Source organism: Callorhinchus milii, unplaced genomic scaffold (genome assembly GCF_018977255.1).
Source record: "Callorhinchus milii isolate IMCB2004 unplaced genomic scaffold, IMCB_Cmil_1.0 Scaffold1, whole genome shotgun sequence".
Lineage (NCBI taxonomy): Eukaryota > Metazoa > Chordata > Chondrichthyes > Chimaeriformes > Callorhinchidae > Callorhinchus > Callorhinchus milii.
Genome location: NW_024704742.1, coordinates 134,601,214 through 134,709,321, shown reverse-complemented (window position 1 = coordinate 134,709,321; position 108,108 = coordinate 134,601,214). Strand labels below are relative to the sequence as shown.

The following is a 108,108-nucleotide window of genomic DNA, read 5'->3' as shown; positions in this document are numbered from 1 at the left end:
AACTGGAATGTGGAAGTCAGCGAGCTAAAAATGTGGAAGTGAACCAGCCAACTATTGGTTTATAAGAGGGTGAAATAACTCTTCCTGGTAACCATAGGAATTTTCGCTGTGTAAATGTGAAAAGTGCCATGCAGAAGTGAAATGGATGACACCCAAATCTACATCTCCTCCAGTTGCAGCTCCAGGTCAACCGATGTTCTCTCTGCTTGTCTGGCAGACATCAGGGCTGGAACTTCCTACAACTAAATGTTGACAAGATGGAAGCCATACTCATTGGCTCCTGTCAAAGTCTTCTATCCTACGGCTCTGACCTCCTCAAGCTCCCTAGCCTATCCCTTAGGCTTACCAAACCAGAGTACAACCCAGGTGTCAGGTTTGACCCACAGCTCTTTTTAGTGTTATTGGTTGATTCAACAACTTGCATTTATACAGCACAAGCCCTGTTACACAGCGTAGCGCCTCAGAGCTCTTAACAATGGCGGAGGTTGACTGAGCCTGGGAAAGAGGGGAGATGACCGTAGGTATGGTTGAAAAGGAAACTCTTCATGTGAGATCTGAAGAGTGGCAAGGAGGGAGGACGGCAGAGGGATTGAGGATAGGAGTTCGAGTTTTGAGGCGCAGTGGCTGAAAGGCTTGCCTTGTTCTGTTAGCAACGCCCTATTTCTAAATTTTCGTTTTCCTATAAATGCTTCAATTCCTAACTTAGTTTCACTTTGACTAACTCTTGGCTCTGTCTCTCGTAATAAAAAAAGTGATTCTAAGTTCTCTTTGTTTTTCAGGTCACGTGCTCTCTGTATCTGACAGAATCTTGTGCCCCTTCCTGCCCGTGTTCTGAATAGCTTCTGAGGCGAAGTATAAATTTTTTTATTTTGAGCTACTGTGCATTCTGGCTATCACTTAGGAGTGGAGTGTAGTGTTCTGATTAGAGCACTTACCTCACAAATGAGAGACCTGGGTTCAACTCCCAGGCAGGGCGAAACCTTAGGCAAGTTTCCTTACTCCACACGCCTTTGTTTAACCTAACAGTAAGTAGGAACCCGGTTGTTAGTCAATTGATGACTGGTCCTCCCTTCCACGTCCTGCCAATAATAATAATAATAATAATAATCCTTGCATTTGATATAGCGCTTTTCACGTCGGGAGGACGTCCCAAAGCGCTTCACAGAACACACTGTAAAGTGAATTGACTGTATATTTGTGGGCGAACGCGGCAGCCAATTGCGCACAGCAATGTCCCACAAACAGTCGTATCTTACTCAAGTGTTGATAGCACAATTATATAATGGATCCATGGGTCACCAAAACAGAGGCATAAAAAAACATAAGTAAAACACAACTAAGAAGGAAATACAGGTTTGAGAACTTGATGATGAAGTTGAATTTGCATATCAAATATATAGTATATTGCTTTTTCTAGTGTATAAATTATCGATATTTAAATTTATTCCACCCAGTCCATATTCAAATAAACCTTCACTCTTAAATATAAATAAGTTAAGCAATTCTTTCTGTCAGATTCTAGGTGTTACCTCAAGGCTCAATCAGCTCAGTTAAATCACACACTTAAAAAAATTAATAAAATCAGTTACACTGTGATAGAGAAACGCAACATGGGTCAGATATTTTTATGAAAATATTATTTCAAACTATTATTTCAAATGCTGTGCTGTCAGCAGCAGTGCCCTGGAATACTGGTGGTTATCTGCCTCAGAAAGTGGACTAGACCACCATAGAGGGCTGGCTCGATTCAGACATTCCATGGTCACCTTGGAGCCACTTCAGCTCCCGGAAGACCCTTACCTCTCTACACCAAGGAGGAGTCACTAATTGGTCATTTGACATCCAACAATTATACTTGTATAGCGCCCTTCACGTCAGAAAGATGTCCCAGTGACAAGCACAGGCTTGAACTCTCACTAAGTGAATGGTAGGTACCAGCAACTCCCTTCAAGTGTATTGGTGGCAATAGAGCTCAGCATGAAAAGGGTGAGAGCATTGCAACCATCTTTCTGTCTACAACTCAGACACATGTCCCTTCCCATTGAGCAACAGTTCCACTAGTTGGGAGACTTGGAGCTTAACTAAGCAATACCTGCTTACCTCTGCAACCAGTTTGGGCATTCAATGGTTAACAACAACATGCACTTATGTGGCACCCTACACACAGGGTGGTGTCTCAAGAGTGCTGAACAGTGATGGAGCCTGACTCCGAGGTGGGGGGGTGGCCATCAGCATGGCCAAGGAAGGTTTTCAGGCGGGATTTGAAAAAGGGGACAAGGTGGAGGGATTGAGGATTAGTGTTCTACAGATTCAGGGCGTAGTGGCTGAAAATACAGCCTCCAATGGTGGTGGTGGGGGAAGAGGGTGCAAGGGATGAGCAGGAGGCCAGTGCCAATCGAGCAAAGATGCCAGGTGGTGGATTGGAGAGTGAGGAGGTCAGAGAGGTAGGGAGAATGAAGGGATTTGAACACAAGTGTGAGGATCTTGAAGTCGATCCATTCGGTGATGGTGGAGCCAGTGGAGCCTGGCCAGAACTGGTAAGATGTGGGTAAGGAGTTTGGTCTGGGTAAGTATGCAGTCGGTAGAGTTAACCATTCTCTTTTTGTATACATTTAATGAACCAAAAAGACACTGAAGAAAAAGAAAACTCTTTGCAGACGATCCTCTTTGGGGTCATTTAATACAGCAGTGGATTAGGAGTTGGTATACAATAATTGCTTGTAGGTTACATGTTAAGGAAACAGGTAAGCAAACATTTTTTAAATGACATGCAATGTTTAATCAGCTGTGGTTTGTTTCTAAGTGGTGCTCAGATTTCCTTCAATCTTGCAGAACATTGAGAATTAGTTGAGGCATTACGGTTTGCAACGCTGAACGAAACGTGGGTACAAGACGACATCTCTGATATGGTGCCTGTTGACAAGCCAAGTTAAGAAACGTTCCAGCCCCAATCCATATCCGCCATGTGGACACGTGCCATATTTACGCTGGAGAGGAAAGAATAAGTTACTGCATACAGAAATCTAACCGGCCAACCGTATACTAAATCTGATGAGCCACATGTGACTACGTACGTTAACAAAAATTTACAAAAAATGTACAGCATGAAATCAGGGCCCTTGCCAGGGTTTACTCAACACTAGTCTGAACTCACTGTTTACAGCAACAAATTATTCACACAGGGAGGACGTCCCAAGGTGCTTACTTCCTCCTGTATAATTATTTATTATTATATTTACAATTAATTACTACAATTACAAGCAATACAATTGCTGTGCGTAACTGGCTGCCGCATTTCGCCCACAAAATATACAGTAAATTCACTTTATAGTATATTCTGTAAACTGCTTGGAGACCAGACATATCTCGAAGCCGTAAGGCGCTTCATCAAATGCAAGGAATATTATTATTATTACCCTTCTCCCTTATGTGAAAGTCGAGCTTCCTCTCAAACATATCAGCATTTTACTGCTAGTAGTTTAAAAACATTGCAAGTCCACTGAAATTACATCAGATGATAAAGCTGTTTGGGCCCTCAAGGCTATGTTGGTTTTGCTTCTGGTTGTAGAGTGTGAAGGGATTGAAAGCTTGAAATCTGTTCGGGAACAGGGAGCCAGCTGGAGCCTGGTGAGGATTGGCGTGATGGATGCAAAGTTTTGTGCTGGTGAGGACATCCTGCAAATAACACTGCCTCTTTCAAGAGAAACCCAGACAAATTTCTAACTTACCTGGTCAGTGTACCAGTAATATGGAGTGCAATCAATGCCTTCACGTTTGTAACCCTCCAACAGCTCATCACTGTCCCAGATACGCATCGATCCTCCCACAATCTCACCAACATTCGGCATCAGAACATCAACCTGGAAAACAGCTCAGATTATAACATCAGAAACCAAATTATTCCTTTAGTCCTGTCTACGAGGTTACAAACAAAAACTTCAGGTTTCACAACACGCGCACGTTTGGTCTGAACACAAAGATTGTTTCAATAACATTTTCTCTTAAACAAATCAAGTTACACAACGACAATTTACCGGAAATTTGCTCATTGTACCCTTGTAGCTGTCAGTCCCAAGTCATTTCAAGAACTGTGGAAAACCTTCGTCCACACTAAAATTGAGTTCTAACTGATCTTAAACCTTAGCATTATTAGCATAAAAGTAATGACCGTGAGGAATGCAGACGTCTGGAGTCTTTTCTGAGCTCTATTTTATGCAAGCGGCGTATTGGGGGTAATGAGATACCATCCACGTGCACAGCACAGTCTCCAAGACATGGACAAATCCAATGTAAAGATTATTAAATTACAGGCTACAGTACAACAGCATCAATTACATGCAGCTGTGCAACAGTCAGTCAGTTCACCTCAGTTTTTGTTTAGTTACAAAGCTCCCTTCTTCTTTTGTTTATTTTCAACAGGACAGAAGACTTGAGAGAGAGAGAGAGAGAGAGAGAGAGAGGCAGAGATAGAGACTGAGACAGAGTGGGGGACAGCAAGGATCTGAAGGAAATACTAAGCTTGCTTTCCCCAGTCCAAATCAAAACCTATTGTCAAACAGCACCCAGGACACAGAATGTAACCTGCACAGATCATTTGGCTATAAATCTAAAAGCTCTTTGGAGGACCTGCTCCATTTGGGCCAATGCACAGATGTGTTTGACTTCAACGAGCCGTCCACAATGGCTACACGTGCTACCTAGGAACTGACCGATTCAGTCAGCCTGCGATCCTCCGGGCAGCGCTCCATGTAGAAAGACTTGATCTCAGCAGGGAAGCGACACAGCAGAATTGGCTCGTTGATCGTGTCGGTCATCATTCTCTCTGGAGCCTCGGGAATATCCTGTAGGAGAAAAGCATAAAAGGTTAATTTTGTTCATGGCACATGACTGTAACTAACTGGCCTCGAACAGTGTCCGCCCACAAACGCAGTCACTCCACTTCACAGTAAATCCTGTGAAGGACTTTGGGATGTCCTACTGACATGAAAGGCGCTACAACAACAACAACAAGATTCCATTTATAGAGCGCCTTTCACGTCGGGAGGACGTCCCAAGGTGCAGTACAGTTGAGTCAGGAACCGAGCAGGGGGGAAATGGTGAGGGGAGGGAAGGGAGGGAGCGAGGAGGGGGTAGAGAGTCGAGAGGGGAGCTGAAGGCACGGTCAAAGAGAAGGGTCTTGAGACCGGCCTTGAAGGAGGAAAGGGAGGAAGCAAGGCGAAGGCACTGGGGGATAGAGTTCCAGAGCCGAGGGGCTGAGAGGCTGAAGGCCCGGCCACCGATGGTAGGGCAGTTGGGGCGGGGGATGTGAAGCAGACCGGAGCCAGAGGAACGGAGGGTACGGGCAGGTAAGTAGGGGGATAGTAGGTCAGAGAGGTAGGAGGGAGAAAGGTCGTGAATGGCCTTGTAGGTGAGGATAAGGATCTTGAATTCGATCCTCTGGGGGATGGGGAGCCAGTGGAGGTGAGCGAGGGAGGGAGTGATGTGGTCGCCGTGTCTGGTGCGGGACAGTACACGAGCTGCAGAGTTCTGAATGACCTGCAGTGTGGAGGGAGGTGGCGGGAAGGCCGGCGAGGAGAGAGTTCCCATAGTCCAGCCTTGAGGTGATAAAGGCGTGGACCAGAGTTTCAGCAGCGTGAGGGGTGAGGTAGTGCCGTAGTCTGGCGATGTTCTGGAGGTGATTGAAGGCGGTGCCAGTTGTGGTGCGGATATGAGGAAGAAAGGACAGCTCAGGGTCGAACAGAACACCGAGGTTCCTGACCGGCTTTGAGAGGTGGAGAGTGCAGCCTTGGATGCTGATGCTGTAAGCGCCAGAGCTATGCCAAATACAAACATTATCATCTTTGCAAACTCTCAGCAACGCTCTCTGCCACCTCATAAAGCTTACCCTTATTAAACACTGAGTCATCTTACAAATAGGATACACAGCACAGATCATCACTGGTATTTCACATAGATTTAACAAGTGATAGGAATAAGTTTAGCAACATTTTAACAGCAACCCTACCTACAGCACCAAGCCAGCTCTTCAACTTGTTCAGTGCCCTGGCCTCAACCACTCTCCCGACAACCTGTCTGTCGGTCATCCCTTAGCCAAAGAAATTCTCCCCAGTTTCTGTGATAACATGTCCTTTAGAACTCTGGGAGTCTTGTCCTTTTGCCTTGACATTATTTAAAGCATTGTTCTGGATTTACTTTCTCCATGATACAGGCTATATACTTGCTAGTGATCATCCCATTGTTTGTTATTCTTGATACGGTAAGTTACAATGCTTGGCTGCTTCCTCCAAATCAAAAGTAAGTATAGTTGCTATTAAGATTTTGCTGAACTTATTCTCATCACTTGTTGAATCTATATGAAACACCAGTGATGATCTGTGCTGAGTATCCTATTCACCACATCCTACGTCTCTCCCCCCTCCCCCCACCTTTGTAACTACACTGAGTAACCGAGCCATTAACAGGCAACACTAACAGATCACAGTATGTAACTCAGAGGTGCCCACTGAATACCTCCCAGATTTAAACCTAACCTCCCATTACCACCACCCTAAGCTTCCACCCCCAGGGACAGTTACCAATTCAAACCCACATCTTACCCTCAAAGTCCACTGACAAGTATATTTCTATATCACTTTCCCTCTAAATCTCTCTCCTGTCTCACACTGCTCCTGCACCAGAATACTCTTCCTCTATCCCTTGCTCCATCCTTCCCCATCTTCATATCGTGCCTGAAGACCTTCCTCTTCGACCGTGCCTACAGTCACCTTCCCCCCCACTCGGCATCATGCTCCGCCACTATCAAGGGCTCTGGGATGTTATAAAAATGCAACACTCACTTCTCCAAACTCGTAGAAAGTTCCATCTTCCTTTTTATAGTTGTGCTCCTTGAGCCAGGTGATGGCATCAGTGTAGTTCATCCTCCTGAACGGGCGCTTGGGCGGCTGAAATTCCTGAATTAAAAAAAAACGCAAAAGAAGACATTAACACAGAGAGATTCAAGCCAAGTAGCTTCTCCTGATTTTATTTAGCGGTTACTACGGGTGGTGTAAAAGTTGAACAAATGGCCAGGCTGATATCTTTACACTAAACAGAGAGAGGTTTTCCTGTCACTTACTGGATGCAATTCACGCACAAGATCTCCAAACGGTGACTTGAGAATACGGTCAACCACGTCACACACCAGATCTTCCAGACGGTTCAGAAGGTCATCGTAGGTGATGAAGGCACATTCTCCCTCAATATGAGTGTACCTGTAAGTTAGAGACAATTGAAGGTGCTCTCACTGCAATTCTACTGCACTCGACTATGTGAATGGCTCCATCCATCATGTCATAAGTGAGACTCAAAATTCAAATTTATAATAAAATCGTCATAATAATCTTTGCATTTGATATACTCCTGATCACATCTTCAAGATGTCTCAAAGCGCTTCACAGAATATACTGTAAAGTGAATTGACTGTATATATTGTTGAATAAATGTAGCAGCCAATTGCACACAGCAGTCGTGGATTCAGTGATCAAATTCTTAAATATTATTTATGTAATTTTTTTAAAAAATCATAGAAACTCATATCCCCTCATTGGCCAATTATGTTTATAATCAACCAGAGAGGATGTGACCTGAAGAAAAAAGAACTTATAAATAGAGTTTTCTTCAAGTGTCAGGGCCTAGAGCTAGTGAAAATTAAAGTTAGCAAAGTTAGCAAATAAAGCATTTACAACAACACAAAATTACATTTGTAAAGCGTCTTTCACGTTAGGAAAGTCCCAAGGTGCTGGACAGAGTTATGGACCTGAGCGAACAGGATGCTAAGGGGTCGCAGAGGTAGGGGGGAGCAAGACCGTGGAGGGCTTTGAAGGGAGGACCAGGATCTTGAACTGTATCTTCTGTGTGATGGGAAGCCAGTGGAGTTGGGCAAGGATTGGGGTGATAGGTTCGCGGAGCCTGGTGAGGGAGAGGACACAGGTTGCAGAGTTCTGGATAATCTGTAGCCTGTGGAGGGAGGAGTTGGGGAGGCCAACAAGCAATGAGTTTGCATAGTCGAGCCTTGATGAAATGAAAGCATGTATGAGGGTATCGGCGGCCTGCAGTGCGAGACAGTGTCGGAGCCGGGCAATGTTGTGGAGGTGGGGGAAGGCAGAGCGGGTTATGGCACAGATGTGGGGTAGAAGGGATAGTTGAGGGTCAAACAAGACCCCAAGGTTCTGGACTGGCTCAGTGAGGTGGAGTGTGCAGGAAAACGAGAATTTTAGATATCTTACACACACCCACACAAAAAAACAGGCTTTCGCGATAATATAGAAGGTGTTTGTGATTAACCACAGGTATGAAACTGATCAGAACAACTAGTCCCTTAAGATTGCGTGTTACTTTGCAGAGGCTCCGTGCCCGATCTGGTGCCTTGCAATAGATGAGAGGCCTCTGCAACGCATCTGAGCATACAAGTCCAACCTTCGCTGATCACACACACCAGTCACATCGCACCATTGTGATCCTGGAGGACCTATGCTCATCTAGCCACTCCAGATAACTAGTCACTGAGCTCTTATAATAATAATTTTTTTGAAGGGATTATTACCCCCAGAAAGCAATCTATCAATCGACTAACAACCATCTATGACTGCGGTCTATCCAACCCTGTAAATCCCATGATAAACCAGTAATGAAAGGATGGCTATTTTTAGTATTGTTGCTCGATTCAACAACTTGCATTTTTGCAGCACAAGCGCCGGTCACACAGCGTAGAGTCTTAGAGCTCTTTAACAATGGTGGAGCTTGACACTGAGCCGGGGGAAGAGGGGAGATGAGCGTAGGTACGGTCAAAAAGGAAGGTCTTCGTGTGAGATCTGAAGATGGATAAGGAGGGAGCAAAGTGGAGGGATTGAGGCTGGGAGTTTTGGGGCTTAGTGGCTGAAAACACGGCTGCTGATGTAGTGGAAGGGCTCGAGGGATATAAAGATGACCCAATTAATTGTGTTTGTGTGTGTGGCGGTGGGTGGGGGGGAGGGGCTGAGGGTGTGAGAGATTAGCAACACCTATATAATACTCGTTTTCCTATAAATGCCTTATTTCTTATCTTAGTTTCATTTTCACTTAGCCGTTTGGTTTTGGGGCTTAGTGGCTGAAAACACAGCTTCTGCTGATGTAGTGGAAGGGGACAGGGGATGTAAAGATGGCCTAGTTCAATCAGTGAGGGGAGTGGTGGTGGGAGGAGTTTGTGTGCGAGAGAGAGAGAGATTGCCCACGCATATTTTCTAAACTCTCGTCTTCCTGTAAATGGTTTATTTCCTATCTTAAATTCATTTTCACTTGGCCTTGTGTCTCTGGGAATATCTCCGTTTATAAGTTCTTTTTGTCCTTCAGGTCATGTACTCTCTATGTCTCACTGGAATCTTGTGCCCCTTATTGTTCTGGGGCTCTGAATAACAATCTTCTGTGCAAAATAATAATAATATTTCTTACATTTGATATATAATATAACATATATACTGCTTTATCACAACATTGAGGCATCTCAAAAGCACTTTGCAGAATATATTGTAAAGTGGATTGACTGCAGGTATTTTGTGGGCAAGATGGTCTAATTCAATGTGTTTCTGTGTATGGTGGGGGGGGGGGGGTGAGGGTGAGAGAGATTAGCAACACTCTGCTCCTAAATACTCCTTTTTCCTGTAAATGCTTCATTTCTTATCTTAGGTTTCATTTTCACTTGGCTGTTTGGTCTCTTGGGAAAACTTCTGTTTGTAAATTCTTTTTGTTCTTCAGGTCATGTACTCTCTATGTCTCACTGGAATCTTGTGCTCTGAATAACAAACCACCTTCTGTGGCAAAGTAATAATACTAGTCCTTATATTTGAAATAGCATCTTGTCACATATTGAGACATCTCAAAGCACTTTGTAGAATAGATTGTAAAGTGGATTGACTGGGGCTATTTTGTGGTCGAAACCCTGCAGCCAATTGTGCACAAGTGTCCCACAAACAGTCGTGGATTGAGTGACCAAATTCTTTTTTTGTGGGAATATTACCCCCGGAAAGCGATTTGCCAAATGACTAACTGGTTTCCAACTTACTGTTAGGTAAACAAGTGCTAGGCGTGTGGAGAAACTTGCCTATGGTTTTGTCCCGCCCGGGAATTGAACACGGGTCCTAACCACTACACTATGGGACTCTTTTACCTTGGAGTGATGTTATCAGGAGTTTACTGTATATAGACTACAAAACAAGATGTGCAATTCGAAAATGATTCGAAACGATCAAAAAACCTGTGTGGACTTAATTGAATAAAGTGTGAATTAAGTGTGAACTTAATTGAATAAAGTCAATAGCTGTTTTTTAAACCAATTGAACAGCCTTAAATTTTGAGCTGCCGAGTTAACTTAAAATTGTTCCTGCATAATTCACTGCTGTTTTTAGTGTTCATGAACCAATAGTTTAATAGCAAGACGATAGAGCATGACAGTTAAGGAATGTAAATGCTCACAAAAAGAAAGGTTACTGACTCTGCAAGGTGTCTGCGTGTCCGAGACTGTTCAGCACGATAGGACTGGGCGATGCAGAAAACATCCCCAAGGGAAGGCAGGCAGGTCTCCAAGTACAGTTGAGAAGACTGGGTCAGAAAGGCTTCCTCACCAAAATAGTTCATTTTGAAGAGAGTGGAACCTCCCTCCACCTGTGTCTGCACCAATGTCGGGGGAGTGATCTGGAGGATTAAAAATACATCAACCAAAATGCTCAGTTGCTTCAACATGTAGAAATTAAACACTTCTCCTCTCACGTACTGTCATAGTTGGGTGTTCACTTGTGGCCAGGCAATGTGAACCCAAAGAGCAACAACAACAAAATGGATGGGTTAGAAAGATTAATTTCTAACCCTTGTGGAACCCTTCTAATCTTCTTGTAAGTAAGGACTTTTAACTCTCAGTCCAGTCTGACACCACCAATACAGTGCTGGGGGTGTGCTGCATTGTTGGAGGTGCCGTCCTTCAGACAAGACAAACATCTGCCCACCCCCCCACACACACAGTTGCACAGTTGAAAGATTATTCAGAAGTTGCTGCACCAGATTTACTGTCAACCTCTTGCTCACGAGGCACAAAGAAGACGGCAAGTAACGTACCTCAAAGTAGCCGCGGTCAAAGTAGTGGTCCCTAAAGCATTGTATCAGTGCGGAGCGCACTTTGAAAATCTTGGACATGTTCTCCCCTCTCAGCATCATGTGACGATTGTTGAGCTGCACGTCTACGTCAGATTCCTCGTTCAGCAAATTGTCTGCACCTCCAGGTGGGGCCAGGCCGATCAGCTCCCAGTAATCACAGATCAATTCGTGCCCACCAGGAGCCTGAGGAAAGAGTCAAGGCACCACATTAAAGCAGAAGTGGATGCATAGAAAGGAACATCTTTCCTCATCAGAAGCCCTCACTGGTTTTCATTTGCCCTTAAGTTAACTACATTAATAATACTCAGTCTCCCTTTCATTCACACAGAAAGTGCATAGTTGAAAAAAACTGCACGTTGTCAATATTTGAAAAGACATCAATGCTTAAAAAGTTGCTGCCAATTTATTTTTTGAAGATACTAGAAACAACGGTGCACTTATATAGTGCCCTCCATGCAGGGTAGTGTCTCTGAGCGCTTAACAGTGGCGGAGCTCGACTCCAAACCTGGGGGACGGGGGAGGTGGCATAAGCACGGTCGAACAGGAAAAGTTTTCAAATGGGACTTGAAAGAGAGGAGATTCTTCATTCAAGAGAAGATTGATTCTGGGCTTGGGATAAAACACAGCTCAGTCAGAGGTTGGAATAGGAGCAAGATGTGCATGAGACAAATTATCCGGGTTGTTCTTTTTCCTACACTTTTCTTATGTGTTCATCATATCCTTACCATCTTCCCTTCTGGTACAATCTTCAAGGTACCATAAAGTGCAACGGAGCTCTCTGTGGACAGGACCAGTGCATTGTAACATTGACACTGCAAGAGGAAAAGCAGAATTGTTTTACGTTCTGATGAATAACATTTAAAAACAAACACTTACCATGGTTTGCGGCTAAATTGTTTGGAATACAAACACAACATAAAACACAGCCAAGTAAGGAGGTACATTTCAAATTAATTAGTGATCCCAAAATATTTATATTATTGCAAGCAATGATTGTGTTGCTAAAGTGAACAGTCTGTGAACACGGTTAAGAACATAAGAAATGCTAGATGAAAAAAGACCAAGATCCATCTAGTTCGCATTCCGGATATGTCCCAAGCTACTTATGTATTTTATCCCATTATGTTATTTCCTAAAGGTTAAGGCAGGAGTTATGAAGACCTGCATTGGTAATAACCACCACACTTTAAGCAATATTATTTAATGAATCTTAATAAGGAGGAAAACATAGGCTTCTGTACCAATTTATCACTGAACACACACTGCAGGAATCCTGTGCCATCTCGCAGAACCACAAACATCAAGTTCTTTCCTGCAAAGACAATTACAGAAACTGAGTAATGTTTCCACCCTAGAAAGGTTCTAGGCAATAATCTCAAAGGCAGAAATCGCACCTTGTCTGCGTAATCTATGAATCCAGCCAAAGATCTTCACTCGCTGCCCTCGATGAGCTTCAGTGTCTCGTATTTTCACCTGCAGAAAAGAAATTCAAGGTTTATCCGCATCCAACACATTCCAGATACAGGCACAGTTCTGTCGCAAACACAAATCCTCAAAGCAGTATAAACAGTGTTACTTTGAGGGAAAAGCCACAAAAGCTTAATAGAAGTGTAAACGCAGATTTCCAGGGCAGCACACAATTTATTGGCAAGCTCAGAAGAGGGAAAGGGAATAGACAAGTTGAGATCCCATTACTTTTTATGAGAGCAGTGAATACATGGAATGGATTCTAAGGGAGGCAGTGGAGGCTGACTGCATCAGCAAATTCAATAGATAATTATGTGACACAGAGATTGATTTAAGAGACAAGAGATAAGAGCAGTGCACATTTCTTTTAAAGAACTCTTGAGATCACCAGATGAACCTCAGTTTCTATTCCACTCCTGTGCAATCCTATTGCTGTGAGCAATTATTGTCTTTATACTTACTAACTGAACATGCATTTTTGTGCCAATGAGCGATTGGTGATGTGTCAGGTCTTTCCCACAAATATCAAGTCCTGCTAAGGGCTCAGACACCTTCAATGTGCACAGAACCACATCAGTTCATTCACTGATGGATAAGAAAGTAGAAACGTTTACCGAACCCATGTCTAAGTCGCAGTCCTGAAAGGATTATCTCAATATTTGAGTTAAAAGTTAATTTTTTTCCCCACAAGGCCCACCAAACTTCAAAGTCAAGAGACTTCAACCAGACTGTACAGGGCTCTTGTCTGGAATGGATTGCTTACCAGTTGAAGAGGACTGATGCTCTGTTACTTTTCAAATATTACTTACCAACTTTGGCTCTGGAAGACTGGGGTCCAGTTTAATGACTACCTTTCTGGCCTCTTCCAGATTCTTCTCTCGGCGTAACGCATCTTCAATCTGTTGAGAGTGATATTCGTTTTAAAATAATAAAGGTTGAATTTGGCATCCTATAAACCATGTGTTGATAGGAGCACCCACTCGCCTGTACCACAAGATCTTTGGTTCCTGAGGGCACGGCAGCTCTGATGATGCAGTGGTTAGAGCTGCAACTTACAACCAGGAACTTTGTGCTTCAAACCACAGTTCTTGTTGAGTTTGCTGTTCTCAGATCTTGTTGCATGGGGTAATAATAATAATAATAGTTCTTGCATTTGATGTAGCACCTGATCACGTCATTGAAATATTTCATAGCGTTTCACAGAATATATTGTAAAGTGGAGTGACTGTGTATTTTGTGGGTTAAATGTGGCAGTCAATTGACTAAATTATTTCAATTAAACTAAATTGGCTAAATTATGCTTTAACTCCCTAACTCCCAGGGATAAGAAGGTTAAAATAGGCCAGGTTACCCGTACTGGTCTCTCTTTGGAACCCACCACTGTAGTGTATGTGTGGCAGCCGTGTGGGGAGAGTCAAGCTTAGATGCGACATCCTATACAATCGAGGCAGGACTGACAGTTTCACCCCAACCTCAATCTCTGTGTGTTCAGAGAATGCAATTAGTATCGAATTACATACAGCAATGTGCCTGGACTGCACCCTCCAGGAACTAGTCTGCCTGAAATAATTTTGCTGACATACATAAAGCAGGGGTCGTTTAAATATTTATTGTCCCCGCACCTTAATCAAAGGTTGATTGTCAGCCTGTGCATATTAACTGGAGTAGGAATTTTGAGTGCTAAACTCCTCTTAACTACTTAAACTACTTCTTTCTGCCTCTTTGTCACTCCCACTCCCCATCAGTCTTTAAATCCAGCCTCCTCTCCACAAGGCCCACTAACACACAGAAGCCTTAGCTAACACACATTAGGAACTGACACTTAAATGCTCTTGGAACTGTACCGTAGCAAGGCAATACTTCAGGAGAGACAGGTGGGAACAGGAGAAAACCTTTATATTCTGAACATCAGTAATGGAAAGAACAGACGAGCTAGTATGTCAAACATTAGGGGTATGAATGGCGACTCGCAGTTTTCTGTTAACACTCACCTCCTTTTGGGCTGCTGCTTCATTCTTCACCTGTCCTCGTTGCCAGAGCTTCTTGACATTTTTCAGCTGTGTGTTAGATATAACATCCCAGCGCTGAAAGATAGATTATTGAATTATTGAATGTGGCCTTGCAATATGTGAACTTCCTGTGAACGTGATCATTTCACTGGAAGTAAAAGAGTTAACTTCAATTTATTACTGCAATGACAAGGTGATTATCTTAATCCCCTATTTCTTCCTTGTTCCCTTTTAATTCCTTGTCTCGCACCACCCAAACTGTCAATAAGCCAGTTCTGTTCAGACGAAGCATTCACAGCAATAATAATAATAATCGTTGTATTTGATATAGCGCTTTTCACGTCGGGAGGGCGTCCCAAAGCGCTTCACAGAACACCCTGAATTGACTGTATATTTGTGGGCGAACGCGGCAGCCAATTGCGCACAGCAATGTCCCACAAACAGTCGTAGATTGAAAATGACCAATTTATTATTGTTTTTGGTTTTGGAGGGATTATTATTAGGCTCTGTGTGGAGTAAGGAAACTTGCCAGGTTTCGCCCTCTGCCTGGAATTGAACTCAGGTCTCTCGCTTGCAAAGCGAGTGCTCTAACCACTGAGCTACAGGACTCCACATGAATATAGGCAGCGACACAAACTTCATTGCAAAAGATAATGTATTGGTAACTGTCGGCAGGTTTGCCTAAAATGCAACCTTGCTACGTCAATCCTCTTTCATAACGCCAGTCTAACAATATTTCTAATTGTTCTGCATTTGCACAGTTTGATCTATTGCAGTGTTGTCCAATACGTTAGCCATAGTCACACCTAACGAATTGGGAATCCAGAGATGGGGAAATTGTACTTGTGACCAGTAAATAAAAAATGAGTCATTGAACATGTGATCGCAAAACTCGTATACATAGGGCATATCATAGAATCGTAGAATTATACGGCACAGAAAGACGCCATTCAGCCCATCGTGTCCGTGCTGGCTCTGTGAAAGTGCTCTCCACCACTCTCTCCATTTAGCCCTGAAAATGTGTCATCCCCAAATATCTATCTATATGTATTCTTTGATGTTTTTGTACGTTTGTTGGTAAAATGGTAAGACGAAAAGTAAAGTGGGTGAATGGTTCATGATTGCGTGTGCTTTACTTCCTTGGTTACTGCTTGTTGGTTATCGGTTAAAACAGTGTGTAACACGTTTGAAAACACTGGATCTGCCATGTCTCACGAAAGAAAAATAAATGTGGGTTAAGTAAACATAAATATAAACATACATGAAGTACATTTAGCTGTATTATGTAAGTGTATGTAGGGCATTTTCTACTAACATTAGTGCATGTGGCTAAAACGGTGTTGCCCTAGGCACACCCGTGGCTGTTCAGCAATTTCTATAGGACAATACCGATCTCGCGTTAGTTCTTTGCATGTTCATACGGATGGTTTGGGAAAGCTGAAGCAAAAGGAAACACACTGTACCTCGCCTTCCTTTTGGGAATCTACATAAATAGTAGGGAATGGCTCCTTCCCATATGCAGTCAGTGCCTAAAAGACAAAAACTAAATGAATGCAAGGCTCACGAGAACGTTTAAAATGAAACAGAAGAGCTTCAACTTTGAGAACACAAAGAGAATGAATTTTTTTTTACCCGAAGAGCTGTCTTGAATGGTTTCTCTTTCGTTCCTGTGCCTGCTGAATCATCCCCTTCACGATCAGACACGTACAGTTCATCTACAAAATATTAATTCTCACTCTTTTAGTTGTCAAGAGGAAAAGCAGCAGCAGTTATTATGTCCATCAAAAGCCCTTTTTGAGGAACAATTATAACCAGTGCTTCTTTACTCTGCTCCCTAGCTCCATAAATTACCTACAAAGAAATCAACCCTCAGTGGACTATCTCTTCCCCCATAAATAACAACAAGCATCCTCCACGCAGGTAGCGTCTCAGAGCGCTTAACAGTAGCAGAGCCTGATTTTGAGCCGGAGGGAGGAGCGGGGGGAAGGTGACCGTAAGCACGGTCGTAAAGGTGACACTTGAAAAAGGAGGTAGAGAGGGGGACAAGGCGGAGGGATTAAGGGAGTATTCCATAGTTTCGGGGCATAGTGGCCGAAAGCGCAATCTTCAATGGGGGAGCGGAGGGTGAGAGGGACAATTACGAGGCTGATGCCAGTCGAGCAGACTAGGGAGTGAGAAGGTTGGAGAGGTAGAGAGGTGCCAGAGAATGAATGGATTTGAACGCGAGGGTGAGGATCTTGAAGTCAATCCGTCCGGTGATGGGGAGCCCAGTGAGTCTGGCCACAACTGGTGTTTGGTCCGGGTAAGTATGTGGGCAGGAGAGTTCTGAATGAGCTGGATTTTTTTGGAATAGTGGAGCTGGGGAGACTGGCGAGGAGCGCTTTTGAATAATCCAGGCAGGAGGCGACAAACCCATGCACGAGGGTTTTGGCTGCATTTGGGGTAAGGTATGGTCGGAGATGGGCAATGTGGCAGAGGTGGAGGAAGGCCATGCTGGTCAGGGACCAGATGTGGGAGAGGAAGGACAGCTGGAGGTCGAACCAGATGCCTAGGTTGCACACTGGTTTGGTGAGTCTGAGGGAGAGCCCAGGGAGGTTGAGGAGTTTAGATACGCAGGTGTGAAGACATTGACGGGAGACAAAGTGTATGGCTCTACTTTGTCCACATTCAGTGACAGGAAGTTTACGCTCATCCGGGCCTGAAGTCGATGCTGGAGGAGACCAAGTAGATTTGTGAGTCATCCGCAAACATGCGGAAGTTTACCCCGTGTCTGCGGATGACATCGCCCAGAGGGAGCATGCAGATGAGGAAATAACACTCCCATAAAATGCCAAATGAATCTCTTCCTATGTCCCTGGTGTCTACCTCCAACTCCTGATACCCAAGAAACCAGTCCGCTCCTCCCAATCACTGGGGATGGGAAAGAGGGAACGCCACACCCCTAATAACAAGGGGGGAAAGTAATACCACAACACCAATAACCAAAGGGCTGAAATGGGGGAGGGAATGTAAAACCCTAGACCTAATAACCCAGGGGGTAAAGGGTAACAGCCCAGCCCCTATAACCAGGGGGAGCAAACAGGGGAAGGGGAAGATAAGGAGAGGGCAATGCTCCTGCACTTCCTGTGCCTACGGGATGATGATGATGATGATGAATAGAGGATCCTCCCTCTGCCTGAGAGAGAGAGGGAGGGAATGTGAAGCATGTCCAGAGATAGAAAGAGGGAGGGAATGTGAGAGAACGGTAGGGAGGGAATGTGCTAGAGAGGGAGGGAAAGAGAGAATAATAATCCTCGCATTTGATATTATTTTTATATTTTTTGTTGAGCTGGAGGGCGAGACAGAAAGAGATATAGAGCCAGAGGGTGGGAGAGAGGGGAGGCAAGTTGAAAGATAGAGAAAAAGAAATAATAATAATCTTTGCATTTGATTTAACACCTTTTCACGTTGTTGAGCAGTTTCAAAGCGCTTCACAGAATATACCGTAAAGTGATTTTCTGTGTATTTTGTGGGCAAAACGCTGCAGCCAATTGTGTCCCACAAACAGTCGTGGATTGAGTGACCAAATAATTTTTTTAAAATAGAAAGAGGGGAGGCGGGGGGGGGGGGGGGAGACAGAGAGATAAAAGCAGATAGATGGGGGACAAGAGATAAGGGGAAGAGAGATACGAGTGGGGAGAGGGAGGGACATACAGGAAGAGAGGGAAGGAGATAGGGAGATACAGGGGGAGGAAGATACTGGGAGGCAGGGAGATATGAGGGGGAAGGGGGGGAAGGAGATACAGAGGGAGGGGGAGATATGGGGAGGGAGGGAAATATGGGGGGAAGGGAGGGAGATATGGGGGAGGGGGGGAAATATGGGGGGAAGGGAGGGAGATACAGAGGGAGGGAGATATGGGGGGGAAGGGAGATAGAGGGATGGAAATATGGGGAGGAAGGGAGGGAGATACAGAGGGAGGGAGATATGGGGTGGAGATACAGTGGGGGGAGGGAGATATGGGGTGGGAGATATGGGGGGGAAGGGAGGGAGATACAGTGGGGGGAGGGAGATATGGGGGTAAGGGAGATACAGTGGGGGGAGGGAGATACAGTGGGGGGAGGGAGATGTGGGGGGGAGGGAGATATGGGGGGAAGGGAGATGTGGGGGGGGGGAGATACAGTGGGTGGAAGGGAGATGTGGGGGGAGGGAGATACAGTGGGGGGGGGGGGGGAGATACAGAGTAGGGAGGGAGATACAGAGGGGGGGAGGGAGATGAGGGGGGAGGGAGATACAGAGGGGGGGAGGGAGATGTGGGGGGGGGAGGGAGATGTGGGGGGGGAGGGAGATTCAGAGGGAGGGAGATGTGGAGGCCTCTTACCCAGTGACAGCTGCGCCGTCTGCTCGCTCGCGTCCCCGGCCGACATGACTCCTCTGGGCTGTTTGAGCTGCGATAGAGTGAGAGGGGAGAGGGAGGAGGGGGTGAAAGGTAAAGCACTGGAGAGAGAGGGAGAGGGAGAGACGGCCCCGCCCACAATCTCAGCCTCGCCGGCTCTGCCCGCAACCTAACCTGCTGGCCCGGAGGGGGGCGGGGCGGCGGTGGAAACCGCCACGTCCTCGCCGCCTATTGGACGAGGGGTGGGGTGGAGTGACGGGCACCTGGCCCCGCCCCTCTCGCGCCCCCCGAGCGCCTGCGCAGTCCCGGCGCACCCGATGATCAAGTTGCGTTGGCTCAGCAAGAGCCGCCCCGCTGATTGCATCAGCCACGAGGAGGGCGGCCCGGACACGTGGCCCCGCGGGGTGGGGGGCGCGGAGGGGAGGGGAGGGGGAGACTGCAGTCATGATTGTCCCTCATGTTTGGTTATATTTCGTAAAGGGCCTTTCACGCCGGACAGTCAGCGCCGTGGACCCGAGCTGGGGCCGGGGGGCTGGGGGGGCTGGGGGGGCTGGGGCCGGGGGGGCTGGGGGCTGGGACGCTCGGGCTGGGGCGGGGGGCAGGGGGTCTCAGGCTGGGGGTCTCAGGCTGGGGTCTCGGGCTGGGGGTCTCAGGCTGGGGTCTCGGGCTGGGGGCTGGGGACTCGGGCTGGGGGTCTGGGGCGCTCGGGCGCTCAGGCTGGGGGGCTCTGGGCTGGGGGGGCTCGGGCTGGGGCGCTCAGGCTGGGGGCTCTGGCTGGGGGCTGGGGGGGCTCGGGGCTCAGGCTGGGGGTCTGGGCGGTTGGGGCTGGGGGGCTCGGGTGCTCTGACTGGGAGTGGGCGGTTGGGGCTGGGGGGTTCGGGCTGGGGTTCGGGGGCTCAGGCTTGGGGGCAGGGGTGGGGAGGAGGAGGAGGGGAGATCGAAAGCACGGTCGAAGAAGAGGGTCGTCAAGACGGGTCTTGAAGGAGGCCGGGGCGAGGGCGGAGGGACTGCGGGATGGAGTTCCAGAGGGTTTGGGCGGAGTGGCAGAAGTCCCGCCCGCCAATGTTGAGGCGCTGAGCAGAGGGAGCGACCAGGATAGTAGGGGCTTAGGAGGTCTCAGAGATAAGGGGGTGCGAGGCAATGGAGGGCTTGGAAGGTGAGGACCAGGATCTTGGAACTGTATCCTCTGTGTGATGGGAAGCCAGTGGAGTCGAGTGAGGACGGGGGCGATAGGGTCGCGGAGCCTGGCGCGGGAGAGGACACGGGCTGCAGAGTTCTGGGTGATCTGCAGCCTGTGGAGGGAGAAGTTGGGGTGGCCGACAAGCAAGGAGTTTGCATAAGCCTGGATGTTATGAATGCTCGAATGAGAGTCTCAGCGGCCTGAGGGTGTGAGACAGTGGCAGAGCCGGGAGATGTTGCGGAGGTGGGGGAAGGCAGAAGAAGAAGAAGAAGAAGAAGAAGAACCCGTATTTTATAATGTTGCATTAAAGCATCTCAAAAGCGTTTCACAAAAATTACTGTGAAGCAAAGGAATTGTTAATAGACAAATGCAGCAGCCATTTACCCTTAGCAAGGTCAGACAACAGCTATGAGGTGAAAGACTGCTTACTAATGCGATAGATTGTTGGCCAGGATACAGGGAGAAACTCCCTTCTCTTTCCAAAAAGTGACATCCTGAAGAAGATGTAGACAGGTCCTTGGTTGGATCTGACAGAGAGAGGTGTTTAGGATGAGCTTGAAGCAGCAATAAACAACAGAATTCTAGCTATATTGCTAAATCAGTAGAGTTGGGATCACCAGACGTCTTACTCAAGCTATATACATTAGGCCTCAACTGAAGGACTGCATATAATTTTGGTCACTGCCTTATAAGGGGGCTACCCAGGCCCTAGAGACAGCAGATAGGATGTAAGATGACCCCCAATAATAGAAGAATGAGCAACGATTAGACAAGCCACGGTACGAAGATAGGTGGGAGAGTAAGCGATGAGGATGACACACGAAGAATGCAAAGGGAAGTAGACAGACTAGGAGAGTGGGCAAGAAGGTGGCATATGGAGTATATTGTAGGAAGTGTGAAGTTTTCACCTAGGTTGTAAACATAGAAAACAGATTATTTTCTAGAGGGGGAAAGACTAGGTAGTGTTGGTGTTCAGAGGGATTTGGATGTTCTTGTACATCAGTCACACAAAGTTAGTATGTAGGTATATCTCTATAAATGTTGCTCAAACCTAAAATTTAAACCCAATGAGAGAGACACGGCCCCTCCCACAACCACAACCCGAGCCTCCCCTCGCCAGCTCCGCGCCCACAAACACCAACCGCCCCCCCCCCCCCCCTCCTCCGCACGAGGAGCGGGATGAGCTCTTCGACCACGCCTTTGGCCACCGTCCTGCTCTCCGCGCTCCCTAATCCAACCCCCACCCACCCACCCCCCGTTCGGGTCCAAATCCCTGACCTGCGCCTTGGGATGCCCTCCAAACGTGTAAGACGCTATACAAACGTAATTTTATATTGTGTATGTTTACAAGCAATGGAAGGAAGTATTTTAGAACGGTATTGTTGCATATTTTGCCCGTGCAGTTCAAAGAGTACGCAATTGTGATCTGTTTTAGACCCCCCCCCTCCACATCCCTTAATCTGGCCCTGATAATCACAGCATTAGATTTCCACGTATTGTTTTCTTCCTTCCCTTTTCCTTCCTCAATCTGCAAGCTGTGCTGTAAACGGAAAGTCCCTTTTCCATTCGCGGGTCTCCAGAATGCTCTCTGATTTTTTGGGGGAGGCTGATGCAACAAGTGAAAGTGGGAGCAGTGGGCGGCGAATTGTTCCGACAAATTGTCATTGACCCGAAATGTCAACTCGCTTTGCTCTCTCCATAGATGCTGCCTGACCTGCTGTGGGGTGGGGGGAGATGAGGGGGTGTTTGGCGGGTGGAGCCGGTGTGGGAGGGGTTGTGATTGTAGGAGGGCCCGTGTCTCTCTCATTGGGTTTATATATTGGGTTTGAACCACATTTATGCACAGATTATATTTCCTCTCGAGCCTCAGTGTGTTCTGTGTTCCTCTCCTCCTCCACCACCGTCCGCCTGTCAGCAGCACAAACAGCCCAGAGTCATGCCTGGCAGGGACGTGAGCAAACAGACGGCTCAGCTGTCACTGGGTAAGTGATCAGGTCTATTCTTATTATTATTATTGCTAGTAATACTGTTAATATTGTCGTTAAGATAATTATTAATAGTAATAACTATTCGCAGTACTACTGTTAAAAGTGTTATTAAGGTTATCGTTACTAGTAATTATTCATAGTAACACTTTTATATTGTTAAGATAATTATTCATAGAAGTAATTATTAATATTAGTGATAATATTATTAGGTTCTCACACTGCCTCTCTATCTGTGAGTCTTGTAGCTCAGTGGTTAGAGAACTCGCCTCGCAAGTCAGAGGGTTCGATTCCCGGCAGATTGAAATGTTAGGCAAGTTTCCTTACTCCACACGCCTCTGTTTACCCAGCAGTAAACAGGAACCCGGTTGTCAGTCGATTGATAGATTGTTTTTCTGTGGTCTAATGATTCCTTCAAAAAAATAAAAATAAATTGGTCACTTCTATCCACGACTGTTTGTGGGACTCTGCTGTGCCCAATTGGCTGCCGCGTTTCGCCCACAAATAATAATAATAAAAATATACAGTCGATTCACTTTACAGTATATCCTGTGAAGCGCTTTGAGATGTCTCAATGACGTGATAAGGTGCTTATCACGTCTTTGACACATCGCAAAGCGCTTCACAGAATATACTGTGAAGTGCATTGACTGCATTTTTGGGGCGAAACATGGCAACCAATTGTGCACAGCAGTGTCCCACAAACAGTTGTGGATTAAGTGACCAAATTATTTTTTTCCTTTTTGGAGGGAGAAAGAGAGAGATCAGAGGGGGAGAGAGAGATAGGTGGGGCAGAAAGAGATAAGAGACTTGCGATCGACTAGCAATTGGGTTCCTACTTACTGCGAGGTAAACTGGCTTGTGGAGTAACAAAGCGTACCCAACGCGTAACCCTCAATCCCTCCGCCTTGCTCTCTTCTTTCGCTCTTTTAGATCACAACTGATGACCTTTTTTCGATTGTGCTTCCGGCCACCTCCTCCTTTAGCTTGGCTTGATGTGAGGCTCTGCCACTGTTAAGCTTTTCAGGATGCTAATTCACGTGAAGGGCACTATATAAATGCAAGTTGTTGTTTACAGTCTCCATTTTCCCATCATCGTTTTTGTTGCCAGGGATTTTAACCCCACCCTCCACCCCTCTTGATTGCAAACCCTTTCCGATATGAAAGGTGTTGGTATACATATAATTTTTTGTTGTTTTACATCTTCCCCTGCCCCAGTTTAGCCCCTTAGCTATTGGGTGTTACCCTTTACCCGCTTGCTTATCGGGGCCAGGGCAATACTTATACCCCTGGGTGAATAGGTTTGGGGATTTACATTTCGTCTCGCATTTCAGCCCCCTGGTTATTGGTGGTATCACTCTCCCCTTTTGTTATTAGGGATTTGGCATTCCCTCTTTCACTTTCCCAGTGATTGAAAGGAGCAGACTGTTCTCTTGAATATCAGGGATGGGAGTTAGACATCAGTGATACAGAGAAAGAAATTCAGTAGCTGTTTTATGGGAGGGAGAGGGCAGTTGAAGTGTTATTTATAGGGGAAGATATCGTCCACTGAGGTTGGTTGCTTTGTAGGTAATTTACAGAGCTGGGGGGCAGAGTAAAGAAGCACTGGTAAGCACCCCTCACGCTGCTAAAACCCTGGTCCACGCGTTTGTCACCTCAAGGCTGGACTATGGGAACTCTCTCCTCGCCGGCCTTCCCGCCACTCCCTCTACAAGCTGCAGGTCACTCAGAACTCTGCAGCTCGTGTACTGTCCCACACCAGGCACCGCAACCACATCACTCCCACCCTCACTCGCCTCCACTGGCTCCCCATCCCCCAGAGGATTGATTTCAAGATCCTCATCCTCACCTATAAGGCCATCACGGCCTTGCTCCCTCCTACCTCTCTGACCTACTATCCCCCTACTTACCTGCCCGTACCCTCCGTTCCTCCGGCTCCGGTCTGCTCCACGTCCCCCGCCCCAATCGCCCTACCATCGGTGGTCGGACCTTCAGCCTCTCAGCCCCCAGGCTCTGGAACTCCATTCCCCCAGTGCCTTCGCCGCTTCCTCCCTTTCCTCCTTCAAGGCCGGTCTCAAAACCTTTCTCTTTGACCGAGCCTTCAGCTCCCCTCTCGACTCTCTTCCCCCTCCTCGCTCCCTCCCTTCCCTCCCCTCACCCTGACCATTTCCCCCCCTCCTTGCTCCCTCCCTTCCCTCCCCTCACCCTGACCATTTCCCCCTCCTCGCTCCCTCCCTTCCCTCCCCTCACCCTGAGCATTTCCCCCCTGCTCGGGTCCTGACCCAACTGTGCAGCGCCTTGGGACGTCCTCCTGACGTGAAAGGCGCTTTATAAATGGAATCTTGTTGTTGTTGTTGTTGTTAATATTGTTCCCCCAAAAAGGTCTTTTGATGGACACAATAACTGCTGCTGCTTTTCCTCTCGACAACTAAAAGATTGAGAATTAATATTTTGTAGATGAACTGTACGTGTCTGATCGTGAAGGGGATGATTCAGCAGGCACAGGAACGAAAGAGAAACCGTTCAAGACAGCTCTTCAGGTAAAAAAACAAAAATTAATTCTGCTTTGTGTTTTCAAAGAGGAAGAGCTTCTGTTTCATTTTAAATGTTCTCGTGACCCTTGCATTCATTTCGTTTCTGTCTTTTAGGCACTGACTGCATTTGGGAAGGAGCCATTCCCTACTATTTACGTGGATTCCCAAAAGGAAGGCGAGGTACAGTGTGTTTCCTTTTGCTTTAGCTTTTCCAAACCATGCGTATGAACATGCAAAGAACTAATGCCACGGGTGTGCCAAGGACAACTCTGTTTTAGCCACATGCACTAATGTTAGTAGAAAATGCCTTACTTACACAATGAAACATAAAGGAAAAAATGCACTGCATGTATGTTTACATGTATTTTTACTTAAACATCTATTTTCTTTTGTGAGCCGCACTAGATCCGGCGTTTTCAATCGTGTTACATACTGTTTTAGCCGATAACCAACAAGCAATAACCGAGGAAGTAAAGCATACACAACAATCATAAAACATTCACATGTTGCTTACCATTTTACCAACAAGCATACCAAAACATCAAAGTACACATACATATGTCGTGTGAATACGAGTTTTGCGATCACATGTCCAATGACGATGGCTGTTACTCATTTTTTATTTACTGATCAAAATACAATTTCACCACCTCTGGATTCCCAATCGCTACGTGTGACTAACGCATTGGACAACGCTGCGATAGATCAAACTGTACAAACACACATTAGTTGGGAATCTGGAGTTATGGAAGGGGATTGATGTCAGTCGATGTAGCAAGGTTGCATTTTAGGTAAACCTGCCAATAGTTAACAAATACATTGACTTTTGCAATGAAGCACGTGTCGCTGCTTCTATCAATGTCCTGGTGAGAATGCTTCATCAGTACAGACGTACAAACTTGGCTCATTGCAAGTATGGGAGGGAATTGAGAGAGCAAGGAAGAAATAGGGGGTTAAGATAATCACCTTGTTACTGCCATAATAGAGTGAAGTTAACCCTTCTACTTCCAGTGAGACGATCACATTCACAGTAAGTTCACATATTGCAAGGCCACATTTAATAGTGCAATAATCTATCTTTCAGCGCTGGGATGTTATATCTAACACACAGCTGAAAAATCTCAAGAAGCTCTGTCAACGAGGACAGGTGAAGAATGAAACAGCAGCCCAAAAAGAGGTGAGTGTTAACAGAAAAGTGTGCGAGTAGTCATTCATACACTTTTGACATATTAGTAGTCCGCTCTGACATACTCTGTTTCCTTTACTAATGATCAGAATATGAAGGTTTTTTTCTCTATTCCTGCTGTCTAGTTCCAAGAGCATTTCAGTGTCAGTTCCTAACGTGTGTTAGAAGGCTTCTGTGTGATCGTGGGCCTTGTGGAGAAGGAGTAGGTTTTAAGGCTGGACTTAAAAACTGATGGGAAGTGGGAGTGACAAAGGGGTAGAGAGAGGGAAGTAGTTTAAGGATAGAGGCGTGTAGCACTCAAAATTCCTGCCTCAGTCAGCACAGGCTGACAATCAACCTTTGAATAAGGTGTGGGGACAATAAATATTGAAACCGACCCCTGATTTATGTATTGTAAGCAAAATTATTTTGGGCAGACTAATTCCTAGAGGGCACAGTCCAGGCACATTGCTGTATGTAATTCAATACTAATTGCATTCTCTGAACCCACAGAGGTTGCGATTGGGGTGAAACTGTCAATCCTGCCTCGATTGTAGAGGGTGTCACATCTAAGCCTGACTCTCCCCACACGGCTGCCATACGTACACTACAGTGGTGGGTTCCAAAGAGAGACTAGGATGGGTAACCTGGCCTATTTTAACCTTCTTATCCCTGTGAGTTAGGGAGGTAGAGCCTAATTTAGCCACCCCAATTTAATTTAACTAATTTAGTCAATTGGCTGCCACGTTTTGCCCACAAAATGCACAGTCACTCCACTTTACAATATATTCTGTGAAACGCTATGAAATATTTCAATGACGTGATCAGGTGCTATATCAAATGCAAGAACTATTATTATTACCCCATGCAACAAGATCTGAGAACACCAAACTCAACAAGAACTGTGGTTTGAAGCAGAAAGTTCCTGTTTGTAAGTTGCAGCTCTAACCACTGCATCATCAGAGCTGCCGTGCCCTCAGGAACCAAAGATCTTGTGGTACAGGCGAGTGGGTGCTCCTATCAACACATGGTTTATAGGATGCCAAATTCAACCTTTATTATTTTAAAACGAATATCACTCTCAACAGATTGAAGATGCGTTACGCCGAGAGAAGAATCTGGAAGAGGCCAGAAAGGTAGTCATTAAACTGGACCCCAGTCTTCCAGAGCCAAAGTTGGTAAGTAATATTTGAAAAGTAACAGTGCATCAGTCCTCTTCAACTGGTGAGCAATCCTTTCCAGACAAGAGCCCTGTACAGTCTGGTTGAAGCCTGATGACTTTGAAGTTTGGTGGGCCTTGTGGGGAAAAAAATTAACTTTTAACTCAAATATTGAGATAATCCTTTCAGGACTGTGACTTAGACATGGGTTCGGTACATGTTTCTACTTTCTTATCCATCAGTGAATGAACTGATGTGGTTCTGTGCACATTGAAGGTGTCTGAGCCCTTAGCAGGACTTGATATTTGTGGGAAAGACCTGACACATCACCAATCGCTCATTGGCACAAAAATACACGTTCAGTTAGTAAGTATAAAGACAATAATTGCTCACAGCAATAGGATTACAAAGGAGTGGAATAGAAACTGAGGTTCATCTGGTGATCTCAAGAGTTCTTTAAAAGAAATGTGCACTGCTCTTATCTCTTGTCTCTTAAATCAATCTCTGTGTCACATAATTATCTATTAAATTTGCTGATGCAGTCAGCCTCCACTGCCTCCCTTAGAATCCATTCCATGTATTCACTGCTCTCATTAAAAGTAATGGGATCTCAACTTGTCTATTCCCTTTCCCTCTTCTGAGCTTGCTAATAAATTGTGTGCTGCCCTGGAAATCTGCGTTTACACTTCTATTAAGCTTTTGTGGCTTTTCCCTCAAAGTAACACTGTTTATACTGCTTTGTGGATTTGTGTTTGGGACAGAAATGTGCCTGTATCTGGAATGTGTTGGATGCGGATAAACTTTGAATTTCTTTCCTGCAGGTGAAAATACGAGACACTGAAGCTCATCGAGGGGAGCGAGTGAAGATCTTTGGCTGGATTCATAGATTACGCAGACAAGGTGCGATTTCTGCCTTTGAGATTATTTCTAGGGTGGAAACATTACTCAGTTCTTGTAATTGTTTTCTGTTTCTTTCTACACATGTAGGTAATGGGTGTGGGATGTGGGTGTGTGGTGGGGGGGTGGGTGAGTCTAGGTGATAGGAACCTAGGAGGAGTAAAGCAGCAAAGAGATCTGGAGATTCAGATCCCAAAATCTCTAAATGTAGCTCCACAGGTAGATAAGGCTAGTACAAGGGCCAATGGGGTCTGGCTTCATATCCAGAGGGCTAGAATATAAAAGTAAGGAGGTGATGTTGAATTTATATAAAACCTTGGTTTGACCACATTATGTTTAATGTATTATGTTTATGAGGATCTTACAAGGGCTGGCAGGTTACTGCTATCAGGATAGCCTGGATAGGTTAGGCCTTTATTCGCTAGAGGAGATATTTAAGAGAGGACCTGATAGAGGTGTTTACAATTATAAAATGGTTTAATGAGTTGAACATAAATAGGCTATGTCTCCTGGTTGGGGATCTGTAACTAGGGGACACAAGTATAAGAGAGATTAGGGGATCTAAAAAAGAACGCAGAGGATAGTGGGATTTTGGAACTTGCCATCTGAAGCGGTGGTTGAATCAACTATTGTAGAAGCCTTCAGAGGACGCTAGACCGTGACATGAGGGAGGGGGGAATCGAAAGGTGTGAGAGAGAATAAGGAATGGGGGAAGATTGGTTGGGAGTATGAATACCGGAATGGGTTGTTTGAGCCAAGTGGTTTGTTTCCGTGCTGTACATACTTTATAAATTCTTTTCTCTTTTAAAATATCGAAAATACTGTTGAGTCAGTTATTTAAAATGTTGGTAATAGTGTTACAAGTTATGATTTGCTATCATCTCTTTGGAAAAAGAAAGTAATTTTCTCCCAGGCCAGCTATCCCACCCCATGGTATCCACCTTGTGTGGTTTGGATGCCCTGAAGCATGGAGATGAGTGTTCTGCATTAATCCAAGGATTGTTGTTGTATTACACTTTAAACAGTAAGACAAATGTTTGCTATTAGGAAAGGTGATGACTGTAACGTTTGTCTTTACAGGAAAGAACTTGATGTTTGTGATTCTGCGAGATGGCACAGGATTCCTGCAGTGTGTACTCAGTGATGAGCTGGTAAAGAGCCTTATGTTTTCTTTATTACAATTCATTAAATGCAAAATTCATTAAATTGTATAAAGTATGGTGCACATTACCAATACAAGTGTTCAACACTCAAGGTGTTCAACAACTGCCTTAATCGTGTGATTTTTTTTGTTCACTTTAGCAATACAATCATTGCTTGCAATAATATAAAAACATTTTGGGATCGCTAATTAATTTGATATGTACAACCAGAGTTGGGTGCGTTTTCTGTTGTGTTTGTATTTACCCACAAACTACGGTAAAGAGTACGTGTGTTTTAAATGCAATTCATCAGAACGTAAAACAATTCTGCTTTTCCTCTTGCAGTGTCAATGTTACAATGCACTGGTCCTGTCCACAGAGAGCTCCGTTGCACTTTATGGTACCTTGAAGATTGTACCAGAAGGGAAGATGGTAAGGATATGATGAACACATAAGAAAAGTGTAGGAAAAAGAACAACCCGGATAATTTGTCTCATGCACATCTTGCTCCTATTCCAACCTCTGACTGAGCTGTGTTTTATCCCAAGCCCAGAATCAATCTTCTCTTGAATGAAGAATCTCCTCTCTTTCAAGTCCTATTTGAAAACTTTTCCTGTTCGACCGTGCTTATGCCACCTCCCCCGTCCCCCAGGTTTGGAGTCGGGCTCCGCCACTGTTAAGCGCTCTGAGACACTACCCTGCATGGAGGGCGCTATATAAGTGCACCGTGGTTTCTAGTATCTTCAAAAAATAAATTGGCAGCAACTTTTTAAGCATTGATGTCTTTTCAAATATTGACAACGTGCAGTTTTTTTCAACTATGCACTTTCTGTGTGAATGAAAGGGAGACTGAGTGTATTATTAATGTAGTTAACTTAAGGGCAAATGAAAACCAGTGAGGGCTTTGATGAGGAAAGATGTTCCTTTCTATGCATCCACTTCTGCTTTAAAGTGGTGCCTTGACTCTTTCCTCAGGCTCCTGGTGGGCACGAATTGATCTGTGATTACTGGGAGCTGATCGGCCTGGCCCCACCTGGAGGTGCAGACAATTTGCTGAACGAGGAATCTGACGTAGACGTGCAGCTCAACAATCGTCACATGATGCTGAGAGGGGAGAACATGTCCAAGATTTTCAAAGTACGATCCGCACTGATACAGTGCTTTAGGGACCACTACTTTGACCGCGGCTACTTTGAGGTACGTTACTTGCCGTCTTCTTTGTGCTAAGTGTGCAAGGGGGGGGGGGGGCAGATGTTTGTTTCGTCTGAAGGACGGCACCTCCAACAATGCAGCACACCCTCAGCACTGTATTGGGGGTGTCAGACTGGACTGAGAGTTAAAAGTCCTTACTTACAAGAAGATTAGAAGGGTTCCACAAGGGTTAGAAATTCATCTTTCTAACCCATCCATTTTGTTGTTGTTGCTCTTTGGGTTCACATTGCCTGGCCACAAGTGAACACCCAACTATGACAGTACGTGAGAGGAGAAGCGTTTAATTTCTACATGTTGAAGCAACTGAGCATTTTGGTTGATGTATTTTTAATCCTCCAGATCACTCCACCGACATTGGTGCAGACACAGGTGGAGGGAGGTTCCACTCTCTTCAAAATGAACTATTTTGGAGAGGAAGCCTTTCTGACCCAGTCTTCTCAACTGTACTTGGAGACCTGCCTGCCTTCCCTTGGGGATGTTTTCTGCATCGCCCAGTCCTATCGTGCTGAACAGTCTCGGACACGTAGACACCTTGCAGAGTCAGTAACCTTTCTTTTTTGTGAGCATTTACATTCCTTAACTGTCATGCTCTATTGTGTTGCTATTAAACTATTGGTTCATGAACACGAAAACAGCAGTGAATTATGGTTAGCCCGGTTAGGACCCGTGTTCAATTTCCAGGCGGGACAAAACCATAGGCAAGTTTCTCCACACGCCTAGAACTTGTTTACCTAACAGTAAGTTGGAAAACGGTTGGTAGTCATTTGGCAAATCGCTTTCCGGGGTTAATAATCCCACAAAAAAAGAATTTGGTTACTCAATCCACGATGGTGCACAAATTAGCTGACGGGTTTCGCCCACAGAATACAACCAGTCAATCCACTTTACAATCAATTCTACAAAGTGCTTTGAGATGTCTCAATAATGTGACGAGATGCTATTTCGAATACAAAGACTATTATTATTACTTTGTCAAAGAAGGTGGTTTGTTATTCAGAGCACAAGATTCCAGTGAGACATAGAGAGTACTTGACCTGAAGGATAAAAAGAACTTATTAACAGAAGTTTTGCCAAGAGACCAAACGGCTAAGTGAAAATGAAACTAAGATAAGAAATAGGGCATTTATAGGAAAACGAGTATTATATAGAAAGTGTTGCTAATCTCTCACACCCTCAGCCCCTCCCCCCATCCACCACCACACACACAAACACAATGAATTGGGCCATCTTTACATCCCTCGAGCCCTTCCACTACATCAGCAGCCGTGTTTTCAGCCACTAAACCTCAAAACTCCCAGCCTCAATCCCCACTTTGCTCCCTCCTTACCCATCTTCAGATCTCACACGAAGACCTTCCTTTTTGATCGTACCTACGCTCATCTCCCCTCTTTCCCCGGCTCAGTGTCCGCCATTGTTAAAGTGTTTATCATGGAGTCCTGTAGCTCAGTGGTTAGAGCACTCGCTTTGCAAGTGAGAGACCTGAGTTCAATTCCCGGCAGAGGGCGAAACCTCGTGGGCAAGTTACCTTACTCCACACAGAGCCTAATAATAATCCCTCCAAAACCAACAAACAATAATAAATTGGTCATTTTCAATCTACGACTGTTTGTGGGACATTGCTGTGCGTTTTCCTTTCCGGGGTTAATAATCCCACCAAAAAGGAATTTGGTCACTCAATCCACGATGGTGCACAAATTGGCTGACGGGTTTCACCTACAGAATACACCCAGTCAATCCACTTTACAATCAATTCTACAAAGTGCTTTGAGATGTCTCAATAATGTGACAAGATGCTATTTCAAATACAAAGACTATTATTATTACTTTGCCAAAGAAGGTGGTTTGTTATTCAGAGCACAATATTCTTGTTTTCCTGTAAATGCGTTATTTACAAACTTAGTTTTGTTTTCACTAGCTCTGGGCCATGTCTCTCAAAAACTCTGTTTATAAGTTTATGCAGTCCTGTACCTCAGTGGATAGAGCACTCGCCTTGCAAGCAAGAGACCTGGTTTTGATTCCTGGCAGAGCGAATCATTGACAAGTTTCCTTACTCCACACAATTCTGTTTATCTAGGAGTAAGTAGGAACCTGGTTGTTAGTCGATTGGCGGATCGCTTTTCCAGGGATAGTAATTCCTTCAAAAAATAAAACAATAATAAAGTGGTCACTTCAATCCATGACTGTTTGTGGACACTGCTGTACGCAATTGGCTGCTGCGAATCGCACACAAAATATACAGTCAATTCACTTTACAGTATATTATGTGAAGAGCTTTGAGACGTCTCAAAGACGTGATCAGGTGCTATATCAAATGCAAGGATTGTCATATTATTATGAAGACTGTTTCAATTTTGAGCCCCACTTATGACATGATGGATGGAGCCATTCACATAGTCTAATGCAGTAGAATTGCAGTGAGAGCACCTTCAATTATGTGTGCTCTAACTTGTAGGTACACTCACATTGAGGGAGAATGTGCCTTTATTACCTACGATGACCTTCTGAACCGTCTGGAAGATCTGGTGTGTGACGTGGTTGACCGTATTCTCAAGTCACCGTTTGGAGATCTTGTGCGTGAATTGCATCCAGTAAGTGACAGGAAAACCTCTCTCTGTTTAGTGTAAAGATATCAGCCTGGCCATTTGTTCAGCTTTTATACCACTAAATAACTAAATAACCACTAAATAAAATCAATAGAATCAGGAGAAGCTACTTGGCTTGAATGTCTCTGTGTTAATGTCTTCTTTTGCGTTTTTTTTAATTTAGGAATTTCAGCCGCCCAAGCGCCCGTTCAGGAGGATGAACTACACTGATGCCATCACCTGGCTCAAAGAGCACGACTATAAAAAGGAAGATGGAACTTTCTACGAGTTTGGAGAAGTGAGTGTTGCATTTTTATAACATCCCGGAGCCCTTGATAGTGGCGGAGCATGATGCCGAGTGGGGGGGAAGGTGACTGCAGGCACGGTCGAAGAGGAAGGTCTTCAGGCGCGATCTGAAGATCGGGAAGGATGGAGCAAGGGATAGAGGAAGAGTGTTCTGGTTGAGGAGCAGTGTGAGACAGGAGAGAGATTTAGAGGTAAAGTGATATAGAAATATACTTGTCAGTGGTCTTTGAGGGTAAGATGTGAATGTGAATTGGTAACTGTTCCTGGGGGTGGAAGCTTAGGGTGGTGGTAATGGGAGGTTAGGTTCAAATCTGGGAGGTATTCAGTGGGCACCTCTGAGTTATATGCTGTGATCTGTTAGTGTTGCCTATTAATGGCTCGGTTACTCAGTGTAGTTACAAAGGTGGGGGGAGGGGGGAGAGACGTAGGATGTGGTAAATAGGATACTCAGCACAGATCATCACTGGTGTTTCATATAGATTCAACAAGTGATGAGAATAAGTTCAGCAAAATCTTAATAGCAACTATACTTACTATTGATTTGGAGGAAGCAGCCAAGCATTGTAACTTACCGTATCAAGAATAACAAACAATGGGATGATCACTAGCAAGTATATAGCCTGTATCATGGAGAAAGTAAATCCAGAACAATGCTTTAAATAATGTCAAGGCAAAAGGACAAGACTCCCAGAGTTCTAAAGGACATGTTATCACAGAAACTGGGGAGAATTTCTTTGGCTAAGGGATGACCGACAGACAGGTTGTCGGGAGAGTGGTTGAGGCCAGGGCACTGAACAAGTTGAAGAGCTGGCTTGGTGCTGTAGGTAGGGTTGCTGTTAAAATGTTGCTAAACTTATTCCTATCACTTGTTAAATCTATGTGAAATACCAGTGATGATCTGTGCTGTGTATCCTATTTGCCACATTTGTATGGTGACACCTGGTTTATTAAAGGGCTAAATTATTGAGGTGGCAGAGAGCTTTGTTGCTTTGATCCAGAGTTTGGAAAGGTAATCTGTGTATTTGGTACAGTGCCTTTCACGTCATGAAAGTCCCAAAGTGCTTCACAGGATTTACTGTAAAGTTGAGTGACTGTGTTTGAGGGTAAATATTGAACTTGAGAAAGTGATCGAGGCCAGTTATTAACAGTCATGTGTCTGGACAAAATCAACCTGTTATGTTTTCCTCCCACAGGATATTCCCGAGGCTCCGGAGAGAATGATGACCGACGCGATCAACGAGCCAATTCTGCTGTGTCGCTTCCCTGCTGAGATCAAGTCTTTCTACATGGAGCGCTGCCCTGAGGATCGCAGGCTGACTGAATCGGTCAGTGCCTAGGTTGCACGTGTAGCCATTGTGGGCGGCTCGTTGAAGTCAAACACATCTGTGAATTGGCCCAAATGAAGCAGTCCTCCAAAGAGCTTTTAGATTTATAGCCATCATCAGACTTTATTTATCACCAAATGATCTGTGCAGGCTACATTCTGTGTCCTGGTGCCGTTTGCCAATGGGCTTTGATTTAGACTAGGGAAAGCAAGCTTAGTATTGTCTTCAGATCCTTGCTCTCCCTGACTTGTATATAAATGAGGTGAACTGACAGCTTTGACTGTTGCACAGCTGCATGTAATTGATGCTGTTGTACTGTAACCTGTAATTTAATAATCTTTATATTGGATTTGTCCATGTCTTGGAGACTGTGCTGTGCACGTGGATGGTATCTCATTACCCCCAATACGCCGCTTGCATAAAATAGAGCTCAGAAAAGACTCCAGACGTCTGCATTCCTCACGGTCATTACTTTTATGCTATTAAGGTTTAAGATCAGTTGGAACTCAATTTTAGTGTGGACGAAGGTTTTCCACAGTTCTTGAAATGACTGAGACTGACAAGAGTAGGATGAGCAAATTTTCGGTAAATTGTCGTTGTGTAACTTGATTTGTTTAAGAGAAAATGTTATTGAAACTATCTTTGTGTTACAGACCAAACGTGCGTGTGTTGTGAAACCTGAAGTTTTTGTTTGTAACCTCGTAGACAGGACTAAAGGAATAATTTGGTTTCTGATGTTATAATCTGAGCTGTTTTCCAGGTTGATGTTCTGATGCCGAATGTTGGTGAGATTGTGGGAGGATCGATGCGTATCTGGGACAGTGATGAGCTGTTGGAGGGTTACAAACGTGAAGGGATTGATTGCACTCCATATTACTGGTACACTGACCAGGTAAGTTAGAGCCCAATTTTCTTTTCCTTTAAGAAATGTGTCTGGGTTTCTCATCAAAGAGCCACTTAGATTTAGGTCAGCCAGTTAGATTTCTGTAAATCCTCACGCAGTAACTTACTTATTCTTTCCTCCCCAGCGTAAATATGGCACGTGTCCACATGGCGGATATGGATTGGGGCTGGAACGTTTCTTAACTTGGCTTCTCAACAGGCACCATATCAGAGATGTCGTCTTGTACCCACGTTTCGTTCAGCGTTGCAAACCGTAATGCCTCAACTAATTCTCAATGTTCTGCAAGATTGAAAGAAATCTGAGCAAAAGGAAACCACTTAGAAACAAACCACAGCTGATTAAACATTGCATATGTCATTAAAAAATGCTTTTCTTGCCTGTTTCCTTAACATGTAACCTTCAAGCAATTATTGTTTCACCAACTCCTAATCTATATTAAATGACCCCAAAAAGCATTAAGTGCACTGATTTTCTTTTTGTTGAGTGTCTTTTTGTATATGCTGTGTCCATTAAATTTATACAAAAAGGGAATTGTTAACATCTGAATGCCAAAAGTGGGTGTTGAAGAGGTTTGGCCTGATTGTAGGAGGTTTGCAGGTTTGGCCTGATTGTCCTACAATGCACTGTTTTGGATGTTTCTTGTCTCGGTTCTGAAATGACTACCTTTACCTATTATCAGGAGAGGCTAGAGAAGCTAGGATTATTATTCCTGAAGCAGAGAAGTTTAAGAGAGACTTAATGGAAGTTTTCAAAATGATGAGGGGATTCGATAGGGTGAACAAGGAAAAAATAATTTCACTGCTCGGTGGGTCTGTAACCTGAGGACACCGATTTAAAATAGTTCTTAAAAGAAACGAGGTGAGGAGAAATTTATTCACACATCGAGTTGTTTGGATCTGGAATGCATTGCCTGAAAGGGTGGTGGAAGCTGATTCTATAGCAACTTTTAAGAGAGTAGATATTTTTGGGCGGAAGGACAAGTTTGCAGGGCTATAGGGAGAGTGGTGGAGTAGGATTAATTTGATAGCTCTTTTCCAAAAGCCAGCACAGACACAATGGGCTGAATGCCCCCCTTCTGTGCTGTACAATTCTGATTGGAGTCCTTAGTGGTTAGACCGCTCACCTCTCAAGCAAGAGGACCTGAATTCGATTCCTGGGCAAGGTGAAACCTTATGCAAGTGTCCTTACTCCACACCCTTTTTGCCTACAACACTTCACTTAACAGTATATTCTGAAACACTGAGTCGTCTCAATGATATGTAAGACACTATAGCAAATGTAAGGATTATTTTTATATTATATCTGAGCTTGTTTTTATAGCTGTCAAAAGTCAAACCCCAGTAGCGGCAAGAGTATTTAATGGGATAACCTGCATTTTTGGTGAAAAATTTGAAAAAAATACATCTCCAAGATGCAAAGGGAGATCAGCAAAATGGGCTCAATTGTGAACTCTGATAGGAATAGAACCAGTGCCTCCCGTGAAGTATTAGGGGCCATTGATGATCATGTTTGCAGTAATAAGTTATAGCATATAGACTTGTATGGCCAGTACGAGAGAGAAAATGGAGGCTGATTTGAAGGGTTGATGGACACTGGGAACCATTGGGACAATTTGCCTCAAAACCACCCATAACTTCTTTTGTAAATTGCTGTCCCTATGTAAAACTTGCATTCAGATAGTTACAACAGAGGAATACCATGTCCTCCATTTAATAATCCTTATATTTGATAACACATTGTCAGAACATCCCACTACTTAATCCACCTCTTCCCCTTTAAAAAGAAAAAACATGCAGTTAAAATATTAACAACAGAAGCAGATGACAAATGCATATAGATTTTTAAAATCATTCAGTACATTTCCTTTGTTTAAAAAAGTTTATTGTCAACAGAGGAAAACCTGAATCAACTGAAACAATTTTATTTACTCTTGAAATTTTACAAAATATTCTCTTTTTTAAGAACTTCAGATGAAACACAAAATGTTTTTTGTGCAGATAAAAAATATATTTAGATACTGCGTATTAGAAGATCAACAAGAAACCTTTGTTTTTTTAATAAAGGTATGGAGTCACCAAATTAGGTAAAGCAGGAGGAAAAATATAATTCTGTATTTACAAGCAGTGATGAGGACTTTATGAACAAGAGTGAATCTGTACATTATACATATGTAAACATTGGACAGTTTTAAAATAGCACACATCGTCTTCTGCCTTATGCTCTGAACTTAAACTGTAATACACATCCTCTCTAAGTTGCTCTGTGGAGATTATGTACTGTTGACTTGTCTCATAGTAGCAACGGAAACCCTGGGATTCTGTGTTGAGTTTCATTTGTACCATTGGCTCCTGGAGATCAAGACAGCGATTCCCTCAGAAGTCAGTTCTGGCTCCAGCATTGGCCCCTGGAGGGTGGGGGGATTGAGAGAGTAGGTAGAGTAGGGTTGGAGGGGGGGGTGGGTGTTGGGGGTGGCATCAAAATCATTCTCACGTCTCGTACAAAACCGTACTGATCATCATCCGAAGAGCGACAGCAAATAGCTTGGAAATGAAACTTACAATCTTCCTATCAATCCCCGAGAAATGTGGGTTTAAAATTAATTCCCCCCTTTCATCCTACTCCACCTCCCGAGGCTTCCCAAGTGTCCTTTTCTTTAAAAAAAATGTTGTATTGTATTTTAAAAAGAAAGTCGTTGGTTTCAGCTGGCGTCTCCGCCCGCATTATTCTGTGTGCTCCTGCTGGCTCCGGCATGGGAGTTCGGGTCTTTTCTCCGGATACTCCTGCCCGAGGAGATAAGGTCCGCGAATCCTCGTTGGTGTGAAAATGCGTAGGCTGATCGCCGAGTGGAGACGTTCCTCTGGAATCCGCTCGGCTGCCTGGTCGGAGGCAGTGGCTCGCTCTCATATTTCTTCCGGTTCATCTGAATCTAAGGATTTAAGAATAAAATAATAATCCAATAATAATCCTTCTGTTTGATATCGCGTCTCATCGCATCATAGAGGCGTCTCGAGTGCTTGTACAATCTCTCCACCGAAGGTCAACCTGCAGCAAACTCCACCTACCCAGTCACTCCAGTCCTCGCCAGGCTTCGCCCCACCACAACGTCTCCTCCCGATGTGAAAGGCGCTACACAAATGTCATTTATTGTCATTGTTGCAAAGCTCGGCCGGTGTGATAAGGTGCTATCAAAATGCAACGGTTCCTTTACTCACCTGTTCAGTTATTGACGGTCGGGTAATCCTCAAGAAGAAACGAATGGCAAGAACAGGGAACAGACAGATTCCGACAGTTAAGATGATGGTCAGCCACAGATAAGGCTGTCGAAGTGCATTCGGAGCAGCACCTAAGTGAAGAACATCCAAAATAATTACAGACTTTCAGAACCAGCAAGTTTAATGGCAATTTTTTTTTGTTAGCCGGGTGTCTGACACGCTGAAACCCATCACCATGTTTAAAAGTATTCCAAACCCAACAGAGTTCCATGATTCCCACATACACATTTCCTTGCGTTGGACTGGAATGTGAATACTCTCTCTCTCTCTTGTTTACCTAATTCCACAAATTATTGGGTCAGGTTGGCAAGTGCTAAGGCTTGGGGACCTCAGAGGAACTCCATCCCCCAGTGCCTTGCTTCCTCCCTTTCCTCCTCTCAAGACCTTTCTCTTCAGCCGTGCCTTCAGCTCTCCTCTCGGCTCTCTACCCCCTCCTCGCTCCCTCCCTTCCCTCCCCCTGACCATTTCCCCCCTACTCGGGTCCTGACCCAACTGTCCAGCGCCTTGGGACGTCCTCCCGACGTGAAAGGCGCTCTATAAATGCAATCTTGTTGTTGTTGTTGTTGAGGGCACGCTGGGTTACTGCTGGATTCCAATCAGCTAAAACCACACAACTTGTCTTTGGAAGCACTCTCTGGAAAGCTTTCTTGCTACTTGTCCAGCTCAAGTGAAAAATCTTAATTCTAACGATAGTCCAAATACCCTCACTTCAGCACATCTCGTTCCCTCCATTTAAACATGCTTTTTGGTCGCACTCGGTTTCCAACATGTAATATGACTTCTACACCATTATCAAACATCAAAATATTGTAACTAGAGGTCAGTCAATCTCTCTCGCTCCCTCCCAAACTTCTCTTCTTCCAGAGAATAGAGGATTATAAGATGGGAAGAGGCTTGTGCCTCCCTTCTCGCCCTCACCCTACCTCCGTGACCTCCTCAAATCCTCCCGATCCTGGCCATTCCCTTTGTTCAGCAAGCACCGCTGGCTTCATGTCCCCAATTCTACCCGCCCCACCATCAGCAGGCGGGCCTTCACTCTCCGGAACTCCATCCCAGAGTCCCACCAACTCGTCTCCTCAAGATCTACCTGGGATGCTTCCATGCACCTCGTTCAAGATCACTCTGGGACTCTACCCTGCATGATGGGCACTATGTAAATGCAAGTTGTTTTACCTCAGACAATGTAGTCACCTTCTCCCTCCCACCCTCCTGGCTACCCACCCAGCTCGGGTGCCAAGCCAGTATCGTCAAACACCTTGGGTTGTGTGAAAGACGCTATACAGGGTGAACTATAAGTCTTTACTGATTAATTATGTTCTTTTATTTATCTCTCAGTGTGTAGCTGTTACAGAGACATCTTTCATTGTGTTCATGAATGTTTTTGTCACCGAGATGATGTGTAAACGTCTAACATTGAATGCAGTTTGAGTATCTCATATAGGTGAAGGAGTAAGAACTTTTGATTGACGCTGTATTACAAAATTTGTATTGCATTGTATTGCCAGCATGGACCAGTTGGTCGAACGGCCTGTTTCCAAGCTGTAACACTACATGATTCTTCACACTCTTACACCTTGCAGAGCATGCACAAGAGAGTGTGAGCACACGTGCGGCAGAGAAGGAAAATAAGTGTGCGTGAGTGCAGACTTAAGAGAGTGAGTGTAACAACACGAGAGAGGGAGAGGGCATGAGAGAAGCACTGACCGGTAAAGGTAAACGATGATGGGAAGAGGATGTGGATTCCTGCGCTGTGAAGGTCAAACATGATGGCAAAATAAATCACAATACTTCCGAAGACTGAAAAGGCATTGACAAATGTCCAGTACGAGGTGTCCAGAGCAATCTATGGAAGGAGGAATCAGAAGGATTTATAATAATAACCCTAACAACAACAACAAAATTATACTTGTAAAGCACCTTTCACACTGGGAGGACGTCCCAAACCTGGTTCCAATCAACTCCTACCAAAACAGAGGCATGTGGAGTAAGGAAGCTTGCCTAACGTTCTTGTGAAGGCTCTGAACATATTTGAACATGATAAAGCTCTACAAAAATGCAATCTCTCTTGCTCGCTTGTGAACATTGACTTTGCCCTGGAATTATCCTCCTCATGAAAATTAAGATGAATTAGTTTCTCAGCTCAACATTGCTGACAGAAAATCCATGACCATATTTGCCAACATAACATTCACTTTCATTTCTTGCCAGTTTTATCTCTGAAAGTGCTTGCGCCAGCACCTCAGGACGTCCTCCCGATGTGAAAGGCGCTTTACAAATGTAATTTTATACAAACAAATCAAATTCAAGATCCTTGTCCTCACATTTCAGATCCCTCCATGGTTTTGGTCGACCCTGCCTCCTGCAACCCTATGGGATCTCAACCCCATGCCACCCCCTTCCCTCGCTCATTTAGCAAACTCTGGCTGCTTCTCTCCCCACTGCTTCCCCGCCCGGCCAATCTACCCAATCAATCAGCAGGGGAGCTTTCAGCCATTCTGCCCCCTCTCTCTGAAACTCCATGTCGGTCACAATCCTGCCGCCTCAATTTTCTCTCCCCACCTTTTACACCCTGTCTTAAGACCCATCTCTTCAACCATGCTGTGTAGCTAGTAGGTTCTCATGATAATGACAAGACAAGAGGATCACATCACGATTACAGCGAGAGCTTGGTAACATGCTTGGACTTGCCTGGAGATTGACAGCAATGATGAGGGCGGAGGCTGTGGTGACTGCAAAGGACTGGTAATCAGTCGGAGCCTCACCATCCTGGCCCATGGTCTGGAGGAAAGCCCCGTAAGGTACAAAGAAAATAACAAGGGAGATCAAGATGCCGTGTAACAGGCTGATGAAAAACTTGGTGTAATTGAAGAGAGAATCCATCTGCCCAGTGTTGTAAAGTTTCGGGAAGCGAAGAGACAACTTGTCACTCACATCCTAACGGAAAAAAAAGGGGAGGGGGAGAGACGGATAGAATATAGTGAATCTGGTTTCAAAATGTAACCTTGAGCAATCATTCCCTTCTCCCTGATGTCTGAGTTGAAGCATTGCCTAGAGTGAAAGTGACCAATGCAAGCTAAAACGATCCCTGGTCACAATTCCTACTCATGTCTCTTTGACCGCACCATGCTTTCAGTCATCTCTCCCCCTCCCTCCCCTCCCACAATACACACGCACGCACTTTGGCTCCCAAACCCCACTCCCCACAAGCTCAGGTGCCCAGCCAACAATGTGAGGAGCTGTGAGATGCCCTTCTGACATGAAAAGCGCAGTATGAATGTCAATAGTATTGTGCTGACCTCAGATTGACTTGCACATGAGCGTGCTAGAATTGGTCTCACACATGAATAATAGCGATTTAGTGGTTTATAATAGTGAGGTATCAGAAAAACCTTAGTACAAGGGAAAAGCCTCTGTGGAAAAGTCAGGAGTATCAGAAAAAGTTATTGATATTAAACAGGATACCAAACCGACAAAACATTAATCAGCAGGAACTGGGAGTGTGCGGAATAAGTGTTAGCCAGAATACACTGTAGCTCCGAATAAAGAAGCTAAGTCAATACAGAAGCTATTCAGAACACAGGAACAGGAAGGGGCACAAGATCCTGTGAGATACAGAGAGCGTGCAGAGTTTTTTCCCCAAAGACAGGGCCAGAAGTTTGTCAAAATGAAACTATGTTAGCAAATTAAGCACTTGTAGGAAAACGAGAATTTAGAAATAGAGCATTGCCAATAGAACAAGAGAAGCCTTAAAACAACAAACAGAAAGTTAATGAATATGGAAATTACAGCAGAAGAAAGATTTTTTTGGAGATTAGTATTGGTTCAGAAAGGTCATTGAATAATATGTTGATTATAGTTCTGACGAAAGTTCATCGAGCTGAAATGTTAACAAATATTTCTCTCTCCATAAATGCTGCCTAATCTGTTGTGTGTTCCCAGTGACTTCTGTTTTTATTCCATTTTATAATATATTCTGTGAAGCGCTTTGAGACGCCTCAAAGACATAAAAAGGCACCATATCAAATGCAAGGATTATTATTGTTGTTGTGCAATAGTGCATCACCACAGGATGTTTATAGCCTAGCAGGCTATCCACCCCACCATGTCTGTGATGGTACCAGCTCTCCCACTATTCTGCTCCATTACCATGGGCTACGGAGAGAGAAACAAAAGGAGAATCCTTCGCAAGTTATGGATGAAGAAATATCAACACCCATTTGACTAACAGTTTAAGTGATTGACGGGTTGTGACCAGGCTGTATATCCGTTTAATGCTTCTCTCTTATATGGGACCATAAGAATTTGCTAGGCGAAAGAGGACCAAGGTCCATGTTCAATGTCCAGTTCGCCTTCCACTATGTTGGCAGTTGCATGGCATGTTGTGTCCCAGACTATATATTGAGAGATCCTGATATCCAGGATAGGACAACACATCTTATCATAGGGTATATGATAATGTTGTGTTGTTTAGTAATGTATAAAGCTTTTAAAAAAATATTTTAAAATGTTTGGTAAACTTTGTTTCGTTGCTATTTATTTGGGAGATGGGCTGGGGTGGTGGCGGAAGAAGTAAAAGAAAGGGGAGAATTAAAAGACATCAACATACTCCTATGGGCTTATGATTTGGAAGACTTTTTTTTAACACATACAGCCACCCACCCACATCATAACACAAAATAAACCTAGCCTTCTCTATGTCCCTCGTCCCCCTCTGTGCCATCATCATCAGCGTGTTTTCAGCCACTAAGCCCCAAAACCCAAACTCCCAGTCTTAGTTCCTCTGCCTACTTTCTCCACGCCCATCATCAGATCTCACATGAAGACCTTTCTCCTCACTCTCCTTTCCCTGGCTCAGTGTCAAGCACTGCCTCTGTAAGGGCTCTGAGACACTGCCCCACGTGAAGGGTGCTACATAAATACAAATTGTTGTTATACCAGGCAATGACCACTAAAAGTAGCCATCTTTCATTACTGGTTTATAATGGGATTTCCAGGGTGGAATAGAAGATGGTGAACAGCAACTTACCTGATCCAACAACCCAACAAGCAGGACTGGAAGGCTGGTGTACAGAACATTGTAGAGAGTGATAAACCAATCTTCATACGCAGTCTGTATAAAGAAGAGAGAAAAGGTGTTGGATTCATGTGAACTCAACTTATTTAATCAAATGCAATATGTGAATTTTAATAATAATAATTCTTGCATTTGATATAGCACTTTTCATAGGATTTACTGTCAAATTTAATGACAGTATTTTATGTACATCTCACAATGCTTTGCTTTGATCACTTGCTTTGCTTCCCCACCCCAACCCCCTTGGTTCCCACCCCAACCCCCTTGGCTCCCACCCCAGCTTGGGTAACCATCAGCATTGTCAAGCACTTTGAAAGGCATTACGTAAATACAAATTGTATCGTATTGTATTTTGTAGGTAAACGCGTAAACCAAATTGCCCACAGTAATGTCCTACAGACAGCCATGAAGCGAATGACTAATCTTATTTTGAGGATTGTTGGCCAGGATTCTGATGGAAATTCCTTTCTCTTTTTGAATAGTGCCGAGAGATCTTGTGTCTTGGTAGCATTCCTGCCTCTGAGTTGGAAGGTTGTGGGTTCAAGCCCCACATTGGGACATGGACCTCATATAATCTCGGCCAATACTTCAGTTCACGACTAGGGGCTTGCTGCATTGTTGGAGGTGCTATTGCAATGTGTGTTGATTCTGGTTCGTAATTACCAATTCCTGATTATTGTCAAGAAGGAAAGCCATGAATCCCAAAAGCCTTTATATGCTTATAAATATCCAAACCAGATGGCTTCACTTCCACGTAGCACTTTAAGCATCTGCAAAAATCCCTGTACTCAGCAGAAAGAGTGATTTCCTTCTCTTATAAATTAGTCTTTACAGTGAGTAATAGTTGTCTTGCTCACTTCCACTTTTTTTTAAGCTCACTCACTTCCACATTCCAGTTTTAGTTGCAAAACTTACACAAAGAGTTTCTATCAACAACAACTTTCACTTATATAGTGCCCTCCCCACAAGGTAGCGTCTCAAAGTGCTTAACAGTGGCAGAGCCTGACTCCGAGATGGGGTGGTGGGGGTGGAAGGTGACCATAAGCACGGTTCGAAAAGGAAGGTTTTCAGGCGAGACTTGAAAAGGGCAAGGAGAGGAGGCAAAGCGGAGGGACTGAGGGAGAGTGTTCCAGAGTTTGGAGCATAGTGGCTGAAAGCACGATCTCCAATGGTGTTTCAGTCAGTTATGCAGTAGGCACTCCACTCACCAATTCCCAAGCCCTGCCCTGCCCAAGCTCACTGACTCAGTTCATTTCACTCTTGCCTTAGAGATCAGCAGATTGTGGGTTCAAGCCTGATGTCAAGACTTGTACCTCCTTCTTGGCTGACACTCCAATTCAGTGCTGAGGGAGGTTGTGATTGCCAAAGGATCCACTTTCTCATGAATAAATCAAGGCCTCATCAATGCCTGTTCAGATGGACTCTAAAGATACCACGGCATAATTGAAAAACAGAAGGGAGTTTCTCCTGGTATCCTGTCCAACAATCCCCCAGATAAAATTTTCCATTCATTTCATAGCTGTTTGTGGGGCTTTGCTGTGTGCAAATTGGCTGCCATCTTCACCTATAGAAAACAGGGTCACGACACTTTACAGTATATGCCGTGAAGTGCTTTGAGATGACTCAACGACATGATAAGGTGCTATATCAAATGCAAGCATTATTATTATATTATTATAGTGGTGACTTTATAGTAAAAAATAGAATATATAGAATTATACAGCACAGAAGGAGGCCATTTGGTCCATTAGGTCTGTGCCTGCAAACTTGTTGTCCCCAAATAATTATCTACTTCTCTTTTAAAAGCTGTTATCGAATCGGCTTCCACCGCCCTTTCAGGCAATGTATTCCAGATCTGAACCACTCACTGCATGAAAAAAATTCTCCTCACCTCCCTTCTGTTTGTTAACAGCTATTTAGGTCGGTGTCCTCAGGCCCGAGGACCCATCCACCAGTGGAAATAGTTCTCCTTGTTCACCCTATCGAATCCCCTCATAATTTTGAAAACTTCTATTAAGACTCGTCTTAACCATCTCTGCTCCAAGGAGAATAATCCCAGCTTCTCTCGCCTCTCCTGATAACTGATCCCTCATTCCTGGTACCATCCTGGAAAATCTCCATTGCACCGTCTCCAATGCCTTGACATCCTTCCTAGAGTGTGGTGCCCAGAACTGAACACAGTCTCTAACTGAGGTGTAACCAATGTTTTACAGAGGTTCATCATAACTTCCTGACTTTTGTATTCTATGCCCTATTTATAAAAGCCTAGTATCCGTATGCTTTTTTAACAGCTTTATCTACCTGTCCTGCCACCTTCAAAGATTTACTTATATGAATCCCCAGGTCTCTCTGTTCCTTCACTCACTTTAAGATTTTACCACCTATCTTATTCTTCTCTCGCTTATTTTTCCTCCCAAAATGCATCAATTTGCATTTCTCCACATTAAACTTCATCTGCCACGTGTCTGCCCATTTTACCAGTCTGTCTATAATAATAATAATCCTTGCATTTGATATAGCGCTTTTCACGTCGGGAGGACGTCCCAAAGCGCTTCACAGAACACACCTGTAAAGTGAATTGACTGTATATTTGTGGGCGAACGCGGCAGTCAATTGCGCACAGCAATGTCCCACAAACAGTCGTAGATTGAAAATGATCAATTTATTATTGTTTTTGGTTTTGGAGGGATTATTATTAGGCTCTGTGTGGAGTAAGGAAACTTGCCTAAGGTTTCGCCCTCTGCCTGGAATTGAACTCAGGTCTCTCACTTGCAAAGCGAGTGCTCTAACCACTGAGCTACAGGACTCCACAATATTAATTTACAGTCTGCTACTAACCTCCTCACTGTTTACTACTTTTCCCAGCTTAGTATCATCTGCAAACTTGGAAATTGTACTCCCTATACCCAAGTCCAGGTCATTTATATAGATCAAAAACAACAGTGGTCCCAATACTTCCTTCCAGTCAGAAAAACAACCATTCACCACTACTCTCTGCCTCCTGTCTCCCAGCCAGTCCTGTATCCATGCTGCCACTGTCCCTTTAATTCCGTGCGCTTCTATTTTGCTTACAAGTCTCTTATGTGGCATTTTGTCAAACGCCTTTTGAAAATCAATATAAACGACATCAACTGCACTACCTTCATCCACCCTCTCCGTTCCGTCATCATCTCTTGTTAGATATGATTTGGCTGTCCTTTGTTAACCAATATTTTTCTGAGTGAAAATGTATTTTGTCCCGGTTTATAGTCTCTAGAAGTTTCTCCACTACTGATGTTAAGCTGACTGGCCTGTCGTGTCCTTTACACTGTTATCAGGCCAGTCTATGTTAGGATAATTGAAGACCCCCATTATCACTACTCTTTTGCATCTTTCTGAAATCTGCTTGCAGATTTGCTCGTCTATCTTCTTCCCACTATTTGGTGGTCTATAGTCTACACCTAACAGGAACAGCTCATTTTCTGCTCCTTAACTCTAACCAAATAGATTCCGTTTTGGACGCTCTAGAACATTGTCCCTTTCCAGGGCCGTAACCGTGTCTTTAATCAATATTGCCAACCTCCTTTCTTTTTTTTCTTCCCTATCCCTCCTGAATACTTTGTAGCCAGGAATATTCAGGTCCCATTCCTGCCCTTGTTTGAGCCAGGTCTCCGTTATCGCTACTGCATCAATACCCCATGTGGCAACTTGAGCCTCAGCACACCCATCTTATTTTTCAGACTCCGTGCATTTACACACGTGCCCTCCAGGATGCTATGTAAAACGCAAGCATCATTATTACTGTATTAATAACGAGACTGTTTATAATAATAATAATACTTGGATTTGATATAGCGCTTTTCACGTCTTATAGACATCTCAAAGCACTTCACACAATATACTGCAAAGTGAATTGACTGTATATCTGTGGACAAAAAGCGGCAGCCAATTCCTTAATTGTTTAATGACTAAACGGCTTTTTTTGGTCCCAGTGTTTGCATCTACGTACCTGTGCAGAGTACCCGGTGTGAAAGGAGTACCAAAAGTGGACCAAAGTGAAGGAGAAGTTTTTGAAGAAGAAATATCTCAAGAACTTGCACATCCGGATGTACGACCATCGCCCGTGGACCAGGAGCAGCCTCTGCAGGAATCGAAACTGTCCAAAGGAATAATCGCTGGACATCACGGCCTGCATGCCTTCCTGCCCGCTGATCCCTACGCCAATGTGAGCAGCTACAGTGGAAGTCAAAGGGAAAGCACACAGTCAGTAAGGCTCAATGAGCAGCGCTTTCACCTCTAGGTCTGGGCAACCATCGCAGGCAGCGCCTTTAGTCCCTATACTCTTAACTACACTCGTAACTCCCTGTCTCAATCCTTCCGCCTCCCTCTCCCCCCACCCCCCTCACATCTCTCTCTCTCCCTCTCTCCTCCTTACCCACATCCCAGCAGACAACTTTTTTCTTAGGATATTAGTGAAGAAATAGGAATGCTGGCAATGCTGGCAGGTTGTTATGAGAACCGCAGACTCTTTTGGGTCAGTTGGGTTTCTGATACATTTGGAGCACCACCACCTTGCTTAAGGGTGTCCAAACCCAGAATGAATTCCACATCATGTATGCACACGGAAATTTCCCCATGTCTGGAATGGAATGCCCACACTCTCCTCAGAGTGTGCGTTGGGGGTAACTGCTGGAGTTTAACCAGCTAAATGCGTATAGCTTGCCATTGAGAGCATGCTTTCCACATGCTTATCTGGCTAGGACCGCCCTTCCCATTAGGTCTAAGACTTGCAGGGTTAACAGCATCTGAGTGGGAAGAATCCCTGACCCCAGTGTCTGGTCTGCTTCTCTAAGTCTTACCGATGAGCCAGGCTGACTGTGCTGTCATCATCAAGTACTGCAGACCCGGCTGGCTCATGAACTGGACTACCGAAACCACCACAGAAAGTTGACTCGATTTTAATATTCGGTTGCCAGGCACGTAACCTTGGAGCCAGCTCAGCCTCAATGAGACCCTGCTTACCTCCTGCTCTACCCCCACACCAGGATGATACTCATTCACTTGTTGATCACTTGACTGCAGAGGGAGGAGATAAACAACAACAACGACAACAAAGATCAGCCCAATGGAGAATAAGATACCAAAGCCTTGCTCACACTTACTTTTAATCATGTTGACATCATTAGCTCCATCTCCGATTGCTAGGGTGATGGCTTTTTTGTATTTTTTCACCAGGCTGACAACCATGGCCTTCTGCTTGGGGGTGACCCGGCAGCAGATGACGGTGCTGCATTGGCAGGCGAGTTCCACAAAGTCCTGCTGACGCCTATCTTTGGACGCCTCCTCCTGTTGCTCCCTCTCCTGATGCAGCCTTTTCTCGTCCTCCGTTTTTGGAAGCCTGAACCACTTCTTTTTCCTCCTCTTCTTCTCGCGAAGTATTTCGTTCTGTTTCAGTGCAAAATTGGTTGGGGCGGGGTGTGGGGTGGGGGGGGGGGTGAGGGAGAAGAGGGAGAAAGAGATGCAAGTTTAGTTGGATGAAGAAGGCTCTTTGGTTCATCTGATCTCATTCTTCCACAACGCCCACCCCACTGTCCTCCCATCACAGCATTGAGTTGTTTTGTTTTATAAAACAAGTCCCAACCTGGCCTCAACCACCAATGCTGGTAATATTTAATCCCCTTCACTTGACACCCAATTACTGCCCAACACTCTCATTGCCAAAGCTCACACATGAAAAGTTGATGGAAGCAGATTAAACGATAGTTTTCAAAAGGGAATTGGATAGGTACTTAAAAAGAAAAAATTTGCAGCGCTACGGGGTAAGAACGGGGGAGTGGGACTAGTTGGGTAGCTCTTTCAAAGAGTTGGCACAGGTACAATGGGCCGAATGGCCTCCTTCTGTGCTGTAAGAATCTAAGATTCTATGAAAAAGGTGACTTAGGTGACCTTTTCTCTCTCCTCCTCACTCCCCACACACACATACACACTAGACTTAAAATTAATAAAATAAAATTCAACCACACATGCAAATGAATGGGAAATTTAGTCCCTTTAAAGATAATGGAGAAGAAGGAAATAAAAGCCCTCAGACCACACACAGTCACCTAATTTGCCAGTCTCTTGAACTGTCGCTCTCTGGTGGAGGGACTCAAGTATTGCAATAAATGGATTTAAATTAATATTAAAAAAAATCTAATTTCCAGCTTCTTGAAATTTACACAGTGGTGTCTTTTCACAAGGTGACGTATTTGGCAACGGAAAGTTGGAATCAAGCCAGTCCTCTTTGGCTATCTCGTTAGTCCTGTTCCAGGCAGATCCGCAGGACTCCAGGGCACTGCTGATGACAGACCATCCCATCGGCAGGACTTGGAAGGGCAGACAATGAAGGCACAGGGAATGAAGCGGTGACTAATCTCACGTCAAGTTGCTTCATCTGCAGAGAGGCCACCTTTCCCAGCCTGAGTTTTACATACCAGCCAGGATCCGGTGATGATGAGGGCGTGATTCTCCTTGCTGTCGAAGAAGGAACGAGCATGCTTGCCATCCGCTCTAGCATTCTTCCTATTCTCCTGCAGGGTGTTGAGAATGTCACTGAAAAAGGAAGAGAAGGGGCTCGGTTAAAAACTTGGCGAGGCATCTCCTTTGTGTGCCGTTACCTTTGCTGCCACCCAACACTCATGGACTAGACTCAATGATCAAGAACTTCCATAGTGTCTATACCATGAAATATCTTCTAGTCACACAACAACAACTTGTACTTATATATCAGCCTACATGCAGGTTAGCGGCTCAGAGAGTTTAACAGTGGCGGAGCCTGACTCCAAGCCGGGGAGGGGAGGTGGCCATAAGCAAGTCAAAGAGGAAGGTTTTCAGGCGGGACTTGAAAAAGGGGAGAGAGGGGGGCAAGGCAGAGGGATTGAGGGAGAATGTTCCAGAGTTTCAGGGCGTAGTGGCTGAAAGTGCGACTTCTGGCTGGTGGGGCGGAGGGTGCATGGTACAAGCAGGAGGCCGGTGCCAGTCGAGCGGAGGAGACGGGTGGTGCATTGGGGAATGAGGAGGTCGGAGAGGTAGGGAGGTACTAGAGAGTGAAGGATTTGTTGCATGCCTCAATGTGTCATGCCTTAACATTGCCTGCAGAGGTGCACAGATCCATACATATAATGATTGTACCCTCCTACCACCCAACTGGAGGGTAGAGCAAATGGCAACTAAATTGATAGTTGACCAAAGAAAAAAGCTACAGTACTTTTCTTTTCATACCTCTACTAGTTATAACCACCTAGGGTTATAATAAGAATAATCCTTGCCTTGTTATGTTGTTGAGGCATCTCAAAACGCTTCACAGGATATATTGTAAAGTGGAATGACTGTACTTTGTGAGCCGAACATGGCAGACTATTGCACACAGCAGTGAGCTACAAACAGTCGTAGATTGAGTGGTCATTGTTTTGTATTTGGAGGGATTATTATCCCCGGAAAGCGATCTGCCAAAATAACAGGTTATTAAAATATGGATATTGGTTGGGTTGGTTGTTGGAGCAGACTGAATTGGGGGCATTTCAAAGGGAATTAATAACATTCCATCAATTTCTCCTACAGAATATACAGTCAATTCACTTTACAGTGAATTCACCCTGATAAGGAACTATACCAAATTCAAGGATTATTATTACATTTAATGCATGATCTTTTATGTCAAGAGGACATCTCAAAGCGCTTCACAGGATATACTGTAAAGTTCAGCGACTGTATTTTTTCGAAAGTGACAGTGGTAAACAATTTGCACGCAGCAATGTCCCACAAGCAATGAAGTGAATGATCATTTTATCTGGCAAGTTGTTGAAAATCAGGAAAGGCTCCCTTCTCTTTTTGAATAGCGCCATGGAATCTTTAAAGTACACCTGGACAGGCAGATGGGACCTCAGTTTAACGTCTCATCTGAGAATGTAGCACAGCCTTGGATTGTCAGCATAGACTGTACGATTTCAAAGTCGTAACATGGGGTTGGAACCCACAACCTTCTGATTCAGAGGCCAGAATACTGCCGACGAAGCCAGGCACCAGTGCACAAGTTGGTACATCAGCAAACAATGCACATTTCAAGGTTAAGAATTCACTTACCCAATCTCCTCTCCGTAATGTATTGTCATTTCTTCGGTTAGCAGCCGACAAGAGTAACCAATATTTTCGGCAGTTTCTAATTGTTTAAAAACAAGAGAAAACAAAAATCACTAATTAAATCAACTTCACACGGCGTTATTATATTCAAACCACACCACATTTAAGAGTTTCAAGCTTCAAGGTGTAACACCCTTCATGCTACATGGGTAAAGGGTGTTACATAAATGCAAGTTGTTGTTGGAGTAGTAATTAGAATGTTATAGCACAGAAAGTGAGACCATTTACCCATTAAGTTTACACTGGCTTTCTGAATATTTAATCCCAAATACACGAGCCTTTCGGATAAAGAAAGCCCTTCATCTCATTTGGTCTCATCATTCCACAACAATAATAAATAATAACACTTTCATTTGCCTTACCACATTGTTGAGACGTCTCAAAGTGCTTCACAGACGTCCCTAAAACCGCATAGCTTACTGTTGATATCGCTATCTGACAAGCTTTCCCACTGAGCAAAAGGAGCAGAAACAATCTCAAATGCATGGTACTGGAGTTCCAACACTGGTAGTTACCTTTTTTGTCTCCAGTCAGCATCCAGATTTTAATCTGTCCTTTTGCGAGAGTTTCGATCGTCTCAGGAACACCATCTTGCAGCTTATCTTCTATGGCAGTGGCTCCGATGAGCTGCAAACAACAAGATTACATTTGTACAGCGCCTTTCATGTTGGGAGGACGTCCCAAGGCACTGGACAGTGTATAGCATTTCAGACCCGAGCTGGGGTCGGGGGGAGAAGGGAGGGGAGGGGAAGGAGGTGGTCGATGGCATGGTCGAAGAGGATGGTTTGAGGCGTGATTTGAAGGAGACTAAGGAGGGGGTGAGGCGGAGTGATTGGGGGATGGGGTTTCAGAAGTTGGGGGCAGAGTCGCTGAAGGCTCTCTCGCCAATGGTGGGGTGAGTGGGTATAGAGGCCGTCTTATTGGGGCGAGATCTCAAAGTGCTTTACAGATTTTTAAGTAAATCCTGTGATTGTAATGACTGCATTGCTTATGGTAGATTGACATTTGTCTAAAGTAAATGCAATGGAGTGCTATGTAGTGTCAACCTAGACTGTGAGTTCAAACTCCACACATGGGGTTTGAACCTACAGCCATTTGACTCAAAGGCAATGGTGGGACAGGGGATATGAAGCAGGCTACAAACAAAATATACACACGTACGTATAAATTGGTTTCAATTTCTTCATACACTTCGTCAAGTGCTTTTTCGCGGTTATTTGTGGAGACACTGGCAGCTGCGTATTTCTTGTTCCAAATTGAGTACTCAGCCTCGCTGATATCCTTGTAGGTTAGACACAGGGTTCTGAGGGTCTGAGTTGCAAAATCCTGCGAGAGAGATAGCAACATCAACACATTACACTTATACGGTGCATTTCACATCAGGAGGATGTCCCAAGGCTCTGGACAGTCAGGGAATTGGACCCGAGCTAGGGGTTGGGATCAGGAAGAATGGAGGGCAGGGAGGGTGGCCAAAGGCATGGTCGAAGAGGAGGGTCTTGAGATGGGCCTTGAAGGAGGCAAAGAAGGCTTCAAAGGTGTGGGAGCAGACACAAAGATTCTTCAGTTTTTTTCTGCTACTTTAGTTATTATTTTGGAGTCTTTGTGATAAATCTTGCAATCCAAATTTACGATTGACAACAACAATAACTTACACTTATATAGCACCCTCCATGGAGGGTAGCATCTCAGAGCTGTGGTGGAGTCTGACTCCAAGCCGGGGTGACGGGGGAGGAGGTGGGCGTAAGCACAGTTAAAGAGGAAAGTTTTCAGGTGGGACTTGAAAGAGGGGAGAGAGGGGGCAAGGCAGAGGGATTGAGGGAGAGTGTTACAGAGTTTTGGGGTATAATGGCTGAAAGCCCGACCACTGTTGATGTGGCGGAGGGTGTGAGGGACGAGCAGGAGGCCGGTGGCAGCTGAGCAGAGCAGCTAGGTGGGATTGGGGAGTGAGGAAGTCGGAGAGGTAGGGAGGTGCCAGGGCGTGAATAGATTTGAACACGAGTGTGAGGATCTTGAAATCAATCCGTTCGGTGATGTTGGAGCCAGTGGAGTCTGGCCAGAACTGGTGAAATGTGGTAAGGAGTTTGGTCCAGGTCAGTATGCAGGTGGCAGAATTCTGAATGAGCTGCATCTTGTAAATGGTGGAGCTGGGGAGATCGGGGAGGAGTGCATTGGTGTAAACAAGGCGGAAGGTGACAAATGCATGGACAAGGGTTTGGCTGCATTTGGAGTAAGGTACAGTCAGAGGAGGGCAATGTGGTGGAGGTGGAAGAAGGTGGTCCTGGTCAGGGATTGGATGTAGGGGAGGAAGGACAGCTGGGGGTCAAACTGGACGCCTAGGTTTCGCACTGGTTTGGTGAGTCTGAAGGAGAGCTCGGAGTTTAGATCTGCAGGTGTGAAGACGTTGACGGGAGCCAAGGAGTAACGGTTTCCGTCTTGTCCATATTCAGCTGCAGGAAGTTTATACTCATCCATGGCTTAATAATAATAATAATAATCCTTGCATTTGATATAGTGCTTTTCACGTCGGGAGGACGTCCCAAAGAGCTTCACAGAAGACACTGTAAAGTGAATTGACTGTATATTTGTGGGCGAACGCGGCAGCCAATTACGCACAGCAATGTCCCACAAACAGTCGAAGATTGAAAATGACCAATTTATTATTGGTTTTGGTTTTGGAGGGATTATTATTAGGCTCTGTGTGGAGTAAGGAAACTTGCCCAGGGTTTCGCCCTCTGCCTGGAATTGAACTCAGGTCTCTCGCTTGTCAAAGCGAGTGCTCTAACCACTGAGCTACAGGACTCCACGAATGTCTGCCAGACAAGCTGATAGAGCATCGGTGGACCTGGGGTTGGTACTGGAGGAGGCAAAGTAGATTTGTGTGTCATCCACATACATGTGGAAGTTTACCCTGTGTCTGCGGATTACATCACCCAGAGGGAAGCATATAGATAAGGAATAGAAGAGGGCCAAGGATGGAGCCCTGGGCTGACCGGCCAGGGGATGGAACGAGAAACCATTTATGAGATGAGATGGAGGAGCTTGGTTAATAGTCTAGGTTGACACTCCAATTGCGGAGATGTTGTCCTTCAGAACGCAACATGAAATTTGAACACAATGTTTCACAAACAGCCATGAAGTGATTGACCAATTTTATCTGAGTAATTATTGACCAGGAACTCCCCACTTTATTTTTTAAATGACTGCGGAACGGGCAGATGGGACCCCATTTTAATGTCTCATCTGAAAGACGGCAACTCAAACAACACAGCAACCCTCCTCCCCTTCCCCCCAGAACTGCACTGGAGCATCGGCCTAGACTACAAGTTCAAAGTCCTGACATTTATTCCCTTCCCTTCAATTATTCATTAATTTGTGCTCTGGAACAGACACACAGATGTCTCACTCACCACCAGTGCTTCTTCTGTACAATCCCTTTTTGGGTTGTTGGGATGTAACCTCTCATATATGACTGTGTCAGCACCTTTACAGTAGAGTTTGATATTACCATCTGGGTCTCTCACTGCAACGGAGTGGAAAGAAAAAGCCATCAGTCACCTCCGATCTATACAATAACCTTTGAGGAACATGACAAGTCACACGAGAGCTGGAAGAACGATCTTCTTAAGTGGTCTCCGATTTTCAAAAGCGAGACGAAGAGATACATATGTTTGGTTTATTCACCTCCTCAACTGTAAAACTCAAGGTGAGAAGAAGTAATGGGAGGAGATATTTTGTAACTAAATATGCATAATATGGTCAAATATTATTTGATTATTTGGAGGTAAAAAGCGCTATATCAAAAGCAAGGATTATTATTAATATTATAAATACAGTGCAACCTCACTATAATCTGGCAGAATGGTCTGTAATAAACGCTATCCAAAGGCAATGGGAATTTCTATTGTGATTCCGAGCAGAGATTAACACCAGCAGCAGGACTGCTTCTCCAGAAAATCAGCGTGAAGGATCCCTTGAGAGATTAATTACTAATCAAAAATGACTTAAAAAATCAGACTGCAAATATGAAACGGTTTGATTCCCGGCAGGGTGACACCTTGGGGCAAGTTTCCTTTCCTTACTTAATCATCCCTCAAGAAAAAAATAAATAAATTGGTCACTTCAATCCATGACTGTTTGTGGGAGACTGCTGTACGCAATTGGCCGCCGCGTTTCGCCCAAACACAGCACTAGATGAACACAGCCCTGTCAATTGTACACAACAATGTCCCACAAACAGCCATTAAAGGCGTGACCAATTTTATTTGGCAAGTAATATCGCCCGCAAAACATACAGTCAATCCACTTTACAGTTTATTCTGTGAAGCGCTTTGAGACGTCTTGAAAACATGATAAGGTGCTGTATCAAATGCAAGAATTATTATTGTTAATAGCCAAGTAATAACCCAGCTCCCAAAATGTTCAAGTAGAAAATGTCTTCAATCCAATTAAAAGACTAAATATTTCCATTCTACTGCACTCCAGTCAAAAGGAGTGAATATATATATATATAATAGTAATAATCCTTGTTTTTGACATAAAGCCTTTTCATGTCTTTGAGACGTTTCAAATATTGTAAATGTATTATATTGACTGTATTTTGTGAGCAAAATGCTCAACCGAATAGCTTGCTTCTGAGGCATATCACTAACCGGCATTTATATAGCGCTTTTCATGTGGGATAGTGTCTGAGCGCTTGAAATGGCGGAGCTTGACGCTGAGCCGGGTAGAAAGGGCAGATGGCCGTAGGAGTGGTCGAAGAGGAAAGTCTCTAGGTGCGACCTACTAGACAAGGGAACACAGAGGACCGAAGGCAGCCGGGTCTACAGGATGAGGGTTACAAAACCTTGACACTCACAAATGACAGACATTCTCTTGCGATCGCTGTTGAAGTCTAACATGGCCAGTACTTGGTAGGTCCTCTTTGTCCCCAGTTCACTGATTGTGATGGTGTTCTGTGTGCGGGACAGAAAGGCAAAGCCAAAATTCCGTGCTGCAGTGACCAGGGCTCCTTCATCGGGAGAGGCTGCTTGATAAACTAATTCGCCTGGTTTTGATGCACGCACGCACGCACACACACACACACACACGCACACACACACACACACACACACGGTGGGAGGGAAAAAAAAGGAAGAAAATAACTAAGGTTTTGAATGAAGAACAACAACAAATGACATTTGTGTAGCGCCTTTCACGTCTGGAGGACATCCCAAGGAGAAGAAGGTTCTTCTGAACATGGTAACAATGCCTGCGTGGGTGATGATGTGTCTGTGTGTGTTTGTTTCTACGTGCACGGCTGTGAGTGCAAGACCGCCTGCATTCGGGGACGCCCACATGCATATGTATGTGTATACACATGTGTATGCGTGGGCTAATCAACTCGTGGAACGTCACAATATTGTTTGCATACGATGTAACGCCTTTATCATGTTGCTGAAACGTCTCAAAGCACTTCACAGGATTTCAGCTGAAGTGTAGTGACTGTGTATTTTATAGGTAAATTTCGCGGTCAATTTTGCCAAAGAAGAAGGTCTTCAATCATGATTTTATCGAGGGGAATCAGGGGGCAAGATGGAGGATTCGAGGGAGAGAGTTCCAAAGCTTTGGAGATGCCCAGCCTAGAGGAGAGGGAGACTGTTTGAGGATCCATGAGAGAGAGAAGACAGGGAGCACTGTAGGAGAGAAGGATGGAGTGGGAGTAGCGCAGGGTATGGAATAGAAGTGGGGGCATTTTGAGAGTGGATGGCTCGATCGGGGCAGCAGCCAAAACACTCACACCGATTCTATATCTACCGTCTTCTTGGGCTGTGTATTCCATCTCATGTTTGGAGCAAGGCATAAACACTCCCAAATCTCCCAACCCCACCCCCCCTCCTCCTGCCCCCTTCCCACCCTCCTTCCCTCCCTCCTCCCCTCCCTTCCCCTCTCTCTCTGCGCTCTCCCCTCCCTCCCTCTATCCCCCAGCACAGCTTACCTTTGTTTTCTTCCACCATCACCGTGTGGCAGAGTCCGAGCAGTTTGAAGAATTCCTGTACCGACGGATCCTTTCCTGACCGGATCAGTGTAGGCAAGTAATGGTCATAAAACTGGAATTTCCCGTCGGAGTAACTGTTCCAGCTGAAGTCCACCAGCTGCAAGAAGACAAGGTTGGAAAGGCTTTTGATGAGGATTTAAAGTTCCTCCTCACAATGGCCAAGGGGTGGTTGGGGGGGGGGTAAAGTTAACAAGAAGCAACCAGCATTTATACAGCGCTTAACACCTCCTCAAACTCTTCCTGTGTGTAGCGAGTGTAGGGAGCGACTAAGTCAGTAGAATTTGAGAAGGTCACAAAGGTACTGTGGGGCGAGACTGTGGAGGGACTTGAAGGCAATAGTTGAGAATGGTTTGGGAAAATGGACAACAGTGTTACAAACATGAGCAACTGAGCTGAAAATGCTTTTTGGGCAGTGCCTCGCCCTGTCCTACACCTTGTTCACTGGCTGCTCTGTGGTGCCTGCTTCATGTCCCCTGTCCTACCCACGCCACTATCTACTCCCATCTCCGGAATGCTTCCAACTCGCTCCCTCCCTCACCTTCCTCAAGACCTGTCTCAAGACCTACCTCTTTCACTGGGCTTTCGGTCATCATCTCCCACCCCTGCCCGGGTGCAATGCAAATAAGGTTATTTGCCTAGGGATCTCCGCCTATCGTGAAAGCCGTGAATTTGTATATTGTATTAATCCCACTTTCCAACTCTTTCCTGCCAAGTCACTCATCCAATTCCTTTTTAAATGTTTTTAATGATCCAGTCCTCAACAGCTACTTGAGAGTCATTAATTCTACACCCCTAAGTTACTTCACAACTCCCCTTTCCCTCCCAGGTATATTTCTAAACTTCACCACCAGTTTCGCCTCACCTCTTTTTGGTCAGTCTTGTCTCCAGCAGCGTTGCACAATTCACCTGTAGACAGAAAAGGAAAGTCCACTGAGAACAAGAATACGAGGAACCAGCAGTACAACTTTTGATAAATCGCCTTATCTCGTCATCCAGACGTCCCAACGCACTTCACATAATATACTGTAAAGTGGATTGACTGTATTTTGTGGGCAGAACACAGCAACCAATCGCGCAGAGCAATGTCCCACAAACAGCCATAGAGTAATGACCAATTTTATTTGGGGGATTGTTGGCCTGGACACCGGAGAAACACCCTTCACTTTTCAAACAGTGCCATGGGATCTTTAACATCACCTGAACAGGCAGACGGAACCTCGGTGCAATGTCTCATCCGAAGGATAGCTCCCTCAACAATGCAACACTACTAGCGTTGCATTGGAGTGTCAGCTTAGACTGTGTGATTTCAAGTCCCGATGTGGGCTTGAACCCACGACCTTCTGACTCAGAGATAAGAGTGCTACCACTAAACCAGGCTTAATACAAGATAGTCAGGAGCAGATCTGATAGAGAAGCTTGGTTCTTTACTCAGAAGGTGCGAGAATGCAGAACTTACTGTTGGAAGCAGTGGTTGAAAGCGTCAACATGTTTATGAGGAAACTGAATGCCTATACAAGAGAGGGGGGATTAGAGGGGAATAGAGGGTTATAGGAGGGATGGGGGCTTATGTGGAGTATAGACACCGGCACGGACTAGTTGAGACAAATAGTGCTATAACATTCTATGTATTAGGCTGCCATCCCAGACCAAATATTACTTGCATTTGACAGTGCTTCATACCAAACTTTCTCTAAGCATTTCACAATGAGCTACTGAGGTGAGGTGACTTGTGGAGGTTAATGGAGCAGCTGATGTGTGAGATCTCCCTGTTCTTACCATACGCCCTGCCGTTCACGTAGCACTTCTTAAAAGCCATGATGTTCTGCGTGAGGGTGCCGGTCTTATCGGAAAAGATGTATTTGATCTGGCCCAGCTGTTCGGTCAGGGTGGTTGTCCTTGCTTTGGCCGGTGTGTCCTTCTCAGCGTAGTACATCTGCAGATCCCAATTTATGAAGTAGCTTTGTCCCAAGCGGATCACCTCAACACTAAGAGAAAGGAATAAGAGAGATCATGATGGAGGTTCGGATGAAGAAGGCCCATTAACCCATTTGATCTCATCCTAATAATAATCCCTCCAAAACCAAAAACAATAATAAATTGGTCATTTTCAATCTACGACTGTTTGTGGGACATTGTCGTGCGCAAATGGCTGCTGCGGTCGCCCACAAATATACAGTCAATTCACTTTACAGTGTTTTGTGAAGCACTTTGGGACGTCCTCCCGACGTGAAAAGCACAATATGAAATGCAAGGATTATTATTATTATCCTTCCTCAACACCTACCTTACCATCATCCCACTACAATTCTTTTAACCCACAATCTACTCAGTCAATTCACTTTACAATACATTCTGTAAAGTACTTTGAGACTTCTCAATCACTTGATAAGGAGCAAGGATTATTACTATTATCAAAATATATGAATCCCAGTGTCCTGCCTCAACCACTCTTCTTAGTAACCCAGTTGCCTTTGTCGATTATCCTCTGGGTGAAGAAAAGCTTCCCATTTTCAGTCCTGAAATTGCCCTTTGTAACCCTAAACCTTCAATTGCCTCCTTCAAGGCCCGTTTCAAGACCTTCCTCTTAAACTCACCTTTGGTCACCCTCCTACCCCTACCTTCCCAGCCCTCCAACTCTCCTGATCCAACCCCCAGCTTGGGCGCAAATCCTTGACTCTGTCCAGCTCCTTGGGACGTTCTCCCAGTGCAAAAGTAATTTGTTGCTGTAAACCCATGTTCTCTATTTTAACGATAAACTAGGAATGATGACAGTCAAGCTACGATTTTCCACGACACTCACCATTACTTCATTAAGAAGCTTGGATGATAAAGGCCCTTTTGATTCACCCCCAACCCACTTCTCATTAGACAAGCAGAATTTTTGAGACAGAATCAGGCCCAATGTCTTGGCCTAAACCATCTGCCTCGGTGAACGATGACTCTGACTCGTTAAGATCTTCAATACTTCAGTTTGCTTGCCCTTCTCCAGTGTGAAGCACCCCCTTACCCGCCTATCACCCCTAACCCATGGGAGAGTTCAGAGCAAACACCCCCGAATTCCCAATGAGAGGAAGATTTAATAATTTGGTCATTCAATCCACGAATGTTTGTGGGACGCAGCTGTGAGCAATTGGCTGTCGCATATCACCCACAAAATGTACAGTTTACAGTATATTCTGTGAAGTGCTTTGAGATGTCTCGAAGACATGATAAGGCGCTATATCAAATGCAAGTATTATTAAAATGCTCTTCATCTCTCCCCCACCTACAAAATTAATAACATAAAATAATATGACTTGCATTTGATACAGCACCTTATCACGTCTTCAAGACGTCTCAAAGCACTTCACAGAATATCCTGTAAAGTGAATTGACTCTGTATTTTATGGGCAAAATTCAGACCCAGCCTGGAATCCTGGAGCGAATTGTAACTCTTACTCCAATCCCACGTTCACCACCCCCTCTGCCCCTTGTGACTGAGATGCAATTACCTGACGTAGAGAGAAATGGGAACCATTGTGTTCATGACAATGATGTAGCCCCAGAAGATGAGGAAGCCTCGGTAAGAAGGGGAATCCGTTTTGCCATCATCGAGATACCAGGACCGAGTAATGTTGCCGATTTGGCTTTCCCAAAAAGTGTGGCCAATAGCGAGGCCGGCTGACAGGAGAATGAGGCAGAGAAAGATCTGGAAAATATATACATTGTATTAAATTTTGGTCAGCCTGGTATTGGTCTGACAAATGCAGGAACCCCATCCCTGTGCTTAAGAGTATCCAAACCAGGGAGTCCCACATGTGTGTATAAAACAAAAATTAAGTAATAATGATTTGGTCACTCAATCCACTACTGTTTGTGGGACACTGCTGTGCGCAATTGGCTGCTGGGTTTCGCCCACAAAATACACACTTTACAGTATATTCTGTGAAGCGCTTTGAGACGTCTCGAAGATGTGATAAAGCGCTATATCAAATTTCAAGGACTCTTCTTATTAATATTATAAATTTCCACATACAAATGTCTCTGCATTTATAATGGAATACACACACCCCCCTCTCTCTCTCTCCCTGGCGGGATACCACCCATTAATGTAGCTTTAGAGAGTATTGGGCGTAGGTTGGCGAGACCCAAGGATTGGGGGACCCCAGAATGTGAATTGGGGTAACTGCTGGAGATTGACCTGCTAAAGTCACTATTTTGTCATTGAAAGTGTTGTGTAACAAGCTTCCCTTAGCTTTTCCAAGTAGGACAAACCATTTTGCATAAAAAAGCAACATCAATTTCATGCCCAAAAGTGGGTGGAAAATGCCCTTGGAACCGCACATCCCCAAACAGAAGGTTTTTCTCACCGTATAAACCATATAATTCATTAGTTGATCGATTTTAGTCCTCTTGAATTGTGTCTTTCCTCCATTCCTCATTATTTTTGTGTCCTTTCCTGTAACACAGAGCAAAATGGTCTTAAAACTTAGATTCTTCAACAGTGTAGTCCTGTAGAGTATTGGTTAGCGCACTCGCCTCACAAGCGAGAGACTTGGGTTCAAATCCCGGGCAGGGCAAAACGTTAGGCATGTTTCCTTACGCCACATGCCTCTGTTTTACTTAACAGTAAATAGGAACCCGATTGTTAGTCGATTGGCAATCGGTTTCCTGGGGTAATAATCCCTTCAAAAAATAAAAATAATAATTTGGTCACTCAATTCACAACTGTTTGTGGGACACTGCTGTGCGGAATTGGCTGCCGTGTTTTGCCCACAAAATATACAGTCAATTCACTTTACAGTATATTGTGTGAAGCGCCTTGAGACGTCCCAACGATGTGATAAGGCGCTATAACAAATGCAAGGCATATTATTATTATTAATATTACTATTATCAGTAACCTGCATAGATGAGTATCCCATGAGAGATGTTGGTGTTGCGTACAGTACAGCCACGCAGGAGGATGTGGTCCAGACTGAGGGGGTATTTCTGGTCCCTCCAGGATAACGTTCCCACGAACTTATCCAAGCGATTGTTGGGCTCTTCGCACTCGATCATACCTGGTGGCAAAAAGAAGCAATATTTTTACGTCTATTTGTGTGTTGGGGGAGGGAGGGGGTTAAGATCATTCAACTCAGTGTACAGTAGCAAAACATGCAGGTGTTCACAAAGTCCTCTTACCCTTTTTTTTCTTCAATGAATTTTTATTTTCTGTTGCAAATTAGTTGAGTATAATAATGTCTGATACCAGACTTTCACTTCATCCATTGTAGACAATGGGCACCAAACATGGCAATGCATCATTATCTGCCACAAAATGATGGTGTTCTCACACACACAGATCCTCTGGACATCTTAGTACAGTTAAACACTTGCACTGAATACAATTAAGTACTTTTAAGTACAATTAGCATAATTCTTCATCATGTTTGAGTGGTTGGTCAGGGCACTGTGTCAAAAAAAAATATGGGGGTAACAGGACTTTGTGAACACCCCATATAACGGAATATTTAATCTGCGTCTCAGAACTTCATTTCACTCTCCCACCCCTCATTTTCTGCTCTCGATCCAACTTTCCTCCTTGAAGCCAAATTCCCCTCCTCAATTCTCATGAGTCATAATCTCAGGGAGTGGTGGGGGATGAAATACACACAAACCACATCAGGTTTCCTGATGTTATCCTCTTCCAATTTAAGATAATTGACAATTTCAAAACATTTAATAAGATTCAAAGCCCCCCCTACCCCTATCAACTCCTACCAAAATTAATCTCTCCCCCAGCCTCTATTGCCTGCCCACAAAGATACCCTTGACAGTATATCTTGTGAAGCCCTTTGTATATGTACGGATTATTAAGTGCTCTGAAGAAGAGCACTGATATAAAGATAACTCCTGATAACTTGACCCTGTTTTAACATGTCACTAACACTTCAGTCATCATATTGTCATCAATAACCCGGTCACATTTATAAGAACATAACACAGGGACAGGAGTAGGCCATTTAGCTCCTCGAGCCTGTTCCGCCATTCTGTTAGATCATGGATGATCTGTAACTCAACTCCCATCTCCTTTGTCCCATATCCTTTGATACCCTTACTGAACAAGTCTTGAAAATTTTAATGGATCCAGCATCCACAGCCTTTTGGGGAAGAGAGTTTCAGATTTCCACTAGCCTTTGTGTGACAAAATGCTTCCTGATTTCACTTCTAACTGGCTTAGCTTTAATTTTAATATTTATATATTTAACATTTAACTCGCCACTCCTGATAACTCGTCACTGAGCCCCTTTTCCCTTGGAGAGAGGAGTTATGAGCAATTTACAGTAAAAAACAAGCCCGAGGACCATTCAGCGCAGTGACTGAAAAACTCACCATCAAAAGATTTCAGACCCTTTTCATCCTTCATCAGCTGGTCTGTCACCTCCAGAGACATCTTAAATTTTAGGTTCGTTTCACTGCAAGAACATGGATTGAGATCAGTTCACAGACAGTAGCAGAGTCAATATTCTGATTTGTGTATCTTATACATTCTGTTCCATTGAGAAAGTCCATTCATTTTTTTTTGGTCAGCCGAGTGTCTGACACATGTGGAAACTCATTACCATGTTTAAGAGAATCCAAACCAAGCTGAACCAAACCATGCATCCCACCAACACATGGAAATCCCACAGATAGATTGTTGAAATGGAATGTGTGCTCTCTCTCTCTCTGGAGGGACGCAGACTGCTTACCTAATTCAGGAAAGTATTAGGTCCAGTTTGGGAAAAGCCAAGATTTGGGGACCCCAGAGAGTGTGTTGGGGTAAATGTTGGAGTCTAACCAGCTAAAACCACACAGCTTGCCATTGATAGCTGGCAATTCTACTCACATGTACAGAGTTACACAGAACGATAAGGCACAGAAAAAGAACATTTGGCCCAACTAGTCCATGTCAGAGTTTATATTCCACAGGAGCCCCCATCACTCTCATTTCTACACCCCCATATCTCCCGTCCTACCCCTCCAATCCCCAATTCATTGTGCCAGGCATCTCTTCCTCACTGTTGAGAATGCTTACCCATCGAGTTCAGCTGTTTCTACGTAACAAAGACTATTGGGTTCAGAGCTGGACAGCAGCAGTAGATCAGCCTAAACAAAGGAGATATAGAGAGTAAGTTAGAACCTACATCTGTTCAGATAGTCTCATTGGGTAGCGCTCTTGTAGCTGGGTCAGAAGGTGTGAATTGAATCTCCTCCCACGTTGGGGACACTGAGCTCAAAGTTTCAGCTGCCATCCCAGTGGAGAACTGGGGAGAGGTGCATTGTCAGAGATGCCGTCCTTCAGTTCAGATACTAAAAGGAGATCCTGTCTGCTTGTTCGAGTGGACCAGATTCTGCGGTGCTATTCGAAAAGGGTTTCTCCTGGCATTCTGGATGACAATCCCCCAGACAACATTGATCGTTTTACTCCATGTCTGTTTCTGGAACATATGCTGTGTGCAAATCTGATGCCATATTTTCCAAATGGACACAATCCTATATTTGCCTATTGACACACCTTACAGCAGCTATTCACTTTGGAGACAGATTAGCCTTGTGCTTGCCAGTTCCCATTATTTTAAAATAACTGATTTTCAGATTCATCAGGTTGCTATCAATGTCACTTCCTGCTTTGCCGTAGCAATCTGAATTTTGACAAGCAAACTGATCAATGTGCCTTTTGACCTGTAAATCAGCCATTCTAGCAGGAAAACCAACCAGTGAGCACGAGCAGCAAACAAACAGTCAATTCACTTTACAGTATATTCTGTGAAGCGCTTTGAGACATAACATAACACTAATAATAATCCTTGCATTTATTGCGGGATGCAATAATTCTTGCATCACTTCTCCGAGACGTCTCAAAGCGCTTCACAGAATATACTATAAAGTGAATTAACTGTATATTTTGAGACACCTCAATGACGTGATAAGGTGCTGCATCAAATACAAGAATTTTTTTATTATTATTATAACTATAACCAAATTTGCACTATGACAAAATGCTTTAAAAACAGGGCACTGGATTTTTGTTACAAAGCAACAACACTTTTTAAAAATTTTCAAATATCATTTATTAAATTCACTTACAGGAATAAAATCATCTCTTCGTAATCGCACAATGTCACCGACTTTTAAGTCCTTCCATTTTGATGGTTGAAAACTAAGTGGGGGTGAAAAATACAGTTAAGTCCAGTAATGGATCTCAGTAACAAAAATAGTCTCACTCTATCCCACTCTAATTTTGCATCTTTCGTGTTAAAAAAAAGGGCAACATTAGAATGGTGTGTGGGGTAGAGAGAAACAACAAAACAACAACAACTTGCATTTATATTGGGCTCATCAGTGTCCTAGATCGCTTAACAGTGGTGGAGCTTGACACCAAGATGAGGGCAGAGTGGAGGTGGCTGTAAGTACGATTAAAGAGGAAGATCTTCAGGTGCAATCTGAAGATGGGAAAGGAGGGTACGAGGCGGAGGGATTGAGGCAGAAAGTTTGAGAGGTTTGGGGTGTATTGGCTGAAAACATGTCTACCGATGGTGGAGCGGAGGAGATGAGGGCGTGGAAAGTATGATTACATTTGGTGACTCATTGAGGGAAATGTACCAGCGCAGGCCTCCCAATGAGATGTTAAACCGAGGATCCGTCTGCCTGTTCAGGTGGATGTTGAAGATCCCATGACACGATTCGAAAAGAGAAGGGTGTTTCTCTTTCCCAGTGTGCTGGCCAACAATCCCCCAAATAAAATTGGTCACTCACTCCTTGTCTTTTTTGTGGACACTGCTGTGCAGAAACTAACTGCCGCATTTTGCTCATAATCCATTTGACACTATATCATGTGAAGTGCTTTGAGATGTCTCCACGATGTGATAAGACATTATATCAAATGCAAAGATTATTATTATTATTATTACTGATATAATACAATTTAGATAGCACCATTCATGAGGGGATGACATCTCAAAGTCACTGATCGGGCAAACAGCCTCTCTGTGTGTCTTATGATTGATAAAGCAGAACTTGGCCCAGGAGCAAATCAATGGAGTGTCCCCATTAGCTGCTAATGTAGCTCTTCAAACCCAGTAATGTGTATAGTTAGATGTTTTCTGAACTCCTGCACTTCAAAGCATCAAGAGAGAAGTCAATAGCGCACACATACTTGCCATCCTCCAAAACCTCACAGGACCGGTTGTTGATTTCATTGTCCATCTGGTGCCGAGCCTAACGGTTAGATAGAAATAAAGAAAACACATCACACACTGAAAACGTGTTCTGCCACAAAGCCTCGCTCGTCAGAAACCCCTCTCCACATCTCTCCGCCCAGCACCCTTCCTTCCTCCCAATTTTCAAATTCGCCTTTCAGATTGGACTTTCAGTTATCTCCCTCTTCCCCTCCCATCCCTCCACTTGTTCCCCACAATGATGAGTTTCCACCATCCCTGCAAAGCGCTTTGTTGAGGCATAATCTTAAGTGAAAGGTGTTGCTTAAGCACAAGTAGCTGCTGTTGAAATGCATCTCAACTTGCTCTGTCTGTGTGGCCATCTCTACACACCACATGACGGAAACTCTTGTCCATGAAAGTTTCCAATTGACAAGAGATGTGAGAAGAATGAGAAACAATCACTGAGGACTTACTATACAGGTTACACTCACGCAGCACCTTTCGTGCCAGGAGAACGCCCCAAAGTGCTTCACACTGCTGGATGGGAACCCGAGCTTGCTGAAGAGGGTGTAGTGGTGAAAAGTTGATCGAAAGAACAGAAAAGTGGTGAGGTGGACTTTGATTGCATGGAAGCAGGGAGAGCGAGGGAGTGAGCAGGCTGAGGGATTATTATCCCCGGAAAGCCATTTGCCAATCGATTAACAACCGGGCTCCTACTTACTGCTAGGTAAAAAGAGACATATGGAGGATGGAAAATTGCCTGAGGTTTCGCCCTGCCCAGGAATCGAACCCGGTTCCTCTCGTTTTCGAGGCAAATTTTAAATTGACCTGTTTCCTAGATGCACCAAGTCATTTGGTAGCAACTGTATTTAATTTGGTGCAAACGTAACTTCCATTCAGTTAATAAAATAACCAGATATTACTGTGCCATTAGCACATAACAGTACTACCTGATGTGCACAATTGGCTGCCACAAAATATACAGTTGATTCTCTTTACAATATATTCTGTGGATCATCTCAAAGACGTGATAAGGTGCTGTGTCAAATGTAAGGATTATTATTATTATACTTTCATACAAGCCTATTACTATTGCTGCGAAAGGCAAAGTCCTTGAATGGCCTACAGCACTGTTTGACATCAGGTGGCACTGTTCCATCACCCTGGCTTCATTCAGACTTTTGCATTCAATGTTAAGTGCCTTCCATCCCCACTCATTCCTATTCAGAGTATCTGCACCAGCAGGAAGCAGTGAAGCAATGGGGATTTCTGCTTCTGACAAAACTCAGTGGTTGAGAGGGTGTAAGAAAAGGAAAGAGATAAAATACGTACAATGTCATCCACGAGATCTTTTATTGCTGTTATCCCCAGTACCACTACTAATGGCACCAGTGTTGTGTACCAAGGCAAGGTGGTAATTTGTGGAATGATCTAAGAAGGAAAGAAAAATATGCAATGAGTTCACATGGACAGGGTAGGATTATCCTGTTCAGCTGCATGACATCAGTTAAAAAGATGGGAGTTTCCAGCAACACCACCCCCAAGTCAGTCATTCAGTTTACCGTTTTTTGCGGGACTCTAGCTCTGTCACTACACTTGACAGCAATTGATTTACTTCTAAAGCGCTTTTGAGACCTGAACATTGAAAGGCACATTGTTCCATCTGCCTGTTCAGATAATAATAATCTTTGCATTTAACATCAGGTGGCACTCATGTTCAAGATATCTCAAAGCACTTCACAGATTATACTGTACAAGGAATTGAGTGCTAATTTTGTGGGTGAAAAGTGGCAGCCAATTGCGTACAACAGTGTCCTACAAACAGTCGCGGATTGAGTGATCAAATTATTATTTTGTTTGAAGGAATTATCAGTCCTGGAAAAGCGATCTGACAATTGACTAACAACCGGGTTCCTACTTACTGCTGGTAAACAGTGGTGTGTGGAGTAAGGAAACCTGCCTAACGTTTCGCCCTGCCGGGAATCGAACAGGTCCTCTCGCTTGCGAGGCGAGTGCTCTAACTAATACACTGCAGGACTCCACATGCATCTTACAATGCCATTCCTCAAGCGATATCAAATGCAAGGATTTCTTATTTATATTATCCTGTTCATCACAGATGTTGGATGCAAGATTAGAAAACAAGACATTGAGATTTCTGATAGGAGGAAAAGGAACATATTGCACATGGTGTAAAACAAACAAAGTCTCCAGTAGTCAGGTCACCTTTGTTCATTCCTGGAATGATGCATTAAGGCAGACCCAGGTGTACATGCCCATGGATTTCCTGCTACCATTCCATCGAGTGGCAGCTCTACACCAAAACTTATTCAATTTACCAAAGTGTCTAAGGTACCAACCAAATAGCGTAGATCGAGACTCCCAGTACGGAGCGCTGCATTGTCGGTGGTGCCGTACTTCAGATGAGACGCTAAACCAAGGACCCGTCTGCCAATCCGGCGGACGTTAAAGATCCCATTGCAGTATTTGAAAAGAGAGGGGGAGTTTGTCGGGTGTCCTGGCTGATAACATTGGTCATTCACTTCATCACTATTTGCGGGACTTTGCTGTGAGCAAATTGGCTCCAACAATGCTACACACCTACAGCACTGTATGAACGGGCATAGACTATGAAACCACTTCCCACTGCACTGGAATACTCCATCAGCCAAGACCATACGAGTGCAAAGTCTCAAAGTGGGGCTTGAACCCATAACCTTCCAACTCTGAGGATAGGACTACTGACTGAGCCTGGCGAACACATTAAGTGACAACTTGGGACGTCATCCTGATGTGAAAGGTGCTATACAAATGTCATTTTGTTGTTGTGGAGAGATAGATGAGTCCCAAATTAGACTCTTCACTGCCTAAAGCTAAACTTTTTTTAAAAAAAATATTAAAAATTAAATTGTGTATAATTTAGGAGATATTTTTAAATTTTAAATTAAACTCTAGAAAGTTTTCTATTTGGGTTGGTGTCATCGCAGTGACTTTAGAAAAATATGTGCCTTTTCGTAAAGAGAAATACATACATCCTGGAAAATAAAAACCTAAATGGGGTAGAGGAGCAACGGGACATAGGGGTACACATACACAATTCACTAAAAGTAGTAACGCAGTTAATAAGGCCATTAAAAAAAGCAAAGCAGGCATTGGGGTTCATTTCTAGTGGGATAAAAATGAAAAGCAGGGAAGTTATGGTAAACGTCTCTAGAACCTTGGTTAGACCACACTTAGAATAATGTGTGCAGTTCAGGTCCCCACATTATAGAAGAGATGTAGAGGCACTGGAGAGGGTGCAAAGGAGATTCACAAGGATGATCCCAGAACTGAGAAGTTATACCTATCAGGAAAGGCTGAACATACTTGGACTCTCTTCTCTTGAAAAGAGAAGGTTAAAGGTGACTGATAGAGATCTTTAAAATGATGACTGGTTTTGATAGGGTAGACATCGGGAAGATGTTTCCACTTATGGGGGAGACCAAAACCAGGGACCATCAATATAAAATGGTCACAAATAGATCAAATAGGGAAGTTAGAAGTAATTTCTTCACAGAGAGTAGTGGGAATGTGGAACATGCTACCACAAGGAGTTGTTGAGGCAAATAGCATAGATGTATTTAAGGGGAAGCTAGACAGGTACATGTGGGAGAAACGAATAGAAGGTTATGCTTGAAAGTTTAGGAGGAGGCTCATGTGGAACATAAACACCGGCATAGTTCAGTTGGGCCGAATGGCCTGTTTCTGTGCTGTATTTTCTAATGTATTCTAATGTATTCTAAATGGGCTGAGTGTAGGCGCTGGGATGAGCCAGACTAGTTTAAACAAGCCGTTTTGAAGACTTCGCTCAGAGTTACTTAACAGCAGGTTTGCAGATGAGGGGAATCCCGGGATACAGTTTAAAACTGAACTAGTGGACTGTGTGATTTTAGTGACTCATACCTGTCCTTGCACATTGCACAATCTATGCTTTCAATGTGAATGACTGTGAATTGGTTTCTTACTTCAAGGCTATCTCGGTGGGTGCTGGCCTGCTCCACATCCCCCGCCCTGTCCGCGCCACTATCAGACCTTTAGCCTTTCCGCCTCCACTGCCTGGACTGCCATTCCAGAGCCCTCTGCTTCACCCCCTCCCTTGCCTCTTTCAAGGCCCATCTCGAGACCTTCCTCTTCGACCGTGCCTTTGGTCATCTTCCCAACACCACCCCCTTGGCCTCCTGACTCCAGCCTTCAGCTTGGGTGTAAACGCTTGTGAATCGCCATTGCACCTTCTCTAGTGCTTCCACATCCCTTCTATAATGTGGGGACCAGAACTGCCCACAGTATTGGAAGTGTGGTCTAACCAAGGTTCTATAGAAGTGTCCCGATGTGAAAGGCGCTATATAAACGCGATTTGTTCTTGTTTGTTGGAGGGACATCTCTGTGCACAAATTGGCTGCAATATTCGCCTTTCAAATACAGTCACTAGATTTTACAGTAATAAATCGATGAAATCCAGTGAAATGTGAAATGTGGCACATTAAAATGCAAGGATTTAGATTAATAATTATTAATTGTTACTATTAATAATCATAACTTACCTGTAGAATGAGAAGAACTAGAAAGTAAGCATTTGCTGCCCTTTTAAATTGTTCAAACAAGTTTAATGGTAAAAATGTGATGAGATTGTATTTGTAGGTCCGAATTGAATTTCCCTAGAAAACAAGGAAGTGGTCACGTTATAAAATGCAGAAAAACAACATAAGACGATATGTAAGGGGCACATATGGAACTCAGTCGGTTTGCGATACTCTTAAGCATGGATTCCGCATGTGTCGAAGACACCCGGCTGATCTTGGTGATGGTTTTCCTCATGTGTCAGATACATAGCTAACCAAAAATAAACTATTAAACTAACTACATGAAGAAGGCCTGCTATTAATGGTCTAAGTCTTCACTATAGAACATAGTCTACATAGAAAGACATTAGCTGAGATTTAATAATAATAATTCTATTTAGTATAGCACCCTATCATATTGTTGAGATGCTTCACAAAACGCTTCACAGGATATACTGTAAATTAGATTTGTTTTTCAATTTAATTTGTGTTTAATAGAGAGTTATTAGAAAATGGAACTGCCACCCTCCTAAATGGCTGTCGATAAGCACAGGATTAAGGAATAAGACAGGGCAGTGGGACTGAATGAACATCTTGCTTGGTGCAGACTCAATAGGCTTTCTGCGCTGTCTTCTATATCGATGATTCTACGAGATCAGCCAATGCTGAAACCGGGGGCTCAAAATACATAGGGTTTTTTCAGTTTCAAAAGGGGTTTTGGATAAGGGAGAAACTTTTTATTCCTGCTCAGCAAGTCAGTAACTAGAGGAAGATAGTCAGTCCCATACTATCCAAGACGTGCTGGAAATGGGTTAGAGAAGGAGAAGTGCACCCTTTGGATGAGACGTTAAACCGAGGACCCGTCTGCTTCTTCAGGTGGATGTTAAAGATCCTGTGGTGCTATTCAAAAAGAGAAGGAAGTTTCTCATAGTTTCCTGGCCAACAATCCCACAAATAAAATTGGTCACTCAAGCCACGACCTTTTGTGGGACACTGCTGTGCGCAAACTGGCTGTGAGTTCTGCCCACAAAATAAAGTTAATCCACTTTACAGTATATTCTATGAATACTTTGAGATAGCTCAACGATGTCATAAGGTGCTGTATCACATGCAAGGATTATTATTAATATTATTAATTATTATTATTGTTGTTGTTATTGAGTCTCGATTTCAAAACAGTAGGAAACGTGAGAATTCACAGCACAGAAGAAGGCCTTTTGACCCATCGTGTTTGTGCTGGCTCTTTTAAAGAGCCATCCTTTCAGTCCCACTTATCTGCCCTTTCCTCATACCCCTGTAGCTGACTCCTTTTCAGATATTTATTTAGTTTCCTTTTGAGACCTGAATTAGATTGTGCCTCAGCCACCGTTCCCGGCAGATGTATTGCATATCCTAACCACTGTGTGTTTGAGAAACATTTCTCTTAACTTCTCCATTTGCCAACGAATGCAAATCCTTGCCCAACCAGCCCTACACCAAGGAGAATGTCACAATGCCCGACAACGATGGGGTCAGATGCCAAGCAAGAGGGAGGGAGGTGAGTGTTAGCCAAACAGTGGAGATGATCAGAGAATGGAGTAGGAGATCAGAGATGCAGAGGTCCTTGGCCATGGCCAGGATTTACAGTCAAGGACCTTGAAATTGAATTATAATTAATTTAGACACCAATTATTGTGGCCCTTCAATGATCTAATACAGCAGTTTTAGAAAAAGGTGATGATTTTACAAGTGTTCTTTGGAACAGATTCAGAAGAAAAATGTCCTCATGTCAAAGGCACCTTCGTGGTCCTGCCAACTCCTGCAAGATCAAACAATAGAGAGAAAGAAAAAAGAAAGGCGAGAGAGAGCAAAAGAGAGACAGAAAGAAAGAGTGCACATAGAGAGAGAGAGAGAGAGAGAGAGAAAAAAGAGAAAATTAAAAAATGAGAGAGACAGAGAGAAAGGAGAAATAGCCACAAATCTACTCACTGCATATTTGCTTTCAGTGAATATACCGTACTTCTTTACAATGAGGTTATCATAAAAGTCTTTGTCGTTGGCTTTGACCTTCCAGGTGTATTCTGAAATAGAAGGAAAAAAACTATAAAGTAAAACTATACTACAACAACTTGCATTTCTCATCCCCGGGTTTTATTCAACAAACTGCAAGGTATATAAGATAAGGATCACCTATTTGACAAGTGAAAGGGATTTTTTAATCAAAAAGGACATATAAAAATTGTCATTGAGCCATCGTGTTGGGGTGGGGAAAAACAAATAGATCGAAGTAAAGGTTTGGATGCAAACAACTCTGCAAATCTCACGTATGCAGGTGAAAGTGGTCACCTGGCTCAGTTTTTGATGCAGATCCTTGCAAAACCGACTTCTCTCTATTCTTTAGAAACAAACAAACCTAGTGATAAATCCATGCTAGAACCTCCGAGTCAGCACAGACACGATGGGCCAAATGGCCTTCTTCTGTGCTGTAAATTTCTATGGTTCTAGTAACAAAAGCTAGACCTGTCTAGATCATCATTCAATAAACAAGGAAAAGCAGAATGCTGGGCTCCACTGCCAAATCAGGTGAGTTCAGATTTAAAGAGGTCATGATCACAATAATAATTTGGTCACTCAATCTACGACTGTTTGTGGGACCCTGCTGAGCACAATTGGCTGTGCACAAAATACACAGTCAATCCACTTTACAATACATTCTGTGAAACGCTTTGAGACATCCCAATGACATGATGAGGCATTTTATCAAATGCAAGGATTATTATAAGCGTCCTCTCAAACAAGTTCAGTGTCCTGGCCTCAACCTCTCTTCCTGCCAACCTGTTCCAGTCATTAATTACTTCCTGTAGCTCTAAACCCACCTTCCCTTGTTTTGTCGCTCACTTTATGCCGAGAGTACTGCAGACAGTTCTAGTAGCCACCACCTAAAGGGAATTCTCAGGCCATGGAGGTAATTAATAACTGGAACAGATTACCAGAAAGGGTGGTTGAGACCAGGAGACTGGGACTCATTTAACAAAAAACAGCTCAATGCTGCAATGGGTATTTTGAACGAATGAGATTAAATGGGCTGAAGGGGTTTCTTCAGCAGAACCATTCCTGTGGTCCCTTATGCATTAAATCAAGTAAATCATTTTACATTTTGAACTAGGCAATGTAGCTGACTGGATTTAACTGGATCATGAAGGGAGGGGAGGAGAAGTGAAGCTCAAAGGATTTTTAAATACAGCAAATATAGACACCTTGTGGGAGTTTCACCTTTCAATCAGGCCTCTCATTGCGCTGTGCCCTGGCAACACACAGATGAACAGACAGCTTACATTTAATTATTTTACACAGAGGGTGGAACAGACAACCCAGGGAGACTTTGGAGGCTGATTGCACCAGCAATTTGAAGAGAACAGGAAATTAGAGAGGTTTTTTTTGCTCAGCCAAGTGACTGACATGGGGAAACCCATCATCTTGATTAAGAGCATCCAAATCAGACATGGAGACTTCTACCTACGCACAGAAATTTAAATAATGATAATAGTTACATTTGGTAAAATGCTTTTCATGTTGGGAGGCCGTCTCAAAGCGCTTCACAGGATATACTGTAAAATACAGTGACTGTTTTTTGTAGACGTACCTGGCAGCCAATTTGCGTACAGCAGTGTCTGACAAACAGCCACAAAGTGAATGACTGATTTTATTTCCCTATGGGACACTCTTCTCCAGAGGGATGTGGTCTGCTTACCTAATACAGGAGAATATTAGGCACAGGTTGGCAAGAGCCAAAGCTTGGGGACCCCAGAATATGCTTTGGGCTAACCACTAGAGTTTCACCAGCTGAAAATAACTGCTCGACACTGAAAGCATTGTCTGACAAGTTTCCTGTTTCTTGTCCAGATAGAACGAGTTAGGACATGCAGTGTTAACAGGAGTTGAGTGGGAAGAATCCCGTCCCCTTGTCGTTACAGGAGATTGGCATTTGGTAAAGAATTTAATTGAGAGCAATGAGATAAGAACAGGCTTTGTTCTGCAAAACACACATTACATACCATAATTTTCTTCTGCACACCACATGCCCCAAATTTCTTTTTAACATAAATTCTCAAAGAAGGTGGAGTTTCTTAAACACTTAAACTGGTTTTGCAAGTGTTAAACATCAAGCGTTTCAGCGAAGAAAAGGAATTTACATGAGAGCAGGGACAGGGGGTGGGAAATACTAATGATAAAAATAATACTTGCATATGATAAAGCGCATTATCACATCTTCGAGACATCTCAAAGCGCTTCACAGAATGTACTGTAAGTGAATTGACTGTTTTGTGGGCGAAATGAGCCCACAATTTGTATAATAATCCTTAATCTGATATTCGTGTCAATTTGACGTCCCTACGTGTTTCACAGCACATAGTATAAAGTGCCATGACTGTGTTTTGTGGGCGAACGCAGTCAATTTGCACCCAGCAACGTCACACAAACAGCCATGAAATAAATGAGCAATTTTGTTGTGGGATTATTGACCAGGACACGATGGTCTAGTAGTGGCTGTGGTCAGCTCCCCTCTCCCTTGCTCAGCATCCAACCCCACCACTGAGGAGCCGAGAGCCCAGAGTGAGCTACGTCCGGAGTGAGGCGAGAGTGTGAGATAATTTGGTGAGAGTGGGAATTAGGTGCAGAGGGGGAAGTGGGGGCAGGCTATATATCTTTGTATCTATATAAAGTTTGTGAAGATGGTGTGGCAGGTAAACTGCGAGGTCTGTCACATGTGGGAGTCAATGGAGGGCGCCTTAAGTCCGGGCGACTTTGTCTGCCGCAAGTGTCTGGAAATCAGAGAGCTCCAGCTGAGAGTAGCTGAGCTGGAGTCTCAGGTGGAGACGCTGCGCAGCATTAGGGATGGAGAAAACTTCCTGGACAGCTTTATCCTGGAGCCGGACACTCCCCTGAGTCCCAAGGAAGAAGAATGTAGCAGCGACGGACATGACTGGGTGACAGTCAGGTGGGCAGGCAAGCGTTCCCGAAAGAGAGGGGCTGAAGAATCCCAGACTTTAGCCTTGTCTGACAGGTATGAAATATTGGCAACCTGTGTGGACAAGGAAATCTGCGAGGAAGACGTGCAAACTGACCCCAAGACCCCTGTGCAGGCGGTTAAAAATGTAATTCTTATTGGGGATGAGACAGTTGGGAGGACTGATAGAGTTTTCTGTAGCCGTAGCAGGGAGACAAGAAGACTCTTGTCTTCCTGGGGCCAGGGTGAAGGATGTCACCGCCGGGCTGGAGATAAATTTGAGGCATGAGGGAGAGGATCCAATCGTAATGGTACATATAGGGACCAATGACATTGGTAGGACCAGTAGGGACGAGTTAAGGAGCGAGTTCCGGGAATTGGGAATTAAACTAAGGAATAGAACTTCCAAAGTGATGATATCGGGACTGTTACCTGAGCCAGGAGCTAATTGGTACAGGCAAAAGAAGATCATAGATCTGAATGCCTGGCTAAAAGAGTGGTGCGGAGAGCAGGAATTCCAATTCATGGGCCACTGGCACGAGTATTGGGGAAGATGGGAGCTTTTCCAAAGGAATGGGCTCCACCTAAATAGGGCTGGGACAAATGTTCTGGCTACGCGAATAAATAGGGAGGTAGAAAGGGCTTTAAACTACTAAGGGGGGGGGAAGGTAAAAACATAGTAAAGTATAGTCCACCACAGTTAAACTGGAGATCAACAAAAGCAAGAGAGCAGATTAACAAGGGAGAAGAGCAAAGTGTGTCAAGCAGGGAAAGGAAGTACAGTGATAGAGTGCTGGTGAATAGGGTTAATAGCCGGAAGTCAGAATTAAGGGCGTTATATCTGAATGCACGAAGCATTCGTAACAAGATAGATGAATTAGTTGCACAAATAGAGACAAACCGGTATGATCTAGTAGCCATCACCGAGACATGGTTACAGGGTGATCAGGGATGGGAACTGAATATTCCCGGCTACGTGGTATATAGGAAAGATAGGCGATGTGGTAAACGAGGAGGGGGAGTGGCCCTGCTAATAAAGGATGGGATAAAAACAGTAGAGAGGAAAGATTTTAAATCTGAAAAGCAAGATGTAGAGTCAGTATGGGTAGAGATACGTAACTTCAAGGGGCAGAAAACTATAGTGGGAGTAGTTTATAGACCCCCAAACAGTGGTCAAAGTATCGCTCAAGGTATAAATCAAGAGATTAGTGGAGCATGTAGCAAAGGAAAGACACTAATTGTGGGTGATTTTAACCTGCACATAGACTGGGACAACCAAATTGGGAAAGGTAACATAGAAGAGGAGTTTATAGAATGTATTAGAGATAATTTTCTAGATCAATATGCTGAGGAGCCGACCAGGGAACAAGCCATATTAGACCTTGTTTTGTGTAATGAAACAGGGCTGATCAGCAAACTGGAACTTAAGGCTCCTCTCGGGCAAAGCGATCATAATATGATGGAATTTAGCGTTAAGTTAGAGAGGGAAGTAGTTAAGTCTGAAGCAAAAGTCTTCAATTTAAATCGAGCCAACTTTGCTGGTATGAGAGAGGATTTAGCCAGAATAAACTGGGAGACTAAACTTAAAGATTTGACGGTAGACCAGCAATGGCAGACATTCAAGGAGATAGTGCAAAATTCCCAACGAGCACATATTCCTTTGAGGAATAAGAATGCCATGGGAAAGGTGGTGCAGCCATGGCTAACTAGAGCAGTTAGGGAAAGTATCAAATCAAAAGAAAAAGCCTATAAAACAGCGAAGATGAGTAGTAAACCCGAGGATTGGGAGAACTTTAGGGAACAACAGAGGAGGACCAAAAAATTGATCAAGAGGGAGAAAATAGATTACGAGGGCAAACTAGCAAAGAACATAAAAACAGACTCCAAGAGTTTTTACAAATATATAAAGAGGAAAAGGCTAGCGAGGGTGAATGTGGGTCCATTACAGGCAGAGACTGGAGAAATTATAATAGGGGACAAAGACATGGCAGAGTTATTAAACAAGTTTTTTTTTACAGTCTTCACCGTAGAAGACACCGGAAACATACCAAAAATAGAGAACCAAGAAGACAATGTTAGCGAGCAACTTAGGGAGATTAACATTAGTAAAGAGATGGTTCTAGGTAAATTGTCGGGTCTTAAAACCGATAAATCCCCTGGACCGGATGGCCTGCATCCGAGAGTTTTAAAGGAGGTGGCTACTGAGATAGTGGATGGCATGTCTATAATCTTCCAAAAGTCTGTGGATACTGGAAAAGTTCCCATTGATTGGAAGATTGCAAACGTAACTCCACTATTTAAGAAGGGTGGGAGAGAAAATAGGGAAAACTATAGACCAGTTAGTTTGACGTCAGTTGTAGGGAAAATTCTTGAGTCCTTAATAAAAGACGTAGTTATGGGATACCTGGAAGACCATAAAAAGATTAGGCAGAGTCAACATGGCTTTACAAAAGGGAAGTCATGCTTGACTAACTTTTAGAATTTTTTGAGGATGTATCCAGCAGGTTGGATAAGGGGGAAACCAGTAAATGTGGTATATTTGGATTTAAGGAAGGCATTTGACAAGGTGCCACACAAAACAACAACAACAACAAGATTCCATTTATAAAGCGCCTTTCACGTCAGGAGGACGTCCCAAGGCGCTGCACAGTTGGGTCATGACCCGAGCAGGGGGGAAATGGTCAGGGTGAGGGAAGGGAGGGAGCGAGGAGGGGGAAGAGAGTCGAGAGGGCAGCTGAAGGCACGGTCAAAGAGAAAGGTTTTGAGACCGGCCTTGAAGGAGGAAAGGGAGGAAGCAAGGCGAAGGCACTGGGGGATGGAGTTCCAGAGCCTGGGGGCTGAGAGGCTGAAGGCCCGACCACCGATGGTAGGGCGGTTAGGGCGGGGGACGTGGAGCAGACCGGAGCCAGAGGAACGGAAGGTACGGGCAGGTAGGTAGGGGGATAGTAGGTTGGAGAGGTAGGAGGGAGCAAGGCCATGAATGGCCTTGTAGGTGAGGATGAGGATCTTGAAATCAATCCTCTGGGGGATGGGGAGCCAGTGGAGGCGAGCGAGGGTGGGAGTGATGTGGTCGCGAAGCCTGGTGCGGGACAGTACACGAGCTGCAGAGTTCTGAATGACCTGCAGCTTGTGGAGGGAGGTGGCGGGAAGGCCGGCGAGGAGAGAGTTCCCATAGTCCAGCCTTGAGGTGACAAAGGCGTGAACTAGGGTTTCAGCAGCGTGAGGGGTGAGGTAGTGCCATAGTCTGGCGATGTTCCGGAGACAAAAGGCTGTTACTCAAGATCAAGGCCCACGGGATTAATGGGAAAATATTAACATGGATAGAAGAGTGGCTATCGGGTAGAAAGCAGAGAGTAGTGATAAACGGATCATTCTCGAATTGGCAGGATGTAACTCGTGGAGTGCCACAGGGATCAGTGCTTGGGCCTCAGCTATTTACCATTTACATCAATGATCTGGATGAGGACATTGAATGTAATGTGTCTAAATTCGCGGATGATACTAAACTAGGGAGCAGAGTGAGCTCTCAGGATAATGCAAAAAGATTGCAACAAGATATAGATAGGCTCGGGGAGTGGGCAAGTAGGTGGCAGATGGAATTCAATGTTAGCAAGTGTGAAATTATTCACCTAGGTAGCAAGAATAAAAGAACAGATTATTTTCTGGAAGGGGAGAAGTTAGATAGAGTTAGTATTCAAAGGGATTTGGGTGTCCTTGTACACCAGTCCCAAAAAGTTAGTTTGCAGGTGCAGCAGCAACTAAGAAGGCGAACGGCATGTTAGCGTTCATTTCGAAAGGTTTAGAATATAAGAGAAGGGAAGTCTTGCTGCAACTGTATAGGGTTTTGGTGAGACCGCACCGAGCGTATTGTGTGTAGTTTTGGTCTCCTTATTTAAAAAAAGGACATACTTGCCCTAGAGGGGGTGCAGCGTAGATTCACTCGGTTAGTTCCTGGGATGAGGGGACTGACCAATGAGGATAGTCTGAATAAACTAGGGCTGTATTCTCTACAGAAGAATTAGGGGGGATCTTATTGAAACTTATAAGATTCTTAAAGGGCTGATAAAGTAGACACTGAGGGACTGTTTCCCCGGTAGGAGAATGTATAACCGGGGTCACAGTCTTAAAATTAAGGGTCAGCCTTTTAGAACAGAGTTGAGGAAACATTTCTTCACTCAGAGGGTAGTGAACTTATGGAATTCACTACCCCAGAAGGCTGAAGATGCTCAGTCCTTGAACATTTTCAAGGCTGAGACTGATAAATTCTTGAAAAATAGAGGGATTAGGGGATATGGGGATAGGGCAGATAATCAGAGTTAGGTGAGAAGATCAGCCATGATCTTATTGAATGGCGGGCCAGGCACGAAGGGCCGAATGGCCTACTCCTGTTCCTAATTCTTATGTTCTTATGTCATCAAGGTGTGGAGTCCACAGGTGTGGAGTCCTGTAGCTCAGTGGTTAGAGCGCTCGCTTTGTAAGCGAGAGACCTGAGTTCAATTCCAGGCAGAGGGCGAAACCCTGGGCAAGTTTCCTTACTCCACACAGAGCCTAACAATGATCCCTCCAAAAAAAAAAAAAAAAAATTGGTCATTTTCAATCCATGACTGTTTGTGGGACACTGCTGTGCGCAATTGGCTGCCAAGTTCGCCCACAAATATACAGTCAATTCACTTTACAGTATATTCTGTGAAGCGCTTTGGGACAGCTAGAAGAAGTGAAAAACGCTATATCAAATGCAAGGATTATTATTATTATTATCAAGACATCTCAAAACGTGAAGTGGATTGACTGGGTATTTTGTGGACAAAAGCGCAATCCAATTGCACACAGCAGTGTCCCACAAACAGTTGTGGATTGAATGTCCACATTTTTTTTGTGGTGGGGGGAAAGGGATTATCATCCCCGGAAAGAGATCCGCTAATCGCCTAACAGCTGGGTTCCTACTTACTGCTTGGTAAACAGAGGTGTGTGGCATAAGGAAACTTGCTTAAGGTTTCGCCCTGCCTGGGATTTGAACCTGGGTCCTCTCGCTTGTGAGTCGAGCGCACTTACCACTACGCTATTCGTTTGAAAAGACTGATAAGTCCAATTCTTATAATAAAAATAATAATAATCCTTGCATTTGATATAGCGCCTTATCACGGCTTCGAGACACCTTAAAGCGCTTCACAGAATATACTGTAAAGTTTAGCGACTGTATGTTTTGTGGGCAATACGCGGCAGGCAATTGCTTCTCTTATCCAGTCATTGCTCACGGCTCATCCTTCAAACACAGGAGATCAGCCTTGTGTTCCTGCCCAAATAAACCTTATCTGAGGGTACAAGCCCGGGAATTACCATTCTTGGCTTCCTCAGTTTGCTGGTTGGTGCAGTTTTGCCTGGAATCCTCGTTGATGCCAGTGTGACTTTCCAATTCATCATCTGTCTCGTCGTCGCTGTAGGGCATCTCGTCGTCCATCCTCTCGGCCACATCGTCCACACTGGATATCTGGTTGGCGGTCATTGTGTGGGTGATCCCTGAAAAGGTGAAGGGAATCAAAATTAAATTAAAATTAGTAGCCAAGAAAACAACCAAGAAATAACAATAATAATATTAATAATATGGATGATAATAATTTCAACCCAAACATGCAGTCAATTCACTCTATTGAAATGCTTTGAGATGTCTCAACGACTCAATAAGGCGCGATATCAAAATCAAAGATTATTATCGTTATAATAAGACATAGTTGGAGGCCAAAATCAGCTGCCCTGGTGAGAAGTTTTCAGGCCCCACAAAATATTTAACTGAAGTCCCGCCTACCTGTTCAGGTGGACTTTGAAGATCCAGTGGCACTATATGATCAGCACTATATCCTAAGGCGAGAACCTTGAGACAGTGTAGAGAAATATTCAACTGTGGTCGTACAGTTTCATAAGTAATCTCAAGATTGTGTAGATACACACACAAAGCTTTGATGGGACAGAGAGAGTAAACAAGAAATAAAGCATTGAGATATGCCAAGGCAATAGGGCAACAGGGCACAGTTCAGCGTTGTGAAATGTGAAGGCTAGCATAGCTTTAAAAGTGAGTTAATTCATCAGCTGAAATTGATTCCCATTAAGTCATTAAAAAACAGCTCACTGATGCAATAGGAGGACAAGAGCGTGTGTGTTCTGAAAGGATGAAGTCAAATGGGCCCAAGACTTTAGTCAACTGAAACTCTCTTGTACTCAAAAGCACACGTTTTAGGAGTTTTTGAAAGGGTGAGCATTAGATCACACCGGACAGCAGAGTGACTGTCTGACCACTGTCCATTGAAAGAGACAGAGCGAGGCAGGAACGTTTCCTGTCGTACATGAAGTCATGACAGGACCAGGAGACAGAGGAATGATAATCCGAGAGTCTAAACAGAGTTTGCCTACAAAACACACTTTTACAGTAAAATCCTACGAAGCACTTTGAGACATTGTTCTGGCATGGAAGACACTGTAGAATAGTAATGCTTGCATTTCATATAGAGCTTATCATGTTGTTGAGATGTCTTGATGATAATAATAATAATCCTTACATTTGATATAATAATAATAATAATCCTTGCATTTGATACAGCACTTTTCACGTCGGGAGGACGTCCCAAAGCGCTTCACAGAACACACTGTAAAGTGAATTGACTGTATATTTGTGGGCGAACGCGGCAGCCAATTGCGCACAGCAATGTCCCACAAACAGTCGTGGATTGAAAATGACCAATTTATTATTGTTTTTGGTTTTGGAGGGATTATTATTAGGCGTGTGGAGTAAGGAAACTTGCCCAAGGTTTCGCCCTGCCTGGAATTGAACTCAGGTCTCTAGCTTGCAAAGCGAGTGCTCAACCACTGAGCTACAGGACTCCACCATATAGTGCCTTATCACATATTCAAGACATCTCGAAGCGCTTCACAGAACATACTGTATATTTTGTGGGAGAACATGGCAGCCAAATGCTACATCAACACATCAAATGCAAGTAGTATTCGAAGTACTGTTTTTTTTAAAAATGATTAGCGACATTCAGCACATGATGTGGCCATTGAACCCCGTGGTTTGAGTCCGTGGAACAGCCACTTATATTAATAAGAATAATAATCCTTGCATTTAATAATAATAATAATTATTATTATTATTGATATAGCGCCTCATCACGCCATTGAGATGTCTCAAAGTGATTCACTGGATATACTGTAAAGTGGATTGACTGCATTTTGTGAATGAAACACAGGGGACAGTTGCACACAGCATTGTCCCACAAACAGCCATGGAGTGAGTGACCAATTCTACTTGGCTGATTGTTGGCCAAGACATAGGAGAAAGACATTCCCTTCTCATTTCCAAATGTTCCATGGGATCTTTAGCATCTATCTGAACAGACGGACGAACCTCAGTTTACCATCTCATCCGACAATGCAACACATCCCCAGCACTGCATTGGAGTATCATCTTAAGTCTATGTGATTCCAAGTCCCAAAGTGGGGCTTGAACTCACAACCTTTTGCCTCAGAGGCAAAAGTGCTACCAGTGGTCCAGGCTGACATACGTTAAACCCCAATTTCCAGCTCTTCATTCCGATCCCCAAACATCTCCCATTACTCAGGTGACTTGTCTGGACTCTTTTGACTGTCTTTTCGCCCACGAACTTCACAGTCAATCCACTTTGCAGAATATTCTGCGAGGTGCATTGAACCTTATCAACGAGCTGAAGGCACTGTATCAAATGCAAGTACTATTTTTATAGCATTAATCCAACCTCAGCCTCTGACAATAACAAATATTAGCACACATTTATCTCTCTCTATAATACACACACACACACAATCTTGTTCCAATCTCACCACGCCAGTCAATATTCCTCTATTTTCCCAAGCCTCCTGTCTAATTCCCTTTTAAAAAGAAACCTTGTGGACTCATCAGGCAGAAAGGCCTCGCAATAACTGCAGTGCTATGGCCTGAGAGTTCAGGGTCTACAGTGGTTGCACAAGACAGGAATTAACTAAAGATTCCTCTGTACTGGGTCACTCAGAACCACCAAGTTAGTTATTCTCCTACGACTCGGAGTGGGGGAAGTCAACCACAGACTCATTTAAAAGGATATAAGGTGGAGAAGAGGAGACTGAGCCAAGTACCTGAACTAATTACTTATCGTTGTGCAGTCAAACAAACAATCGAATAAAAAGCTCGGAGATCGAAAGCAGGCGATTCATGGTGCAAGGGAAGGAAAAAGACGGGTGCAATCCAGCACTGCATGTGCAGGTGCAAAGGTACAGTACAGAGACTACTGATAAACTCAGAAACTAACAAACAACACTGATACATATGCAAGGGGAAGATGTATGTACGAGCAAAAGTCGCTGACAAAATACACAGTCTTTACACCTTAATACACCTCTCTGTGAATAATAATAATCATAATAATCCTTGCATTTGATGTAGCATCTTATCATGTCTTTGAGACATCTCAAAGTGCTTCATAGAATATACCGTAAAGTTAATTTTCTGGGTGAATTGCCGAGGCCAATTGCGCACAGCAGTGTCCCACGAACAGTGATGGATTGAATGACCACATTTTTTTTTGAAGGGATTATTACCCCCAGAAAGTGATCTGCCAATCGACTAACAAGCACTTTTAAGACATCATTGAAATTTGATAACTCTTATGAAACGCAAGGATTATTATTGAAACTATTATTAATGTCAAGTTGTGCTTTGCTTTATAATTTAACAAGAAAAGAAGTGGCAGTCTTAATAGCTCCTCAAAGTCACTCAAAAGTGCATTGCAATCGAGATGTCTCAAAGCGCATCACAGGATTTACTGTGAAATGGAGTGATTGTGTATTTGCAGGCAAACGTGACAGCACAATTGTGCACAGCAATGTCCCACAAACAGCCATGAAACTCATGGCCAATTTTATTTGGGGGATTGTTGGCTAGAACACCAGGAGAGAAACTCCCTTCTCTTTTCGAATAGCGCCATGGGATCTTTAACATCCACCTGGAAAAGGCAGACGGGACCTCAGTTTAAAGCTTCACCGAAAGACTGCGCCTCTGATAATGCAACTCCCCCCACCAACCCGTGCAGCATTGGAATGTCATCTTAGACAACGTGAGTTCACATCCTGATAAGGGATTTGAACTCACAACCTTCTGACTCAGAGGCGAGAGTGCTACCACTGAGGCAGCCTGACACACATTTCCTGGGCGAACTCAGCCAATTTGCGCACGGGAATAGTTCACAAACAGCCATGACGTGAATGACCATTTTGTTTTAAATGTGGGGGATTGTAGGACACCAGGAGTCTCTTTTCCGATGGCGTCGTGGGATCTTTAACGTCCACCTGAACAGGCAACGATGGGGCATCGGTTAAATGAAGCAAGTTATTAATAATTATCGTTAGTCAAAATGAGGTGAGAGCGAGGCGGGAAGGTTACAGACGTAACGTGTGCGCACAGAGAACTGGCGAATGTGACTTAGCGCTCGGATCGTTGTAGCATCGCTATGGCGACACATCGCTTTGTTCATTACTCAGCGGCAATTCACTGCGGGGTCAACGGGAGACCAGGCTCCGGAGAGCGTCCGGTTACACTGAGCGCTGGGCTAGGGAGAATTTGTTCCAGTTTGCCAGCCTCTGCCGCCAAACTCATTTCAATAGGACTCATTGCCCATGTTAACCGATCCCTCATGACTGCAACAGAAACAATGGACCAGCTTCAATAAACATTAACCTGACGCCAGGCATTGAGGTTATTGACTTAAGTAGATCCCTGTCAACAATCAACGATTTATCAGCCAAATCCCTGCATTACGGAGTCCTGTTGCATAGTGGTTAATCGGCTCGGTTATTCAATTGGTCACTCAATCCACGGCGGTTTGTGAGACACTGCTGTGTGCAATTGGCTACTGTGTTTTGTCCACAAGATATACAGTCAATTCACTTTACAATATATTCTGCAAAGCGCTTCGAGACGTCTCAAAGGCGTGACCAAATTATTAATGTTTTTTCTTTGAAAGGATTATTATTCACCAATCTACTACTTACTGCTAGGTAAACAGGCTTGTGGAGTAAGGAAACTTGCCTAATATTTTATCCTGCCCGGGAATCAAAATCCAGGTCCTCTCACTTGAGAAGCAAGTGCTCTAAACAATACGTCCATGACCTATTGTTGAGACTTAACCTCAACCCCCACCACCCCATGAAATTCTTGCCACCAATGTGTAGACATTGACCGTATGGGTCATAGGGACACTGTGTTCATACATATTTTACAATAGTTAGCAGAAATCAAAGGGCTATGTGTACAATCTTTCACCTGGTTGTATTTTGCAAGATTAAAATCAGATAAATAGTTGGTCAAAGATATGGGAGGGGAGCAATCAAGGTACAGAATATAAACCTAAAGACACCAGTCTGTCAGCTTTGCTCAGTGAGTGCCCCTCTTGCTACTGTGTCAGACAACTATGGGGTCTCGATTACTCCAGCGCAGCACTAGGACACAGAGATATAATCTTTCAGGTCAGACATTGCCTCCTTCAAAACCCATAGCAAAACCCTCCTCTTTGACAGAGCCTTCAGTCACTGTCAACAACAACAACAACAACAAGATTCCATTTATAGAGCGCCTTTCATGTCGGGAGGACGTCCTACCCTCCCCGCCCTCCACCCCTCCACCATCAGCTCGGGTGAGAATCCCTGCCTGTCCAACGCCTTGGGAAGTTCTCCTGACGTGAAAGGTGCTGTAAAAATGTAATTTGGTGTTGTTGAACCGAAGTGTCACCTGCATCTTTACAATGCAAATTTATATTTATATGATGGCCTTCACATTGGGAGGTCTTGTATGTTTTGACGATGAAACAATAGCCCATTATTTACTTTGCAAATGACCTTGGTTTTAACGTCCATCCACCCCAAACAGCACTGCACGAGACAGACAGTGAATGCTGTACAGGAAAGTAAACTTCTCTATACTTCTCTCTGGTGAGTGCAGCAGCCAGTTCCAAGGCCTGAGATTGGGCTTGAACCTGTAACCTTCTGACTCATAGGCGAGAGTACAACCAACTGAGCCAGGCTGATACCCCAAATAAGATTTTTGTTTTGGTCAGCCATGCGTCTGACAAATGCGGAAACCCATCACCATGTTTAATAATCCTTGCATTTTATGCAGTGCTTTTCATGTCTTCCAGACATCTCAAAGCGCTTCACAGGATATACTGTAAAGTGAATTGATTTATATTTGTGGACAAAACGCAGAAGCCAATTGCACACACAGTGTCCCACAAACAGTCGTGGATTGAAATGACCAATTTTATTATATACTTTGTTTTTCTTGAGGAATTATTATCAGGTGTGTGGAGTAAGGAAACTTGCCCAAGGTTTCGCCTTGCTGGGAATCGAACCCAGGTTTTTGCAAAGTTTTTAAAAATAATAATAATCCTTGCATTTAACGTAGTGCCTTATCAGGTCTTCGAGAAGTCTCAAGGCACTTCACAGAATATACTGTAAAGTGAATTGACTATGTATTTTGTGGGCGAAACGTGGCAGCCAATTGCACACAGCAGTGTCCCACAAACCGATTTGTGAACTGAGTGAGCAAATTATTATTATTTTTATTTTTTTTAAAGGATTATTAACCCCGGAAAAGCGATCCGTCAATTGACTTACAACCGAATTCCTACTTATTGCTAGGTGAATAGAGATGTATTGAACAAGAAAACTTGCCCAACTATTCGCCCTTCCGGGAATCAAACCCGGGTCCTCTAACTTGTGAAGTGACTGTTCTAACCACCACACTACAGGACTCTACATTAACGCAAATGACGCCATTTAAATTTTAAAAAAGTTAAGATTGCAGCCAACTGAAACTAAAGTATTGACCTAGTGATGCTGAATGGATCCCAATACAATCTGCTGCTTTCATTGATCCAGAGCGAGCAGTTAAACAAACCTCGCCTTTGACCTCCCGACTTAAACATCTCAAATCTCTTTGCAGTAATTTCTGCAAAGGGCAGTGATGGTGTGACCTGTTGCAGCACCAATGACCCCATTGCTCCCTTTGCTCAGCGAACACTGGCTTGCTTCATGCAATGGCAGATGAGTTTTCAGCCATTCTGCTCCCCAACACCCCCCTTCACTCCTCCAACTCGCTCCCTCCCAACCCAACGTTCAGAACTCGTATCAAGACTTGCCTCTTTGACTGTGGTTTTGTTTACCTTTCCCCTCCCCTACGGCAGCTTGTTTTCTCACAGCAATGTTCCACAAATAGCCATGAAGTGAACAATGAATTATATTCTGGGATTGTCAGCTGATTAGTGCCAATGGATCTTCACCGTTCACCTGAACAGGCCGATAGGACCTTGGATTGAAGTCTCATCTGAAGACGGCACTTCCAACATGCAGTGCACCCCAGCACCTCACCAGAGCGACAGACCAGATTCGCGAGTTCGAATTCCTGACGTGGGGCTTGGACTCAGCTTGAACTACCTTTGTGGAGTCCTGTAGCTCAGTGGTTAGAGCACTCGCTTTGCAAGCGAGAGACCTGAGTTCAATTCCAGGCAGAGGGCGAAACCTTGGGCAAGTTTCCTTACTCCACACATAATAATCCCTCCAAAACCAAAAACAATAATAAATTGGTCATTTTCAATCTACGACTGTTTGTGGGACATTGCTGTGCGCAATTGGCTGCCGCGTTCGCCCACAAATATACAGTCAATTCACTTTACAGTGTGTTCTGCGAAGCGCTTTGGGACGTCCTCCCGACGTGAAAAGCACTATATTAAATGCAAGGATTATTATTATTACCTTCTGACTCAGAGGTGAGAGTGCTGGCAACTGAGCCACGGCTGCAACTTGTTGATCTGTGCTTATGCCATCTGGCATTTGAGTGAGCAAACACAAAGAATTATGAAATATCTACTGAACATTATCATTAATCTCTTTATTATTCAACCACCACCTAACCACCGATGTACAAAACAACCTGCTTTTTTTTTAATATAACATCTTGTACATCAAAATGCTTCAAAACTCTTCACAGTAATTCGAAGGCTTAACACAGTACAGAGCTGGGGATGCGTTGCATTGTCAGAGGCGCCGTCTTTCAAATGAGACATTAAACTGAGGTCCCGTCTGCCTGTTCAGGTGGACGTTAAAGATCCCACAGCACTATTCGAAAAGGGAAGGGAGATTCATCTTATGTTCTGGCCAAGAAGCTACCAAAATAAAATTGGTCCCTTGTTTCATGGCTATTTGTGGAACGTTGCTGTGCTCAATTTGGCTGCTCTGTTTACCCGCAAAATAATAATAATCCTTGCATTTGAAATAGCACCTTATCCTGTCGTTGAGAGGTTTCAAAGCACTTTACAGAATATATTGTGAAGTGAATTGACTGTATTTTGTGGGCAAAATGCGGCTGCCAATTGCGCACACCAGTGTTCCATAAAAAGTCGTGGATTGAGTGACCAAATATTGGTTTACTTCTAGGTAAACAGAGGCATATGGAGTAAGGAAATTTGCCTAAGGTTTCACCCGGTCCGGCAATTGAATCTGGGTCCTCTTGCTTGCTAGGCAAGTGCTCTAAATACTACACTTCCCAATATACAGTATATCCAATGAAACACTTTGCTGAGTCCTTCCCATATGAAAGTTATCATATTAAATGTAAGGATATTTATTAATTGGAACACAAAGTTACACAATAGTTGATTTTCTATGGGGTTGTTCTACAGGGACAGAAACAAGTGGGACATTTCCTTACAACGAGCAGATTTTTACAATTGGCAGACAATATCATGTTTGCAAACAAACACTCGGAAATTCTCGTCAAAGTTTCCACTTGATAGCCAGTAGCTAGATTTCAGTAGTTATAATAATAATCCTTGCATTTGCTTTTACACGTCTTTAAGATGTCTTAAAGTGATTCACATAATATGCAGTAAAGTAAATTGTCTGTATTTTTGTGGGCGAACAGGGCAGCCAATTGCGCACAGCAATGTCCCACAAACAGTCTTGGATTGAGTGACTACATTTTTTTAAAAAAAATTAAGGAACTGGAGGAGTGATCCGCCAATCAACTGGGTTCCTACTGCTAGGTAAACAGTTGTGTAGAGTAAGGAAACTTGGCCAACATTTCACCCTACCAGGAACTGAACCCAGGTCCTCTCACTTGCGAGACTTGCTCTAACCACTGAACTACAGGATTCTACTGGTTAATAGTTGTCCTATTACCCACCCACCGCCTCCACACCCGCATTCGCACCCAACACACGAGCAGTAGACAATATTTTGCCATAGACAGGGAAGGGTGTAGGTTTGTAGACATTTGCGCTGATTTGGACACAAAGGCATGTTTGTTGTGGGTTATTTTTACATCCATGGAGACGATGACACTCAGAGGGTCACAGGAAAAGCATGCGGCAATGTAATTGGTTCATTAATTCAGCAGCAGAGATGATATCAATGAAGAATAATTACTCAAAGCGCTTCACAGGATTTACTAGAAAGTGTAGCAACTGCGTATTTTGTAGCCAATTTGCACACACAGTCAGCCATGAAGTGAATGACAACAGAATATACTGTAAAAGGACTGTGTATTCTGTTGTCGAAACACGGCAACCAATTTCCCATAGCAGTGTCCCACAATCAGTCATGGATTGAGTGACCACATTTCTTCTTGAGGGACTATTACCCCCGCAAAGTGATCTGTCAATTGACTGGGTTCCTACTAGGTTTACTGCTAGGTAAACCCAGGCGTGTGGAGTAACAAAACGTGCCTGAAGTTTCGCCCCGCCCGGGAATCAAACCTGGGTCCTCCTGTAAAGTGAGCACGCTAACCACTATGCTACAAGGCTTGGCTATTGCTAAACTGCGCTTAATACTTTCCAGAATTAGGTAATCAGGATGTGTCTCTTCAGGGAGAGAGTGTGAATACTATGCCAACAATCTTTCTCTGGAATTTCCACGTGTAGGTGAGATTCATGGAATTCTCATTTGGTTTGGATTCTCTCAAGCGCAGTGATGAGTTTCCACATGTGTCAGGCACTCAGTTGACCAAAAAAACATTAAAGATCCCCATGGCACTATTCGAAAAGAGAAGAGAGCTTTTCCTAGTGTCCCGACTCACAGATAAGAATGATCAGTGGCTTGATAGCTGTTTGTGGGACATCGTTGCGTGCAAATGGGCTGCCACAAATTACGTTGTGGGACTTAAACCCACAACCTTCTGACCCAGGGACCATTGAGTGTTGAGTTGAGTCAGCTTGGCACCTCAGCCAAGATTTGGCTAAACTACGGAATCTGAAGTTCCAACGAAACGTCACACCCAAAACATTGACCCATCATCCCCCTTTCAGATGCCGACGGGCCGATTGTTCTAAACATTACAATAGTAATCCTCATTATCCTTGCATTTGGTACCGTGCCTTATCACATCGCCGAGACCTCTGAAAGCACTTCACAGGATATTAATAATAATAATAATCCTTGCATTTGATATAGCGCTTTTCACGTCAGAAGGACGTCCCAAAGCGCTTCACAGAACACACTGTAAAGTGGATTGACTGTATTTTGTGGGCAAAAGCGGCAGCCAGTTTACGCACAGCAGTGTCCCACAAACAGCCGTGAGCGAGGGACCAATTGTATTTGGGGGATTGCTGGCCAGGGCATCGAGAAAGAGAAAATCCCTTCTCTTTTCAAAAAGTGCCATGGGATCTTTAGCGTCCGCCTGAACAGGCAGATGGGACCTTGATTTAACATCTCATCCCAAGGATGGAAAACATTCACCTTTTCTTTCCATCTCTTTATGTTTACCCGTAGCCCTGAGTTGACCTGATGAATTATCTTACAAGAGTGAATTAAATCCATCATTCACTGCTGAAGACAGTGCCAGTTTCGAATGATTCGAGGATGATTTGAATTGATGGGGTTACGTGAGATGGTGGAGGTTGCAGAGTATTGTCTGTTTGCACAATGAATCCGGTGAATAATGGGTGATGTGCTGCCACTCAGATGCCAGCCTTTCGGCACCAGAAAAGGACACACAAACATGAACCTTCAGGGTTTGACAGTGAATTAATGCTCCCCTCAATCACTGCCCCTGTTGCCACAGAGAGTACAAAAACACTACACAGGACTGAGAAGGAGAGAAGGATAGACAGAGACGAGCACACATCCACACATCCTACAAAGGGGGGTGGGGGAAGACACGCACAACAGAGGACAGAAAGCGAGATAGAGACAACACACACCTGCTACATAGAGGGAGATACAGGGAGGGAAACAAACACATACACCAGAGGGAGAGATAAAAACACACGCTCATTACAGAAATGAAGAGAGAGAGATACACACTTGGAGGCAGGACTTGGGAGGGGCTGACTGGGGACAGGGATTCTGCCCATTCAGCTCCTATTAACCCTACAAGCCAAAGCCCTAACAAGTATAGTGGACAACTACACATGTGGAACTTTGTTGGACATCAATGCTGCTGATCAGCAGTCCTCAATTCCCCTGAGTGAGCAACACTAACTTGGTTATCTCTCTATCTCTCTCTCGCTGGACATGCGCAAGGGAAGAGGTCCTGTAAATCATTCCAAATAAATTCATCTAATAATTCAAACTCGACCTGTGAGTGCTGAATTCAGGTATTTCTTTGTGGAATCTTGTGATTTGCTTGCCTGAAGGATTGTTATCACACAGTCAGTGGGAGTGTTCAAGAGGCAAGCAGATGAATAACAATCCCTGCATTTCACGTCGGGAAGATGTCTCAAAGCTATGGACAAGATTTACTGTGAGGTGAGGTGACCGCATGGTTTGTAAGCAAAATACTTGCTCAGTAAGGCTTTAAGGGGGCACGGAGGAAAGGCAGACACAATAATGATCCTTGCATTTGATATAGGGCCTTATTACATGGTCAAGATGTCTCAAAGCGCCTCAGAGGATATACAGTGAAATGTAGCGACTGTGTATTTTGTGAGCAAATGGCATCGTGTGCAATTCAAATTTAGCTGCACGTTATCAGCACATGAGAAGCTTTGGCGAATTGGAACTCACGCCCTTGTCCAAGGAGCACCTGATGTGGACACGTGATCAGAAATACAAAGTCCAGTCCAAACAGCCATTCAGTGAATGATGTGGCTTAAACTGGGTTAGAGAGCTTTAGGTCCAAGCCTCCAGGAGTTTGTGCTCACAGTCTCAGCTGACACTCCAGCACTATGCTAGTGGCAGCTCTCAATTTTCAAAAGTGCTCTCCTTCAATGAGACGTTAAACCTCAGACCGTTTCGCCCACAAAATACACAGTCAATCCACTTGACAGTATATTCTGTGAAGCGCTTTGAGAGATCTCGACCTTATATGGCATTAAATCAAATGCAATTATTATTATTATTATCATCATTAAACTCTGTGTTCTGGCCAATCATCCTCCATGTACAATTGGTTATTCACTTAACTTCATGGCTGTTTGTGGGACACGGCTGTGCAGAAATTGTACAGTCACTAGACTTCAAGGTAACTGCTGGCAATCTTTCCCTCAAAATTCTCCTTACCTATTGTCCCCACCCCAAACCCTCCCCCACCTTCAACCCCGACATCGCCACCCTCCTATCTTCCTTCACCCTCTGCTCTGAACACCTCCTCATCCTAGGAGACTTCAACCTACACTTTATCCCCTCCTGCCCTGCCTCTGCTGACTTCTCCTCCCTTATCTCCTCCCTCAACCTCTCCCTCCAAATCCACTCCGTCACCCACATCTGTTGTCATCCCCTCGATCTGGTGATCACTCGGGGCTTTACCATCTCAGACTTCACCATCAAAGCAATCTTGTACCATCACTTCATCTCCCTTAACTCCTCAATCCCTCTCCCCACTGCCACCCAACCCACCTCGATCTCCTACTGCCCTGGAAAAAAATCTCCCCCTCCCTCCCTCTCAGATGCCTTGGAGTCATCTGAACTCCTTCCCCTTTGACTTCCTCCTGCAATGACTTATCCTCCTTGGCCACTCTTCTCCAAGTTCTCTCTCCTTCACTCTCGATTCCCTTGCTCCCCTGTCTTCCCAAACCATCTCCTGTTCACGTAAGTCACCATGGTACACCAGCCAACTCCCCTCCCTTGAAGCACAGGTGTGTGCCGCTGAGTGCACCTGGCTTAAATCAGACTTAACAGTTCATTGGCAGATCTGGCCAGAACTTTTCAAATCTTACCACTCCACCTTCGCCTCTGCTAAATCGTTGTTCTAATCCAAGAGAATCTTGGAGGCCAAGGACAACCCCAGTCTCCTCTTCTCCATCAACAACTGACTCCTCTGCCCACCCTCTCACGCCTTGCCCATCCTCACCTCAATTGCCAACTGCGAGGCAATGCTAGATTTCCTCGAATCAAAAATCGAGGGGATCCACTCAGCTGCCTCTGCAATTCCGTCTGCTGCACTCTCCCCTCCCATCCCCTACCCATCCCTCCCTCCACATCTTCGAACCTGTCTCCCACTTCTCTCTCACCACCACTATAACCCGCATGAAACTGACCAACTGGTCCCTTGACCCCATCCCTTCCCAGGAACCCTGTTGCTTCCCAGCTTCGCTCCTTCCCTCTCCTGCCATTCCCTTCACGAACCCCTCCAATCGGGTTTTCGTCCCACCCACAGCACAGAAACAGCACTGGTCAAAGTGACAAATGACATTCTGTCCATCTGCGACGAGGGCTTCCTCTGCCTCCTCGTCCTCTCCTGCCTTCGATACTGTCGACCATTCTCATCCACCACGTCTCCTCTCACCTCAACCTTCATGACTCTGTCCTCGACTGGTTCAGATCGTACCTCTCACACTGCCTCCACTTCATCTGGACAATGGTTTCTCCTCTAGACTCTGCACCTCAGGTCTCTGTCCTTCCCCTCCTCTTCAATATCTACATGGTCCCTCTTGGTGACATCTTCCGCAGATGTGGGGTCAACATGTGTAAGCGGATGACACCCAACTATATCTCTCTGCCTCCACCCTTGATTCCAGGACCACTGCAGTCCTGATAGAATGTCAGTCAGACATCAAGTCCTGGATGAGAGCTAATTTTCTTCAGTTCAATGTCAACAAGACCGAGGCTCTCCTGATTGACTCCCATCAGTGCCTCCACACCTCAGGCACTGACAGTGTCACCATCCATGGTTGCACACTCAACCTCACTAAGCCAGTCCAGAACCTTGGGATCTCGTTTGACCCTCAACTATCCTTTCTACCCCAAATCTGTGCCATGACTTCCTCTGTCTTCCCCCATCTCTGCAACATTGCATCATGCCCAACTCGACCAACTCCACTGACTTCCCATCACACAGAGGAAGTTCAAGACCGTGGTCCTCGCCTTCCAAGCCCGCCATGGTCTTGCTTCCCACTACCTGTGCGACCTTCTAACCCCTTACCATCCTGTTAGCTCCCCCCGCTCAGCAGGATCCAGCCTGTTTCACGTCCCCTCCTTGCCCCACTATTTCGACCTCCCTGCTTTCCACCGTGCCCTCCACCCTCTCTGACCCCAACCCCCAGCTAGGGTCCGAAACTCTGTCTATCCAGGGCCTTGAGATGTCCTCCCAACGTGAAAGGCGCTATACAAATGTAATTTTGTGGTTGTTATTGTGAACCATTTTGAGACATAAATATCAAATGGTATCAAACGCATGGGTTATTATTAGTTATTTGCTGTTAATTATCTTTATTAATTATTGACTTTTTTTTACAGGTTGCTGAGATTCATCAAGCCTTTTGGACTGGACTCAAGATAGCCATAGACAGTTTATTGTACTATAATAAAATATTACAAAAATCCTTGTATTTAGTATATGTCTCATCACTCAAGAATTTCCTGAAAGATGTGGTGACCACATTCCATAAGTAGCCATGAAATGAGTGAACAATTTTTTTTGTTGGCCAGGACAACGGGAGAAACTTCTCTCATTTTTAAAAAAAAGAGTTGTGGACCTTTAACTTCCATTTGAACAGGCAAATGGGACCTGGGTTTAACTTTTCATCTGATGGATGGCACCTCTGACAATCCAGAAAACCCCTAACGCTGCATTCGCTGAATTGTCATGTTAGACTGTGAGCTCAAAGACTCATGTTATTGCTTGAACCCACAAACTTCTGATTCAGAGTCAAGTGTGCTAACAATTGACAGACCAGTCACTGGGGCAGGGAGTCATTCCACATCCCACTCAGCTCCCATTAACCCTGCAATAATAATAATAATAATCCTTGCATTTGATATAGCGCTTTTCACGTCGGGAGGACGTCCCAAAGCGCTTCACAGAACACACTGTAAGGTGAATTGACTGTATATTTGTTGGCGAACGAGGCAGCCAATTGCGCATAGCAATGTCCCACAAACAGTCGTAGATTGAAAATGACCAATTTATTATTGTTTTTGGTTTTGGAGGGATTATTATTAGGCATGTGGAGTAAGGAAACTTGCCCAAGGTTTCGCCCTGCCTGGCAAGCCAAAGCCCTAAAGGGTAGGGTGGTCCTAACTGGCCAAGTAGCAGAAAGCTTGTCAGACAGCAATATTGATGACGAGCTATGTGGTTTTAGCTGGTTAGACTCCAGCAGGTACCCCAACGCACACTCTGGGTCCCCAAGCCTTGGCTCTTGCCAACCTGTGCCTAATACTTTCCGGAATTAGGTAAGCAGAATGAGTCCCTCCACGGAGAGAGCACACATTCCATTCCAACAATCTGTCTGTGGGATTTCCACGTGTAGATGGGAAGCATGGAATTCGCAGTTTGGGTTGGATACTCTTAAGCAACGGTGATGGATTTCCCCATGTGTCAGACCACCGGCTGCCAAAAAAAAACTACCAACTGAGCCAGATCAACAAAATGAATTTGCGACAAGATTTCAGATGCCACAGCAAATAGACCGGCAGCTGGAACAACGAAAAAAATAAGTTACAATTTATTTTGATTTAAAATAAATCTCTCTCTTGGGTTTGAGAGTGCGGAGGGAATTGGAGCAGGCACCTGTGTTGAGCACAAAACAAAAAAGTAGAGGCATTAACACTTGCTGGATTAAAATTTTTTTGTATTAAAAACAGACATCGCAAGTAGGGACCCGGTTGTTAGTTGATTGGCGGATCCTTTCTAGGGGTAATAATCCCTTAAAAATAATAATAATAAATTGGTCACTCAATCCACGCCTGTTTATGGGACACAATTGGCTACCGCATTTCGCCCACAAAATATACAGCCTCTACACTTTACAGTATATTCTCTAAATCGCTTTGAGATGTCTTGTAGACGTGATAAGGCGCTATATCAAATGCATTGATCATTATTATTATCATTAGGGGTAAAAACACGCCATCCTGATATTGCTGGCTCAGCTCTTCCGCTGGGATTGATCTATGTTAAGTAAACATCACAAATGTTGCTGTGATACAGACATTCCCAACGTAGTGAGTTACTACAGCAACCAGCAACTCTAGTCCCAAGAGAAGATACAGTGGTCTCATAACCCACCCGCTTCTATCAATGTACACTTAGATCGCCCAGAAAATTTGTTCCGCGTTCCCTTAGTTTACAGAGTAATTGTAAGTAGTAGTTAGAGCACTTGTCTCGCAAGCAAGAGCACCCGTGTTTGATTCCCGACACGTTTCCTTACTCCATAAATAATCCCTCCAAAAACAAAAAAAGATTACTATTTGCCCTCAAAATATACAATCCGACACAAAGCTGAAGATTATCCAGGACTCTGCAGTTTGTGTCCTCTCCCACACTAGACTCCGTGAACCTATCAACTCCACCCTCTCCGGCTCCACTGGCTCCCCATCCTCCAGAGGATAGAGTTTAAAATCCTCGTCTTCATCTTCCAGGCCCTCCTCTCTACCTCTGAGACCTGCTAACGCCTTATTAAACTGTCCAACCTCTCCGCTCAGTGGGCTCTGGCCTGCTCCACATCCCCCGCCTAGCCCGCCCCACCCTCGGCGGACGGGCCTTCAGCCTTTCTACCCCCACTCTTTGGAACTCCATTGCACAGCCCCTTTGCCTCACTTCCCCCCTTATCTCCTTCAACAATAATAATAATCCTTGCATTTGATATAGAGCCTTATCACGTCTTCGACACGTCTCAAAATGCTTCTCAGAATATCCTGTAAAATTAATTGACTGTAAATTTTGTGGGTCACCCTCCTATCTTCCCTGCCCTCCAACTCCTGATCCCAAACCCCAGCTCAGTTGCAAATCCTTGACTATCCAGCGCCTTGGGAAGTCCTCCTGAAGTGATAGCATAACCCAAGGCGCGGTCAAAGAGAAGGGTCTTGAGACGGGCCTTGAAGTAGGCAAGGAAGGGACCGTGGTACGGCGTGCCAAAGGGTGGGGTCAGAGAGGTTGAAAGTCTGACTGCCGATGGTGGGGCGGGTTTGGCGGGGGAACGTGGAGCAGGCCGGAGACCGCAGAGCGGAGAGGTCTATATGGAGTTAGTCGGTCACAGAGGTAGGAAGGAGCTTTGAAGGCAAGTCGCTGTTAAAGGTGCTCCGATATGAACGCCCAGCCTGATCTTTGACACTGCACTGTAAAAAGTTGCAATCACTTAACCCTTCAGGCAATTTGAATCGCTTGCTGCTGAACAGGCTGACCTGGCAAATAGCCACGCAAAGGTGAAACGTCTCTCTGAAAGTTACATTGGAGTTTGATAAAATACAAAGTCGGGAGAACGAACCATGCGACTAAAGAAAGCCCTCGTTAAGGAAACACAAGTCAGGAACTTACCAGGATGGTTCTGCTCTGATCACCAGCGTCCTGACAAGCTGAATGCAACTCAGAGGCAGCAGCACTACAGAACAATTTCGAGACGAATCCACACTTTCCTAAAAAGTTTATAATCCCAGTTTACAAAAACAAAGCCAGATTGAACCAAGTAAGGATTTCTACCCGACCTGCTGGAACTGTGTTCAGTAGAGATCCCGTCACATGCTGTATGTGTGCGTGCGTGTGTATGTGTGTGCAAGTGTATTGAAACTCGCTCAAAGCTTCCTCTTACACAACAGCCTGCATTGAATATAGTTGGACAGCGTCATTTGCCATGAAAATAAACCACACCTTACAGTGACGCTGAGGCTATTCCAGGAGTGCTCATTGAAGGTTAAGTGCCAGGTGTAGTTAATGATTGAGAAAACAAGATTGTTCAAACATCCTGAGGCTTCGTTCAATAACCCAGCTTTTGCCCACCTCTCCTTGCCTCTCTCCCTCCTACAATAACAAATTACATTTACAGAGCACCTTTCAAGTTGGAAGGACATCCCTATTTTAAAAAGCCAGAAGTTGAATGATTTCACAATAGATAAGGGAAGGTGTATTGCAGCTAAGTGGAAGCGTCCCCACCCTCTCAAGCAACTCCTGTAGACTGGCTCTGAACAGATTTGCACAATCTTACAAGTGGGGACCTATTAGAAGTGTTTAAAATCAAAAAAGGGTTTGATAAGCTCAACTCGCCTTGCAAGCGAGAGGACGTAATTTTGATTCCCAGGCAGGGCGAAACTTTAGGCAAGTTTCCTTACTCCACAAGCCTCTGTTTACCTTGCAGTAGTTAGAACCTGGTTGTTATAATAATAATACTTGCATTTGCATACTTATCACGTCTTCGAGACGTCTCAAAGCGCTTCAGAGAATATACTGTAAAGTGAATGACTGTATATTTTGTGGGCGAAATGCAGCAACCACAAACCATCATGGATTGAGTGACCATGTGAGTCAATTGGCAGATCACTTAATAGCTCCAAAACATATATAATGATAATTTGGTCACTCAATCCCTGATTGTTTGTGGGACCCTCCTGTGAGCAATTGCCTGCCCCGTTTTGCTCACAATTGATATACAGTCAATTCATTGTTCCGTGAAGTGCTCTGAGATGGCTCAATGATGTTACAAGGCAAATCCAAGGATTATTATTATTATTTTTATTATCATAAAAAGGCCATTTCCACTGGTTGGACAATCTGTAAATAGTCACTAGGGGATCCAAAAGAGAATGTAAGAGGAACTATCTATATTTCATGCAGATTATGGAACTCGCTGCCTAAAGTGGTAGTATAGGTGTATTCAAGAGGAAGCTATTCACGTGCGGGAAAGGGGAATAGAAGGATGTGGGTGAGAGTAAGGAATGGGTGGAGACGTGTGTGGACTATAAATACAAATATGGACTGGTTGGGCCGAGTAGCTTGTTTCCGTGATGATATATTTTGTAAATCTTTTGAGAAGTAAGAGTTTAGTAGTGGGAAGAGAAGAAAGAATCAGCCTTCAAGACCATTCCCATTCGGTTAAGGGGGCCACTCCACTTGGGAACTGAGACAGCGGGCTGTTCAGTCGTAATAACCATAGGATCGGTCAAAGTGGTACACTTTCCTAAAGTAGGATTTATAGACAAACAGAAGGTCTGAGATGGAGAAATACAAGACAGGGAGTTCCAGATGTGAGGGTGGCAGCGACTGAAGGCTCAGCCACCAATGGGGATTTGGGGAGTTAAGTATCAATTCTTGTGAACTATCCAACACAAGAACAACAAGCATTTATATAGCTCCCTTCACTCGGGGTAGTGTCCCGGAGCGCTTGACAGTGGCGGAGTCTGACAATGCATTTAGTTATCAGTTAGTCCTGATGTCACAGATGTTAAACCAAGGCCTGTCTACCCTTTCCTCAGGTGGACGTTAATGGTTAAAGTGTTAAAGGACCATGGACACAAACTGTGGGAGGAGGGTGAATAAAGGGGAGATTGGGCAGCAATCCACCAGAATGTATTGGTATTTCACTTCATGGCCATTTCATACACGCATTCGTCACCTCAAGGCTCGACTATGGAAACTCACTCCTTGTCAGCCTCCCCAACTCTTCCCTCCACAAGCTGCAGATCATCCAGAAGTCTGCAGCTCGCGTTTTCTCCCCCACCAGGCTCCGTGACCCCATCACCTCACCTGGCTCCACTGGCTCCCCATCCCTCAGAGGCTAGAAATCAAAATCCTTGTCCTCACTTCAAGGTCCTCCTCGGCCTTGACTCCTCCTACATCTCTGACCTGCTGACTCCCTGTCAACCTGTCCGCTCCCTCCGCTCAGCAGGTCTGGCCTGCTTCAAGTCTCCCGCTGGACCCTCGGCAGCCGGGTTTTCAGCCTCTCTGCCCCCACTCTTTTGAGCTCCATCCCACAATCCCTTATCCTCACTCTCTCTCTTGCCTCCTTCAAGGCACGACTCAAGATCCTCCTTTTTGACTGTGCCTTCAGCTGCCCTCCTACCTTCTCTGCCCTTCCTCATCCTAACCCTACCTCCCCTATGCTCAGGTCCTGATCCCTGACTGTTCAGCGCCTTAGGACGTCCTCCCGATGTGAAAGGCGCTGTAGAAATGTAATTTTGTTGTTGTTGTTTCTGGGACTTTGCCGGCACAAACCATTGTCGCGATCGTCTAAAACAGAACCACTACTGCACTTAACAGTAATTCTCTGAAGCACTTTGTGATGCTGTAGTCTGATAAGGAAGTGTATCACTAATCTTTTCTTTGCAGTTTCCTCATAACATCATGAATCATGTGGATTTAAACAGTACAATAGAGAGAGCTTCCTGGTTTGCATGATTCAGTAACAGTATGCAAGATGATTAAAGATGGTTCAATTGATCAATAAGATAAACTTTAAGTTCATTGTTACACCCATCTCAGTATGTGAGCATAGGCACCCACACACAATTACTTGAGCCCATCAGGAATACATTGGTGTTTTTCCTTCTCATGAGTCACCTAATTACTTCCGTGCTCAGAGCTTTCCACATTCCTCTTCAAGCAACTATTCCTATTCAATTCTCTATAAATAACAAAATTGAGCAAACATTTGCGAAGATTCTGAAAAAAAGATTCACAATTTCATTTTTTCCAAACGTTTTCAAACAACCTGGATGGCTGCGCTCAGGTCCAGTCATTCAATTTGATCCCACAACCTTCTGATCTGAAGGTGAGGGCTATAACAACAACAAAATTACATTTGTATATCTAAAATCTCTCATTTTTAAGGGACAATGCACAGAAGATACAAAGCGGTAAGTAAAGTAGTCTGTGCAACCAACCGTTTCCAAATGCAAATCCATTCCACAGTTCCTCTCCTGTTTTGAGCCCTGCCTGTTTATCTCCAGCTGTCTACATTTCATTTATAAGAGCCAACACCAGTCCAACACCCCCCCTCACCATTCACTGCAGTAAGGAAGAAAAAACTGCATCATTTCGAAGTGAGTTAGTCAGCGGTCGTGCTCTGTTGACAACGGGGCAACCATTTGACCAGCAATTTTTCCAAATGTAATAGTAATGATGCCATTTGATACAACAGGTGTCTCAAAGTGCTTCGCAGGATTTTACTTCAACGTGGCAGCCAATTAATTCCACACAGGTCATGAGGCGAATAACTAATTTTACTAGCAAGATGCTAGATAGGATATACAAATGGAGATGCCCTTCTCTTTTCAGATAGTGGTGTGGAATCTGTAACGTTCTTAGGCTAAGTAGCACTGTGGATTTAAGTCTCACACGAAGGATGGAACCTCTGATGATGCAGCACCCACAGATACACACGCACGCACACCTGCCCCCCGCCCCCACACTACATTGGAGTGTCAGCTTTGACTAAACAATCATCCCAATACAAATTCAGACTTGAAGGATGATCTACAAGTGAAGGAAGAAGTTACTTTCTATGCCGTCATCACACTTAACTTGGAAATAGGAGTGACAGAAGCAGATACATTCCCGAGTCTTACATTCTTCTCGAAATGCGAGTTTGGTTGTGTAGACGAGAGCAAATAATAATACTTTTCTTTTCATGTAGCACCTTATCATGTCTTTGAGAAGTCTCAAAGCGCTTCACAGAATATACTGTAAAGTGTATACTGTAAAGCAACCAATTGTGCACAACAGTGTCCCACAAACAGTCGTGGATTGAGTGACCACATTCTTTTTGAAGGGATATTACCCCAGAAAGCGATCTGCTAATCGACTAGCAAGTGGGTTCCTACTTACTGCGGTAAACAGAGGCGTGTGGAGGAAAGAAAATTGGCTAAGGTTTCGCCCTACCCTGGAATCGAACCCGGGTCCTCTCGTTTTAGTTGGGGGATCGTGGGTTGCCAGGATACCGGGTGAGACTCCCCTCCAGTTTCAAGTCGTGTCACGGGTCCTTCAACATCCACCTGGTTTTAACAGCTTATCTGAATGACAGCACTTCCGACCACACACATTCAGCACTACAGTGAACTAAGTGTAAGCCTGGACAATGCTTTCACATCAGGAGAATGTCCCAAACCGCTTCACAGGATATACAGTGAAGGGCGGTGACTGTGTGTTTTGTGGGTGATCATTTTCCCCCACACCCCACTACGCCAGATATTGACTCCACGCCTGTTTGTGGGACATTGCTGTGTGCAAATTGTCTATTAAATTAGCCTACAAAATAAATACAATCACTACACTTTACAGTAAAAATCACCCGTGGTAACATCCTGCGAAATGTTTTGAGACATATTGCTACATGATGAGGCACTTTATCAAATACAACTATTGTGTGTTTTGTGGGCGAATAATTGGCAAGGAACCCAACAATTTTCTGCATGAGACATTTAATTCTTGCCGCTGAGCAGTGTGGTGGCGGCACAAAGCCAAGACCCCAGAAGGGTGGATTACAGCAGAAATCATCGCACCTGTGACCTTCAGGACGCTTCACTTCTTGCCTTCTACAAGGAATTATTGAAACATTACAATATTTACGGAGAGCGGGCAGTTAATTACAAAAATCTCAGAGCTGAAACGCTTTGCATTGTTCACTGCGCAAAAAAGTGGTGGGGTTACCCAACAAATTAGATCGGGGATAGGAGATGCGTTCAGTATAATAATGTTGATGATAATAATAATCCCAGCATTTGTTAGTGTCGGTTGAGACGTCTCAAAGTGCTTCACAGAATATATTATGAAGTGAATTGATTGTATATTTTGTGGGCGAAACGCGGCAGTGTCCCACAAACAGTCACGGATTAAGTGACCAAATTATTATTATTTATTTATTTTTAAAGGGGATTATTACCCCCCCCCCCCCCCCCAAAAGCGATCTACCAATCGACTAACAGCTGAGGTTCCCACTTACTGCAAGGTAAACAGAGGTATGTGGTGTAAGGCCTTCAGCTCCCCTCTCGACTCTCTTCCTCCTCCTCGCTCCCTCCCTTCCCTCCCCTCACCCTGACCATTTCCCCCCTCCTCTCTCCCTCCCTTCCCTCCCCTCACCCTGACCATTTCCCCCCTGCTCGGGTCATGACCCAACTGTGCAGCGCCTTGGGACGTCCTCCTGACGTGAAAGGCGCTCTATAAATGGAATCTTGTTGTTGTTGTTGTTGTTGTTGTAAGGAAACTTGACTAAGGCTTTGCCCTGTCCAGAAATTGAACTCACTTGCAAGGCGTGCATGCTAACCACTTCAATACGGGATTTCACATCAATCCTCCTGTTGGCTGTGATACCAAGCCCAAATAGTGGTGCAGCTGATATTTAGGAACCAGTCTGGCTGAGTTGGTAGCACTCGCGTCTCAAGAGTCAGAAGGTTACAATGTCAAGCCCCACATCCTGACTGGGAATCAAACCCAAGTCCTCTCGCTGTGATGCCAGTACACTAATCAGTACCCTACAGGACTCCACAGACTGTATAACACAAAGGGGTGGTTTGGTCTATGTTTACGTGCTTGGAGTGGAGGATGCACTCTGTCCTCTTAACGGCATCCAAAGTGTCTTCAGTACAGTAAGCCTTGGAAGGATAGATCAAAGTCTGATTCACAATTAGTTTATGTCAATCAACACAACAACAAAAATTACATTTGTAAAGCACTTTTCACGTCAGGAGGACGTCTCAATGTGGACAGACATTGTTTCGGACTGAGCGGGATTTTGAAACCAGTGGAGATGGGTAAAGATGGGGGTGACAGGGTCGCAGAGCCTAGTGCAGGAGAGGACATGGACTGCAGAGTTCTGGAATGATCTGCAGCCTATGAAGAGAGGAGTTGGGGAGGCCGACAAGCAATGAGTTTGCATAGTCAAACTTCAATGTAATGAAAGCATGTATGAGGGTTTCGGCGGCCTGCGGTGTGAGACAGTATCGGAGCCGGGCGATGTTACGGAGGTGGGGGAAGGCAGAGCAGGTTATGGCACAGATGTGGGGTAGAAAGGATAGTTGAGGGTCAAACGAGACTCCAGGCTTCTGGACTGGCTTAGTGAGGTGTGCAACCATGGATGATGATGCCGTCAGCACCTGAGGTGAGGAGGAGCTGATGGGAGCCAATCAGGAAAGCCTTGGTCTTGTTGACGTTCAACACTGTTGAAAGTCGCAAGGCAGGGCAGTGCAAAAACACACCTAGGAATTGCTTCATGCTGGACTCTTTGGACTATGTCAGGTGCTAGCATGAAATGTAGACTAACCAGATTCTAAGACAAAACTATTTTCAAGAACACTTGGTTTCAGGAGAGGTAGCAATGACAAACTGCTGATTTGAATACATTAAGCTGGTCTTAAATCTGGTGAGAAGCTGAGAATCACGTCAACTTGCATTATTACTGTTCAGCTTGGTTTGTTGTAATTACCAAAAGGCGCAGTTATCCAGGACCAAAGGTCCTGCCTACTCCCTTTCTGCCTGGAATTAAAGAGACGTTACTCCAGTTATATAGGGCACAGGTCAGACCTTGTTCAGAGCACCTTGTAGGGTTTTGGGCTACCAATTAATGGAAGCATAAAGTAGCCTTGGAGGATTAGGGTAAAAGCTATTGGGGTTAAAAGTGACTTAACTCTGGTGAGAGGCTGAGTAAACTGTGGTTATATTCTTTGAAGCAAGAGTAAAGGGGCGATTTGGTACAGGTATTTAAAACAAGAGGAATTGACATGTTAGTTCATGGACGACTCTTCCCCTTGGAAGATGAGTCCAATGCAAGGGGGCATAGCCTTAAATCTTGCGGAGTCCTGCAGTGTACTTACCTCCCATAACAGCTTTTTAAATGGATCCCAGTGTCCTGGCCTCAACCATCATTCCTGGCCACCTATCCCAGTCATTAATTACCCTCTGAGTAAAGGAAAGCTTCCTGATGTTGTCCGGATACACAACTCTAAACCTATGTCCTCTTATTGCATCCTAAAGTGATGATCTAGGTTTACTTTTCCAAACCCATTTAAACTTTGATACACCTGAACACGTTGTAGTGTCTCAAGACTGAACTACTGCACTCGGCAGCAATCCTAAGGTTTCCAGATGTCAAGGTTTTCAGATAACATTGCAAGTTAGTTCTTGTTCCTGTGGAGTCCTGTAGCTCAGTGGTTAGAGCACTTGCCTCATGAGCGAGAGACCGGGTTAGATTCCCGGCAGGGCGAAATGTTGTGCAAGTTTCCTTACGGCTCTGTTTACCTAGCAGTAAGTAGGAACCTGGTTGTTAGTTGATTAGTGGATCGCTTTTCTGGGGATGATAATCCTTCAACAAAATAAAAATTCGGTCACTCAATCCACAAGCGTTTGTGGGACACTGATGTGCATAATTGGCTGCCGCATTTCGCCCACAAATATACAGTCAATTCACTTTACACTGTGAAGCGTTTTGAGACGTCTAGAAGACGTGAAAAGCGTTATATCAAATGCAAGGATTATTATATTTATATTTTTTTTCCTAGAAATTGCAAGTTTTGTAATGGAAAAGACCAGTTAATAACTGAAAGACTAATTAAAAGTTAGGGTGAAGTTAAGTAGCCTCAGGGCATCCATAACCTCAACGGCATTAACATTAATGTTTAACCTAAGCACCAGGTCACTTTAAATCTGCAGATTAATGAAGTCCTGTAGCTTACAACAACAGCTTATAACACAGTGACCGTTAGCACGATCAAAATGGAAGGTTGCTTAGGCAGGATTTGAAGGTGAGGAGGGAAGGGGCGAAGCGGAGGGATTGAGGGAGAGAGTTCCAGAGTTTTGGGGCGTAGCAGCTGAAGCCATGGCCACTGAAGATGTAACTGAGAGCACGAGGGGAAGCTAGGAGGCCAGAGCCAGCCATGTGGAGGCAGTGGGTGTTGGAGTGCGGAGCGGGTGGTGGTGTAAGCAAATCAGGTAGGTAGGGAGTTGCGAGGGGATTAAGTGATTTGAAAACGAGTGAGAGGATCTTGAAATCGAAGTTGAAAGCTTAGTGGTTAGAGCCCAGTCAAAATAGCAATCGCCTCGCAAACAAGAGGACCTAGGTTTAATTCCCAGGCAGGACAAGACTTTATGCAAGTTTCCTTACTCCACATACGACACACCTCTGTTTATCTAGCTGTAAGTAGGAACTGACTGTTTGTGGGACATTGCTGTGCACAATTGGCTGCCGTGTTTCGCCCACAAATATACAGTCAATTCACTTTACAGTCTATTC

General features: G+C 44.4%; 3 protein-coding genes and 1 non-coding gene across 4 annotated transcripts; 2 read left to right on the top strand and 2 right to left on the bottom strand.

The window, feature by feature from the left end:
• Window positions 1-2,663: 2,663 nt before the first annotated feature.
• Window positions 2,664-19,188, bottom strand: nars1 (asparaginyl-tRNA synthetase 1). The gene is made up of 15 exons (XM_042335974.1): window positions 18,995-19,188; window positions 16,269-16,351; window positions 16,100-16,165; window positions 14,619-14,711; window positions 13,437-13,526; window positions 12,555-12,633; window positions 12,402-12,472; window positions 11,886-11,972; window positions 11,122-11,343; window positions 10,505-10,704; window positions 7,115-7,250; window positions 6,837-6,950; window positions 4,710-4,841; window positions 3,729-3,860; window positions 2,664-2,987 (listed from the first exon to the last, which is right to left on the bottom strand). Exons 1-15 carry the CDS (start codon window positions 19,038-19,040, stop codon window positions 2,856-2,858), a joined length of 1,683 nt encoding a protein of 560 aa, XP_042191908.1. The 5' UTR covers window positions 19,041-19,188; the 3' UTR covers window positions 2,664-2,855.
• A 2,843-nt stretch (window positions 19,189-22,031) lies between these two features.
• LOC103184863 (asparagine--tRNA ligase, cytoplasmic) lies at window positions 22,032-35,848 on the top strand. Its single transcript, NM_001292933.1, is given in 15 exon segments — window positions 22,032-22,171; window positions 24,632-24,714; window positions 24,823-24,888; window positions 25,793-25,885; window positions 26,962-27,051; window positions 27,855-27,933; window positions 29,011-29,081; window positions 29,418-29,504; window positions 30,048-30,269; window positions 30,624-30,823; window positions 32,737-32,872; window positions 33,051-33,164; window positions 34,366-34,497; window positions 35,258-35,389; window positions 35,526-35,848. Coding segments are annotated over 15 exon segments (1,683 nt in total). The 5' UTR covers window positions 22,032-22,125; the 3' UTR covers window positions 35,658-35,848.
• Window positions 35,849-37,278: 1,430 nt separating this feature from the next.
• atp8b1 (ATPase phospholipid transporting 8B1) lies at window positions 37,279-99,721 on the bottom strand. Its single transcript, XM_007903081.2, has 28 exons — window positions 99,435-99,721; window positions 82,025-82,204; window positions 73,669-73,760; window positions 71,683-71,796; window positions 68,435-68,533; window positions 67,099-67,160; window positions 66,030-66,102; window positions 64,978-65,048; window positions 64,293-64,375; window positions 62,822-62,980; window positions 62,288-62,376; window positions 61,430-61,626; window positions 59,715-59,923; window positions 58,801-58,844; window positions 57,879-58,035; window positions 56,760-56,948; window positions 55,312-55,424; window positions 53,066-53,230; window positions 52,420-52,531; window positions 51,848-51,923; window positions 50,200-50,317; window positions 48,889-49,171; window positions 47,736-47,959; window positions 43,700-43,783; window positions 41,362-41,607; window positions 40,378-40,516; window positions 38,614-38,744; window positions 37,279-38,327 (listed from the first exon to the last, which is right to left on the bottom strand). Exons 2-28 carry the CDS (start codon window positions 82,188-82,190, stop codon window positions 38,100-38,102), a joined length of 3,723 nt encoding a protein of 1,240 aa, XP_007901272.1. The 5' UTR covers window positions 82,191-82,204; window positions 99,435-99,721; the 3' UTR covers window positions 37,279-38,099.
• Window positions 99,722-107,012: 7,291 nt separating this feature from the next.
• On the top strand, window positions 107,013-107,083 carry trnam-cau. The gene has a single exon. It is a non-coding gene; the product is annotated as a tRNA-Met (tRNA).
• The last annotated feature ends 1,025 nt before the right edge of the window (window positions 107,084-108,108 follow it).

Excerpts from the sequence above, each read along its gene's own strand:
- atp8b1 (XM_007903081.2), bottom strand. The coding sequence starts at position 82,190 with ATGACCGCCAACCAGATATCCAGTGTGGACGATGTGGCCGAGAGGATG. Across the intron at positions 68,534-71,682 it reads TAGTTCTTCTCATTCTACAG|ATCATTCCACAAATTACCAC; the intron begins GTAAGTTATGAT and ends TTTCCTTCTTAG. Across the intron at positions 51,924-52,419 it reads GCTGACTGGAGACAAAAAAG|AAACTGCCGAAAATATTGGT; the intron begins GTAACTACCAGT and ends TTAAACAATTAG.
- nars1 (XM_042335974.1), bottom strand. The coding sequence starts at position 19,040 with ATGTCGGCCGGGGACGCGAGCGAGCAGACGGCGCAGCTGTCACTGG. Across the intron at positions 16,352-18,994 it reads GACGGCGCAGCTGTCACTGG|ATGAACTGTACGTGTCTGAT; the intron begins GTAAGAGGCCTC and ends AATATTTTGTAG. Across the intron at positions 3,861-4,709 it reads ATCGCAGGCTGACTGAATCG|GTTGATGTTCTGATGCCGAA; the intron begins GTCAGTTCCTAG and ends GCTGTTTTCCAG.